Source organism: Canis lupus, chromosome 5 (genome assembly GCF_011100685.1).
Source record: "Canis lupus familiaris isolate Mischka breed German Shepherd chromosome 5, alternate assembly UU_Cfam_GSD_1.0, whole genome shotgun sequence".
NCBI classification, from domain to species: Eukaryota; Metazoa; Chordata; class Mammalia; order Carnivora; family Canidae; genus Canis; species Canis lupus.
In genome coordinates this window covers 21,745,984-21,890,162 of record NC_049226.1, presented here as the reverse complement: position 1 = coordinate 21,890,162, position 144,179 = coordinate 21,745,984, and the positions used below count along the sequence as shown (strand labels likewise).

The 144,179-nt window shown below is 42.3% G+C and overlaps 2 protein-coding genes and 1 long non-coding RNA gene across 16 annotated transcripts; 2 read left to right on the top strand and 1 right to left on the bottom strand.

The window, feature by feature from the left end:
* The first annotated feature begins 68,351 nt into the window (after positions 1-68,351).
* On the top strand, positions 68,352-104,870 carry C5H11orf53 (chromosome 5 C11orf53 homolog). Of its 2 annotated transcripts, XM_038535515.1 has the most exons (6): positions 68,352-68,474; positions 69,101-69,234; positions 79,318-79,427; positions 99,869-99,911; positions 102,588-102,889; positions 104,108-104,870. In XM_038535515.1, exons 2-6 carry the CDS (start codon positions 69,225-69,227, stop codon positions 104,507-104,509), a joined length of 867 nt encoding a protein of 288 aa, XP_038391443.1. In that variant the 5' UTR covers positions 68,352-68,474; positions 69,101-69,224; the 3' UTR covers positions 104,510-104,870. The 2 variants fall into 2 exon arrangements, with proteins under 2 accessions (XP_038391443.1, XP_038391442.1); XM_038535514.1 differs by lacking the exon at positions 68,352-68,474 and having other exon boundaries at positions 69,073-69,234.
* A 5,587-nt stretch (positions 104,871-110,457) lies between these two features.
* Positions 110,458-122,055, bottom strand: LOC111095843. 9 transcript variants are annotated; one of them, XR_005359301.1, is made up of 7 exons: positions 120,954-121,179; positions 119,934-120,137; positions 119,285-119,582; positions 118,226-118,509; positions 117,522-117,716; positions 113,461-113,678; positions 110,458-111,090 (listed from the first exon to the last, which is right to left on the bottom strand). It is a non-coding gene; the product is annotated as an uncharacterized LOC111095843 (long non-coding RNA). The 9 variants fall into 9 exon arrangements; XR_005359297.1 differs by having other exon boundaries at positions 110,458-113,678; positions 120,954-121,176; XR_005359302.1 differs by lacking the exons at positions 110,458-111,090; positions 113,461-113,678 and adding an exon at positions 114,726-115,501 and having other exon boundaries at positions 120,954-121,176.
* COLCA2 (colorectal cancer associated 2) lies at positions 113,472-123,118 on the top strand. 5 transcript variants are annotated; one of them, XM_038536228.1, is made up of 6 exons: positions 113,473-113,601; positions 115,226-115,320; positions 118,336-118,498; positions 119,384-119,438; positions 120,832-121,061; positions 122,448-123,118. In XM_038536228.1, exons 3-6 carry the CDS (start codon positions 118,493-118,495, stop codon positions 122,817-122,819), a joined length of 663 nt encoding a protein of 220 aa, XP_038392156.1. In that variant the 5' UTR covers positions 113,473-113,601; positions 115,226-115,320; positions 118,336-118,492; the 3' UTR covers positions 122,820-123,118. The 5 variants fall into 5 exon arrangements, with proteins under 5 accessions (XP_038392153.1, XP_038392156.1, XP_038392154.1 ...); XM_038536226.1 differs by lacking the exon at positions 113,473-113,601 and adding an exon at positions 114,720-114,949; XM_038536227.1 differs by lacking the exon at positions 113,473-113,601 and adding an exon at positions 114,720-114,952.
* Positions 123,119-144,179: the final 21,061 nt, after the last annotated feature.

Sequence of the window (144,179 nt, the reverse complement as noted above, 5' to 3'; positions counted from 1 at the left end):
AAGATTTTATTTATTTATTCATGAGAGACACAGAGAGAGAGGCAGAGACATAGACAGAGGGAGAAGCAGGGTCCCTACAGGAAGCCTGATGCAGGACTCAATCCCAGGACCCTGGAATCATGACCTGACCAAAGGCAGATACTCAACCACTGAGCCACCCAGGTGCCCCTGTACTTTTGTATTATAATTGAATATGTATGTAGAAGCATATAGTATCATATGTGATACAGTGTATTTTTACCTTGTATGTAATATATATCATATATATATATGTTGTGTGTATATATATATATATAAAATATGTAGTACCTTGTATAGTGTGTATATATGTCATATACTATTCTCTAATTCATAAATCTATATACTATATACTGTACAAGGGCACAAATTATTACATTATGGGAAAGAGAAAAACAACTGGATGTGGGGGCGATTTGGCTGCAACATCTGTCACTCCATTGATCTCCTGGGTTGATTCGGCAGATCTGACTGGCTAGGCAGCTGTCCCCTCCCTCCTTCTGAAGCAGAAGCTCCAAGAGGATGACCTTCCCCGATGGAGGAGGACTGTTCTTCTTCGGTCAAGGGTATAGGACTAGCTGCACTTCCTTGCTAGAACCTCCAAACAAGCTCAAGAACAGCTGAAACAGGAAATAAGGGAATACCAGTGACACGGTAACTAATTGGACTATATAAATGAAAAGAAAAATATAAAACGGTCAAAACTGGATCAAAAATAAATTTAAAACCCAAATAAATAAATAACAATTTTAAAAAGTGAAATGGCAGGTTCTCCACACAGCAAAAGCTTCAAGGCTCGAGATAACTTTATAGATAAGTTATATCATATATTCAAAGAACATATCTTTATTTTATAGGTCATTATAAAATGTAGAAAAATAAGGAACGCTGTACAAATCATTTTATGAGACTAATTTAATCTTGATTCCCAAAATAGGTAAGAACAGGTCACAGAAGGAGAATTAAAGGGCTATGCAGGAACATTGGTAAAAGATCCCAAATAAAAATATTTGGTAAGCAAACCCAGAAGTGTATTAAAAATACTACACTATTAAGTGGGGTTAATACCAGAAACCCAAGGTTGGTTCAATGTCAGAAATATATCAGTGTAATCCACCATATGAATAAACTAAAGGAGATAAATCATAGGATTATCTCAACTGATGCAGCAAAAATAATTTGATAAAATTGAATAACTAGATATAATTTTAAAATACTTCTTGAAAAACTGGGAATAAAAAAGGAAATTTCCTTAACTTAATAAAGATCAAGTACCAAAAACCTAAAGCAAACATCATTCTTAGCAGAGAAATTTTAAAACTTTCCATCAAGATTGGAAACAAACCAAGGATGCTTACCATTATGTTTTACAAAGTCCTGGTTAGTTATAAGATGACAAGAAAGCTAATATATAAAGACTGTAAAACAAAAACAAAAACAAAAAAACCTCTAAAAGTCTCATCATATGCAGATAACATAATCATCTAACCAGAAAAGCCAACAGAATCAACAGGTAAACAAAAGGAACTGATGGGAGAGGTTAAGCTTTATCGCCAGAGAGATCAACTTAGAAAATTCAGGAGACTTCCTCTATACCAGTAATAGTCACTTGGGAAAGGGTATACCACTTACAAGTGCAACAAAACCTATATGATATTTAGGATTTCACCTAATAAAGAATACACAGAACCTTGGCAAAAATAATAATAATAATATGTGATTATGTGAAGACAGATGAAACTGTATCCCTTCCTTATACAATATACAGAGCTAGACTCCAATTATACTAGGAAGGATCAAATTATACGCAAAAGGGACTCCTGGGCAGTTCAGTGGTTGAGCGTCTGCCTTCCGCTCAGGTCCTGATCCCAGGGTTCCAGGGAGCTTTCCTCTCCTTCTGCCTGTGTTTCTGCCTCTCTCTCTACATCTCTCTTGAATAAATTTTAAAAAATCTTCAAAAAAGAAGAAAATATAGGAGAACTCTTTTGTGATGTAATAGTGTACAAAGTCTTATTAAATAAAGCTTCAAAATCAGACATGAGGCAAAAAAAAAAAAAAAAGGTTGTTGGATTTGACCACAACACAACTAACGAAATGTTGAGTCCTGAGTAAGTCCATGGCACTTGGAAACATCATGTCTATGATGCATATTCATAATAACTCATGAGTCCTCAGAAAATGGCTAAGATGTGCCTACACAGGATTCGGGATCATGTGTGTCTTGCTCTTCATAGCTTGAGGAACTCTCACAGTGCCTGGCACATAGTAGGTGCTTAATAAATATTTATTGAATAAATAAGTTTTATTGTATTTCCTATACTACATAGTAAGACAAAGAAATATGGAATTTGTCTTAGAAATATTCCTTTAAAACCTTAAAAATTTTAAGCTTTAGTAATCTAAAAAATATTCAGTTATTTAGAAAATGTGCTTATGCAAAATACTTCATTTTCTAATTTGGTAACCAAATAAGGAACTACTTCATCATTATTTTTACTTATTGTTTGTGGCACTTGGGTCATTTTTTTTTTGTCTTTTTTTTTTTTTTTTTTATGGCTGAGACTCAGCCTAGTCACCTGTTCTAGGCCACATTTGGCATGGCAAACAGGTTAGGATATCTTTTTTTTTTTAATCATAAATTTATTTTTTATTGGTGTTCAATTTACCAACATACAGAATAACACCCAGTTTTCAGTGTCAGTTTGAAACATGTGATTTAAAGTCATACTTAAAGTGAGTTGAAGTTTGCAAATTAAGTTTCATAAGACATTATTGGGTAAATATTTTCTCTGAAGCCCAATTATGTTATATAATCTGAATTTCTAATTCCTGCTGCTGGCAGGCCAGACAGAGAGGCAGAAATGAGAAGAGTTAATTCATAACTGACTTATGTCTTAGCTTCATTTCCCATGATTTCACCCCTCCTTGAAACAGCCCTCTCTTACTCTTGACAAGAAGAAAAGCATAATATCCTTACAGTTAAATAGACACAAACAAATATTGGACCTAGCGTCTGTTTGCAGTACTTCTGATTTATTGGCTGTGATATTTCTCTGCTGCCATAGGAATGGAACCAACCCGTTGGCAGAGGAACTGGGCAGCTGAGTCCAGAGAGAGAAATGGGGTAACAAATCAAGCCTTCAAAGAGCAAAGCCTATTTCAACTACTAAAGGTAATTTCCATTCTCCAAAAGAGGAAGAAGTAGGATTTGATAAATACTCCCCAAATATCGCTACAGTTATGTAAAGCCTCAGCGTGAAGCTACTTCAGATTCATTTCCTCACCCCCAATCATGCCCCTTCTTTTTGGTTTTCATACTCTTGACTGTTCTGTTTGCCTAGAGAGGTTGGCATCATGCCTGTAGGGTGACGTTTCACAACTGGTGCTGATTTCAGGTTCTGCACATAGTGTCTTTGGTCATAAGCCAAAGGTAAGATTTTGTGTTTGCACCTTATGGGATAAAACACTTTTCCAGACAATGTTGCTTAAAAGAAGTTACCCTGACTTTGCTAATTCCTGGATGGCCCTGCCTACCATCTTTTTTCTTAAAAATCCAGAGCAGAGCTGTAGCTGGCACTGCCGAGCCTCTAGTTGAAATTCATTTTCTGAAAACCATGGCCTAGTATCTTCCTAGAGCCAAAATGGATGATTCATTGCTGAACATATTTATACAAACTCATTTGGTTGTAAATTATAGAAATCCAACTTCAACTAGTTTGAGCAAGATGTTGGAGTTATTGTGTCAGAATCCAGGAAAGACTGACAAAAGAAGACCTTTTGAAATAGCAGATCCCCAGCTGGTTTCAGGGACTAGTGAAACTAGCAACCCAAATGGCAACCCATCTACTCCTTCCCTGTACCCCTCACCTCTCAGCTAAGTTTTCTTCTCTTTCACTAAAGACAGCTCTCTTTCACATGATGGGAAACATGAGTATCAAAATCTCCTAGGTACTTTTTGTAACCCCTAGCACAAATTAAGGACTGACACTCAGTTCTAGTCAAAATCTGAAAAAAAAAAAAAAGATACTGGCTCAGTTTGGGTTAGATGCTCACTGACAGAGGTGAGGTCATGTGAGAACAAAGCAGCTTTTACAGCAGCCCTATAGATAGGGATACAGAGCAGAAAATATCACAGTAGTTCACAGAGCATCAAGAATAAATGTATTAGGATAAAATAAGGGTAATCTGGCTTTCTAAGAACTTTATTGAATATCACAAAAAAAAATGTAGTTCAACTCAAGAAAAATCCAGTAACTCTAGAAAAACTGTAGAGAAAGATAACAAATGACAAATTACTTTAAGGCAAAAAGCAGTGCTGCAGATGGAGGGTCATTTCACAATGGCAAATGATCTTCTTCAATAGAAAGAGATAAAGATTATATATATATCCACCAATTTGACATAGAGATATATAAAAAAAAAGTGACACATGGAAAAGTTGACAAGTCTACATATTTAAAAATATCTTCCTAAAATATGTCAGTTCTGTCCAAATTACCTATATCACCACTGCCAGAAGCAAAAATTTCACATGAGATTTCTTAGGAGCTTAGGCTTCTGTGGTTGGTAGATCATGCCAGGAAGTCCTGTCTCTGGCACAGAAGGACTAGGTATAGCATGCAACATGTCAAGAGCCCTGAATTTTCAATCAAGAGTAACTATCTCTAATCACTACTGGATACCATCTAGTGACTGGGTGGTTAAAACGCAATGTGGCAGAGATCTCTCTGCCTCACTTTTCTGAGATAAAAATAATCCAAGCAGTTTTATGGCATGTACAAAAGCATATCTTCTCATGGAAAAATTAGTCACAGAAACACAAAAGTTGCCTCACAGACCAAATACAGCTTTCAAAAGTTGAGAAAAAGCAAGCTATTTCAATTTCTTGAGGATTTAATAATATATTTCTTAAGCATGAATGCCAAAAGGAATTAGAAAATTTGTTCAATATTACTTTAAATATATTTGACAAATCAGCACTTTTAACACATGATTATGATGATTGTATGTGAGACAATGTCTAAAACTGTAAAGTGGTGGATCTTAGCAAATGTGAGGTTCAGGCTGAATGCCCCCCCCTCACTACCCCATTCCAGAACCAAGCCCCATAGGAAACCCCAAGACAAGTGCACAAACTACTTTGATTTAAATTCAACAGACTTAATGCATTAGTCGTGGGAATTAAGTGTACTGGGATCATATCTTGCTCAGATTAAGATCCATATCACTTTCTTGAAATGTTAAATCCTTTGTCTAAGATCAGATAATTCCCAAAAATCTAAGTGGAATGATTTCTCAGGGGAAACTTCCTAATCAAAATACTTTCTTAGGGTGCCTGGGTGGCTCAGTTGGTTAAGTGCCTGCCTTCAGTTCAGGTCATGATACAAGGGTCCTGGGATCAAGCCCTGCATCAGGTTCCCAGCTCAGTGGGGAGTCTGCTTCTCCCTCTACCTCTTCCCCCCACCCCTGCTTGTGCTCTCTCTTTCTCTTTTTCTCTGTCTCAAATAAATAAATAAAATCTTTTTAAAAAATACTTTCTTAAACATAAAATTTGAACCTATAGTGAAACTTCCTGGGACTATGCCAATTTTACATATTCATAATGCTAAAAGGGGATAGAATTAGCAGGCAATAAAGGAAGATAATTAGCAGAGGCCAAGGAACCAGCTTTGGTGATCAAAATGCATTTTTATTTAAAGTATTTCACAGATGGAGAAACCAGCTTTGAGAAGGTGTCATTTGTCTACATTCCCACAGCAAATAAAAAGTAGGATGCACATATACTCATGTCTGTCCTATTCCAAGACCCACACTAATAAGTAGTAGGAATTTTGCTGTATTCAAATACATTTACTAAATTCATTTTTTCATGTCATTCTTTTGTTCCTGTAATCTTACATTTATTAAATCTTCAGGAGCCCCTAACAGTAAAGGCATTATGCTAGGTCTAGAGAATTAGCAGGGAACACAAAGAAGTCATTGTCCTCATAAACATTCAGTCTAATGAAGAAGACCTAATACAATATAAAAAATTAATATATTTGAGCAAACAGGATTGAAGGATGTTCATTCATATGAGCACTATATACTGAAAGAAAATAAATGTTTTAAGCAATAGAAGCTAAACAAATGTGAGTGTTTGAAACAAGAGTAAGAAGGTCAAGATTGGCCTGATTCCTAACATAATGTTCTTATTCGCATAATCTTGTAAATGATTCCATCCCACTTCATTGAGTAGACCAATAGATGGGTAGGTAGAAAGATGATAGATACATCCATTCATAGGTATGCACATAGATGGTAGACAGATGGACAGTGATAGGTAAATACACGATAGATGATGGGAATGGGAGTGGAGAAAGAAGAAAACCCATAACTCAAATGAACCACATTCCTCCTGACATGTCCTAAATTTTGCTTTCCAAGTATTTTCAGAAACCATTCCTATGTTGTCTGAGAGTGTGATGATGTAAGCCCAGACACATTTTTGTTCACACTCAGCCACCCCTATGTTTGCCTTCGGGGAGCCCCACTTATGCTCCTGCCTTGGCATCATCTCCTACTAAGCGCAGTCCTAAGCTGTAGTCAGGCCTCTGCCAAAGCTAGGATGTGACAGCCATGTAAAGAGTCATGGACACCACAGATACCACTCGTTTTCTGTTTGGTTTTGGTTTTCTGTGTTGAAGCTTTGCCGTGAGTTCAGACTGACCTTCTGGCTGTTGGTCTTACCAAGTGAAATTGAGTATTTTATAAGCAGCCAAATGGCATCTATCATCCCTTAACAAATAACCTCATTCCTTACACATGTGAGGTGTGAGTCCTCTTAGCTGGCACAGCTGACGTGAGCATAGCACACTCACCTCTGAGCGGTGTTTCTACCTTGCCTTCAGTGCAGAAACCTCCACCCAAATGGATCAATGATCCTCTTCACCCTCTAACACTTAAGAAGAATATACAGCCAAGAAATAAATTTTTTATATCCCCTGGCTTCTTGATCTTGATTATTTTTTAAATTAAAAGAAACTTCATTGGGGTGGGGGTGCTGCACGTGGGTGACTTGGTCAGTTAAGCATCCAACTCTTGATTTCAGCTCAGGTCATGATCTGTGTGGTGAGATTGAGCCCCAAGTTGGGCTCTGCTTAAGAGTCTCTCTCCCCCTCTCCCTCTGCCCCACCCCCACTGCTCACGTGTGCGCTCTCTCTCTCTCTCTCTCTAAAACAAACAAAAAGAAGCTTCATTTTGATTTCTTCATTAATCCCCTCATAAATCCCTTCAGTCAACACTCCTCAAGCACCTACTGCATTCAAATTACTAGTGAAGAGCCGGGGAAACAAATCAGTGAGGCTCTGGCCCTCACCTGGAGAAGCGTGTTCATCAGCCAACTCCAGGGTGAGCTCAGGAGAAAGACACCTCTGTTCACCAGGTATTTGGTAATAGTCCTCCCCTTCTAAGCAGGATTGTTTATTTAACTTTCTTGTGTAGCTGCATACTCTCTGTCTCTAGCTATGTCCAGGCTTAGGTTTCCAGAATTCACATGAATTTTCATTGTTTTAAATTTCTACTTCTCCCCAAATGTAACTATCTTGTATGAAATGAAAACATAGAAGCACTCAGAAAAACAATAGGTCACATCTTTGAAATATATAAGAAAGTGGAACAGCGGTAGGGGAAAATGACTTTAATGTCCATTATGTTATCTTAGCTCCATCTTGAATCAATGGAAATGTGAACTAGGGAGTAAATTTGGCTTTCCAGAAACAGATGTTCCTCTCATTCGGGTACTCGAGTTTGACACTGCTTCCTAATGTACCAAACAATAACATCTAATTACCTTATGAAGCCAACACTTCTTAATGATTATGTGCCAGGTGCCAGAGACACATAGATAAATATGACATAGTTTCTGTTCTCAAAGAACTTTGCTTTTCAGAGTGAATCCTGTGGCTTCCTCAGAGTAAATCCGGCATAGGCAACTACTTAAAAATGTATTGCTCCAGCTGACATTATTGGGATGGTCACACATCTCTGCCCTAAGCCAAAGAACGAAGCTCAAGAGATCACAGAAATCTGGGGGTAGTTATAAGCAGGCAGGTAAGGGCATCATACAGAGGGCTCTAATTGAGTCCAGAGGAAACATGTAGCCAGCTTCTTAATTTGGAAAACAAACACAGATTGCAGACATTTACAGAAGAAACACTTATGAGTGGTTCTAAAGGGAGGTGATGAACAGAATGTGACTTTGAGGATCGTGATTAGCTGTGAGGTCTTACTGTCCTCGCAAAATGTTGGGACACCCAGACCTGCCCACTCTAACATACCTCCTGTGTGGAGCCCAGAGAATAGAGGGGAATCATTCAATTCCAACAGCATTATGTGCTTAATATTTAATAAGTTTTCTACTATCCTCAAATAACTCTTATCAGAGAAACCTGTGGTGTAAGGAGTAGTAGGAAAGAGCATTGGTAACACATCGTCAGTCCTGAATGCTTGGATCCGTTCCTTAAGCCTCTCAGTCCGCAGTTTCCTAACCTATAAAATGGGGATAATTTAGTTTGGATTGAATTACATAATAAGTGTTGAACACCTAATTGATGGATGCAGGGCACACTGCCTAGATCAATAAATGTTGGATTCCCAGAGAAAAGAATTTAGAAGATTCCCAGAGCACATGCCTGAGGGTACATTTGTAAAGATTATATTTATATTTATAATAATTATACTTACAGCAGCCAGAATATTCTGGCCAACGAGTAAAGAACAAATTTGTAAAGCCTCAATACTAAAGACTGGAATATAAGCTAAGTGTTTGAGTGAGTGGCAAAGGTCCAGCAAAAAGAATAGAGCATTGTAGGGAACTCGGTGCCTCTTAGGAGAGAGCTCTGTAAGTCCCCTCGAAGGAGGGAACCTATTAAAACAAGCAGGCATTTAGTTTATTCAGCAAACACAAATTGAGTGCCTACATTGTGCCTACACCGAGTGGCATTCTGTTAAGAAATGGGGAAAGAGAAGAAGGTTACAGTCCACAGAAGATTCAAGAGACCCCACAATAGAGGCCAGTTGAAGGTAGCCACAGGATACAGTCCTACAGTAGATCTCCTCTTCCACTGGAGCCCCTACCCAAATGATGGTCTTGCCCTCCCAGAAGAGAAGCGAGAGTTACAAGTTAGAAACAGCTAGCAAACAGCCACTTGAAGGGATGGAGGGATTGCTGAGTGCCTAACTACAAACAGGTCTGAGTGATGCGGGCTTGCACTTCTGAAAGCTTACGAGCTCTAACTCCAGGCCAGGAAGGGCACCACATGCTATAGGACTCCAGAGGAGGGAGGATATACTTTCAGCTGAACATGTATCACCTCACTGTATGAACAATTTACAGATATATGTTGTTGTCATGGGCTTGAAAAACAGTTTGGAATGTAATTTGAGTAAAAAAAAATATATATATATATATACACACACACACACATATATATATATACACACACATATATGATGGATAATATTGTATCAAGTGCTAGGTTCTGGATGTAATGCAATTCTAACCACTGAGCTACAAAAAAGAAATAAAGTCTTTACAAGCTAACAAAGAAATATTAAATGATCCACCAATCAGACCACCTGCCAATAAAATAAATTGCTTTTTTAGAAGCTGCTGAAATAGGGTGAAAAGAATAAGTGGGACTTTATGGTAAGCTCACAGCTCGATTTGTTTCTGGCAGTGTTCGTTCTGAACCATAACAATGTGTGCTCGTTAGTTACTAGCAGTAACTAGCCAGGTCTTTGTGCCAGAGAAGAGTATGGTAGTTATCACCGTTAATTAAAACCAGCCATATAAAAGGAATTAGAAAGCAAAGTACGCTTTTCATATAAGATAAGGGGAAACAAGTGGCAGAGAGTAGATTGCCACTTGCCTTAGGAAAACCAGTCTGAACAAGAAACGAGACAAAAACAAGTGTAATGATTCTGCCAAATGTAGGCTTTTTAAGAGAAACTTTGGGATCCCTTGAGGAAAGTGTTTGTTTCAATGCTGTCAACATTCTTGTAGATGTAGGGGAGGTTTAGACTCCTCTACTACTACTTTTAGTAAGACTTCTCAACGTATGAATTGACTTTCTTTACATAGGCTCATGATGCGCTTCCTTTGATTTTACCTGCACAACAGCCAGGTGTGTAAGAGAGCTTAGGCTTCCAGGGAGATGGTCCTGGACATGGGAGGACATATGCTTTACATATGAGAGTCCTCTATTGATTTTCTTAACAATGATCTTAACAGGCCTGACTGTTTGGTAATCAGAAGTGTATAATCTTGGATGAAGTCCTATTTTTCATTATTTTTTCCTTTATGGCTAGTTGTCTCTGGATCCATGTGAGAAATCTTTGCCTGACCAAGAGTTATAAAAAGTTACAAAAATATTCCCTTATGTTTTCTTCTAGAGCAATCTTCCCTGACCTTTGTTACATTATCATTCCCCATGTGAGTTTGCTAGGGTTGCCCTAACAAAGTAAAAATGGAGGGCTTACTTAATACAACAGAAATTTATTGTTGCACAGTTCTGGAGGCTGAAAGTCCATAATCAAGGTGTTGGCAGACCCTTGCTCTCTTTGACAGCTCTAGGGGAGGATCCTCTCTTGCCTCTGGCTAGCTTCTGATGGTGTGCCAGGAATCTTTGGCATTCCTTGGCTTGTAACACTTCACTGCAGTCTCTGCTCTGTCTTCATATGGCCTTCTCCCCTGTGTGTTTCTCTCCATGTCTCTTCTCCTCTTATTATTAGGACACTAGTCATTGTATTAGGGACCTACCCTACTCCAGTGTGACCTCATCATAGCTTCTTAATTACATCCCCAAAGACCCTATATCCACACGTGATAACTTTCACAGGTATCAGGGGTTATGACTTCAGCATAAGTTTTTTGGGAGACACAATTTATAACAATAATACTTCCACAGGAGTCTTTTCAGATGTTCTCTTTCCAATCAGCCCAGTCCCCTGACATGAAATGTGTTAATATACACAAGATATATTGTATGTCCATTCTTATACTATGACTCTTTAGAGGGCCACAAACTATTGTAATATCCAAGACTTTTGCACCCTCACAGGGCTGATTTTCACCGCCCTTCACATTCAGATATAATAGCCATCTCAAATGCATTTTTGTGTATAGTGTGAGATACAGGTTGAAGGTTATCTCTCTATATGGATATCCAATTGTTTCAGCATTGTTTATTAAAAGGGTTTCATTTTAGGGTCCCTGGATGGCTCAGTGGGTTAAGCATCAGCCTTCAGCTCAGGTCATGATCCCAGCATCTGGGATGGAACCACATGTCAGGCTCTTTTCTCAGCAGAGAGCCTCCTTCTCCCTCTGCCTGCCTCTCCCCCTGCTTGTGCTCTCTCTCTCCTCTCTCTCTCTCTGTCAAATAAATAAATTAAATCTTTTTTTAAAAAATAAATAAAAATAAAAGATTTTCATTTTGTCATTGAATTGTTTTGTGCCGTAGTCTCAAGGTGTAGTTCTATTTCTGAACTCTTGTGCTATCTTTACACCAATACAGACCTTCTTTTTAAAGATTGTTAGCTATTCTACATTCTTTGAATCTCTAAATAAATTTTAGAAATGACATGCCAATTCCTACACACACATACACACAGCATACTGAGTTTTAACCAGAATCATATTGAATGTGTAGATTAATTTGAGGAGAATCATCATCTCAGCAATATTGAGTCTTCCAATCCATGATCGTGGTATAACTCTTCATTCAGTTTAGATCCCCATTAATGTCTCTCAGCAATATTTTTGTGTTTTGTCAGTATACAGATTTTACACATCTTTTGCTAATTTTAATCACAAGTGTTTTGTGGTTTTACATGCTATTCTAAATGACATTGAAGTTCATTTTACAGAGATTTATTGCTATTATATAGAAAGACAATTACTTTTCATATATTGACTTTGAATCCTACAACCCTGCTAAACTCACTTATTCATTCTAGTGGTTTTATGTAGATTATCTAAGGCTGTCTGTGTATACTACATGTTATCTATGAACAAAGACTCTTTTTTCACCCTTTTTAAATCTATATGTCCTTTATTTCTCTTACTTAATTTATTACCCTGGGTAGTACCTCCCATACAATGTCAAGTAGAAATAGTGAGAGTTCTTTCTTTTTAAAATTTACTGAATCTCATTGTATGGCCCAGCATATGTGGTCTATATTGGGGAATGCTCCATATGCATTTAAGAATGAGTATTTTATAGTTTTTGAAGATAGTGTTCCACAAAGGTTAATTAGGTCACGTTGTTAACTTATATTTTTCTGTTCTCTTTTATATCCTTTCTGAGTTTCTACTTTTTTATCAGTTACAGAAAGAATGCTGAAATCTCTAAATATACTTCTAGATTTGTCTATTTTTCGATTAGGTTTTATCAGCATTACCATCATTTTGATTTGTAGCTCTGTTATTAGGTGCACACACATTGAAGATTGTTATCTTTATGGCATTACCACAATATCTTGGATACTGTAGCTTTATAATAAATCTTGAAGTCAGTACTGTAAGTCTTCAAACTTTCCCTCTTGTCCTTTCAAAGTTATTTAGCTATTCTAGGTTTGTTGTTTTTTGAAATGAATTTTAAAATCGATTTCTACAAAAAAAAATCTGCTGGGATTTTGATTGGGATAACTTTAAGTCTATAGATCAATTTGGGGAAAATTGACATCTTAACAACATTGACTCTTCCAGTTTATGAATGTGTATGTGTGTGTGCATAGATAGATGATAGATAGATAGATAGATAGATAGATCTTCATTTGTTTAAGTTTTTCATTTCTCTCAGAAATGTTGTTGTTTTCAATTACAAGCCTTGCATGTTACCTACTAGATTTATCTATAAATATTTCCTATTTTGATATGATTGTAAATGGTAGGGATTTTTTTTGTTTCTGATTGCTCATTGTCAGTATAAAGAAATGCAATTGATTTTTGTATATTGATCTTATATCATGTATTCACTTGTAAGTTCTCCTGCCTTTTTGTAAATTCCATAAGATTTTTCCATATAGATGATCAAGTACTTATGAACAAACATTAGTTTTATTTCTCCCTTCAGAGGCTGCATACCTTTTATATCTTTTCTTTGCTGTATTACAGGTCTAGAACCTTCAGTGCAATGTTGAATAGAAGTGGTGAGAGCAGATATCCTCATTTTGTTCCTTATTTTAGAGGAAAGGTATTTAACATTTCATCTTTAAATATGATGGTAACTTCAGATGCCCTTGATCAAATTGAGAAAGTTGTCATCTAGTCCTAAGTGGCTAAGAGTCTTTATGAGGAATGAATGTTAAGTTTTGTCAGATACTTTGTTTTGCATCTAAAAAGATAATCAAGTAGGGGTTATTCTCTTTTCTCGCCTGCCCCCCGCCCCCAGTCTGTCATGGTAAATTATATTGATTGATTTTCAGAGGTATTATTAACCTCACATTCTTGTGATAAGCCTCATTTGGTCATAATGTATTGTTTTTAATGTATATTGGATTCGATTTTTTTATAATAAATTTATTTTTTATTGGTGTTCAATTTACCAACATACAGAATAACACCCAGTGCTCATTCCATCAAGTGCCCCTCCCAGTGCCCATCACCCATTCACCCCCACCTCCCGCCCTCCTCCCCTTCCACCACCCCTAGTTCCTCTCCCACAGTTAGGACTCTATGTTCTGTCTCCCTTTCTGATATTTCCCACACATTTCTTCTCCTTTCCCTTATATTCCCTTTCACTATTATTTATATTCCCCAAATGAATGAGAACATACAATGTTTGTCCTTCTCCGAATGACTTATTTCACTCAGCGTAATACCCTCCAGTTCCATCCACGTTGAAGCAAATGGTGGGTATTTGTCGTTTCTAATGGCTGAGGAATATTCCATTGTATACATAAACCACATCTTCTTTATCCATTCATCTTTCGATGGACACCGAGGCTCCTTCCACAGTTTGGCTATTGTGGACATTGCTGCTAGAAACATCGGGGTGCAGGTGTCCCGGCGTTTCATTGCATCTGAATCTTTGGGGTAAATCCCCAACAGTGCAATTGCTGGGTCATAGGGCAGGTCTATTTTTAACTCTTTGAGGAACCTCCACACAGTTTTCCAGAGTGGCTGCACCAGTTCACATTCCCACCAACAGTGTAAGAGGATTCCCTTTTCTCCGCATCCTCTCCAACATTTGTGGTTTCCTGCCTTGTTAATTTTCCCCATTCTCATTGGTGTGAGGTGGTATCTCATTGTGGTTTTGATTTGTATTTCCCTGATGGCAAGTGATGCAGAGCATTTTCTCATGTGCTTGTTGGCCATCTCTATGTCTTCCTCTGGGAGATTTCTGTTCATGTCTTTTGCCCATTTCACGATTGGATTGTTTGTTTCTTTGCTGCTGAGTTTAATAAGTTCTTTATAGATTTTGGAAACTAGCCCTTTATCTGATACGTCATTTGCAAATATCTTCTCCCATTCTGTAGGTTGTCTTTGAGTTTTGTTGACTGTATCCTTTGCTGTGCAAAAGCTTCTTATCTTGATGAAGTCCCAATAGTTCATTTTTGCTTTTGTTTCTTTTGCCTTCGTGGTTGTATCTTGCAAGAAGTTACTATGGCCGAGTTCAAAAAGGGTGTTGCCTGTGTTCTCCTCTAGGATTTTGATGGAATCTTGTCTCACTTTTAGATCTTTCATCCATTTTGAGTTTATCTTTGTGTATGGTGCAAGAGAGTGGTCTAGTTTCATTCTTCTGCATGTGGATGTCCAATTTTCCCAGCACCATTTATTGAAGAGACTTTCTTCCAATGGATAGTCTTTCCTCCTTTATCGAATATTAGTTGACCATAAAGTTCAGGGTCCACTTCTGGGTTCTCTATTCTGTTCCATTGATCTATGTGTCTGTTTTTGTGCCAGTACCACACTGTCTTGATGACCACAGCTTTGTAGTACAACCTGAAATCTGGCATTGTGATGCCCCCAGCTATGGTTTTCTTTTTTAAAATTCCCCTGGCTATTCGGGGTCTTTTCTGATTCCACACAAATCTTAAAATAATTTGTTCTAACTCTCTGAAGAAAGTCCATGGTATTTTGATAGGGATTGCATTAAACGTGTAAATTGCCCTGGGTAACATTGACATTTTCACAATATTAATTCTGCCAATCCATGAGCATGGAATATTTTTCCATCTCTTTGTGTCTTCCTCAATTTCTTTCAGAAGTCTTCTATAGTTTTTAGGGTATAGATCCTTTACCTCTTTGGTTAGGTTTATTCCTAGGTATCTTATGCTTTTGGGTGCCATTGTAAATGAGATTGACTCCTTAATTTCTCTTTCTTCAGACTCAGTGTATAGAAATGCCACTGATTTCTGGGCATTGATTTTGTATCCTGCCACGCTACCAAATTGCTGTATGAGTTCTAGCAATCTTGGGGTGGAGGCTTTTGGGTTTTCTATGTAGAGTATCATGTCATTGGCGAAGAGGGAGAGTTTGACTTCTTCTTTGCCAATTTGAATGCCTTTAATGTCTTTTTGTTGCCTGATTGCTGAGGCTAGGACTTCCAGTACTATGTTGAATAGCAGTGGTGAGAGTGGACATCTCTGTCTTGTTCCTGATCTTAGGGGAAAGGCTCCCAGTGCTTCCCCATTGAGAATGATATTTGCTGTGGGCTTTTCGTAGATGGCTTTTAAGATGTTGAGGAATGTTCCCTCTATCCCTACACTCTGAAGAGTTTTGATCAGGAATGGATGCTGTATTTTGTCAAATGCTTTCTCTGCATCTAATGAGAGGATCATATGGTTCTTGGTTTTTCTCTTGCTGATATGATGAATCACATTGATTGTTTTATGAGTGTTGAACCAGCCTCGTGTCCCGGGGATAAATCCTACTTGGTCATGGTGAATAATTTTCTTAATGTACTTTTGGATCCTATTGGCTAGTATCTTGTTGAGAATTTTTGCATCCATGTTCATCAGGGATATTGGTCTGTAATTCTCCTTTTTGGTGGGGTCTTTGTTTGGTTTTGGAATTAAGGTGATGCTGGCCTCATAGATGTTGGATTCGATTTTATAAAATTTTGTTAAAAATTTTTTCAACCATGCACTTTTCTTTTATTGTCATGTTCATGCTGTGTTTTATAATGTTTCAGCTTACACCAGAGCAAGGCTAACCTCCTAGAATGAATTGGGAGATAATTCCTTCCTTTCAATTTCTTGAAGATTTTATAGAGAATTGCTGTTATTGATTCTGTAAATATCTGGTACAATTCACAGTGAAGCTATTTAAGACCTGGATTTTGAGAGTGTGTGCAGGACAACTTTTAACCTCAAATTTTTTCTAATAGATAGTCGATTTGGGTTACCTCTTTGTTCTTGAATAAACTCGAATAGTTTGTATCTTTCACGAAGTTGGTCCCTTTCAGTTAAGTTGTCAAATTTATTGGCATAACATGTTCATAAAATTCCTTCACTATCTTTTTGATATCTGTAGAATTCTTACTGACAATACTTCTCTCGTTCCCAATAATGTAATTTGTGCTTTCTCTTTTTTATTCCTGATCAATGTGGTTTGCGCTTCATTGGTTATACTTGATCTTTTCCAAAGAACTAACTTTTGCTTTCCTTGATTTTCTCTATTGTTTTTCTGTTTTCAATTTCACTGATTGCTGTTCTGCTCTTTAATATTTCCTTTCTTCTCCATACTTTGGATTTCATTTGTTCTTCTTCCCTCTGGTTTTGTAATGTGTAAGCTGAGGTCACAAATTTAGATAGCATCTTCTTTTCTCTTATAGGTGTTTAGTGCTATAATTTCCCTCAAAATAACAGTTTAGTAACATCCTATAAATAGTAATATGTTGCAGTTTCATTTTATTCAGTTCAAAATACTCTATTTCCCTTTTATTTCTGCTTTGACCCACTAGATATTAAGATATATAAATGGCAAATAAGCAAATGAAAAGTTACACATATTCATACACAGAATTGTATGCAAATGTCCAGAGCAGTTTTATTTGTACTAGCAGAGAATTGGGAATGACCTAAATGTGCATCAACAAGTGAATGGATTTTTTTGAAAACCATAACTGTTCCTACAATGGTACACTTTCTCAACAGTAAAAAGGGATAACTATTGATACGATGCAACAACATGCATGAACCTCAAAATGATGCTGTTTGAGAGATGGGAGATAAGAGCATGCACTGTACAGATCCACTAATATAAAATCCTGAAAAATGCAAACCACTTTATACTGGCACAAACCTAGGGAAAGAGAGCAAGGACAGGAAAAGGCAGGAGGGAAGGATTCCCAAGGGGCATGAAGAAATTTCTGAGAGAAACGGACATGTTTATTATCTTGACTATGATGATGATTTCACAGGTACATACACATGTCAAAACCTATCAAACTTTACACATCAAATGTATGTCATTTATTGCATGTGAACTATATCTCAACACCACCCTTAAAGAAAAATGGAATGCAAAATGGAAACAGTGGCTCATCGCTTCTCAGGTGACTGGATTATCTTGTCAGAGCCTCCCTCTTTCCCTAACTCAGGTGTTTTGCAGTCTTTGACTCACTTTCTGTGTCTTCTTGCTCCTCTCCAACCCTCTCTGTTTTACTATTCTGTGTGTGTCTCTGTGTGTGTGTGTCTGTATCTGTGTGTGTATGTGTGTGTGGTATTAAAACTGCCTAAGAGAAGATCACAACCGATACTCATGAAGAATCCTGGCTGACCCTCAGAGGTCATGAGGTCTCCTTTATCTGGTGTATATGGTTGCCCTTGTCAGATTAGTGTGTGCAGTGTCTTGTTCAATCTGTTGTAGTCAGGGCGCCGTGAAGGACATCAAAGGAGCCTAATGACAGGAAGTACCTTTGGCTGCTTCCCTGGAAAGAGGGCTGTGGCTAAGGAGTGTTCTCAGGCTCGTTTCCCCCTCCCTGGCACAAGTATGCCCAGCTCTCCAGTTCAAGCCTGTTTACACGGGCCCTGGAGAGTTCAGGTGACCCTCCTATGTACCTTCTATGAAATGGGCTGAGGGGCTCTCTGCAGTCCTTCTCCTGGGAGGCAGGAGCCCCCAAAACAGCCCTTGCTGCCTGCCGGAGAAGAACAGCATGCAGAAACAGACACATTGCTGAGCTCCCTCCAAAGCACAGATGGTTCTCAGGCACAATATATTACACAAACAGAAAATGTTACTGTGTTCTTCCTGTGGTCAACTCCTGGACTGCAGAAAAGGTTAAGAGTATAATATATCTGTAGATCTAATGTCTTACACAAATGTGTGACAACAAAGGGGGAAGGGGCATCATTTTCTGAAAGCGGAGATTATGGTCTATTGTCCCCAAAGGTTGCACGCTGAAGCTAAAGGTCACATTCAGAGAGGGGGCTCTCCTGGTAAAACCCAGACCTCTTCATCTCAGCTGTTCTCTCCAAGGTCCAGGAACAACATCACCCTGGTGTGTGAGTTTGTTTTACTTCTTTGAGTGGCTGCTTCTGCCAAGAAACTCCTATTCGTCGTTCCACTGGTCATTTCCACTAGAGAATTGAGAGCCCATCGCTGAGCAGAAGGGAGATGTGGAAGCGTGAATGTTTGTTATGATTGAACCCACTCATATCTTTCTGAAATGTGTTGCACATGTGTAAAAAAGACAGACATAGGTGATGGATGTCCTACCTAAGAAAATTTTGCAGAACAAAGGCAGTCGACTCATAGCTTTGGAATAAAGCTTATTGTCTCTCTTTTTTTTTTATCCCCCTTTCTCTTTTCAAAGAGTTTGCTTTTCAGAATAAGTAATGCGACAGAGAATGAACATTATGAAGTGAGGGGCAAAAATGAAGCTGAGAAGTGGGAACAAATGTAAATTAAAGGATAATTTCATGGCTACACCAATGAGCATCTTGGTTTGAACTGCTGTGGCCACAACAAAGCAACACAGATGGGCTGGCTTCTAAGTAGCAGAAGTTTCCTTCTCATGGTTCTGGAAGCTGGAAGTCCAGGCTTGGGGAGCAGCATGGTTGGGTGAGGGCTCCACTCTGGGCCCCAGACTTCTTGCATCCTCCCATGGCAGAAGGTCAAGGGAGCTCTCTCGAGCCTCTGTTATGAGGATGCTGATCTTATTCATGAGGATCCTGCCCTCCTGGCCTCATCACCTCCCAAATGCCTCACCTCCTGTATCATCAGCGTGGACATCAGATTTTCAGTATATGAATTCTGGGAGAACATAAACATTCAGACCATAGTCATAGACCATTTCATAGAAGGTACAGAGAAGGGTCACCTGAACTCTCCAGGGCCCATGTAAACAGGCTTGCACTGGAGATCTGGCCTTACTTGTGCCATTGCTGAAGACTGAGGTACTTCACTGTGCACACACACACACACACACACACACAAACCCACACCCACAGACACACACATGCACACAGAGGACAGAAGTCAAAAATTACAAAACCCACAGAATTTAGAATCGCTTGACGGGCTGTGGTTCAGCCTGGCTACTTACCAGTCCTGAGCACGTCTCTTCAAGTTCCCAGTTGCATCAGCAAATGAGGATAACAATGACACCTGACCTGTTCATTCCCCAAGGGGGGTGTTGTAAGCACGAATTATAGGGACACCTGGGGGGCTCAGTAGGTTAAGCATCTACCTTTGGCTCAGGTCATGATCCTGGGGTCTGGGGATTGAGCCTCCAGTTGAGCTCCCTGCTCAGCAGTGAGTCTGCCTCTCTCTCTGCCCCACCCCCTGCTCTCTCTCTCTCAAATAAAATCTTTTTTTAAAAAAAAGAATAACATTATGCAGTTACTGTATGCCATCATTTTTTAACCTATGTAATTCTTTATGAAGTAGCAATGATCTTTTAATGAAGGAGGAGTTTCCCTTATTCGCCCATCCAACAACCATTTATTGAGTGCCTACTGTGTGCCAGACATTCCTCCTTCTACTTTACAATTATCCTTTTCGTTTTCCAGATTCCAGCTGCAAATGAGGATTTTATTGCTCCTACCTCTTCTCTGTAGCTTCTCCATATATAAACTTCTAAAGGAGATGTGTATACATAAAACACACATGCAGAGAGAGAAATAGATCATATCAACGATACTGATAACGGCGGGTGCCAAGGAAGCCAAGATAAAAATGAAAATGTAAGAATAACAATGACTTATTCAAAAAAATACTACACTAAAGGATTTTAGGAAAAGAAACTGCAGATAGTTGCTCCTAGCCACCTCATCATCTGTGCTCTGAAAAGGAAAAATAGAGTTTTAACCTTTGTCTTCCTCATTTTATCAGAGCTTTCAAGCCATTGCAATCTGTCATCCCACACTAAATTTCTTCCTGATCTTCTACATCCTAGAATAGTTTCCATTTTAAGGATCTTGGTCCTCCAAATCTTTGGTCCTGCTACTCATGTCAGGTTTCTCCATCCCTAGGTTGTCCATTGTACTACATCAGTACCTAAACTCAAGAAGACAGAAACAGGAGGCCAGAACCACAACTCAAGCTCAGAGTCGCTAGTCAGCTTCCTCTTGCACTTTCCTTCATTTCAATAGTTGAAAAGACCGTCGGTCCCCTGTTCACAAAGCTGCACAAATAAACTGTAAAAACTCCTCTCCCAAACTGGAGGTTGATTTAAGCTCCACGTTTTTTTCCTCCCATGTTATGTAATTTACAGTTTGAATAAATAGAAAATTAATTTTAATTCAAAACAAAATAATCATGGCTTTAACTTCACATATTCATTACATAAATTCAAGTAAAATTTTTGAAAAAATAATACAGGGACACCTGGGTGGCTCAGCGGTTGAGCGTCTGCCTTTGGCCCAGGGTGTGATCCTGGAGTCCTGGGATCGAGTCCCACATCAGGCTCCATGCATGGAGCCTGCTTCTCCCTCTGCCTATGTCTCTGCCTCTCTCTCTCTCTCTCTCTCTCTCTCTCTCTCTCTATCATGAATAAATAAATAAAATCTTTAAAAAAAAAGAAAAAAGAATACATACTATAAAACTTTGGTTGCTCTTTTATGTTCCTCATTAAACTGTCTGGGATATGGCTTCTTTCCTTTTAACGTGCTTGATAGCACCTCTTGTTTATATTTTCATTGCATCTGTTCCTTTGCAAATTAGAAAAATGATAAAAAATAAAATAATTTGAATGGAATTTGCCAGAGCAGATCCATGAAGCGCACGGGGTCAGATTTGTCAGACCGGTGAGGAGTGGGGCCAGCGGTCCTAAGCCTGCTCTATGCCGACCCAGAGGGGCAGCTGCATCTTCCCTCCATCCTTTCCTTCTTGGTCAGGAGCGCAGGGATGCCCCGGTGTGTCTCCTGTAGGCACAGAGGGCCGCTCTGCCGGCAGCCCGACCCTGTGCATGCTGCCTTCCCATTCCCACGGCCCCTGAAGATCTCCCCGCACTGGGATGCCTCCAAACCACCCCGAGGAGCGGCTGCACAGCACCGAGCGTGACAGCTTGGAGAAGCAGGTAGTTCGCCACTTCAGCGGAGCCTTGGCTAGGATAGGATGGAAAATTTGCCAGTGCTGAAAGAATTCTTTGCTTCCCCAGCACCCAGGTTGTTCTTTGCATACCTGCAAGAGTCGAGGGAAAGACCCGGCTGATGAAGCATCTGACTGTCAAACCAGAGCAAGGGCTCCTGTGGCAGCCCTGTCTCGGGGCTGTTTGGGGAAGACAGGAGCTCACGGCTGACCACAGCATCCACTTCCTAACTCAGCCCCAGGCACACATTGGTCCAGCCAGCACTAATCCATCTGATCACCACAGGTCATTGGAAACTTACATCTGATCATTAGGGGTCATTGGAACTTACAATTCACAGTGTAGGGCTACTGTGTGCTACTTCTCTAAGAGGGGCGCAGAGTCCTGCCCCACTGAGCAGTATCAGTCTCTTCTCATTTTGGTAAAAGCCAGCATTCTCCTTGGCTGCTTAGAAAGCAGTCATGACGGCATTCCTCCTCTAAGAGGAAGGGAAGGGAAGGGCGGTTACAGATACATCACCAGGGCTGAGCAGAACCAGTTGTTTGTTACAAGGATGAGCTATGTGGGAGGAAGGAGGAGAAGAGGCAAGACTTGTACAGCATTTTGCAAGGTCTGAATTCTTTGTTATTAATTCAAATAAATAACCCTGGAAAAAATGGCTCAGTATTCTGACCCTTGAATATCTGGGAACGAAGAATGATTTGAAGCTGACTTCTGGTGGATTGCTAGTAAGCAGAATTTAAAAAAAGAAAAGGTAATCACATCACAAAAGTGTTAAGAAGCACTGGATTTTGGTCTTGAGCTTTAAACCTGTCACTTTAAAAATGGCAAAAGAAAGCTCATGCCAACATAACTTATCCGAGATGACATCAGCATAGACAGTTTCTTCTCTGCATCATGTGTCTTTATCTTGAGCAGATCCTTCTCTGAATTGGATCACCCTGACCCAACCTCCCATAATCTACCCAGGAACAAGAAGAAATAACAAAACTATTTTGTGTGATGGTGGCTATGATTTGGTTTTTATAATGAGCCTAGAAAAAGCCAACTCTGTTTTGCGTTCAAAGTTGTAAATCTTTTATAAAAGCTCAAAATGCCTTGAATCGTGAATCTGGTTCTCAAGAATTAATATGTGGAGCATTATTAAAATGCTTCATTTGGAACATGTCTTGCCTCTTGTGCTTCTTTTAAATGCATATCAGAAGTTATGCTAACAAAGTAAGCTTGTTTTATATCCTGGAGGACTGCATTGCTCACAGTGGCTGTAAGTGCAGATAACTTGTGCCCATGCTCTGGCCCATAAGACCACGTGAATTTCTGGACATTCCTCCTAAAGCAAAGAATTGAGCTATGATTGTTTCCTATAAAAGATATGTTTTACGAGAAATCTTCACAACATTTTTACCTTGGATTTATAGTCAACAGCATCTTTTTGTAAAACCACAGTAAAAATTAAAAAATCAAAAAATAATAACGGAAAAAATGGTAATTTTTTTTAAATCTTCAAAGCAGAGACTGTTGTTTTCCTGACATATATTCCCCTTCTTCCTTTGAATGAAAGCAAAACCCTACATCATTGGGTGTGGCAATTTGCCCAACGATTTGTTCCTCCTCGAGAAGCCTGGGTGGCTCAGTGGTTGAGCATCTGCCTTTGTTTCAGGATGTGATACCAGGGTCCTGGGATGGAGTCCCCATCAGGCTCCCCACAGGGAGCCTGCTTCTCCTTCTGCCTATGTCTCTGCCCCTGTGTCTTCTCTCATAAATAAATAAATAAATAAATAAATAAATAAATAAATAAACAAACAAATAAAATATTTCAAAAAACTACATTTCTAACCATCCCTTAGAGATAGAAGTGGATGATAATATATGGATGGAAGTCATTGCATGTGGTTTCTTGGAAAGGGGATTGATTCAAATGAGAGACAGGATGGAAAAGCGATAGCTATTCAACCATCTTGTGAGCAGCAGATTGCCCTGAAAATGAAAGCCATTTACTAACTAAGGTCAGCAAAACAGAAAGAAGGAGACTGAGTCCTCAGTGACCATGGAGTCACCATATTTAGTACCTTATTAACCTACTTCTAGACTTCTCTTGTTAGAGAAAAAATGTATATCCGATTTATTTTAATTACTTTTACCTTGGATTTTTCTTACTAGCAGCCAAACTTAATCTTGTCTCCCTATTCCCTTCCCAACTGTGTTTGGCAGATATAATGATTGGAATATTAAAGTAAATTGTTAAAATTTAACTTAGACTTTTTCAATTTAGGGGAAATAGAAACTATAGTTCCTAAGCACGACCACTTCAGTGCAGAAGAATCTCTGAAGTACAAGAGGGGCATAGAAAGGAATCATTTATAAGGAGTTATGAATCCTTCATTGTCTCAATTATCCAAATTAAAAACAAAAAGACCCATTATAAAAAGCAAATCATAGACATTGGCCCTCAGAAGAGGAGAGCCATATACACAGTGTGATCGGAACCCAGAAACAGGCAGGAGGGATGTTTGTGTGTATATACAATTAATTAAAAGAGGTAGGTGAAATAAGAAAAAAATGGTGTGAGCAGCTATAAAGTATAGAGATCTTTAGCAATAAGGAAAAAAATCTTCTAAGAAGATATCCAGATGGCCAACAGACACAATAAAAAGATGCTCATCATCACTTACCATCAGGAAAATACAAATCAAAACCACAATGAGATATCACTTCACCCCTGTCAGAATGGGTAAAATAAAAAACTCAAGAAACAACAAGTGTTGGTGGGGATGTGAAGAAAAAGGAACCCTCAAGAACTGTTGGTGAGAACGCAAGCTGGTACAGCCACTGTGGAGAAACAATGTGGAGGTTAGAACTACCCTACAATCCAATAATCAAACTACTAGGTATTTACCCAAATAATACAAAAACACTAACTCAAAAGGATAGATGCACCCCTATGCTTATAGCAGCATTATTAACAATAGCTAAATTATGGAAGCAGCCCAAGTGTCCATCGATAGATGAATGGACAGGGAAGAAATGTATATATATATATATATATATATATATATATATATATATACACACACACACACACACACACACACACACCACGGAATATTATTCAGTCATAAAAAATAATTAAATCTTGCCATTTGCAACAACATGGGTGGAGCTAAAGAATATAATGCTAAGCAGAATAAGAGAAAGACAAATACCATAGCTTTCACTCAAATGTGGAATTTAAGAAACAAAACAAATAAAGAAAAAAGAGAGAAAGAGAGAGACAAACCAAGAAACAGACTCTTAACTAGAGAGAGCACACTGATGGTCACCAGAGAGGAGGTGAATGGGGGGATGGGTGAAATAAATGATGGGAATTAAGAGTGCACTTCTCATGACGAGCACTGAATAATGCAAAGAATTGTTGAATCACTATATTTTACACCTGCAACTAATAGAACACTGTATGTTAACTACACTGGAATTAAAATTAAAAATAAAATTTTAAAAAAAAGTCTTCTGAAATGGGATTTGAGACTTGCAGAATTATAGGATGGATATCATGTTTAGCAGGGACATTTAATCATATTAGAATGAGTCAATTCTGGGTCTTGGAAAACCAAGCTCTTTGCTAAGCTTCCAGGGACATGGCTCAGACCACCCTGCAGAACCAGCCTGCTGAGGCAGTTGCTGACCTTCCACCGCCACTCCAGAGCAATCCATGCCACTTGATTGCAGTCCCCACCGATGCTCCTGTTTCTGCATGGAAGTTGACCTCAGCTGCACCACTGGGTCTGTAACAAAGCCTATTCCTCACAACATTCTGCTCTTATATTTGTCATTCATCTTCCTGCAAAAAAAGCCTGAAAATGTATTGACTTCTACATTAGGAAACAAGACTCATAACAAAGGAATTTGCCCCAAATACACAGAAAGACTTGTCAAAATATGATGGGGAGCTATGAATAGGATAAATGTGTGCCACACAACTGCTAAAGATGAAGAATTCAGGAAGTTCTGAATGTTAAAACGAGAAGAAACAACTGGTTATAGAATTCAGGCAATTGGTAAAAGTGCAGTTTCAGTCTGAAATGAGGGCCACCCCAAGACTGAGCTAAGAAAGTCATGGTGTCCATGGTGATCCGGAGATGCATGCATTCTCCCAGTGAGCAAGTGGTTATTGAGTGCAGATTCATGCCAGAGCCTGTTACAGCACTGGAGATTCAGCAGTGAATTAATAAATACTGATAAAAGTCCTTGCCCCCACGAAGCTTGCATTTCACGGATAAAACAAATAGGACCTGAAAAGCCATATACAGGAATCTGCCACTGCATACCTGCAATCTATCCAGGCTTATCAAGCTCTATTTCCTAATTCCTTTCCCAGTATCTCCCAAAGTATGTTTTGCCAACTCTGTGTTTTAAGAATGGAAAGGACTTGGTGAACAAAAACATTTGGGAAATGACAAGGATACAAAAGTAAACAGGTTTGTTGGAGGCAGGATCTCTCAGAGGCTTTAATATATTTAATATATTCCAATATGTGCATTGGAAATCTCCCAGAAGGGAATGGAATGAGTATGTACGCCATGTGTCCAAACTTATATGACGACAGAACCTTTTTTTTGTGAAGTATTTTTACAGAACTAGAATACCCAGGAATGCTTTAGAAAACGCTTCCTTACACTGTAACAAAGTTGATTTTATTCTCTTAAAATAACTGCTGGAGGGAGTGAAAGATGTGGCCCCCCAGAACAGCAGTGAAGCATTGGGTTTGGCTCAAAAAGAATTCTCCTTGCTCTCCAGGTGAAAACAGAGAAGGATGAAGCCGTGCATATGAAAACACTGAGGAGATCCTGAGCAATTTTCACATCAGAGTAGTAAGTTAAGGAGAAAAAAAAAATTTTTTAAATAATGGTTGAGTTGAGAAGGGAATCCAACAATAGAGAAATATATAAAACATGGGTAATGAACCATCTTATTTATGTTCTATTAAGGGGCCTTATTCACAGAAAAAAAATAATTAAGGATCATATACAAAAAGAAACTTTTTCTCTCTTACTGGGAGAACAAAATGTACGATCCATATGCTTTTGGAATTACCAACAGGGAACATGGTATTGAAAGCAGTAATTTTAATCCCTTTCTTCACTAAACCTTTCATTACAACCATGAAAAAAAATCAAATAGCTCTCATTTTCATATGATTTGTCCATACTCTTATGGGGTGCCGATGAATAGGTGAAAAATCAGAGCACAGCTCACACACAGAGAGGGATAGAAGAAATGTAAGGAAACCGGATGCCTCTGTAGGGTAGAGAAAAATCCTTTAGATAATTGGCAGGTCACAGGAAGCCTTGAAGATAATAATGAGAAGCCTGAGTGTAGAAGGCCCCAAACGTAGGGAAATATTTTTGAAAGATTATGTGAATCCTACTTCTCCCCCAAGAGGCCAAAGTCAGACAAAATGGATCAATATTCTGGACCCTGAGAGCCTCCCTCCATCTTTCAAGATCCTGACTTAGAATATCAAAGTTTGGGGAAAATTCTCATCCTGTTTCTTCTGTGTCCATGCACGATGAAAACCACATTGGTTCTGAAGGTCTGCTCAAAGTGGATGCAATATGGAAACCACCAGGGATGTGAAATTAGACAGTTTATTTTCTAAAACTCAAGAGGCATCTTTACAGGGTCAAATGCAAATAAGGCTTGACATATACAAACAAAATAATTTCTGCTTGGAAAGTCTCCCTAGACTACCCCTCTCTGCATCACTAGCTTTCATCGTATTCCACGTCTGAATAAGCATGTGAATACTGAGGCCATACTGACAAAACCAAATTTCAAAAATTATTGTGGAGCAGATTCTATTGCCCCAACATTAGTTGGTTTTTATGAGAGGTATGTTAAGGAAGTGACTGGCATAGTCTTGCCTCAAGAGTTGATAAGTCCCCTTGGGGAGATGAGATTATATATGGGAAACAAATAGATTTCTAACAAATGAGGCCCCGATGGGAGTAAGCCTTGATCCTAGCATAGAACAATGGGAGGGAAGGGCCAGCTTCACAAAAGGGAAGAGTCAGCTTGACATAAGGCTTTAGGATGTACTTCAGAGAGACAGCAGGGACAGAGAAATGGAACAGAAGTGAAGGGGCCTTTCCAAGAGGCAAAGCTGAAGAGAACCAGGAAGAGACAAAGAGATTACCAAGAGACTATTCAAAGCCACAGGGAAGGAGCATTTGTGGATAGCCTAAGATTTTTCTCCCAGTGGGATGAAGCATTCACTCACTCTGCCGTTCTAGAGATGTCTCTACTTATCACAAAGCATTACAATCACTTTCTGTGTCTTTTCCCAGCTAGACAATAAACTCCTCTAAGTCAGGGACCGGGTCTTATTCAACTTTGAAGCGTCCACTCCCATAGTAGAGTAGAGCGGGCACCTAACTGGTGATTTCTTTTTAACTGACCACAGGGACTGGGGAGCCACAGAGAAACTATCTAGCAGCCTGGAGATAAAGAAGGAGAAGAATCTAGCAGGTCTTAGAATCTGGTTGGAGGGCTGGGTACATAAGTCTAAAATCCATATGAGAGAAGGCCGAGAAGAAATATCCAAAAGGCAAACCCAGGTTCCATCTCATTTTCATTCCCATTTGTCCCCCAAAATTGATGTTACCTCCTTTAAAAGATAAAAGAAAAGGCTTAGAAATGCAGCCTTCGTTGGACATCAGCCAGATTCTTCTAGCAAGTATATTAAAGTCTTCTTCCAAAAAGACTAGCAGAAGTATTTGGAATTGTTGAATAGATCACTAATTATTTTCAATTCTTGCCAAAAGAGGAAAGGAAAAGAAAGTGATTCATTTATTATGTGACCATAAAGTCTTGATCCAAACCACAGTTATTAGTTAGGGCTGGTGTAGTAAAGCCAAGGCCTGCTGGAACGAGGCGCCCTGTGACAGCTCACCCAGGCATGCTGGGACCTTCCTTGTTCTGCCCTGCGCAGCTCCTGCATATGGATTTTGCATCCAAGTGTTGCTCTCTGTGATGCAGGGCATGGCCTGTTCTCTGGCATTGTAGACACAGCCTAATGGGCTCTGCTCGGTCAGTGCCATCTGCTCATTTTGTGAGCTAGCAGCTTTGCAGGGCATAACCTGTACGGTTCTCCTCTTCAAAACTTAAGAAGAGCTGTGTTTCTCTTGTCAGTGGTAGTAAAAAAGATGGAAACCTATATCTTGTTATTCATCAAAACCACACATTAACTGTTACAGGTCTTCAGGAAGCTATAGAAATAGACATGGGACATAGAAACAGAGACAGAAAAAAGAAAAAAAAAAAAAAAGAAACAGAGACAGAGAATCATTTCCAAGAGGCAAAGACTTATTCAGAGGTAGAGCATATGGTAAAAGAAATTTAAATGGCAGGTCCATTCCTTTAATGCTTAGACTGCGAATGAGGTGCAATCCCTTAATGAATCACATCAAGGCTCCTGGGCCTTTCTGAGTCCCTGTGACAACTATTGGTCTGCTTGTCTGTCTGTCCCACTGGACTACACACTACCTGAGGGCAGGAACGCAGTCTCTTTTGCTGCATACCAGACCCTCAACAACTGTTGCTGGAAGAATGAAGACTGGATCCTCTCCTCCCCACTGAGGGGGACAGTGGGGGGCTGATTACACTGATATCCAGTGTAATATCTATAATACGGAAGAAAGTAAACACATTTTATAAAGAAAATTAAAAAACAAAGGACAGTCAATTCTCACTATTCACAGCAGTTAAATTCTCTAAAGTCACTGTGGATACCAAGTTAGCAAGTGCTGAACCATCGATAGCTCCCAGGGAAAATAAGGCTTAGATTCCTCTATGCCGCAGGTCACATTTTTCAACTGAAATATATTTGCATTATACAGGTTTGTTTGTTAGCTGTCTTGTAAAATAAGTGGGGCTCATCAGCACTGAAACCCTGCTCTTCCATATTCCCATTTTCCTATATAATACTTAGCATGTATTTTCTTAATTGTTTTGTAGCCTCTAGATCTGCAGAACCTGCCTTGCCTGCAAGCTTAATGTTGTCTTTGACATATGGCCTTTTAGAACTTGTGGAGCTGAGACAACCCCAACGAGGAGGGTGTAAAGGCCTGACCCTTGGTAATGTGACCCTATGTCTCTTCGGCTTTCAGTGTCATCACAGTGCAGCCCACTATGCTTTTCATAAGGTCTTCATCTCACGAATCCACAAATGTACCAGCTTTTCCTTTTTTTCTAAAACTTCATCACACACTACAGATGTTACTACAGCACTTTCTGAGGCAGCCTTATGTACAGATCAGTGGACATTCCCAGTTTTTCCTGAATGGACTTTATTGTTGATTCTTTAACATTGAACTCACAGGTGACACACTATAACTCATGCCTGAACAAAGCTCATCTAACCCATATGTATTTTCTCTGTAGGGCACATCACAGCCTTCTTGCACTTAGAAACGCTGGCCAGCACTTGAGAACTATTTTTGCGGCCATTTTTAAACAACAAAATTACTAACAAAAACACAAAAATGCAAAAAATTGTATGGCATTAAATAGACTGAGAAAGGGACACTTGTTTATAATATGAAGGCTGAAACAAGAAGGCAGACATCACCCTGCTTGACCTCCGCTGGGAGGTGTGTGTCAAGTGATTTGAATTTTTCACCACTCTGAACACATTCAAGAATGACCTGGAAAGAGCCATGAGTATTGGTTATGGGATTAGAAATAAAAGTGAGTCGATGAATTCGGAAATATGGAATCCAAAAAATGAAGAGCTACTGCTGTCCTGTGGGGATGAGGTCCAGAGAAGGGATTTATTTCCTAGATCATTTCCTGAGAGTTAAATGAGACAATATATGTAAGCAGTTCAGCACAATGCCCTACATACAGTTAGCAGTCAATAAATTCTTATTCTCTGACTAATGAGATCCCACCTCAGAGGGGAGGTGACTTTTGAGCTGGCCCCTGGAAGATAGATAAGGTATGGACAAACATAGATAAGCAGAGAGAACAGGCCAAGAGTTAGGACATTAAAAAGTCAGGAACTTGGCAGGAAAGAATTTGAAAAGACAGGTCAGGACCAATTTATAGAGTTAAGTTCCAGACTGAGGAATCTGGACGTAATTCTACAGGCAACAAAGCAGCTGTGGTATTCTGTGAGTAGGAAAAATAGTGATGAGAGCTGAATTTCCAGGAGAATAAGCTGGTGATGGTGTATAAAATGAATGGTGCATGTGAGAGCGGCAACTCAGGCAACCATTCAGAAAGTGAAAGCATCACTGATGGCAATAATCATCTGGTAATTTTGTGACTTCAGAGAAATTTAATAGGAATTTTAAAAGGAAAAAGGGAAGTGTTTCAAAGTGAAGTCTTTGCCTGAGTTTTTGATGAAAAAAAAATTACTTGACATTCTCATTAATAACACAAATTCCTGGGACCCAATCCATCTCTATGGAATCAGAACCCCCAAGATGGTGGCCTGGGGAAGCCATCTGTCCTCCAAGCATCTCCCATTATTCTTCCATCAGTAAGTTTGGGAAATATTGTCTCCAAGCTGTAGGAAATCAGAACAGCAGCTCTGTCTGCTGTAGGTGTGGTCAAGAGCAACACCCTGCTCCCAACCCTAGATGTTGTGTCCACAAGGCCATACAGAGACAGAGACTGACTGTCGAGCTCTAGCCTTCACCACAGTTAGCTTGTTTTGTCAAGTAAGCCTCTCTACTTCTTAAGAAAAAGGAGAATACTAACCTCCCTGGGCTTAGGGGTAAGGTAGTGCAAATGTTTTCACAAATAAGTCAGCCTTGGAAAGGAATTTTATTAAAAAAAAAAAAAAAAAACAGGTACAACCAACTATATCCATTTGAAATAAATTTTGTACTTTCTAAACTCTAAGGACAAAATCCTTACTCCTTAATTTGTAATCTTTTTAAAATCCAATTTGTATAAACCTATGAATAGGATGAACTCCAACTGCTAATTCTAAGGCAGACACATAAAGTATTTTTTAAAGTAATATAAAGTATTTTCCATATTTACACTTAAGTAAACAGGTATGAAGAAAGTGAAAGTCTATTTGAAATTGATTCAGAGTCTACTAAAGAACTGTGAAGGTCTGTTCTATGATCCTTGACCTAACCAATTACATGGAAAACTAAAAGAACAAAAAGAAAGAATGAAAATTTTCTATTAGTAGATATCACATATGGTTAAGAAGTCACTGGTATCCAATATATTTTTAATTGATGCTTTAATAGTAGCTTTGAATCCATGATCTATCTTCTTCTACCTTCTATTTGTTGAATAGATTGCACTACCCTGAAGAAGATTCTAGAAGATAGACCATGGATTCAAAGCTACTTTGGAGACTAGATTAGAATTAATGTATCTTTTTAAGAATTTCCTCATATTGTGACAAAACATGAGAGACACCTAACTCTGGGAAATGAACAAGGGGTAGTGGAAGAGAAAGTGGGTGGGGGTTGGGGTGACTGGGTTATGGGCACTGAGAGGGGCACTTGGCGGGATGAGCACTGGGTGTTAGGCTATATGTTGGCAAATTGAACTCCAATAAAAAAAAAATAAATAAATAAATAAATAAATAAATAAATAAATAAATAAGAATTTCCTCAGATTATTTATGTACTCTTTATTTCCTCCCAAAAAGAAAAAAAAAGTCAGAAGTCATATTATATTAATACCTCAAAATCTAAAGATAATCTAGTGTAATCTCATTTTGTAGTGAAGGAAATGGGGCCCAGACAAATTAAATGACCCATGATTATACAATTAGTTAATCAGGAGTTAGAATTTTAGTCTACTGGCCCACCTTGCCTCTTAGCAAAAGGGAAGAAATACTGATTGCTGCTATACACAATCCCATTTGTATCTTTAAGATAAAATGAGTTAAAAATAGACAGCATCTTGTAGTCATTAATAATAGCCATCACTATAATGAATGAATGAGAGACAACAATGAACGCTTGTGTCCAAAAACTTGGAAATATCACGGACCTCTCACAAAACTTTGCTTTGTGAGCAATATTACAATCAAATATAATCTAAGTGGAGGCATGAGTATGTAGAAACCATCAATCACAGATTCCTAGTACTCACTTACAGACTCGTAGGGCGTTCACAAATCCAAATAGAGAACAGCAGACCTACAGAATACTGGTACACTCTGGACCACCAGTTAAGGCCTATGGTCTGCATAAAAGATTTGTGCACAATTTGTAAGGAAGCTAGAGGTCTTACACATCTCTGAGACAGCATCTGGCAAGTTATGGGTATCCAGGGTCTCCACTGGGAGAGAGGTACAAGTCCATCCTGTGGGGCTAGTGACGAACGTCTCACACACACACACACACACACATGCACGCACACACACACACACCCATTTATCTACTTGCAATCACTAGTTTACATGGGAACTAGGAGCCTCCCTGTAGCAAATGCTTAACAGTGTCTAGTACTGGAGTCCAGCTGTTCACATCTCAGCTAGTCACGATAGACCAGCATCTAAAATGCAGTGGAGAGCACAGTAGGGGAAGGAATCAAAAGGAATATTTGCCAAGCAGAGCAGAGCAGATCAGCAACAAGGCCTGGCAGGTCACAAGGAGAGCTAGTTTCAGATGGTGGCTTATTCCTGAACCCTTCTGGGCCCAGCTGTCCTAGCTAGGACAGCCCAGGGGAGAAGCAGAAGACCCGTTAGCCAAACTCTGCAATGTTGTTGGGCTGTGGGGCCCGCGAGCGTGTAACCTGCCCCGAGGAAGGACAACACAGAGGAGAGGCATTGTTCTGCCCCATGCCATGGGGGCCTAGTGCCCTTAGTGGCCAGGATGAACCACCAGGGTCCGGGCCTCCCTGGGGCAGAAGCCTAGGCAGATGAGCAAGATCAGCTGGTGCCACAGTGGCTCTAATAGGTGTGGCTGACTTATATGGGTGCTGGTCAGAAACCCCGTGTGGATCCCCAGAAATACTTGAGATAAGAGTTTTAAACCTCAACCAGGACTCAGACTGTGTTTGGGGAGAGGGTAGGAAAGTTGTAAGTGAGTGGACACAAATCCTCGCTGCTTCACTGGTTCTTTCTTTGGTCCAAACTCTCCCTCCTGGTTTCCTCCTTGCCAGCATGCTGGTTGGTCCAAGGTACTGAAGAGAATGGGCTCAGGGCCGGGGCACCGGATTTCTAGCCCGACTCTCCCATGCGGTCCTGTGACTTTTGGGGATTGTTTTAACTTCCTGAGCCTCAGGGTTTGGGCGTTCATGTCAGTCTGCTCCCATTCACACAGACCCACTCTTAAGACTTGGGGCATTCAAGTAATAAATGCAAAAAAAAGACTTCTTTCTGCTGTATGATAGACATCTAAACCATTTTCTAGTAATTTTTAAATCATTCTAAATTAATTCCTCCCGTCCCTTTCTCAGAGTCTGCACCAACATCCCACCCAGGGGCAGCCAGGCACTCAGCCCCACGCTCTCCCACAGCTAATTGAATCATGAGTGGACATCTAACCCAGCATCAGATTCTCTTCCATGATCCTGAGATTCTAAGTCAGGTCAGACTCCGACATGAACCTCAAGTCATATAAAAGCTAGAGTCAGGTCACCTATGTGCAGAGAAGAAAGAGCTGTTTTGCAAAAATAGTGAGCTGCGAGGTAGACCGAGACATGAGGGCCCACAGCCCATGGGAGGGAGTGGAGAGAGGAGAGGAGACGAGAGGAGAGGAGAGGAGAGGAGAGGAGAGGAGAGGAGAGGAGAGGAGAGGAGAGGAGAGGAGAGGAGAGGAGAGGAGAGGAGAGGAGGGAATGGAAGGGGGGGTGGGGAAGAGGAGGCCGCCTTGCACTTCTCACCCTTGGGTCAGTGAGTTACTCCTGAATCCTCTCTGTGACGTTCATGCGTGCTGAAGCTGACCCACGTGGCATTCTGATTCTTGGCAGCTGCCTTAGTCTGTTCGGCCTGCTAGAACTGGAATATTATAGAGTGGGTGGTTTAAACAATAAACCATTATTTCTCATGGTTCTGGAAGCTGGGAAGTCCAAGACCAAGATGCCAGCAGATTCAGTGTCTGGTGAGGGCCCACTGCTTGATTCAGGGAGGGCTGTCTGCCCACTGTGTCCTCACATGGAGTTGGCAGACCTCTCCAGGGTCTCCTTTATAAGATCACTAAACTCAGGATCCAATCACCTCCCAAAGGCCCCACCCCTTATACCATCACATTGGGGGTTGGGTTTCAACATATGAATTTTGGAAGGACACAGAAGTCATAGCAGCGAACAATTCCAACTAACACAACTGCACCCCACATGGGTGTAGGGAGGTTAGGACCTCTCCAAGTGTCATCCTTAAACAAGTGGCCACAGACCAGACCAGAAGCCAGATCCCAGATGTCCCAACTTCTCCACAGCTGTTGCTGTTGAAATAGTATGAGGTAGGGAGTTCCAGGTCACCTCAGGGGGCAGTGGTAAAAATTCTATTGTTCTCCAGTTCAGGCTGAAGAGCTTCTGGACTGTCCTTAATATGACTCTGTACATCATTAGACCAGATTATCTACCAAACTCTTCCATTAGTTTTGTATTTTAAAGCTAGATTTTAATGATCTGTTTTAAAGTGTACTGTAAATAGCTATGACCAAAATTACCACGGTTCAGAATTCTCATTTTTAATCTATATTTAGCTTTGAGCTGAAAAAAAATCTATAGATGAGAAAGAATATAAAAGCAACTGCGATGACACATTGTTCCTATTTCTACTTGCCAGGGTAACATCAGGATGCTGTTACTGGAAATGAGAGGGTTTCTTCAAAGGCAAAATCCCGGTGTGTCCTTTACCATCTGTGTGTGTGTGTGTGTATACATGAGCATACATGTGTGCACATAAGCATGTGTATGTATGTGTGTGTACATGAGCATGCATGTGCATGTCTGTGTGTACATGAGCGTGTATATATGCATATATGTGCATGTGCATGAGCATGCATGTGTGCATACTTTTGTGTACCTGAGCATGTATATATGCATATGTGTGTGTGTGAAAGCTATAAGTAAGCAGTCACAAATCCCTGCTTCATAGTTTCTTTCTCTGCTCCAAGTGCTTCCTCCTGGTATCATTCCTGCTTCCTAGTCCAAGATGCTTAAGGGAACAGGCTCAAGGGCAGAGTTCTGGGTTCTAATCCTGACTCAACCACATAAGGCTGTGACTTTAGGCAATTGTTTAAACTTTTCTATGACTCATTTTTCTCATCCATAAAAAGGGTCTACCAATAGTACCTATGTCATAGTTTTGTCAAGATGAAATGCATAGATATAAAACTCTTAGAACCATGCCTAAAACTGAATAAATACTCAAAACTTCTAAGTGTTATTATTAGTAGTCATACCTCTTAGTTGTCAGAAAATAGTTTCTTCTTGCTTGAATCCCAGATCCACCCCTCAATTCCAGGTTGATACTGTCTGCTTATTGATGAAATCCTGTCAGTAAACCCAGACTGTCTGGTTGTCAGCAAGGAGACACGGAATAATGTTAGGCAGGATGGAGTCATCATCAGATCTGAAGCTGAGAAATATAACTCTGATTGGAGAAGAGAAAAGGGATAAGAACAAAAGTGACCACATATATGGAAGACAGGTGAAAGGCAATTTTTGGAACCACCTTTGATAAATGACAAGAACTGACTTTAAGGATGGAGAGGTGAGACCAGTCATGAGAACTTGGATACACTCAACAGTATTTGAACTTTGAGATTTTGGAGGTGATTGTGGGGGGGGGGGGGGGGCGGGGGAACGGAGTAAGTCTAAGATGACTCTAAAGCTTTGGGCTTGAGCAACAAGAATAGAGATGACCTGCCTTTACTAAAGTAAGCAATGTAGGGGAAAGATGAAACAAAGTTCATGAAACAAGTTCATGAAAACAAGTTCAATTTTAGATGCTCACAGGCATCGAAGTGAACATGTCTACTAGGCGCTTTGAAGTTCATGTCTGGCACTCAAGAGAAAGATCTAGAGATGAAAATTAATATAATATGCCAATAAGATATTGGCATAAAGATGGAAGTTTGAAGCCCTAGGAGTAGTGAGATTAATGAAATACATTAATCAAATAGGGTGTATAGGAGAAGAAAAGAAGATAGTCAAATATCAAACTGAGTCCAGTGAGCTCAGGTTAATTAGAAGGATTGGTGCTAATGTCAGGTCCTCAGATTCAAAAATTCTATATATGAGGAATAATGACTATCTCTAATAATAATAATAATAATCGGGATCCCTGGGTGGCGCAGCGGTTTGGCGCCTGCCTTTGGCCCAGGGCACGATCCTGGAGACCCGGGATCGAATCCCACATCAGGTTCCCAGGGCATGGAGCCTGCTTCTCCCTCTGCCTGTGTCTCTATGCCTCTCTCTCTCTGTGACTATCATAAATAAATAAAAATAAAAATAAAAAATAAAATAAAAAAAATAATAATAATGTGGATGAACTCACTCTGAAAGGAGAAGAATTGGAGCACCATGGCAAGAAGATGGTCGCCATTAATATGAAACAAAGATGCATGTCTAAAAGTGAAAAGTGGAGTTCAATAAAGCAAGAGCGAGTCAAATACAAGAGCTCAACAGCCTAATAATGGGGACCGATAATGAATTTGTGTGTGTGGCTCCAGGAACAGTACTCCTAACGTCAATGGACAAGGGGACTTATTCTTTACATCTTGATGGCAAGAACTAGAAGAGACAACCTCTAGAACACCAAAACGAGTGAGAGTAAAAATCACACGAGACAGGCGGTGTGATATGACTGAAGGTCAGTCATAATGGAGTGGCAATGATACACCATGAGCTCAGAAAGACCTCAAATAAAACTATCAGTCTCCCCTCGTGGACTGCGAGGTGAGAAGCAAGTGATTTGTGTGGCGAGGACTGTGATTCAGATATACAATGACTATAACCATCTCCATTAATTCGGCATCAGGCTGCTGTTACCTGGGCAAGTGCGTGTCATCTGTATAAATATATACTCGCCCATTCAGCAAACCTGAGCCATATGAGGAGTGGGGTGCTGTAGGACAGACTCTATGTTCTGTGAAGCACAGAGGAAATCTGTGTTACCTGCCTTACCTGTGTTACCCTGTTCCAAGGGCAGTGCCTCATATACAGTTTCTGATGTCAAGGAGCTAAGATCAGATCAAAAGTAAAGTACATGTGGATCCAAAGAGAAGGAAGTGTAATTGGTGGCTCAGATTTTTCATTAGAGACATAAAGAATTGGAGAGTGCTGGGATGTCTCAGGGGCTCAGTCAGTCAAGCATCAGACTTTTGATTTTGGCTCAGATCATGATGTCAGGTCATGAGATCGAGCCTGCGTTGAGCTCTGCATGGAGCATGGAGCCTGCTTAAGATTATCTCTCCCTCTCCCTCTGCCTATTTCTCCCTCTAATAAAAAAAAAAAAAAGGAAGAAAGAGCTGGACAATGCATTAAAAAAGGAGAACATCTAAAAAAGAGAGAACATCATAAAGCACATGTACCTGGACATAATAAACACTCAATAAATGATTGCTATTTCTAATATTATATAATGTGCTCATTTTAGGCAACTCCTCTGAAAATAGGGTGTCTCAGAGAAATCCTAGAGCTTTCAGATATATTTGTAACCAGCCATGAATCTGACTTTTGGTATAGTTTCAACCTCCCTAACAGAGCATAATGTAGTCTCTTCAGACGAGCAGAGTGTTTTTAACACAGATGGTTTAGATCAGTTATCTTATTATTCAAAAGTCTGCCCCTCAACAGGAATCCATAGAAGTTTAAACTGAAGATGAGTGGTCATTCTCAGCTAGAGTCATCCCCCATCTTGAAAAATACCTCTTCCCTTATGTTTTGGTTACACTTTCCTTTGATGGACAAACAGCTCCAGCTGTTTCAACCCTCGAAGTGCCTCAAGCCTTCCTGGGCAGGCTTTCTATCCCACTCTTCCTATGGAGACAAGGGGATCTGCATTCAGCCCCTGAGGAGTAGAAAGGACCCACATTTTCCCTCTGATCTTAGCCTAATTATTTTTGTAAATATAAATACAGCCCCATAGACTGTAGCTCTGTGGACCTCATTCACTCAGAAAAAAGAAAATACCCAATATTTGGGTACTGAGTACAGTTCTTAGAAGAAAAAATCAGAAATGCTAAGGCACTAGTTGTTGAATATGCAACAATATGTTGTTGGGTGAACAGAAGAAAGTTCACTGCTAGCTGGGACTTTTTCTAAATTCATACTGACCAACATTCCATGGTATCATCAAAATATTAATGTCAATTTCACTTGGTTTGCTTTCACACACAGTGTTTTGAGGTTTTTTTAAGGTAGTTATACTTTTTTTTTAACTTTCTGGCTTTGGTTTATACAAGATCACGACCAGTTTGTAATCCAACAAGCGGGTGGCAATTGACTCCCTCCTACGTGAAGGACATTGTGTTTGGAACATCATAATAAAGACAGATCTGACATCACAAGCAGCAAGAAAAAGTTTCCCTCAAATGAAAGGCCAGTTGCTGCATTTCTCAATCTATCTAACAAAGTAGCTTCCATTTTGTAGTTGGATCTTTATATTTTATTTGCCCATTTGATATTTATGATGAAAATATTCAAGATTGAAAAAAATCTACTGTCCACCAGCCTTGAACCTGATAGGTGGAACCTATGCACTGCCTCCTAAGATGTGCAACAGTATGTACCAAGTGTGTTAGTGACATCCCTAGAGAAAAGTGCATTTTTCTTGCCAACAGCAATTCTGCTGGGAATAGCTTTTTGAGTTAGGTAAAAATAGCTGTTTTCATCAGTCATCACACTTCCTGTTCAGCTTTTTTATACATACAATTTCTACAATTGGAAAGAAAGTGGGGAAGTGGGACTTTCAATGCTATGAAATTCATAGGCTGCATCTGTATTGAAGTCTAGTTTATGGCAGAAATTATAAGGAAATAAAAAAGAGCAAGGACTTTTCAAATGTCAAAAAGACTGCCAATTGCAGATGCTTCCTCTAATGTAGTAGAAGAGACCGGCTCTCACAGGTACAATGAAATATGTACATCCCAGCTCATCACCACCTTGTGATCTCCATGGGAGGCATCACTTTTAGGAGAAGTATATGTTGAAATAAAGTACGTTGAGTTCTTTTTTTTAAAAAAATCATTTATTCATGAAGAGACACACAGAGAGAGGCAAAGACATAGGCAGAGGGAGAAGCAGGCTCCTCACAGAGAGCCCGATGCAGAACTCAATCCCAGGACCCCAGGACCACGACCTAAGCCGAAGGCAGATGCTCAATCACTGAGCCACCCAGGTGCCCAAAGAATGTTGAGTTCTAATAGCTACTTTGAGATCACTAAGGAGAGTAAAAACAAAAGTGAGAAGTTTAAGATGTGGTTACTCAGGGTTATCCTCTCTCCCCACTTTTATACTGAGGATATTTCTCCTTGATACATTCTGTAAAGGTACCAAGAGTCGTTTTCTAAGATAACCTTTTTATTGAGATATGATTTCACATATAGTGAAATGCATGAATCCTATGTGTACAGTTCAATGCGTTTTGTTGTTTTAATTGACACATAGCCGACATACAGTATTATATTAGTTTCAGGTATACAACATACTGAATCGATGTTAATATATATTTTGAAATGCGCACCACCATAAATGTGGTTACCATCTGTTGCCATACAAAGTTATTGCAATATTATTGACTGAATTCTCTGTTACACTTTACGTCTCTGTGGCTTATTTATTTTATACCTGGAAATTTGTAACTCTTAAGCCCCTTCCCCTATTTTGCCCATCCCTCCCACTCTAACCACCAATTTGCTCCCTATATCTATGAATCTGTTTCTGTTTTGTTTCGTTCCTTCATTTGTTTTCTTTCTTAGATTCCACATGTAAGTGAAATCATATGGTATTTGTCTTTCTCTTTCTGACTTATTTCACTTAGCATATCCTCTAGGTCCATCCTTGTTGCAAATGGCAAGATTTCCTTCTTTTTACGGCTGTTTTCGACAGTGGCTGCACCAATTTACATTCCCACCAACCCACACAAGGCTTCCCTTTTCTCCACATCCTCACCAACATGTGTTGTTTCTTGTCGTTTTTATACTAGCCAATCTGACAGGTGTGAGGTGATATCTGATTGTAGTTTTGATTTGCATTTTCCTGATGATGAGGGATGCTGGGCATCTTTTCATGGTCTCAAGATGTCATTTTTTAATGTCCTAGAAATTACCTAGATACAGAATAAAGATAATGAAGGTTGTTCACACATTTCTAAAACATAGGTTTCCTTTACTATCTACTTTATTTGTCAGCATCTGGCTTAAAACACACACACACACACACACACACACACACACACACCACAGAGTTCAGGACTAAATGATCAAACTAGTTGTGTATTTAACAAAAATATCATATTCCACCCCCAATTCATGAGGCTAGATGTTAAAATCATGGAACTTCAGAGCAGGAAAGGACCTCCTAAGGCTTGGGAAGACATATGGTGTGATTCCAACGTGCAGCCAAGTTTGAGAAAGTTTTCCAAATTGGTTCTCAAATTTTAATGGACAAGTAAATCACTTGAGGATCTTGTTGAGATCCTGACTCAGTGGGTCTGGAGTGAGGCCAAAATTCTGCATTTCTAACAAGTTCCCAGTAAAGCTGATGTTCCTCTCCATGGTCACACTCTGGGGCCATGAGGTCTTTGAGATCTCTCAGCCCAGAGAGATCAGGGGCCATCAAACTGTTCTCAGAACTCTTAGGGCTCTGTGGAGAGTGCTGGGCAGGTTCCACAATCTACATTCACATTTGCTAGAAATGAGGCTCATCTGAGCTTGCATCCCTCACCCATTCTCCACCATCACCTCTCCCAATTTAAATGTCATTTAGTGTCACTGTCATTGAATGACTTTATAATGTGTAAATATGATATATATGAACTGAAAAATATTATAGATCTATTTTACATATAACATTTTGTTTGACAAGGGTGTACACTGCTAAAAATACTTCTCTGGTTCCTTCCATTATACAGATAAGGAAACTAAGATCCAATTGACTTTATGAAAGGCACATCACAATTATAGGCCAACACAATTTCCTTTTATAGCACTCAGTTTCCTTGTATAATTCAAGAGAAACTAGCCCAACTAAAGCCAAAGCAATGGAAATGCAATCTGGGTTGCATGTCTGCCCATTTATGTACCAGTGTTTGAACTAAGAATGCAAGGATACTCAGGAATGCCAACCTAGCTCCTGGGCATACTGGGTACAGTCCACTGGTTTGGAGGTTGGTTCCAACTAGGGTTATGTTGAAAATGGAAGGAAAAATTAGGGGTGCATATATCCTTTCAAATTAGTGTTTCTGTGTCCATAAATATCCAATAGTGAGATTACTGGGCCATATGGTAGTTCTATGTTTAATTTTTTAAAAAGATTTTATTTATTTATTCATGAGAGACACAGAGAGGGAGAAAGAGAGGCAAAGACATAGGCAAAGGGAGAAGCAGGCTCCATGGAGGGAGCCCGACATGGGACTCGATCTCGGGTCTCCAGGATCACACCCTGGGCTGAAGGCAGACGCCAAACTGCTGAACTACCCAGAGATCCCCCTAATTTTTTTAAAGAGCCTTCATACTGTTTTCCACAGTGGCTACAACAGTTTGCATTCCTATCAACAGTGCATGAGGGTTCCTTTTTCTCCACATCCTCGCCAACACTTGTTTCTTGTGTTTTTGATTTCAGCCTTTCTGACAGATGTGAGGTAATATTTCATTGTGGTTCTGATGTGCATTTCCCTGATGATGAGTGATGTTGAGCATCTTTTCATGTGTCTGTTGGCCATCTGGATGTCTTCTTTGGAAAAATGTGTATTCAAGTACTCTGCCCATTTTTTAATTGGATTCTTTGGAGGATTTTTGGTGTTGAGTTATATAAATTCTTTGTACATTTTGGATACTAACCCTTTATCAGATTTGTCATTTGCAAATATCTTCTCCCATTCAGTAAGTTGCCTTTTAGTTTTGTTGATAGTTTCTTTTGCTGTGCAGAAGATTTTTATTTTGTTGTAGTCCCAAAAGTTTATTTTTGCTTTTGTTTCCCTTGTCTCAGGAGATATGTCTAGTAAAAATGTTTTTACAGCCAATGTCATAGAAATTAATGCCTCTGCTCTCTTCTAGGATCTTTATGGTTTCAGGTCTCACATTTAGGCCCTTAATCCATATTGAGTTTATTTTTGTGCGTGGTGCAAGAAAGCGGTCCAGTTTCATTATTTTACAGGTAGCTGTCCAGTTTTCTCAATGTAATTTGTTGAAGGAAACTGTCTTTTCATTGTATATTCTTGCCTCCTATGTCCAAGATTAATTGACCATATAAGCATGGGTTTATTTCTGAGCTTTCTTTCCTGTTCCATTATCTATGTGTCTATTTTTTTCCAGTAACACACTGTTTTGATTAGTACATCTTTGTGGTATAACTTGAAATCTGGAATTGTGATATCTCAAGTTTTGTTTTTCTTTTTCAAGATTGCTTTGGCTATTCAGGGTCTTTTGTGGATTCATACAAATTTTAGGATTATTCTTTTTCTGTGAAAAATGCTATTGGCATGTTGATAAGGATTGCTTTGGGTAGTATAGACAAAGAATATGAAAACACTAATTGGAAAAGATATACCTTATGTTTATTGCAGCATTATTCATGATTGCCAAATTATGGAAGCAACCCAAGTGTCCATTGGTAGATGAATGGATAAGTGGATTTTATCCATTCATATATAAAGGAATGATATCTTGTCATTTGCAACAACATGGATGGAGCTAGAGAATATTGTGCAAAGCAAAATAAATCAGTCAGAGAAAGACAAATGCCACATGACTTCACCCATATATGGAATTTAAGAAACAAAGAACAAACAGGAAAAAAAGAGAGACAAATCAAGAAACAGATTCTTAACTACAGAGAACAAACTGGTGGTGACCAAGGGGAAGTGGGTGAAGATGAGTGAATAGATGATAGGGATGAAGAGTACACTCATCTTGATGAGCTCTGAGTAATGTACAGAATTATTGAGTCACTATATTGTACACATGAGACTAATTTAACACTGTATGTTAGCTATATTGGAATTAAAATAAACTTTTAAAAAAGAAAATGGAAGGAAAACCATTTTTAGAAGCTGCAGGAAAAAAACGAGAAAAGAAATCATAATTTAAAGAGAAAATTTTGAGCTCCAGAGAAAAAGAGATCAGAAAGCCAAGAAATAAAAAATCAAAAGAAAGTGAGAGAAAGATGGAGAAGGGCAGATGGGGAGAATGAAGAAGTCTTTCAGAGCTTTCCACTTACTAAGATAAGAGCCACTCATCAAGAGCCCTATGACCAGAAAGGAATTCATGGAAGCAGAGGTCTGACCGCTCAGAGGGCTGTAGAGACCACAGCTTTGAATGGAACCATGGTGAACTTGCGGGCAAGGCCTTGATGATTTGGACCTTAAAATGGTGAAGACAATACTCCAGTTTTCATCTGGTGAACATACTAAAGGTGAATCAGATTTAAAACCATAGGCATTGTTAAAGCTCTGATTGCAGTGTTCCCTCATGCCAGTTTGCCATGCTTACACTTCATACATTTATATTCTTTTATCCTGGGATCTTCTTAGGGCTAGTTTTTTCATTCTAAGTGGCTGAGTGTGAGTGAGCTATAGCATGAACACCCCCGGGACAGCACACTGCCCATGAAGTGAAATGCAGAAGCACAGATCAAGGGAGTAGAATTCTAAGGGAGTCCTCTGTTACTTTGATTGATAGCAAGAGGAATCAGTTGGGGAACCTTCTATTTGGGAGCTCCTTAGAGGTTTTGGTTGTTCTTACAATGCTAAACATTAAACCTAATGAAAGACATCCTAAGGTCAAAGGTGAGATAGATGACAGAAGATAGATAGATAGAACATATATGTAATATATATACATATATTTGAGGGTGATTATTTATTTATCTGTTTTCCCAGCAGGAAACACTGGCATACTCAAGCAGGATAATTGAAGGAGACTTTTTTTTTTAAAGATTTTATTTATTTATTCATGAGAGAAAGAGAGAGAGACACACAGGCAGAGGGAGAAGCAGGCTCCCAGGACCCCAGGATCATGACCCAGGGCAAAGGACAGACACTCAACCACTGAGCTACCCAAGTGCCCCACCTGAGGAAAACTTTAATGAAGGGACTACTCAGAAGGATGGTCACAGGTTCAAGGGAAACCAGAATTGGTGGAACCTCTTAGAGCTAGCAATAGCAGAGAGCTTGCCACCACCCCTAGGCCTAACCAGGAAAGAACAGGCATTTACAGAAATCCAATAATGAGACCTACAGCTGAAGATCAGGGCTTCCCAGGGCAACAGCAGCCTTGGTCTCTGGTCGAGCCACTGCCAACCCATAGCCCAGCAATGAGGGCTCCTGGGGGAATAAATATCTTGACCTTCTTTTCCTTCCTCCTCAATTTTCTTTTTTTTTTTAAATAAATTTATTTTTTATTGGTGCTCAATTTACCAACATACAGAATAACACCCAGTGCTCATCCCGTCAAGTGCCCCCCTCAGTGCCCATCACCCATTCAGCCCCACCTCCCGCCCTCCTCCCCTTCCACCACCCCTAGTTCCTTTCCCAGAGTTAGGACTCTTTATGTTCTGTCTCCCTTTCTGATATTTCCCACACATTTCTTCTCCCTTCCCTTATATTCCCTTTCACTATTATTTATATTCCCCAAATGAATGAGAACATATAATGTTTGTCCTTCTTCGATTGACTTACTTCACTCAGCATAATACCCTCCAGTTCCATCCACGTTGAAGCAAATGGTGGGTAGTTGTCATTTCTAATGGCTGAGGAATATTCCATTGTATACATAAACCACATCTCCTTTATCCATTCATCTTTCGATGGACACCGAGGCTCCTTCCACAGTTTGGCTATTGTCCTCCTCAATTTTTTATTACCCATTACTGGTACTTTCATTGGCTAAACCTGACCAGATGCCAAAGGGTGAGGGAGTTTAGTTGATTCAGTCCAGGAAGTTCAGCCTTGTGGGACAGAGTGCGAGGAGGTGAGTGAATCTAGAACACGGAGAGACCTCGCTGTTTTCTCTGGACATCAGGTAGTCACAGGTGTGCTCCTCGCTCTTCCCGCACACGCCATCCTCCTTTGTCTCCATCCTCGAGGGCCCTGTTGCCACCTCTTCTGTACATCTAAATCCTCTCAACCTTAAAGGCTCTGGCTCCTTGGGTGGTTTACACAGTAAACCTTCCGTGTTAGGTACAACAGTGATGTCCACTCAAATGAAAAGTAAGGTTTTGGAAGCCTGGGGCCATACCTGTCTCTAGCAGAAAAGGCGGCCTATTTGCAGCAGCCTTCTCAGCTGATTCTCACTGCCCAGAGCTGAGACTGCAGACAATCCATTTACTATGGAATCAGGGAGAGAGGCAGCATGCCAATGAGAACCTGGAGCTGCCTGTTACATTTTTGCCCTGCCTGCCTGTCCCCTATGTCCTGTCTCCCCTAGTCACATGATCCTTGACCATCGTGGCATAAATCCAGCCTGCCTAGGGACTTGTAGTCTATACAACACATTAACATTTGTCAATTAGCTACCATCATTTAAAATTCAGGAGATGCCACATAATCTTGGTGTACTGGCTTTTTTTAGAAAATGGGACAATTTGGCAACACTGCTTCCCAGTCTCTTGTGATGACAGCCAGCTGGAGCAGCGCAGTGATGATCCTGCAAAATGAGCACATGCTGTCCAGTCCATTCACTCTACTCCCCATCTAGTCTGCCTTCTCCCTGACAGTAGTTGACCTGTCCCCAGTTATCCAAGTTTGTGGGTCCTGCTTCGTGGGCATGGCTGCTACAGCTCTCCCTCCCCACTTTCTGCCTTCTGACCAGTCATCTCTCCAAGATCCTGTGCCTAATCCTTTCTGCTTAATTCTATGAAGCCCTCACCCAACTATAAACAAGCTCAGCTCTTCCCTCAGCCCCATTTTTACAGTGTCTCTTCCACTCTCTTCCATTGTGGGCTGTGTTTCCTCAAAAGATATATTGTAGTCTGAACCTCCATATATGTGAATGTGACCTTATTTAGAAATAGGGTCTCTGCAAGTATAGTTAAATTACAATAAGGTCATACTGGATTAGGGTGGCCCTTATAAGGAGAGAGGGATTTGAAGACACAGAGGATACCCAGAGAAGGTCATATGAAGTTGGGGGCAGAGACTGGAGTTATGATGCCATGAGCCAGAGAATGCCAAGGATTGCCCACAACTACCAGAAGCTAAAAGAGGCTAGGAAGATTCTTCTGGAGCCTTCAGGGGGATCATGGCCTTGCTGACACCTTCATTTCAGACTTCTTGTCTCTGGAACTTAGATGGAATAAATTTTTGTTGTCGTAAGCCACTGTGTTCATAGCACAGTTGATCTACACGGATCCACTTATACATGAATGTTTTTCAGTAACTACAGTACAGAACTCTAAATGTATTTTCTCCTCTTTATGATTTTCTTAATAATATTTTCTTTACTCTAGCTTACTCTATTGTAAGAATACAGTATATAATACATATAACAAAATATGTGCTAATCTACTGTTTGTGTTTTCAGTAAGTCTTCTGGTCAGTAGTAGGCTAGCAGTAGTTCAGTTATTGGGAAGGTCAAGAGTTATCCACATGTTTCCAACTGATGGGGAGTCAGTGCCCCTACCCCCCATGTTGTTCAGGGTCACCTGTATTTTGTTGTGGCAGCCCTAAGAAGCCATGACTCCTCTCTTTAACTGAAACTGAGATTTTCTCTTGAGAGGCTCACCAGGGTGTTTCAAGGATTAACATCCTGTTGGTGCCAGGACTGTCTAGGTAAATAAAGTGAAAGTACTTCTTGCTCCTTGGTCACAGGCTTTGACCAGAGAAGACAGCTGGCAGCACCAAGTCACTGTGAGAAGACCAGGAAGCAGCTTCTCTACACAGATACATTTTGATGCAGAATTTAAGCTTGAAAGCAGGCATACATAAGAGTTATATTATCTGCTGTATCTCCAGCATTTCTACAGTGTTGGCATTTAGTAGGCTTTTACTGTATGTTTGTTGAATGAATGAGTGTTAGCCATTAGAGCCTTTGAAAAGCATGCTACTTTGTCTCCAGCTAAGCATCCATGCCTTGAGTACTGACCAACTTGACCCAAAAGTGTGAGCCAGATACACATTTACTTCAGTGGAAAATGTCATTTCTTTGAAACGTTGTAAATGAAAAACCATCATGGTAGAAATACAAGGGAAATTAAAGGGTAGAATTGAAGATTAATTGTAGTAAGACCTACTGTTATCAAATAACGGTTCTCTATTTTCTTACAATAGTTTTCATTAAACCAAAAGTTTGATTATTTAAATCAATATTTAAATATACATTCAAGTATTTAAATAGATGCAGTTACAAGAAATGTGTTATCTCAGTCTGGGCAAAGGCAGCAGACACTCAAGACAAAAGGCCACATGGTGACAGGCAAAATGTGGGAGCAGGATGTGACTTCCCATAATCTGATGTGAAGTGGGGCACTGGGCCAAATGAGTTCCAGCCTTATTAATTCCTTTGTCTAAAGCCATTGCTTACTCTTGGCAAATTAGAAGTCTCCACTAAATACCAAGAAATTATGAGTACTATATTGATTTAGAAGGCTTAGGATTTGGCTATTTTTTAAATGTCTACAATTGCTTTACTGTTACAAATTTGACACAATGCAACAGAAGAAATCTTATATTTTCACTAGCACCAAATTTTGGTAAAATGTACAAAATTTGATTTTTTTTATAAACATCAAGTACTCCAAGTAACAAATGTTCCCCAAATATAGCCCTTCAATTGTAGATAAATGTGCGTAAAGTAAACATACTCTACTTTATGCAGTATTTGAAGACAAACAATCCCTGAGTCACTCAGAACTGATGTTTGCATAGAATGTAATCCCAGTGGAAAGCCATGTTTAAATAATAAAAATATTTTCCTGTGAAGTTTTTGATAAAGGCTGAGCTGAAAACAAAATAACTCATATTTATACAGCTAAAACAGAAATATTTTTAAAATCCTTTTTTGGGGAGCTCCTTAGTGAATTTTATTTCTAAATTCTGAATTCCTTTTGTGAACCCTACTCTAGAAGCAGAGATTATCAAGTGCTTCTGGCTCTAGTCTCTGGATGCGGATAGCTGGGTCTCTCAGCAGACAGGAAGCATAGGAAGTGTTGGCTCAGGCAAAGGCACCATGTTAAGTTCTTGGGGCCCACATGTGAGTAACAGCAGCAAGCCTAGTGACTCTCCCCGGGAGCTGTCATACCATCAGGAGAGCACATCCCTCTACACAGGCTCTACCCTCCTCTAAAAGAATGTCAGGGCCAATCCTGCCATGCCTTGTACCCATTATCCCCCAAATTTCATCTCTATCCCATTCCTTCTATGACTAATTCTGACCAAATCCTTTAGCTGGGTCTTTGGAGCTTCCAGTCCTCAATCAGCTAACACCCCTGTGTCTTCTACTTCTTGAAATAAAAACCTGGATTTGTCTTATTGAAACTCTCTGGCTCCCTGACTTCTCAGCCCTCTGGAAGTAGCTCCACATTTTTCTGGTAAGAGTCTTTGGGTCCCCAGTGCCCCTCTCAAAGCACTGATTCCGTGTTCTTGATCCTGAGAGGTTCTCGACACCTTCTCCCTCTCCTCACTGCTGACGTCTCCTCAACTTATAATCACTTCCCTCATTTTTTGAAGAACTCAACTCCTATCCATGGAAACTTCGCCCTCCCCTCCAACTCATTATCATTCTCTGTTGTCTCATATGGGCTTTAATGAACACAAGAAGGAGGCAAAAATATATGGCAAGATGTTCAATGTGACTAACAGTCAAGCAAATGCAAATAAAACCCATGAGTTTCAATACTATCCAATTGAAAACGTTTTTGACATGATGAGCCTGATAATATTGGGTGTGTTAAAGATGTGGATACATGAGAGTCCTCACCACTGAGGAGACTGTACAACCGTGCAGCCACAATAGAGAGCAATTTTGTAATAAAAGCCAGGTTGGAGATAAACAAACCCAGAAATAGTGCTTCTAGATACATGTGCATGGAAACAAACATTGCAAAGTTGATTTCATTATTGTTTATACCAGTATGACAACCCAAATGCCATCAACAGATGGATGGAGGATTAACTGTGGCTTTTTCATACACTGGAATAGTACATAGCAATTAAAATACACATACAAAACAATAAACACACAAATTTGGATGAAGGTTAACTCTGGGGTAAGAAAAAGGATAGTGTGGCTGGGGAAGCATACAAATGGGTCTTCATCTATATCTATTATATATTATTTGTTATATTAAAAAAGGAGGAGCGAAAAGATGAAACAGTTTAACCTGAGTAATAAGCAAAATTTTTAAAACAAAAAAGAAAATGTTCACTCAATTCCTCTTGGCAACAAGATTGGAAACCTTAGATGACTTCAGAATTTCAAATAATCTCTCAGTAATATAAATGCTTTCTGCAGAGGAAGAAAGAAAGATACTTGGCTGTTATTCAATTAATCCTATCAGTGTTAGGCATCTAAGCTTAAAATTTGCATGAAATTAATTCATGTGAGGAATCAATTATTCTTAGGTATTTAATATTGATCACAATTACCAAATAACAGTCAGACCCGCACCACACTTTGTACTATATGGAAACAATCCTATGCAAGTACAAATCTCCAAAAGGGTTTAGCAAAAAAAAAAAAAAAAGTAATTTGTTTCTACACCTGGCCTTACTTAGGGAGAGCAAGGCTTTATTTATTCAACATCATTGTGAAATGAAGTGTTTCAAATAATTTTACGCCTTTAAGTGCCAAGACTTTTTTTATTAATAATTTTAACCACTTGGATTGAAATCATTTTTGGAAAGCTGTTACACATGTGGATGTTTTTTTCTCCCCTTTCCTAAGACGGTAAGCAGAATATGCTTAAGGTTTTCATGTTGACCTGGGGTCAAGATCAGTTAGGCTCTCGATCTCATTTTGCCATATAATTCCAGAGGCCCCTTGTCTACTTTTGTCTCCCAGAAGTATATGGGGTAGTGGTACTTTGGGATGCTCAACAATTGGTCCTGTTTTCTCCAGAAAATCACTCTTTTTCATCTGCATCGAAGCCATTACCTCAGTCAACTTCCCTGAGCTTGAGTCACATCTCTTCACAAACACACATATATCAATACCCCTTTATTCCCATGATACTTCTGACTGAGCTTGTCCATATTTCATAATTATCTTCGCCAAAATCAATAGCAGTAATCTGTGCGTAAGGACTGTTCATCCCAGTGGTAAATGACTACAAGACTGGGGATCTGAGTCGCTGTGTCTGTTTTAAGCTCATGTCCTCCTTAACTCTCACATAGTCAGCCTCCAGCCATGGCTTTCTTATTCTCCGTATTTAATTCCACCTTTTCTATGCTGGTTGTCATCCATGTGGGACTAAGAAATCAGGTGATTTATTCTAACATAAGAACACATATGCCATTCCTGACAGGGTAGAGTCTTTCCTCTGGAAAGTACGTAAGTCTGGGTGCATGCATGTGTGTCTGTTTCTCTCTCCTCTGCGATGCCCCCCAGATAATTGAGTCATCAGAGGCTCCCTCTCAAATGGCCAGGCATTGCCAAGAACTGGGCCACTGTCTATGAGTCAGGCCAATCCATGCCAGTGGTTCATTAGCACTATTACGGAATTGGCCTTTGTTTTGATTCCATCCCTGAATAGACAAGGGGGCATTTAAAACTAGTTCTTTCTTATTCTTAAACATTTCCAGATAAAATTCTGGTAACCTGAGAAGTTTTCTTAAAGGACTCCTAACAGACAACAAAAGCATCCGTTGTGATTATTACTCCATGCTAAATTTTATAAGTCACCTACTAGCATTTATTTGATTCCACTTCTTTACAAACAAAGAGAAAATTTGAAGTGGGTGGACCTGCTACTCTCCAAGCCAATGGTCAGCAAATGATAGCCTACAGGCCAAATGCTGGTAGTTTTATAAATAAAGTTTTATTAGAACTACTTCATTAGTTTATATATTCTATGACTGCTTTCAGGCTACAGTGGCAGAGTTAAGTAGTTGAGACAGAGACTGTCTGGTCCAGAAAACCTAAAATAGTTATAGAAAAAGTTAACCAACACCTGATCCAGGTTAACTAGTCATTCTTAACTAAACAAGTTTATTTCTACAAAGAGGTGAATTCTAGCAATACCTTTCTTTTTTGAAATGCAAACATGGAAAAAATGTAAAATAATCAGCTACTAAGCAAGTGTTTAATAGTTTTTGAACTATTTAAATGTTTTTGGTCAGTTCTTCACGGCTGACATTATTCACCCTACACGAGGGCAGTTCTAGGCAACCATGGAGATTACATGCAACTCCCAAGAATACCAGTGATGAGAGCCTCTAACCACAATGTCCCAGGGGTGCATGTTATCATTTTGTCTCAGATATTAAAATGAGATAAGATATAGAAAATATCTTAAAAAGTGCTTGTGCTCTTCAGAGTAAGACATAATAGATGTGGCATTATACCCACGATTTAGAAAAACTGCAAGCCCTGACAAATGGCTGGTAATTAATAGACTGTAATGTTATTAAGGAAACTTAAAGTGTATACTTTTAAAGAAAACAAAACAGAAACATTATTTAGAACCACTCACATTGTATTTGGGTTATATCTACAAAATATTAAGAAAAGGAAACAGCATAATTCCTTTCTAAATGTGGCATCAGAAAATAGAATTAACATTTATAAATTTTTTATACTTGATAATACATTTCAAGTATTTACTTGTTGTATATAGTTATGATGTTTGAGGGTACATGATTTGGGCCACATTAACCTAAGAGCATGAAATAACTATTTAAGTGCTTATATGAATTCTAATATATTTATGTGTTGGACACACACGTTGAATAGGCCCATTAAGTGGGATTTCACTGAAACTCAACTTTATTTTTGTCTTCACACTGCCCTTTGAAACTATTTAGTGAATGAAGCTTTGCCCCTGCACTAGATAAAAACTCAGCAGATTTCCTGAGTTTTCCATTCATTTTAAGGTAATAGACACTGCCATATTCACTTAAACAAAATACAGTCAAATTTCAAAAATTAAGAGTCCAGTTCAGGACATTAACCAATATTTCAATCTCCACTCAATCTTACACATGTACCTTATACTCATATAGTCCCTACTAAGGTCAGGTACTGTGTATTTTACCTAAAAAATGAAAAGCTGAAGTAATCAAAACAGCATGGTGCTAGTGAAAGAATAGGAACATAAAGATCAGAACAGAACAGCAAGTCCAGAAATAGACCCAAACAAATGCAGTCAACTGGTCTTTGAAATACAAGCAGCAGTTAAATGGTAAAAAAAAGTCTTTTTAACAAATGGCACTGGAACAATTAGATGCACACTCACACACACACACAAGCCAACTTAGATATAGACTTTATATATTTTACAAAAAATAACTCAAGAATAGACCTAAATATAAAATGCAAAACACAGAATTCCTGGAAGAAAACATAGTAGAAAATCTAGGTGACCTTGTGTTTGGCAATGAATTTTTAAATACTATACCTGAAGCAAAAATCCATGAAGGAAGAAATTGATAAGTTGGAATTTACTAAATCTAAAACCTTTTGCTCTTCAAAAGATGCTCTTAAGAGAATGAAAAGAAAAGCCACAGATTGTGGGAAAAAAAAAAAATCTTCACAAAATACTTTCCAATAAAGAACTTGTGTTTGAAGTAGAAAAAAAAATTCTTAAAACTCAACAATAAGAAAACAAACAGTCCAACTAAAAATTGGGCAAAATATCTGAGCAGACACCTCACCAAAGAAGACATATGGATACTAAATAAGCATATGAAAAGATGTTCAACGCTCTTTGTCTTTAGGAAATTGCAAATTAAAACGAGATAAACCATACATCTATTAAAATGGCTAAAATCCAAAATACTGACAACACTAATTGCTGGCAAGGATGCAGCACAATAACAATATTCATTCATTGTTGATGAGAATGCAAAACTGTACAGTTACATGGGAAGACGGTTTGGCAGTTTCTTAGAAAGCTAAATATAGTTTTTTCATACACTCTTAGGTGTTTACCCAACTGATTTGAGAAATTTATGTCTACACAAAGATCTGCAAACAATGTTTATATTTATAGCAGCTTTATTTATAATTGTCAAAAACTAGAAGCAACCAAGATGTCCTTCAGTAGGTAAATGGCTAAATAAACTTTGCAACATCCATATAATGGAATATTATTCAATGATAAAAAGAAGTGAACTATCAAGACACAAAAAGACATGCATGAATCTTAAATGCACATTGCTAAGTGACAGAAATCAGTCGGAAAGGCTACATACTGCATGACTCCAGTTATATATATATATATTTCTCACATCTCATTTTGGTAAACAGCATATTTTGTATCTTAATGCCATAATTGAAACTTCAATGTTAATGTCCTGCCATAAATTTATATTAGCACATTTTCAGGGGCCAAGAAATATTTACCCACAAGATAATTCTAAATATAAACGTACTAACTTTATACGTTACATTAGCCAGATTATGGTTGACTCTTGAACAACCCAGGTTTAAACTGTGCATATCCACTCATACTCAGATTCTTTATGGTACATAAAAAATTGTAAAGCTATTTTCTCTTCCTTATGATTTTCTTAACATTTTCTTTTCTGTAGCTTCACTTATTGTAAGAATGTAGTATATAACACATATAACAAAATATGTGTTAATTAACTGTTTATGTTATCGGCAAGGCTTCTGGTCAACAGTAGGTAATTAGTGGTTAAATTTGAGGGGGAAGTCAAAAATTATACCAAACTTTCTACAGTGCAGGGGTCAATGTCTCTACTACTGTATTATTTAAGAGTCAACTGTAAAAGCTCCTCAAGTGCTATAATCCCATCTTCTACTACTTTGTAACCTATATACATACATAAACACATTCTCCCATGAAGAAATGTCCCAAAATGGACTCAATTAACACTGGTAGCAGACTTGTTGATGATATATCTGTGTGTACTTAATTCTGCAAAACAATCAAGCATGAGTCTGTCATTGGAACACATAATTTGAAGCCAGAACTGGAATTTCTGAGTTTCCAACTAAATCACTAGGTCGATTACTGGAAAAGCTGGCATTGGTTAATACAACTATCATAACAGAAAGATCCATATCAGTCAATACTGAAAATCAAAATAGTGTACTCAAAGCATAGTGAATCTCCAAATAGCTATCATAAGACCCAGGTAAAATATTTTCTTGTACCTTGTAATTCATTTGAATCTATAAAATTGACAGCATTATTTATTTATTCATGAGAGACACAGAGAGAGAGGCAGAGGCACAGGCAAGGGAGAAGCAGGCTCCTTCTCTCATATCTCCTGATGTGGGACTCGATCCTGTGAACCTGGGATCATACCCTGAGCCCAAGGCAGAAGTTAACTGCTGAGCCATCCAGGCCTCACGAACTACATCATGTTTACCCCCAGGCTAGCAAACCAGCTCAGCTGGCCCTAAAGTATGTAACAATGGGCCCATGGCCATGGTTTCCTTGGGTCAGAGGGAGATCCAACGGGTTCTAAGCAGTTCCTCTTTTGTGAAGAATGAAGTTTCTTCACCTTCTGTTCACAGGATTGCAAAAACCCAGGGCTATTGGACAACAGGTTGTGCACAAGCCAGGGATGGATTCGTGGATGACAAGGCCAAGCCCAAGCTCCATTCCTAATGCTCACCCAGCCTGAGTCTCTTCCCCTCCCCACTTGGAACACTCTGTGCGGCCTACTCCCGCTACCTCCTCTTCCCTTTTCCCAAACCTCCAGGCTTACTTCGCCTTTGGGGGTGGAAACTCTAGCTAAATATAAGCATGCAGGGGAGTCTGCTCTTCCTGAATTAGGCCAGCGGCTCCTTTAAGTCTTTGTTTCTGCTTCTGTGTGGGCCAGGGTAGGGAAGCTGGCCCCCAGGGCACCAGTGAGAGAGCAGAGGGAGAAAGAAACACTGTACTTATGTCAGAAAACACAGATTTAATACTATGAGATGTAGCCCTGTCATAAATGCTTTCCAACCAGTATCCTTTCCACTTGCAAAATCTGCTATCTTTACTCACCTCCCAAAAAAAGGATTTTAAAACAAAAAGTGACACAGTCTGAAAATGTTTAACCAAGACAGACAGCGGAGCTTAATAGGCAGAGCAAAGGTCTTGGCCAAACAGGAGAATTTAATAAGTTTGGCTAAGTTGAGGTCATGGTCGGGGGCAATGAGAAGGAGAATCTTAGGCAGAACTTAAGTCACAATTGATGGCCAATGACCAGGCAGGGAAACCATCTTAAGCTGAAAGAAGGTATGCCTTAGTATCCAGGAAAAAGTGGTGACCAACACCAGGTAGGTGCTTTTGTCCTGACTTGGTGGTGAGGGGTTGGGGATGATTACTGAAGTTTTGTAGCAATCATCAGTCCTAAGAGAATGAATGGAAGCTCCTAGAGACGGAGTATTTGGACAGAATCAATCCAAATAGATGGAGATTCTAGAATAACTCCAGAGATATTCTGATAATGGAAGCCTGCTCTGAGGAAGGTTTAATTGACATGAGTTTTAGAATGCTTGATGGACTTTGAGCTTACTCTAAGAAGACTAGCAAGTGAGGTTTAGGTCAATAACCTTTTTTTTAAATTGCAGTAGAGTTGACACACAATCAATAAACCTTACTCTTAACCCTCAACTCTTACCTCAAAGTTCATGGAAATCTATTAAGACCTAACACCAATTGGCCTTTTATAATTTGCTTTTGATTAAGATATTGGTGTTAGGAAACATTTGTGTCTTAGAAACTCTTGTAATTTCCTGCTAATAAAGGCATCTCCCAATTTATGCTAAATATTTCTTTTAGGGATGCCTATATCTGTTTCAGGACAAATCATTTGTAAACAGCTTGTGATTAGTATATTGCTGTGTCTCAACTCAGTGGTATATGAACATGATGTAGTTTTATTTTTCTCTAATTACTGCCTTCAAGCAACTTCAATCTAATCTGCCCTTTGCATTCCTTGGTGACATGCTAGGCAGATTTCAAAAGTTTTCTGGTTATTTTCCTATTATTAGAACTCAGTCCAATTAAAACTCTAATCTCAAACTTGATTTGCATATAACCTCTCCTCCCATCAGCACGGGTTTAACCAGAGGCCCTAGGAGTTGAGAGAGCACCAGGGCATGGGAAGTTCTGAGCTGCCTTCCCCCACCCTACAGCGCCTGGTCTTCTCTCCAGTATGCTGCCGGGAAAGAGACAGAGAGGGGTCTCTTATCAACTGGCGCCTGTGATTCCTGTTCCCAAGGGCTGCTTCTCTTCTGAGGGTGAAGTTAACTGGCTTTGTAGACAGACACCCCCATGTGGTTGGCATTCAAACACCTGCTCTTCAAAGAGCTCATGTAAGAGCTCTCACTTCTCTGACTAGGGGAGATCTAACCCTGGCTCCACCCTCCACCTCATTCCTTTTCTCCTCCCACCCCCAACACCCATCGCTTATAACTGCAGAGAACCCAAGACCATGCCACAGCACCATGCACCCCTCTCAGGAGCAGCTCTTTTAAATGATGCAAGCCTACCTACCTTCCAGTGTGTTCTCCAGGCCTATAGGAGACACATGGGTCTTCACCATGGCCATATCTCTCAACCTCACCATCTCCCAAGTCCTCATCCCTGTTTGGATGAGATGAGATGGGACCTGTGAGCACACATCAGCAAGTCACCTACTTGGAGACCAGGATGCCCACCTCCCCTTGCTCAACCTCTACAGGTAATTTCCTTGGAGCCTCCCTGTCACTGGGCTTGAGGCTTATAACTCATTTCTCCCTCCCCCAGGAGACAGAGAGGAAATAGCTTCTCAACACAAATACTGCACCTCAATGGCTTGTTTTCTCTCTTCCTTCTTCACTCCTTAGTTTTCTTGTATAGATTGGGGGATGCAGGAGGTGGGCAGGAGCAAATGGCTGGTGGTAGAGGGACTATTCATTACTTCCTAACAAGCCTAGAGGAAGTGGCTTCCAGGGGTCCCCATGAGTTGATGGTTCTCTCCACAATAGCAGATAGCTCTCACCTGTTGCTTTCAGCTGTGGGATCCAGCTCCCATTTGAGGGTATCAGCAAAAGATCATGCAATAGGCCTCAGCAGCCTTCAGAACAAAAATGCATAAACTTAAAAAAAAAAAAACAACACATATACACACAATATTTTCACCACAGAATCCAAGGCACAAATCTGTTTGTCAGGGATGAGTGGGACAGTGCGTCTTTTTCGTGTAGGCACAGAAATCCTCTCCTATCCACAATATTCATTCTCTTGTGAGCCAGTTGGGAAGGAAAGACTGTTTGCCCAGCTGAAGAAGCCAAAGGGCTGCTTGGTGACAGGGAACAGGCTTCCAAACCCTCCTCTGATACCTGAGGGAGGTCATGCTCAAAATTCCCAAGCCCATGGAGAATTCAATCTCTTCTTATCCTCAGTCCCCACTTAACCCCAAATTCAGTTGATAAGCCACTAATTAGAGGACAAATCTGAAGAACATAAAAGTACAGACAAATCAGATAAGTCTGAGATAAGGAGAGGAGTTGTCGGTAGAGTATAGGATATTCCCTCTGTGATTTTCAGAGTACCCTCCTGAGGAAATGTGGATTTTATTTGACGGCCCGAAATAGAAAAGAAAGGGCTAGTGTAGTGCAGGGCTGTTCTCTCTCTCACAGCTCTGCATCCCCACAGTCAACATCTGAACTGATGATAACTTTCAGTCCCTACTGTTCCCTAGAAACAGAGGGCTGGTTCCTACTCCCAGGCTGCTGGAAGATCCACACTCCACCAACAGATACAAAGCATATTAACCAGTATCTGCCCAAAAGAGTCACTGGATAAATGTTTTTAAACCAAACCGACTTCAAAATTTTATATCTAGCAGAGGATCCAAACACGTAAAGAAAAAATACCAAGTTAGATACATGATAGTTATAGAGAGAAATGCCCAGGGCCGGCTGACAGGGATAGGGAACCAGCCTCGAGTTGGAGCTCTGGCATACGGTCAGGTCAGGATGCTCTGCCTCCAAAGCTATGGACTACTAGAAGCAGCTCACGACCGGAGGAGCAGGCTGTCTTCTACAAGCTCTGTGCTCAGAGGTAAGGCTCTCCCAGTCCTGGGGGCACGGAGGCATACTGAAGTTCCCTCTTGGAGAAAAGACTAGAAAAGATATCCTCTCACCAAGGCCAGCAAGATGGCAGGGCCATCGGTGTCCATCAAAAGATGAATGGATAAAAAAGATGTGGTCTATGTATATAACGGAATATTCCTCAGCCATTAGAAATGACAAATACCCACCATTTGCTTCGACGTGGATGGAACTGGAGGGTGTTATGCTGAGTGAAATAAGTCAATCATAGAAGGACAAACATTGTATGGTCTCATTCATTTGGGGAATATAAAAAATAGTGAAAGAGAATAAAGGGGAAAGGAGAAAAAAATGAGTCGGAAATCTCAGAGAGGGACACAGAACATGAGAGACTCCTAACTCTGGGAAACTGACAGGGGTGGTGGAAAGGGAGGTGGGCAGGGGGATGGGGTGACTGGGTGACAGGCACTGAGGGGGGCACTTGATGGCATGAGCACTGGGTGTTATGCTATATTTTGGCAAATTGAACTCCAATAAAAAAATAAATAAATAAAAATAAAGAACCTACCAAAAACTGAAGTTTGCTTGATCTAGTATCTAACCTGGACAGTGTTAACAAATAAAAGCTACCCTACCACAATGCAACAATCCTGAGGCAGGCCACTTTCTTTATCCTCCTCTTATAGATGAGCCAACTGAGGCAGGGAGAAGTTCTGTGACTTGCCCATGTTTACATAGTTTATAGGTGGAGTCAGGTTTAAATATGACCCAATAAATCTAGAGCCTGTGCTCTTAACCACTTGGCTTTGCTGTCTCCCATGAACAAGAGAAGACTTCCCACCCGAGGACCACCCAAAGAAAGAGGCTCCTCCTGTATGTGCTACTTCCTCCTCCTATTAGCTGCAAAGGGCGGGTAGATGGAGTCTGAGATAAAGACAGAGAACTTGGGGAAATGGCCTCCTTCTTCACAGGCAGTCATGGAAGGAAGATTTTCGTTGACTTCCAGGGTTTTCAGGAAGAAAAGAGTAACATTCCCTCCATCTCAAAGCAGCTCCCTTCCCCACCCCACCCCAAAAAAATCCTCTGCAGAGCCCGCTGTCAGCCAGCCCTTTGGTGACTGATAGGGCTGAGGCGCCACCTAGTGGATTAAAGGGACAACACCCAAAGGATGTCCCTGGAGTACCCCGGGCCAGGAGGGGACCGAGATCTGTCCAAGGCAGGAAAGGGGAATTGAGAAGCAGAATCTAACCCCGCTCAGAGGCTTTCTCTATTCCCTGTAGCCAATAGCCACACATCGTTAAAAGATGCATTTTTTTTATGCCAGCCTGTGCAACGGTTTCCCCAGCGCATCGGGAACAAAGAGAGCGCTAGAATCCAGGAGACCTGAACCCCAGACCCCGGCCACTTACCTCCAACAAACTGGAAATTTGTGTCTCCTAAGATCTCTCCCCAGGACTGTGGACCCCTCCTCTCCCCCCATATCTGTGGGCCTTCTTCAGTATTGCGGGAGACTCAGTAGAAAAGTTAAGTGACAATGAAGGAGCCGGGAAAGAAAGGGAACTTGGGGAAGAGAAGGTTCTTCCTTCCCAAAGAACAGATTCTGCTGAGTTTGTGCAGAAACCTCCAGGCACAGAGGGGAGGGGATCCGAGTGCTCTATTGCAGGGGGCCCCTTGTCCCTTGCCATTTCAGGAGTTGGTGGTGGGTGTCCATCCCTTGTGCCTTACCTGGCACATGTTAAGGAGCAGTCCAAGGAGACCAGACCAAGGGAGTGCAAGGCTGCCCACATAGGTCTGCAGGGGAGGGGTGGGCAGGGCACATCAAGGCCCCTAGCAGAACTTTAGTGAAGGTCAGACACGTGATGAGGGAGAGTTACAGGAAAGAGAGGACAACTAGGAGGTAGAGTCTGAGGGAATGGCATGGAAATACAGCTTCTAGAATGCTGGGCAATGCTCATGCTTTGGTGTCTGGAACAGATGAGACTGTTACTTGGTGAGATCAATTCAGAGTCCCAGGAAACCAGGCTGCTGACCAGGCTCCCTCCACCCTACTTCTAGAAACCTAGAGGGGTGGAGAACTCCAAGCAAGCCAAGGATCAGACCAGAGAGGTCTGTGTGGACAAAACTAGATTCAGGTCAGTCGATGCCAGGTTCAGCGGTGACCCATCTACACAGACTGGTCCTAAGTTCCATTAGGTTAGCATTGTGCTCGGCGTGATAAACTCTTGACTCTGCAGGAACCAAAGCTCTGGTATATTTATTTTCTTAGAACGAGCTTTTTGACCAAATGTTCTTTTTGACCCCACAGCTTTATTCCATCTACTCTAAAGGCAGCCCAGGCCCTGTAAGCCCCAGGACTCAGACCAAGGCAGAGGATACATAGTATTTCTGTATTTGAGCTTCAAGAATTCTTGCCTTTGGGCACGTCTGGACTGATGTCACAGTCTACCCCATTGCCTTCCTGTTAGTCTGTCTGCTGGAGTTCTGAAGTTCCAGGTTCCCCAGACTCCATTCTCTTGTCTATTTTGGCTCACCTTTATTTTCATTTTTCACCATTGGTTCTATCCTTGGGGGAAGTGTGGCTTCTCCGCCCATCATTCTAAGTTGAGCTCAGTCTTAGTGTCTCACCAGTGGTCATGTGGCCCTACTGGTCAGGATTGTCCCATGTCAGGAGCTTCTCCGATCTCCATCCCATCCCTCTCACAGCTGCCAGACCACTGTCTTTCCCTATTACATAGGCTAAGACCACTGAAGAGCTCCCTAAACTCATTCCAACCAGAGGAGTCACCTGGTTGCCATCATCTGTTTGCCATCCAGAGCTGATATGCATGCCTTGAGATTGGTGAGTGGATGAACCTTGCTCTGCAGATGTCAATGCCATTACCGACTTGTGTATCCTTCCCACTGGATGTGTGTGAAAGGCTAAGCTGCAGTAGAAAAGACCTTGAATTCTAGTGGCTTAAACATAGAGTTCACTTCTCTTTCATGCTACTGTTCAGAGAAGTACAAGCCATTCACCGCACACTGCACAATATATGAGAGTTCTCATATATTCAATAAATATTTGAGCACTTGCTATTTAAAAGGTGCTGGATGATGTTCTGCAGGAGACACCGTCTGAGCCTTCTCAGAACTCAGAGATGAAGAAACTTCCAGAATGAGAAGATGAAGCAAGTCAACAAATCAATAATGTTCAGAAAAGAAAAGGAAGCACAGTAGAGTCTGTAGTTCCTACAGAATGAAACTAGGGAGGAATCATTCCTACAGAATGAAACTAGGGAGGAATCACCTTCAAATCAGGGCAACAGGAGAGCCTTCACTGACAGGGTTCTATAGGAGATGGGATTTGAAGGATTCAGAAAATTTTATGGGAATAAAGAAGAGGAGAACAAAAGGCTACCAGGGGAGAGAACAGTATGGGACAAAGCTTGAAGGTAATGAAATATGAAAAAACCAGGAAGTGGTGAGCATAAGAGTGTAAGGTACAAACCCAAGGTTCCGATGGGGAGGTCATAGCCCCCACTGCAGAGGACCAGAGAGGAACCTGTCCTACATTTGGTGGGCTATAGGGTATCTATGGGGATTCGAGGTCGGGGAATGAATGATCACAACTCCAAGGCTGGTTGAGATAGACAGTGGAGAGGGAGGTCAGAGATGAAGAAATTTCCAGAAAACCAGCACAACAGCTAGGGAGGAGAAAATAGAGGCTGGGACAGGTTAAAAGCAAAGAGAAGGAGCCTAAGGGGAACCACAAAGGAGGCAGGGCTGACAAGATTTGACCACTAATTTAATGCACAGTGTCAGTGACACACAAAATCATAGTGTGACTTACAATCACAGGTGCTTAGCTTCAGGGAGATATGATACTTTGTCCAAATAAATGCAAAGACCTTCTCATCATTGCAGACCAGGCTATACCTGACAAAAAGCTATTTGTTGTGGTGGTTTATCAGGTCTCCTCAACTCGTCCAAGAAGTGGGCTCAGGCCACACTTCAGAAGGCAAGAACCCCCAAGTGGGCTCACGCATCTTCCCAGGGGTAGGAATGGGCAGGCATCTACCCTCAGCACCAACATACCAGTTTACTCAGCTTTTCCTCAATCCCTACATCCCCCTCTCTAATGGATTCTGGGGATGGGCATAGGAGAACTGACCAGTGTCTTTAAGTGATAGGCTCAGGTCCAAGAACTCTCTTCAGTCCCCATGCACTGCTCAGCAAGTAAACCCACCCACCTCTCCTGCCACAAAGAGATACTTGCAGAAGTCTCATGCTTCCTGGACGGTCCAGTGGATGTCATAGGATGGTACAGTCTGAGAAACAAAATAACTGTGTGCCCGAAGGTTTCTTGAGCAATCTCATTCACCTTCTCCTATGACTATGGCTCAGCCTCCCCCAGAAGCACGCCCTGCTGCCAGAGTAGCCCTCTCAGGGCAGGGGTGCGGAGCGGGGTCTCCAGATCCCTCATGCTCCAATGTGCCTCCATCAAAACACCAGAATTCATTGAATAACTTTTCTCTGACCCAGCAGATCCAGGACTGCATTTCTTCCATGCAAATTGAGGGATACAAGTTGCCTGTTCAGTGTCCCCTGCAGTGGAAACAGTCTATCCACATGTTATTCTTTTTTTTTTTTTTTAAGATTTTATTTATTTATTCATGAGGCAGAGAGAGAGAGAGAGAGAGAGAGAGAGAGAGAGGAAGAAGCAGGCTCCATGCAGGAAGCCCAATGTAGGACTCGATCCCAGGGACTCCAGGATCTTGCCCTGGGCTGAAGGCAGACCGTAACTGCTGAGCCACCCAGGCATTCCCCCTCCACGTTATTCTTGCACTGAACTTCTGTGTGCCCAAATGCCAGAGTATTTGCAAAACAGTTATTTTCAGATTTGAAGGAAAGGCTACGGCCATAAAATTGGCCACATGTAGAAGGACTGGATGATAAGTGGCCAGGTCCCCTCACTACACATCTTAGGTACTTCTTTCTAAATGACAAGTCACCTGGCTTCAAGTGGCCTTATCTGCTACCTTCCCTGCCCTTCTCTATATGTCAGGTCTGCTTCGAGCCATCTGCATTCATGCTTGGCAAACTATGATGGCCCCTCCTCTCTGCTCAGTCTTCATCAGGATCACTATGACCCCCTCAACTAAGCAGAACCCTGAAACCTGCATTCATGCCACAGGAGAAGACACAGCCACCCTGAGCCATAGCAGTCTCCACATCCATCCAGTTGTAGGGAGAAAAGAAACATCTGTCTGCATATGAGAGTTTACTGGGCCCACTGGGGCAGGAGTCTGCTTGTGCCTAAAAGAAAGAAAGGTTTCTTCTTTCTCTATTCACAACACTCGTGACACAAAATGTGTGGATTTTCACACAAGTAACTCTCCAATTTGCAGCAGATGCCAATGGGAGTCCTATAATTTAACTCAATGTTGGCACTAACTACCCAGGCTTAGTGCAGACCCCACAGGTCTCAGGCCCTTAAGACTGCCCCCCACTTCAGATGCCAATTACAAGTCACAGATTGACCCCTGTACTTCTGACCAACAGGTTATACATCAAGAATTCCCAATGACCCATTCCTTGGTTTCAATAATTTGCTAGAACCATTCACAAAACCCAGGGAAACAGTTTACTTATTATTCCTGATTTATCATAAGGATGCAACTTAGGAGCAATCAAATGGAATAGATGCATAAGCCAAGGAGTGGGAAGCTTTCGTGCCCTCTCTGAGGTGCCCCCTTCTGAGCACCTTGCTGAGTTCCCCAACCCTTCAGCGTTCTGGACCATGTAGTTTAGGGGTTTTCATGGAGACTTCATCAAGATAGGCAAGATCGATTATTAACTCAGTTTCTAGTCCCCTTTCCCTCCCCAGAGGGAGGAAGCTGAAAGTGGGAGCTGAAAGTTCCAAGCTTCTAATCATGGCTTGGTCTTCTGATGACCAACCCCCATCCTGAAGCTACCCAGGAGCCCACCTAGAGTCCCCTTTAGAGCAAAAGATGCTCCTGTCATCCAGGAAATTCCAAGGGATTTAAGAGCTCTAGGCCAGGAACCTGAGTCAAAGACCAATATTAGAAAAAACAAAATGCTCCTAGCACCCCTGTCATTCAGGAAATTACAAAGGTTTTTAGGAGCTCTGTCAAGAACCAAGAAATATATATTTCTTATTATGTCACGATGCCCATTCTTTTCTCCATTTACGAGGCATGTGTTTTTGCTAGCACATTTCTCCTCTGTCTCCCTCTGCTCCTGCACCCTTATAATAAAGGTGTCGTGGGGCTCTTTTGCGTTGTCAATGGAGCTCAACCACCAGATCATCTGCTCCTTTCAACCATCCCTCAAAGATAGGCCAGAGCAATAGGAAAGCACTAGAATAAAGGCAGGGTGGGGGGAAAGAGAAGGTGCCTTCGTCCCCACTTTGGCATGCCTCCTCTGGGTCCCTCACACCTGCCTTGTACACCCTCACCCACCATAACTACCTTTGTAGCACATTTATCAGTGAAGCCCCTGCCAAATTGTCAGGAGCTACCAAACCCACACAGCAGGTGCCCAGCTCTGGAGTGAATAAAAAAGCTGATACAGAAACATTGTGGCTGGAATATCTGAGGGGTGTTCCCACTACAAGATAAAGGAGACAAATACTAATTGTGCCTGTGCTATGTGGATTTGTGTTTATTCTACCAAAACATAATCTTATTTCACCCTCCTTCTTAACAAGCTGCCCCAGACCATCATTAGGCTTTGTTTTGACCCAACAACCTGCCTATGTCCACACCATGTTTCTAAACCCACCAGCAACTGAAGCAAACAGACCAAACTTATGGCCAACCCACACCCTTCCAGCAACAGCCATCCACTCAAATATGCAAGGACTTGTTTCCTTGGAATAAGAAAACAACCTTTCTGGGATCTTTTTTTTTAAGTATATTTAATTCTCTGTAAACAATTCTGGAATTCTATGCAAATACAGCCAAGCATACAAAGGGTATTTGATAGTGGAAGCAAGTACCTGTTGCAAATCAATGCATTCCAGCTTTTCCAATGACATCTAATATCCTAAATGCCTCTGCAGAATTCTGGACATTTCTACATTAACTTTCCTCTAGAAAATCATTATGTGTTTGAGTTTTGGATACAGGACCAGCCTACAGGGAAATGGTTACAAACTCTTCAATGGTATGTTCAGCTCATGGAAAGAGAAAGATTATACTCATGGTAACATTTCTTTATCATGCAAAATAATGGAATCCCCTCTTATATGCTTTATCTTTTCTGCTGCTTGTACCCAGAAACTGTTGTTTCTGATGGATTTAATTGCAGGCCAGGGCCAGCACCTACTAGGTGCACAGGACCATAAACACAGCTAAATGCTGTGGAAATATTGAGAAGAAGAGAAAGATGATCTGGTTGGAGATGAGGGATGAATATGCAAACCACTGACCCGGCATGGAAAGCAGCATGAAATCAGTGCCATTAGAGACAGTCAAGGGAGAAGCACCATGAAATGGGCCATTAAATTCATCTTGGTGAAGGTAGCATTGGTAATGCATCTTGAAAGATTTGTAGAATTTTAATCACATGAAGTGAGAGAAGGGTGCTCCAATTTAAGAGCATGCAAAAAACAAAGAGATATGAAAAGTCGATGACTTATTTGAAAACCACCACTTACAGCTAGAGCAGGGGCCCCCCAGCCTTCAGTACTTATTAAGAATCACATGAGGGCAGGGGCCTCACTTAAAATGCAGATTGGCTGCATTGGATCATCAGATATTCCAATTCAGCAAATCTAGGATAGATTATATTTCCTAAGTACTACAGGTGATGCCGAGGCAGGGGGTGCAGGACCACTGGGATAGAGACTTTGTGGAGGGAAGAAATCATGGACACAATGAAAGGTATGACAGGCCCTAAGATCGAACACTGTGCTAAGAAAGATTGGACTCTATCAGCAATGTGTGTTATATCTGTGTTCTAAAATGGTTCCATTCTACCTAAAAAGTTTAAAATCTTCCAGTGCAATGTTGAGAAGAATCAACATGTTTGGGGAATTAATTGCAGAGATAGTAAAGTTCACTTAATAATGTTTATTTTATTTTAACATAGAGCTATTTGGTTAGCAGAGTAAGAAAGAATTGGGATGACCCCCGCTTGGAAAAGAATACAAATCACGGGGGCTATATGATCAGTATGGCTGTGGCTCTTCCTCTTCTCATTCACTTAAAGGAGAAAAGGAAACAGATGCTAGAAACTAGGAAATTAAGCCAAATTTTGTCTTTTTTATTTTCTTTTAGAAATGTGAAGGACATAAGAGGTGAATTCTCTCCATAATAGAAGCGCAAACACAATGTTTTCAAATTTGTTAGAACATTCTAGAAACTCATTTATACTGTAGATGTTCTTGCATAGGATCAGGTGTCAAACCATGTGGTCTCAGAACCCTTTTACTCTCTTGTAAATTATGGAGGACACCAAAGAGCTTTTTAAAATATGACTTCTATCCACGTATAAATATTTTATATTGAAAATCAAAACTAAGGATTAAGAAAATATATTTACTATTCATTTAAAATAACAACAATGAACCATTACATGTTGATGTAAATAACATTTTAATTAAAAATAACTATGCTTCCCAAATAAAGTTATTGAGAAGAGTGGCACTGTTTTACAATTTTGCAAATCTCTCCTGAATGTCTGTCTTCATAGAAAACAACTAGATGCTCCCATATCTGCCATGATCTCCCATTCATATATCATGTGACACGGCCCTAGAAAACTCTTCTGTACTTTCACGAGAGAATGAGAGAGTTAAAGGGAAAAAAAGTTAATAGTTAATGAAATTGGTTTAGACTTTGCAGACCTTCTAAGTCCGTGTCGGGGACCTCTGGGGACCTCCAGGAAACCTCCAGATTCCACTGATCTGAAATGAGGTGAAGGCCTCTGAGACAGAGCCAGGTTGAAGGACTACCAGATGATACCTACCTACTTCAAGCCCTGAAATTCCAAGTCTCAGACCAATCCAGACTAAACTAACTCTGTGCAGGACTAGGAAATGGAACCAAAATTAGGTTAAGCAGCAATCATGGGTCCTTGAAGATTAATAAGGAAAATGTCAGAAATTACCAAAAATTTGGTTGTTTGGGGTTTGTTTGGGGGTTTTTTGGCTTGTTTTGTTTTTGGTTTTGGTTCTAGAGGAGTTCATGACACCGAATATTCCTCAAAAAGACCACTCTCAAAAAAATTATTGTTTTATTTTTTTTATTATTTTTTAAAGGGAGGAGGGGTGGAGGGAGAGGAAAAAGGAGAATTTTTTAAATTTAATTACGTACAGCATATTATTAGTTTCAGAGGTATAATTTGATGATTCATCAGTTACATATAACACCCAGTGCTCATTCCATCACATAGTTACCCCATCCCGCCACCCACCTCCCCTCCAGTGACCCTGTTTGTTTCCTAGAGTTAAGAGTCTCTTATGGTTTGCTTCCCTCTCTGATTTCATCTTAGGAGAGGGAGAATCTGAAGTAGGCTCCCCGCCCAGCATGAAACCGGACATTGGGCTTGATCTCACGAGGAGATCATGACCTGAGCTGAAACCAAGAGTCCAACACTCAACTGACTGAGACACCCAGGTGCCCCAGTAAGTTTGTTTTAAAATATAGCTCTCTGGGCCCTATTTGAGAAGCTTCTGAATTAGAATTGGATGTGGCTGGGCATGGGTATTTTTATTAGGTCCACCACTAATTCTGAGGTACTGTCAGATTTAGGAGCTTCTGGTTTGGATCATATATTTATGTTCTATATGTAATAAGGCTGTCCAATTGTATTAAAATGTATTCATTTTGTATTAATTTTGATTTTTTTCTGCCTAGAATTCTATCTATATCTGAAAGATGCGTAGCTTTTAAAAATTATATACTCACAATCTACATATTACAGACATAAAACCTATATTTCCTACTGAGACAGAGAAGCTTTTTCATATGCACTATTTTTTAAAACCTGACTCTAAATGAAAGAAATAGAAAATGGCACTACTATTCACAAAACAAATAATGGATTCCTTGTTTCCATAATAAACTTTTAAGAGAGTCTGTTCCTAATGGAAACTCATTGTTACTAAATAAAAATCTTCTTGGGGAGGAAAATAGTACCTTATATACAATCTACATTGGGGATGCAAATTGTAGAGAAACAGACACCAGAGGATTTGCATTTAATCAAATCTAAAGCAAGTCATTTCAGAAGCATCACTACCATGTACAGGAGCCTTTCCCATCAGGATCAGGCTGACCTTGCCAGAGTCTGGGATCCCGTATCAAGGAGAACACGACATTCACCAGATAGCCTACATTGCCGGTCAGAAGGGAATTCACCAGAACCATCCAGAATGGAAAGTGGTGAGTCAATGTCAATTATTGCAATGCTTTATTTAAAGAAAACCTTAATGTGCTCGCTTCGGCAGCACACATACTAAAAAAAAAAAAAAAAAAAAAAAAAAAACCTTAATAATCCTAATGTTTATTTCTGACATCCCAAAGTCATAATGCAAAGCAACGGACAAGAAGAAATACCCTGAAACTCTGGCTAAAACATGTAAAACTATTTTTAAAAAACCACACAGACAAGAGACCAACAATTTAGAATGCTTGGTGACAGTTTCATAATTTCTAGTCACATTTAATTACTAGTTGTCAGGTTTACTTTTGCTGCCTAGAGGTTAGGCAGGTATTTATTTTGGAAGATCAACTCTACTGAACATTATTTTTATAAAATGGAGACAGGTATTCCAGCTTTCCTTTCCAGTATAGCAAAATGTTGTGTTAAATGAAATAATTTCTGGTAAGCTCTCAGTGGTAAGGAAAGTGTAGGAGGAGAATCCACATCTCTATAGAATTTGAAATATCTTTTACTCATGCATCCTGTTTCAGATTTTTAGTCTAAGGATGAAGGACTTCCCACATGCATATGATAAGGAAGAGCCTAAACTGCCATTTCATGATTTCAAACTGTCTATAGATCTTCCCAATTTGTTCACTCTGAGGATACAGATGTTAGTGTCAGCATAGAGTAAAACCCATCTGTTTGGGAACAAATTTGAGATGAAAAAATAGAATTTTAAGTGTTAATAAATAATGCCAGAGTATTTCAAAAATGCCTTGTAAAGTGCCTTGAAAGAAAAATTAATATTTTTTAAATGTCCCCACTCTTCAAAGTCTGATCTCAAAAAATAAGATGATAGAGTCATCACATAAGAGCCTCTACACACTGCAGCATGAAATTGGTAATTGACCAAAGTGCTGAGTTTTGGATCAGCTGTGAGACTTCGGGTGGGAGGAGGGTAGGCAGGGGGAAGGGGCTGTGGGTGCCTGCAGGGTGGGCGAACCAAACTCCTAATTTGGCCTCACTTAAAAACTTTCCATCTTTCTTTCCAGATTAAGCTTTCAAAAATAATATATATTATTTCTGCTTAGTAATTAATATTTGCGCATGCTATTATTGATTGCGGAATATGCCTTTCCTTGTATTGTCCTGGAAGTTTCCCATAATAAAACTAACATGACATCAAGTCCTCAGATCAGAAGTGGAAGCACAAACACCAAGTCTCTAATGTGTGTAAAGCTACCACTTTTTATCCCTCCATGGTTATCTGCCTCCCTTTGGTGAGGGCTTTCTCATCCTCAGCAAGGCAGGCTGAGCTGGTTAGGTTCATGAGGCAGAGGGGGAGGCACTTGAGCCAGAGGGTGGGCAGGCACCCCGTATTGATACCAGACCATTCAGGACCTCATTCTGGGCACTTCCCTTGACGGGCAGAGAAATGGAACAAATGTGGACTCTATCCACCAGTAATCCATCATTCCGGAGTTTTATTCTAATCTGTCTTGAATGGGAATGTGCCCATCCATACTAGGAGGGACTACCTTTCAGAGAGGCGTCATCTATCATCCTAATTTTTCCATTGTCAAATGTACAACTCAAAATATTTTTGTTGTATTTTTGAATTGCTCTTTCCTAAAGTTATGGGATCGTTTTCTGTTTTATCCTTTCTTTGTTTCAAACTCTCTCTATTCCTTTACCTTAGAGAGCAAGCACCTGTTTAGAGAAAGCAAGGAAACAGACCCCAGAGAGTATCATCAAAAATAGTAAAATAAGAAAGGGCTTCAAATAAGCACCATAAATGTATTTGATATTTAATAACTAAAAATAGTTTATGAACCACTTACATTTCAAATATTCAATTTCAGAATACATGCACTTGTTTTGATGCAGAAAATGTTTAATTTTCAAAAACAATATAAAGCAACAGCACCCCTAAGAATACTATGGGCCATATCTTTTTTTATTTTTGTTTTTGTTTTTGTTTTGTTTTTTGTTTGTTTTTATTATATATATATTTTTTAATAATAAATTTATTTTTTATTGGTGTTCAATTTGCCAACATACAGAATAACACCCAGTGCTCATCCCGTCATGTTCCCCCCTCAGTGCCACATTCTTTATCAAAATAAATAGCAGTAAGGAGAGGACGTGACTGAGACAATTGGCGGCATGTGCATAATCACAATACGGAAGTATAACATTTTTTTTCCCAAATTCTAAAGGATAAGTTGATTCTCCTTAATAAATTTGCTTGTGCTTTCTCTCCGGAAACACAAATCTTTGTTTTCGCAACAACTGATCTGAATGCAAGTTTGTATCCAGAATATTTGAATAAAAACTCTTAAGCATCTCCTGGTTTCTGCAGGTGTGGATTCTTTAAATAGACACAATGCACCAGAGGAAAGAAATGTTTAGGAAAAGGAATACTGATAGAATTTTTAACTCCTCCCTAAATAAGGAGCGCAGGACAGGTTTAAGGAACTTTAAGAATTTTCAAAACATGGAGAATACTCTGGGCTATAGTTTAAAGCAATTGTACCAAGTTCCATTGCTAATTAAATTTTATTTGAATTCACTTTTTGTGCTGTGTCAGATGAAGTATTTGCTTTTATGTAGCACTGCTTCAGAGCAGCCTTCAGTCCCCATGAAGCCCTGGAGAAAGGATCTCATCCACTCCTCTTACAAAATGCTGTCTCCCACATTCTGAAAATCTTCACCTTTCCAAACCCTACGGTCTTTCTGTGCCTTCATTTTCCTGTAAGTCATTTTGCTTCCTCCCCAAATATTTATCGAGCATGTACTAGGTGCCAGATTCTTGACAACACCTATTATTCCTTTCTCTACTTCTGTTTTGCACTTCCTTGATTCTAAAGCTCTGCTATGTTACAAACCTCCATTTCTGACTCTCGTCCCCGCTCCCACCTGCCCTGCCCCTGCCTTCCACTGGGAATCAGAACTGGTGGCTTCCAAGGCTCCATACTTGATGTCTACTCTTCCACTGCTACAAAATTCCTCAAAGAATTTTATTTTTGTCATTTTAATTATTATTGTCGTGAAGGTGTTTCTTAGAAGTGCTACTCAGAGCCCCCATCTTATCTGTAGGATATTTTAGTTTGATGATGCCCCCACAACCTCAAAGTCAACATGTTCAAAACTGAACTCTTATTTCCCCATGAAAACTTCCCTGTCTCCTTGTTTTTTCCTCTTAATCCTGGTGGTCTTTTTTATTGTGCATTTGCGTGTGTGTGTGTGTGTGTGTGTGTTTTCTTTTGAGAATCTTTTTAAATCTGTGCTTTCCTTGTCATTTCCACTGTTTTTGGTTAGCCTCTGTTTTACCTTTCTCCATCCTTCCTGCTTCCTCATCTTCAATCCATCCTAGGCTTCATCCTCAGACTAATCTTCCATAACAGTATTCTGTATCTTCCCCCAAGATGTCAAAGTCACAATACTCTCCTGCTCAAAAGGTTTAGTCGTTTGCATCACCTACAACATAAATTATAATACTCTGGTTTTCAAGACTTTCAGCATGTCCATTAATCTTAACCATGCCCTTCCCCCCACCCCACCAAAAGGATGCTTTCAACAAATAATTACAAAAGTCTACTGTATTTCAAGTATCATTCTAGGCATTGGCACTTGAGATGTTTCACTGAGTAAAAACAGGCAAATATTCCCACCCTCATAGAGCTTCCATTCTAGCAAGTAAGCAATAAAAGTTAATAAGTAAAGAAATTATATAAGTCATTATAAAGTGAGAAATGCTATGTAGAAAGGAAAGTAACATGGAGTGAGAGGGATTAGGAATATTTTATGGGAAAGATTCAACTTTAAGTATGTTCTCATTAGAAAGATGACATTTGAGCCAAGACGTGAAGGGGACAAGGGCACATAGCCATGTGGATAACCGGGGGAAGAATAATCCAGATAGAGTGGACAGCCAACGCAAAGGTCCTGAGGCAGAAGTGATGGGCTTTGTGCATTTCAGAGACTGGCGGGAGTACAGAGAGCAAGGGGAGAGTTATGGAGGGGAGATCAGCAGTATCATGGAACAAGTTTCCATAGGGCAATTCTAGGAACTCTGGCTTTTACTCTGAGTGAAATGGGGAGCCATTGTATGGTTCTGGGGGGAGAAGTGACACAATTGTGCTTTCTTTTCTAAAGCATCACTCTGGCTTCTGAGCTGACAATAGACCAGGACTGGGGGTGAAGGGTCCTGAGGCTGCTGCAGTAATCTACGTGCCAGATGATGAGAGATTAAACCCAGATATTAGTAGCAGGGAGGTGGGAGGAAAGTCAGCAGCTCCTGGATCTCTTTTGTAGGTAGCCCCATCATGAATTCCTAAAGGACATTTATGAAGTAGGACAGAAAGAGAAGAACCCAGGATGATAGGATGATGCCTATAGCTTTGGGACCAAGCACCTAGAAGGCTGGAGATGCCGCCTACTGAGATAAGGGAGGGTTCCAGATAAAGCAGAGGTGGAGGGGAGAATGGAATGTAGGTTTGAACATGCGGAGTTTGCAATGTCTACTGGACATCCAAGTGAAGATGGATAATCAAGACTACAGCCCGGCCGGGATAGGTCTGGGCTAAATGGTATCTATTTGAAATTTATCTACATGGAGATGCCATTATAAACCCATTAATTCCCATTATCGTTCCTTACCCTTTCCACATGTGCCTTGCTCCTTCCTGTCTCTGTGTTTGTTCATGCCAGGCCTGATGCCCGCAAGACCTTGTCCCTACTCCTAACCCATCCACCCCATCCACATCCTTGTGAGTCCAACCTGAATCACATCCCTTCCCACAAAACTGTCACCGACCACCCAAAGTGTGCTCTTCCCCACCCTCCCCTTTCACATGTGAATATCTCATTTCTTTTGCTGAAATGGGATCTCTTTGAGGACATCTGCTATACGTTCTAGACTTATTTTGCATCCCCTGTGGCATTTGGCCGGTACTTTGCACTAAGTCAGTGCCAAGTTGTACATAAGACTGATTGTTTATGACAAAACTTCAGAGTTTTGATCTGGTTATTTGCCATCTCGTGAACTTTATCCCTCTAGTAATTACCATGTGGTTACTTGTTAAACTTATTTAAAAGAGGTGTATTTCTTCTAGGCTTTTTGGCATACACATAAAGCACAAATTGATGAGAATCAGACTGAAATCATCAATTAAAAAGCGCTTCAGGAAAAAGTGAAGCCAAGACTGTCTGCAGACAGACAAGGGATCCAGGCTGGACCTTGTCTGTTCCCACCCCTCCCTCTTTCTCAGACCTGCATCCATTCCGTCAATCACCAGATGTTCCCCTTTTCACTCAGCCAGGAATCCCCAGGTTAGAGTTGGCCCCCACCTGAACAGGAACCCTATAAAGTCCTCACTGTTATGTATACCTGTGGTTCTCAAACTTCAGAAAACATCAAAATCACCTGGAGGGCTTATTAAAATATGGCTTGCTGAGCCCCAGTCCTAAAGATTCTGATTCAGTACATCTGGCGTAGGGCGTGAGAATCGGCATGTCTAGCAAGTTCCTAGCAAAACTGGCACTGCTGGTCCAGGAATCAGACTTTGAGGATCCCTGGAGTGCTCTGGATCGCTCTGACCTGTGTATCTGGCTTTGCCCCCTGTCTTGTCTTGTCTCCTACTCCAGGCTGTTCCGGGTGCACTAGAGCTGTCCCAGCCACCGGCCAGGTCACCTGGCCTGGTCACCATTCTTCTCTGGCCCTTCCTCATCCTAGTCTCAGGGCTTGAGAGCCAACTTATGACCTGGCCTCCAATTTCTTGCTTCCTCTTCAACCTTCTTTCATCAATCTCTACCCTTTTCCTAAATCTTTAATCCCTTCCTCTGATCTGTTCAAATATCCTCAAATCTCAGTCACCTGTAAGTATATAGATAGAAAAATATAAGCAGACCTCTCCTTGACCCTGTAGCTCTCTCCAGTTATCATCCAACTCCTGCTTCCCTTTCTCATTCAGATATCAAGAAGAAACCTCCATCCCTGGGTTGGCCCTTGGCATTATGGTCTGGCTTCTAGCTATACTTCCAAAGCTTCTCTTGCTAAGGTTGACATCAACCACTGAATTGAAAGCCGCAGATGCTCTGCCATCCTTATCTTCCAGGACCATTCTCTCCTGCCTTTCTTACTTTTCCCTTTTTCTTAGGGAAAAAAATCTTTCCAAAAAAATTTTATTTATTTATTCACGAGAGGCATAAAGAGAGAGGCAGAAACATAGGCAGAGGGAGAAGTAGGCTCCCTCCTGGGAGTCCGATGTGGGATTCAATCCCAGGACCCCAGGATCACGCCCTGAGCTGAAGGCAGATGCTCAACCACTGAGCCACCTAGGTGCCCCCATACTTTTCCCTTCTTTCTTGAAGTCTCTTCCCCCGAATCCTGTGGATGCCTTACTCCCCTGGTTTTGCCCCATTCTTCTCCAACTATTCTTCATTATCTTCTTCATTTCTCTCTTCCTCCTCTGACAATGCTTCAAATGTGGACATTCCCCAGGCTTCTACTTGTAACTATTTTCTCCAGAAATTCCCAACCAGTGTGTCAAGAGTTGGCATCATAGGAGTTTCCAAGATACTGATCCTTTGGGGCCATGGGAGTAGCCTGACCTGCTTATCCTGGTGTGCCTGACACATGGTATTGTTTCTACGTGTGCTGTCACATGACCGTACCTTTTGAACACTCCCCCAGGCAATTCCATCCTCTTTCCTCGTTTCATTACCACCACCACATCTTGATGGCTCCAAAATTATGTACCCAGACGAATCCCATGAGGAAAACTTGGGAATCACCTTTGAATCTTCCCTCTTCTCTCTCTCCCATACCTAAATAATTTTCAAATGTCTGCTCCTTGCCCTCCTGTCTACCACTACTCACAACCCTTTATCTCTTGGAAAGGTCTAGTGGCTTAGTTGGCTAAGCTCTGACTCTTGATATCAGCTCAAGTCATGATCTCAGGGTTGTGAGACTGAGCTCCAAGTTGGGTTTTGCACTCAGCGTGGAGTCAGCTTAAGATTCTCTCTCTCCCTTTCTGTCTTCTCCCTCCTGTCCCTTTCTAAAAATAGAAACAAAAACAAACCAAAAACAACCACAAAAAAACCCAAACCTATTCTCTTTTACCTGAATTCTTCTAGAACTCTCCTGACTGATCTCCCTGTGGTTTTGTGATTCTTTTTTTTTTTTAAAAGATTTTATTTACTTATTCATGAGACACACACAGAGAGAGAAATGCAGAGACACAGGCAGAGGAAGAAGCAGGCTCCATGCAAGGAGCCCAGCGTGGGACTGGATCCCCGGGCTCCAGGATCACACCCTGGGCAGAAGGCGGCGCTAAACCACTGAGCCACCCGGGCTGCCCTGGCTTTGTGATTCTTAAATCCACCCCCTACATAGCTGCTAGAAAAGTCTATCTAAAATGCAAATCTAACCATATTGCTACCTTGCTTAAAAGCTTCCAATGACTCACTGTCCACAGAATGAAGTCCAAACTCCTTTGCCCACCAGAAACTTCATGACAGAGCTTATTCATTTCATCTTCCAGTCTCACTTCCTCCCTCACACACCTCACTCTGTTCCTGCCTCCTGGACTTTGCCCCTGAGGTCCTCGATGCCTGGAATGTTCTTGCCCACTTTATCATCACCAAATGGCCCACCCTCCAGCTTGGATTCCCCTGCCCTCCCCAGGCCCTCCTCACCCTCACAAGGAGTTGACACATCTATGCTTCTCAGAATATCCTAGTCAGAATTCTGTTGTCGCACTTAGCACCTTTGCATTAAAATTACCGTCTAAGTGTCTCTCTCCTATCTCTAGATAGCAAATTATTTGGTATCCCCAGTCCTGACATGGTGCCTGACACATAGAAAATGCTTCAATAAATCATTGATGAGTAAATGTGGCCCTACGCTTTTCCAAAAATGAAGGCATCGCATATATTCTAGAAGGAGCACCTAGATTCCTTTGGAACAAACATAACATCACCAAGCTTTAAGTTGGAAGTTGAGGGGATCCCTGGGTGGCTCAGTGGTTTAGCGCCTGCCTTTGGCCTGGGTCATGATCCTAGAGTCCCGGGATCAAGTCCCACATCAGGCTCCCCACATGGAGGCTGTTTCTGCCCCCCCACCCACCCACCATCTATCATGAATAAATAAAATATTTTTAAAAATTTGGAAGTTGATTTAAAATAAATACTTCTAGCTTCTTTAATTAAAAGATATATAGAGCAAAATTAGAACCTCCCAAACATAGACTCAAAGGACCGTTCAAATAATTTTATTTTGCTGAAATCAGGTTTGTGTGTCCCTTCATTTGAACTAAATAATACACCGCCTTGGAACCTAGATTTTTTTTTTCTCCTTCATTTTGTACTCACATTTTATGTAAAACTTGGTAGTTCAGCATATTTTTATATGCCTATCTTATAAAATGCCACAGAGAGATTTTACAGACAAAGAAACTGGAGCTAAGAAGCTGCGATCATCTCCAGTCAGGGACCAGAGTAACATGTGATCATGGAGGTCCTGCTTACTGGGCCAGTAGCCTCTTCCACGCCATGGGCCACTTGACCTTCACTTTGGGTTATGGTTCTTTCCTTCCTTCCTTCCTTTTATTCTCTTTGTAATGAGATTTGACTCATAAGTCAAGTAGGTCCTAGACTATCTACAAATTTAACCAGATTAGAGTGTTTTGGGTGATATGCTTACACATATACATGGGAGTTCCTTCTGCCATGCACATGGATCCCTGAAATTGCTAGTAAGCCAGCAATGACTCAATAAAAAGGAATTGAAACCATCCAACGTACTTCAGAACAATGATTTCAGATTTAGAAAATATCTTATAGTTCCTACAGTTCTACTACTATTTGGTGCTTGAACGCTTCTATACTTGTTCAAAAAGAATGTCCTCCTGTCATTGCGTGACCTTCCATGGTGACAAGGAACTCACTATCTCTAGAAGCAGTGTTGCCAATTTCAGAATTATTTCAGAGAAGTATTTTTCTCTATCTGTTATTTCTCTGTAATTTCCTCATGGTAAAAATAGCAAGCTTTTCCAGTTGTGAGAGCTACAGTCCTTAAGTCTGGATCCCAGCTCCATTGCTTACTTAGCAGCTTCGAGACGTTGGCAAATAACTTAGTCCCAGATCTCAGTCTCTTCATTTGTAAAATGGATCAAATGAAGTAATACAGTTTAATTAGGGAGCACAATAATATGTTTGGTAAGTGCTCAACAAATACCTGTTAAATGAATGAATGACTCTTTCCTTATCCTTGGCCTAGTTTCTTTTCGTTTTTCTTTTTTTTTTTTAAGATTTTAATTTATTTATTCATGAAAGACACAGAGATAGGCAGAGACACAGGCATAGGGAGAGGCAGGCTCCACGCAGGGAGCCCAACATGGGACTCGATCCTGGATCTCCAGGATCACGCCTGGGCCTAAGGCAGGCGCTAAACCGCTGAGCCACCCGGGCTGCCCCCTTGGCCTAGTTTCAAAGCAGCAACTCCCCATGTCGAAAGACTGTGTTTTTAATAAGAAAAACTGCTTAATTTGGTGCAGTAAACAGAAACAGATGGCTTTCTTCCTAAGAATATAATCTTAAAGCAGTCCAGTTGACCAGCTCACCCACATCAAGTAGGAGGAATATGATATGGCAAGAATGCTGTCACTCTGCAAACTGAATCATGCAAATCTAACTTTTGCATCAGATAGTAAGAAGCATTATTTCAAGGTGCATCCGATTCCTGATCTTGTGACTAAAGCATAAATTTTAAGCCTTCCTGGAAGAAATCTTGACAAATCAGAGTACAAAAAAGAGGACACTCTGAAGAGCTGTTATATAGAAGATGGAATAGTGGGGGGTGAGGGGGAGAGGTTTCCACATAAGCAGAGCTCGGATGAGTTTCTGTTAAAGGAAAGAGGAAAAAAAAAAAATAAAGGAAAGAGGACTAAGTGGACTCTATTGAAGCCACTTCAAATTTAAGAAGTCTATAATTTTAATGAGCAAACAGCATCACAATGACAAGCCCTTGAATACATCCCCAGGGAGGTTAACCTATCACTCCATCCACGTTTGATCATTACTTCTATTTGCTTAAGTCCCAGGAGACTACAGCAAACGAGTGTATCAAGGCGTGCGAGTGAAGCACACAGTCAAAGATCTACTGGCAGAAAAACGATCCAGGCAGACAAGTAACTCAAGATTTAACGTAAGTCTCAATTTAATTCATTCTGAAGTCTTTGGGGGCTAAGTCCTCTTTTAATGTTAGTTATTCCCCCTCTCCCTTGACACCAAGTCTCACTTCTTGATTCTGATATTCTCGATAGCAAAGCCCTCCTTGACCTGGCACACACTTATAATTACTACCATTAATATCATGGTACAGGTGTCAATCTGTGAGTAAGCCCTTCAAGAACTCTGTGAACTTATTGGCTATCTCAGCAAGTGGCAATAAAAGGATGATATGTCCTGACTTTTCCATTTCTCCCAGTCATAAATTAACAAAAGCTCAGCTGGTGAGGATAATGTTAACCATCATCGACATATTATTCTAAATTTGTTAGAGACAACTTAAAAAAATCCTCTCTATAGCATGCAAAGTTGGATTGAAATAGTCTAGTAAGAGATGTCTTCTGTCTGAAACCTCTGTCTACCATCCATATCTTCATAAATAGCTCTGCCCTGTGCTTAAAATGTTTAAATAGTTGCACCCAGAGCTCCAAAAGTGATTCTGGAGTAGGAGTAGTGGTTGGTTGGCTATCAAGATGGGTTTGTGATCACTTAGTCTATTGGTAAAATGTGACAACATGAATGTCAGGCGTCTGTTGTGCATTGCTGGATGTGGGACACAAAAGCAAATGTGGCAACTATGTACAGCACCTAGCATGGCGGCTGGCACATTGGTTCTTCCAGTGGGGCTGCTCAGAATATCAGGACTGTGTTCAACACCATTCCAGGATCAAACTTCTGAGATATGTTTCAAGTGAACCAACTCCAGATTCTAGGTCCTCCCATCCAAGAACTTTGCACGTCTCTGTCTTCCTTTATTTTAAAGTGCCTCCTTTCTTCTAGTTCAACAAATGGAGCTTAGTTGATCAAAATAAAATCGGAATAATTGGTTCCCTGTGTGTTCAGTGTTTCTCAGTGCCTGCTCAGTCATCGGGGGTGTGCATTACAAATTTCCATACCAGTTTAGTCTCTTGAGAGAGAGCATGGGAGGGAGGGAGGAATTCATTTTTTTAAAGATTTTATTTATTTATTTGAGAGAGAGAATGAGAGAGAGTGTGCACAGAGGGAGGGTAGAGGGAGAAGCAGACTCTCCTCGGAGGAGGGAGCCCAATGTAGGACTCTATCCCAGGACCCCAGGATCATAACCTGAGCCAAAGGCGGATGTTTACCTGACTGAGCCACACAGTTGCCTGAGAGAGGGAATTCAGAGTCCATTCCAAATGAACCTTCACGAAAGGTAACGTGGATTGTTTGGCCACAGCTACAGCCAGAATTGTGAGACCTAACACATTCTCGGCATACTGTCAATCGGAAGACAGGAATCACAGTGAGAATAAAGACACAGTAAAAGAACAGATATTGGATCTGCCCAGTGTGAATGAGGTTCTAACTCATTCCTTGGCATCATCATCAATATATACATACAATGATAAGGCACAATGCCAGATAGAATTAAGAAAAAGATAAGAAAGCATAGTATTTCCAAATAGTCAATATAACTATATTCTTCTTTCTAAAATTACCTAACATATTTTGGTTAAGATCTGTGACTATCACATAATATGTTTTTATTATTTTTTTATTATATATATTATATTTATTTATTATTTTTATTATTTTTTCACTCTTTTGAGAGGGTGAAAAGATACAACAACATAAACATAATAAACCATATTGTTTGATTTTATTTTAAAGTGCAGATTCCTGATCTCTGTTCCATGTCTATTAACATAGAGATTTTGGACTGGAGCCACAGAATGGTCATTTTTAACCTGCTCCTTGGGTGATTCCTTTGCACATCAGAGTTTGAGAACTTGATTCTAGAGCAAAGAGCAGGGGTTCAAGCCTCACACAGCCAACGTTCTCATATCTACCCAGATTATAATTTGTCGAGCTATTTCTGTTGGCCCAGTGACACTGACAGTGTTACAGTGAAAGTGGATACAAGAAACATATAATACATAGTCTATGCCATTAAACACCAAATAATGTAGTGGAAAAGAATAAGATTTATACATTTAAAAGATACAAGCCCACATAACCAAGCACTAGACTAAAGATGAAAGACCAGGTGGCATGTAATATGCCATGTGATATGAAGACTACAATACTATTTACATAAAGACAGTTTAAAGCACACTTCCTTGTGTGGTCTCATTGGATGGACATACAAATCCTGTGAAATTCATATTTACATGGTTTCCCATTTCACAGATGGAAACATGGAGAAGATGCAGGAAGCGATTGTTCTCAGGTTGCACAGTTAGCAGGTGGCAAATCTTCTGGCTCCCAACTTAATATTCCTTTAAAAGGGACAGATCTATGTGGACTGGGATAGAACAATCTCTGACTCACCATCTTGGTCCATTTGGTCTTCTGTAACAAAATACCACTGACCAGGTTGCTTATAAACATCAAACATTTATTTCTCATAGCTCTGGAGGCTGGAAGCCTAAGATCAGGGTGCCAGCATGGACAGGTTCTGGTGAGGACCTCTTCTGGGTTGCAGACAGCTGGCTTCTGACTGTGTCTTCGCATAGAGGAAGGGCCTAAGGAGCTCTCTGGGGGCTTTTTCATAAGGGTGTTGATACTATTTGTGAGGGCTACACCCCCATAACCTACTCACCTCCCAAAGTCCCACTTCTTAATAACATCACATTGGGCATTGGGATTTCAACATATGGATTTTGGAAGGACACGTTCAAGGGCCATAGCACATGAAAACAGGGAAAATCAGAAGACAGGAAAATATATCATGGGGCAAGAACTTCTAGGATAAGAAAGGTGCAAACCCGCCCTAACTATGGTAGTTATTCTCAGGCATCAAGTGCATAGGCAGCTTGAACTTAGCCTTGTCTATGCGGTCACGTGTATTAACTGATGTCTCAACACTAGTATCTTACTCTCATCCCTACTCCAATCACCTCTTAAATTTAAGTGATTAAATGCATGTTTTCCCAAAATCTGGTTATTTGGCTTAAAATACCTCCATAAATTGGTTTTCCCTTTCACCTGTTAACCACTATTCTAGAATATCTGTATATCTCAGGAAAGACACAATATTCTTTGGAAGATTTATTTCTGTCCCTGTTGCAAATGCAACCTGATGAGCAGGAATCATGGAGACTCACGTTGCTGGTGGGCACTTGGGATCCTAATTGCATGGATAATACCTAGCCTACCTTCTCCTCCTCATGCCAGTGCCGCAGGCAACAGTGTGTTGAACATCTTGAATAAGTTCAGATGGGGAAGCCATCCTTAGGCATGTTCAAACTTTGCTACTGACGGCATGGGTAATAAGCAATGAAAGGCCAGCTTGAGGAGATTGGAGGCCCTCCCATGAAGCTCTGCCATACAGAGTGGTGCCAGCCCAAGGAACGGACCCTCAAAGATCCCACATCAAAACCCTGGAACCTGTGAAGGTTCTAGGCAAAATATGTGATTCAGTTAAGGATCTTCGGAGGAGGTACCTACTCTAGATTATCCCAGGAGATATTGCCTTGCATTACTCTGAATGCAATCACATGCATCCTCATGAGAGAGTTTGAGAGAGAGAGACACACACACACACACACACACAGAAGACACACAAAAGAGCAAGAGGCAGAACAGTCAGGAGGCAGAGGTTGGAGACGCACAGCCAACAAGTCAAAGAATGTGGGCAGCCACCAAAAGCTAGAAGAAGCAAAGAATAGATTCTCCCTTAAAGTCCCACAGGGAGCACAGCCCTGCCAAAATGTTGTTTTGGGCTCCAGGCCCTCAGAACTGTACAGACAGACATTACAGTCTTTATAAGCCACCCAGGTTGTGGTAATTTTTTACAGCAGCCTAGGAAGCTAATACACATATATGATGAAATGTGTGTCCCTCTGGAGAAGTATCCTTTAGGAAGTGTCCATTTGATGCCCAAATTGGTGCCCCACTCTCTGTGATAACACTTTGATAAGTTTACACAGGCTCTGTTAATCCATCTTCACCACAATTTCCTTCAAGAACATCTGTTTCTGATACCATGAAATGTTTTTCACATCATTGCAGTAGGAAAGAAAAGGAGAGAAATCCCTTTCACCAAAGAGATTTGCACCAAAGACTGGACTTAAAACCACTTTTATACGTCCTAGCCATGAGCCTGTGGTTTCACACTATTACTGTGGACATCTGGTTTTAAATAATGGTTTTTCTCTTGCCTTCTCAGTTTTTTCTGTGTTATTCTTTACTACATTACTTGTCTTCTATCAGAATATTTAAAATATGAGCCATTCACCCACATCTAGTACCAAAAAATATATATAATTAGACTTTTGATGTAGGCTTTTATTGCTTGTTTTTTCAATTACACGATTTCAACTGAGTTTCATAAAAGCAAATCATTGAAAAATTTTAATAACCTCGCAAAATTCAGTGAACTCTCAGTTATCTATTGTAAAGAACAAAAAGGGATAACAAGAGGAAGCAGTAAGGCTAATAGCCACAATTTTTCATTTTGCTTTCAAATTCAGTGAATGATTTGCAGGCTCTTGAGCTTTCTAATCAAGTTTTTCCTAAGCTATCATAAAAATTCGTTTAAAATCATTGAGTACACAACAGCTGGCATGAGGGAAAAAAATTTTGACTTACTAAGTAGGAAACGACAATCAGGCTGGAGTAAAAATTATCAGCAGAACAGGCAGTGTGGAGGAGATTGCGATGAGCCTGGGATCAGGGTCTGCTCTTCAGTCTCTTTTATTGGTTTATGGGCATGCGAACAGCTATCTTGCTTATTCATCAAAATGCTATGGTGAATAACAATAAGGAAATATCCAGGAAAGTTATTTTAGATTAATATTCCACATAAACATGAAAGAAAATACATAAAGATTTCTAGGTTGCTTTGAAAGGTCTGAACTATATTTATATTACATCAGTCTTGAATTGTAGATATTATATACATTACAGACCAAAAGTTAGCTGTTTCCACTTGTCATGATTCTTTTACATCTATCTCAATTGTTTGCTTTCCAAGTCATAATGACTTACAATTATTTTATTTTTCTATATTTTCTAAATCCTTACATTTAAATTAGCTGCTAAGATCTCCATGCCAAGAACACATGAATAAAGCCATATTGTCAGCTGGGTGTCCTGGTTAATAATATTTCCTAATTATTTCTGGAAGGAAAACATTGTCAACATAGAATGAAGTATGACAGTAGTGTATATTGATGGAGAAATTCGGAGTAACAGAAGGTAAATGGATAACCATGTTGTGCATTTATGGCTTAGATAATTGAAAGTGTTTGATCTTTATTGAGAGATGGCCAAACTCTAACTGTGAGACAGATGTGTATTGCCTAGCTCCATCCATAATAACTGTCTGTCCTTCTATCAAGCCTGCTAGTTAGAGATTTGTTTAGTTACATATCCAGCTGCTGTTTTGCAGTACCAATCACATGCACACTTCAGTTACCACTGGGTGGAAACAGTGTGATGTCCATATCTGTGATTTACATTTGGGTTTCTTGTGAAGTGTTAAACACACACACACACACGCAATCGGAAATTGTATATTCTAGCATCGCAAGATTTCTTTAATTTCACTGAAGCTTTGAATGATAACATCCAAGACCTCTCTTCTGTACCAAAAGAAAAAGGCCCCTTCCTCAATCTGTTTCAACCCCTCCTTCTGGCTCTCGGTCATCTTGGGCAACTCCTTTCTTCTCACTGGCCCTTCAGCATCCTTGTGGCTGGAAGTAGAGAGTTAGGTTCTTCCCGTTTCAATATTCAATTTGGTTCCATAGCTTTTCCTGACCTCAGAACATGTCCCACCCATGGACAAGACTATCCCCCAACTTCCAAGGCCAAGCTGAACCTCTCTTTGTTCTGAGAAAGATAAATCCCCTTTCATCTAGTTCAAGTAGAACTTCGCAAATTGAGTTTGCCAGGGAAATGGGGAACAGAAAAATCCTGTAAAGCACAAGAGCAATTATGTGGAGTGCAAATGTTCTGACACTAACTTGAATGTCTAGTCAAAGATTGGTATGGGTGGCACAGTGGTGCTGACTTCGAAGCCTAGGTCTTCTCCTGTCACCTCAGTTCTCTCTGGGGTAGATAAGAATTCTTCATAATAATAGTTATCATTTGGCTAGGCTCTGAAATAGGGAGTTCTAAGTATTTTCACTTATATACCTTAAAATATATGCCATTTATCAATGAGAAGTACAACAGCCTTGAGAGGGTGGCACTCATATCTCCTTAATATACATTTCTGGTCCAAGGAAGAACTATCTTTGGAAACCCCACTTTGCCTCAAGGCCTCCACTGAGTCCTCTTGTCACCCTTCAGATTCCATGCATGATGTTGGCTCTCAGTCATGACCTCTGCTCCCTCTCAATCCACCTGTCCCTGCAGTGATTCCATAGATTGTTTAGATGATGCCACACCCAGCCTGAATTAGAACCAGCACCCTCTGTTTCTATGCTGGCCAGATACCCTCAAAGGAACTACACATGAAAACTTCTTGGTTTCCTTCTAGAACCTGTCTCTAGCTCTGTCCTAGAACTTGCTTCCAGACTATAGTTCCTTTCTGTCATTCCCCACCACTCCTGGACCTCTGATCTCTTGGGCTCACCTGGCACCTGGCCCTCTCCATAAAAAGAGAAAAACATTTCCTGAACCAGAATCATAGAGTACCACACTGACCTTGCAGAAGCTTCTCTGCAGCTCTCCTAGATATCTCTAGGGCCTACCTCACCTAACCCATACTTCACTGACCTTTTGCTCTTGCCGAGGGGTTACTTTCTTGCTGTGCCTTTTGATGAAGTGTGGTTTCTTTTTTGAATGTTACCTAGCTGCCTGAGAAGCTGCTGTCCCATGGCTCACTCTGGAGAATGGACGTAGAATGTCACTTCTCCCACTTGAGAAGGCAGAGATTGTATCAGCTCCCTTTTGAGGGCTAGAAGAGACAGACCCCTGAACCCAGGGAAATATAGAGTTTACCAGCTCAGCTGACCTGCCATCTCTGGTGATCCACCTCTTAGATGTTCCCCCAGTCTCCCTAGGGTCCATCATTCTTTCATAGTTTCACACACAAAAAAACTCACATGCATATTCCTGATAACTATAACAGCTACTAAGGAAAGGGAGAGTCATTTCCTTATGCTCTTAACTTCTTACAAAAGGTTGAGAAAAGATTAAGAAAGGTGGACCACCAATGGTCTCATTTCCTAGACACTAAGGCCAATTTTTAGTGTTTCATGCTAAAGACAGATGGAAGCTTTTACTATCAAAATCTAATTTTAATCAAGATGTACCCCTCAAAGCCTACTAAAACTTGGACAATTTATATATTGTGCTACTTCTCTTTGGTATTCTAATGGTGATGCTACAACAAAGAGGAGGCTAAAAGAAGAAAGAAGACTACAAACTGCTTATCCATGCTTTAAATTTAGGGAGTTAGCCATACCCTCCCTTTTCAAGGAAGAAATCCCAGCCATTGCAGCCATGATTGTCTTGTCAAAACTAAGAACAGAAGACTTGTATGTAAAATTGAATCCATGGACGAAGAAGGGTAAGATTTGGGCAGTAGCCCCAAGTTCGGAAGACATGAGTGCAAGAAAATCCCATACAACTGCTATTACAAGAAATACCCACGCTCTTCTCTGATTTCTTAAACTTTGCTATAAAAATTATTTTTTAGCTCAACTCTCATAAACTGAACCCATCCTACAATGTGGTTTGGCTTCAGTAAGATTTTCTGGGTTGCCTGGACACAGCACATGGCCATCAGATGACCCAGTGTGCCTTCCTGCTATGCCAGTGTTTGATTTTTCTTATTTTTTAGAAGTACCTGATCCTTTTGTGTTTGATTGCTAAATCTCTTAGGAAAACTATTATTTTTCTTTAATAAGTACATCTCACTTGTCCTTGCTATTTTTTTTCTGAATTGCCATCAGAAGGATCCACTTATTTGTAATGTTTTCAAGATAATCAGTGTCTACCCTGGGAGTGCCTCCCCCAAATGAGCACTTTGCATATTGCCTGTTCACATTGTCAACTCATCCCCTTTATGAGCCCAGAAAGAATTAAAAAAGGAAAAAAATTTTTTTCTTAGCAGGCCATGCCTCCTAAACTCAAAATGCCAATGTTTGAATACAGAGGTACATATTATGTCCTTGGCATTCATTTGAATGAATGCTTTATCTATGCCTTTCAAAATAGTCCATTGTCTGACTTTAATTAGCCCACTATCCTGCCTTGTTTATAGAACTGAACCACATTTCCAGGGCTTTCCATGTTCTCCACCCAACCACCTGCTCTTTCACAATTACAGAAATTTTTAAAAATAATAATAATAAAGGGGAACCTTTTGCAAGCAACTTATTTTTTCAGCTGTTCTATTGGTTCTGTGGCTGTTGTTGTTGTTGTTGTTGTTTTAAATATCACAAAATCTAAAATATTTCCTGGTGGTGAATTCTTTCATACAGCTTGCAAAAATAATCAGGTTTTGCAGTGAAACAGCTATAGCAAGTCCATCTGGCAGGGCTGAAGTTCTGCAGATCCTGTTCTGGCCACAGTTGTACAGGGCCATTTATCAACAAGCATCCCAGTGGCTTCTGTTGTTCTTACTTAGCTACATAAATACAAATAGCATTCCAAAGGCGGATCAGGGGTAAAATAAAAAAAAAAATGTGTTTCATTTTATAACTTAGGTAACAGAAATCACTTTCTCACAGAGACAGCCTGGACATCATTTTGTGCCAAGCAAGAGAGTTTTAACAGTAAAATTTTGAGAAACTGTTAGAAAGTTGGAACCCTATAGCTGTGTTAGCTTTCCAAAGGACATAAAATTGTTCATACACCAGAAATTTAAGACACTTGGGAATCATGGTTTTTTTTTTAACTTTGAGATTTACAATAAAGATATGACCCGAATTCTATTTATTAACTTCCATTAAGTATCTGTTTTAATTACAAAAGAATGCATGGTAAAATTTCAAATGGAAGAAAGGGTATAGAGTAAAAAATAAAAGTCTGATGACCTCTCCTGCTTACCCATCCCCTTGTTCTTCTCCTCCACAGTACCACACTGAGTTCCATGTGCAATATTCCAGAATTTTACTAGGACATTTTATTAAAAAGAAATTAAGTTATTGTACCAACAAATCAATGAACTTCAGAATCTATGTTCAATATTTACATATGTACTATTACAAACATGCATAAATTAATGTACTCATGGCAACTTCCCTTCCCCCAAGAGAGAATCTAAACAAGACTTTAAGTTTTCATTTCAACTCTCTACATTTGAAGGCTGTAAGCAAATTATTTAACCCTTTTATGTCTCCGTTTTATATCGATTGCATAGTACCTACTTTGCCAGAGGCTGGTGATAATGAAAACAAAGTGCACAGAACCAGATGAGCAATTTCTTTGTGAGATCAATCCTCTGTAATCTAGGACTTTGTAGACAAAAGGCAAATGTTTTTAAGGATATATGTCAATATTCATTCCTCACAAATCTGTGTGGTTTCAGGATTGGACCTGTACGATATACCATTAAATCATTTAAGGATATAGGGATTTTTTTTTCTCTGTAAATAGTGCAATCTGAGGGAAACGTGCCAGCCCCCTCTTTACACACAGGCATCAGTGGGAAAGTTGATGATAAAGAAGAAAAGACAGAAAGAGCCCTGGGAATTGGTACAACCGGGACAGGTGGCCAGCAGCCCTCGGCACTCACACGGCGAGTAGCAGCCCTTGGTGGGCTCTAAAACAAAGCCACATATAAAGTTTGATAAATGTCACCTGCTGATCTCCTGACGCTCCGCCCCTAGGAGAGCCCATCAGACCCTCATCGCTGGATCTCTGTTCAGTTGCAATAGCCACACACTCACCCATCATCCGTTCCTGACCTACTGTTGTCAGCACCAGATTAAATTTGTTGGAATGCCAATACCACTTGTCTACATGGCTAAGAAGCCTCGAAAAGACCACTGCCTGCTTCTGGACAAATTCCAAGCTCCTCAGCATGGCTCACATGGCTCCCTTTATAACTTGGCTCCTATACCCTCCTCCAGTGTCTCGTCAGCCTCCTGTCCACACACTTCCTGCACACGTGTCCATGTCTGTAACATGCTGGCCACACACTCGAACCTTTGCTTTCTCCTCAAATACAATGCCCCATATACTATCTCCTTTCTGGTGTCCTTTCACCCTTCCAAACCAGATTCAGATCTCTCCCACAATATCCTGTGTTCAGCCACCTTCCCCCAAAATAGCAACTCACCCCCACCCTCCAGCCTCTACCTGTACTAAAGTGGCTCTGTCACTTACTAGCTTTGCGACATTGGACAAGTCCTTCATACTGTCTAGTTAGTTCCCCAACCTATTAGTCTAGAGATAATAACTTACAACAATCTAATTCATTAGTTCGCAATGAGGATGTAATGTTAATAATGAGGATGTCATGATAATGCATACAAGTCATTTAGCACAGTGCAGAGTACATAAAGCACACAAATATGAGTCCTTAATAAAAATGAGACACATACTGATATTTATAATGTGCCTGACATAGAGTCTGGCATGAATAGCATTTCTAATCATGAAATGCTAGTCCTCTGACCCTAGTCAGACAGTTATGCAACTGTCTTCCCTATAAAACTGTGTGCTCCCTAAGAATAGATACCATGCTTTATTCCTCTTTTTCTTTCTGGAAACTACCATAATCCTGGTGCATAGTAGGCACGCAATACATTTTTATTTAATCAATTAAATGAAACTCTTGCTCCTGACAAACGAACTTGCTTTCATTTCTTGAAAAAGAATTTTGCTTTTCTACTTCTGTGCTTGGCTCACAAACTTCCTCGTACCTGGGAGCCTCCCTTCTCCTATCTACATCCCCTCATTCTTCAGTGTCCATTTCAAATGCTCTGTACCTCAGTTGCTCCCTTGTCTGACTCCCAGAGTATGTAGAGCATAGGCCATGCACTTGGAAACTAGGTGCATGGACTCCAATATCACCCACTATATAATGTGTTAAGTCACTTTCTCCCCAGGCAGCTACTCACCTCCATCCCACCTCCACATTATATAATCTAATGGCATTGGAATCCATGAGCTCTGCACCACAAGTGACTTTTTCCTGGGTATGTCTGCATCAGTTCCTTGTTGCTGAGTGAGAACCCACCCTTAGTAGGTGATAACAATTATATATTTCTCCCAATTCTGTGGGTTGGCTGGATGTTCCTCTGCTGGTTTCCCTGGGGCTCAGTTATTCAGTTGCCCTCAGCTGGAGGTTCAGCCATGCTGGAAGTCCAAGATGGCCTTCTTCAAATGTCTGGCAGTCGTTACTGGCCATCAGCAGGAGCATTGGAATACACTTCCACAGTCACTTCTCCTCTAGGAGTTGAGATTGACTTCCTTAAGAGACCACGAGGTGGTATTTCAAAACAGGTGAAGGTGAATGCTGCAAGTCTTCTCGAGGTCTACACTCTGAAGTGCACACAACATCACTTCTCCTACATTCCATTAGCCAGAGCAAGTTACAAAACCATCCTAGACTCCAGGGGTAGAGGAACAGACTCCACTTCTTAATGGGAGAAACTGCAAAGAAACTGTGGTCCTAGTTAATCTACCACAAACGGCTTATCTCCCTAAGTGAATCCCAATCTAAGCCCTGGAGCTGCATTTTGTCTAGCACCTGCAACACTCAGCACTGGATCTCGCACATCAGAGGTGCCCAGGAAATATCTGATTTGTTGGAGGGGCAGGTGCAGTGAACTTGCTTGTTCCATTATTGAGAGCTTGATGGAGCAGAAATTTGGAAGCCAGAAAATCTGGGTTTAAATCTAGTTCTGTAATTTACTAGAAGGGCAATCTTGGGCATATTGCTTAACTTTCTGATGCTTGCTTGGTTTCCTTATTTGTAAACCTGAGATGATAATATCTAGTTTACAATAAAATAAACTCATATAAAGCACCTGGCACATGGTAGATGTTTCAAACTGTAGTTCTTATTCATTAATGGACTATTTTTCTTATTTATGGTTAAATTGCTATGCAGCTCAGATGAGTGGCCCATAAATCAAAACCTGTCTCAAACTTTGCAAAACTAATGAAATTAGAATAGACTTGACATCCTTCATTCATTGTGTAAGACTTCACACCAATCAGAATGCCCCTGCTTCAACTACGTGCTTTAACATTAACAAAGGCATCTGATTCTCTACGCCCATTTTCTTCTGGAAGAAGAAGGTATTCCAGCCTAACATGGATAACCACTTAAAGACTGATTATGTTACACCCAGCATTATTATATTCATTTCAAAGTTGGAGGAAAATCATGACTTATGGTGGGTCTAAATTCAGCCACTAAAACACGGTTTTAGGGGTGCTTGGGTGGCTCATTTGCTTAAACATCTGACTCTTAGTTTGAGCTCAGGTCATGATCTAGATCAAGCCCCATGTCAGGCTCTGCACTCAGCAAGGAGTCTGCTTCAGATTCTTTCTCCCTCTCCCTCTCACTCATTCTCATTCTCTCTCTCTCTCTCTCTCTCAAATAAATAAATATTTAAAAAACAAACAAACATGGTTTTAGAAGGTTCAGTATAGTGTCACCCACTTGATCCATCTCTTAACCATAGTGTGATGACAGTGAGACAGTAAATACATAAAGTGCTACAAATTCTTTTAAAAGAGAGCCCAGCTATTCATAAAGGGCTATGATTATTATTATTTAGCATTAGTAGCAAAGATTAAAGAGACACCTTCTAAACTATGTCATTAGAATTTAAAAATAAATTATATAGCAGCATGAAAAATCTTATGCTAGTCGGAGGTCTTTTCCTTAGTACATTTCAATATATTTCTTTAACTAGGTTGGCACTTAAAATATTATAGGGTCATAAAAATGATGATAAATGTACTCAAGGTGAAACTCCTAATCTTATCACTTTATTACCTTGGTGACCCATTAGTTCAAATTAACTCATTTTCATGGAGGAGCTCTTGGGGCAGCTGTGAGGCTGCTGTGTAAGCTACAGGAAGTTGCAGGCTGGCAAATTTCATTCAAATATAAACCTCTGAATTTGGCTACCTGGCATTGCAAGATCCTGTTGTTTGCAGTATGCAAAATAAAAATTATATACCATCTTACCTTGGTCAAAAGTTATAGGCTCTTCAATATTAATTTCAATATTATTTCTGGAGGATTCATATGATAAGAGGCAACTGTATGAACATAATATTTTGAGTGAGGAAGAAAGGAATGTGAGTTTTCCCTTCATAAGTGCAATGACAACTAGTGATATGCTATAGACCCATATTTTAGGCTGTTCTTTCTCAACCTATAAAAAACTGAGAATGAGATGGGGGAGTAAGTACCAGTTCTGAAATCTGTCCAGTGAAGGCCTTCCCAGTCCCTACCCAGGGACTTTAGAACTCAATTCTATGTTGTGTGAGGCAAACTGACATGGCACATTATCATTGCCTTTTATATTTACCACCCCCCACCAAATATTTCCCAGGCCACCATACAGAGGGTAGCACTCATTATAGCTATAAAATAATTAATTTGATGGAAATGTTTTATGTCATGATTATAGAAGTGGGTCACAGGAGTCTGTCAAAATTTGTCAAAATTTATCAAATTGTGTGTTTAAAATTTAGGAATTTTGTTATATGTAAGTTGTACCTCAATAAAGCTGACCCCCTAAAAACAGTATATCCATTGAAGGACTAAGGAGATGTGTGTGTGTGTGAGAGAGAGAGAGAGAGAGAGAGAGAAAGAGAGAGAGAGAGACAGAGACAGAGAGACAGAGAGAGAGAGAGAGAGAGACAGGAAAGTATCAATCTCACTAAGTCTTTTTTGTGAGTTTTGGTATAATTATATGCTCTCTCTGGATGTCCCTAAGTCTCCTGTGTACTAAACAAAATTTAACTACTTAGGATATTTTCCCATTTTTATTTTTGAGATATTAGAATGCTTGGAAGGCAACATAGTGCTTTAGATAAGAAATCAGCTCTGAAATTCCAAAGGTTCTTATTTGAGCCCCCCAACCACCATTACTACCAGTTCCACCTACTAAATAATGTGGGTTATTTCTCTTCCTGGGTTCCCTCATAATTAAGATGGCAATAATATTACCTATCTTTGGGGATTACGGTGATCACTAAATGAGATGACACATGTGGTTAACAGTATACTTATGAAGTGACAAGTATGGGTTTATGAATTACTTCTATTATAATTTAAATCTCTGTGAGAGAATTTGAAAATTAATAGAAAAATAAAATCTTTTATGCTGTGCCTAAAAAGAAAGGTATCTAAAGAAAGGTATCTACATCTAGTTGCAATATTTAGCTGTTTAACTGTTTTGGTCAGACTAGATGGTCTGAGGGTGGGAAGATCTCACCCACAACAAAACTGGGTCCTGCATAAAACACATTTTAATAAGTTGTTGATCTGGCAGGAAGTAAGGGAACTCTCCAAGATGGAGGGGTTGTAAAAGGGAAGTGTTGGCATGGAAGGCTGGGGAAAGGTCTGATCAGAAATTAAGTCATTGAATGATGAGAAGGGAATCACACCAAAAAGGCAAGTTCCCCTGAGAGCAGGTGTCCAAATCAGCTTTATGAATGAACTGATCCCTGAGCAGTTGCCAAGGTTGGGGAGCCGAACTTGGGACTTCAGGATTAACCTGGGGAACCTGGAAGGGAGCTGGCTCCCTAGAAATATAAACATAAATCTTCTGGAGGAAAGCATTCTCAAATTAGAACCCCAGATTTTTACAGATTAAGGTTAACCAGATATAAGCTTCAACCAAAGATCACCAAGATGCATAAGGAAGCAAACCACTATGAGTGAGAGTCAGCATAAACAATAAACAATAAATTTAAATTCCTAAAACTTTTAGATATTAGAATTACCAAATACTAAATATATAGTAACTTAATAAATAGCAAACCCTCAATGAGAGACTATCAAAAATTACCAAGCAGATTTTTTAAAAATCCAGATGGAATTTATAGACATGAGAAAATATGTATTTATTGATAACTTTTCAAATTCAGCGTATGAGTAAAACAACAACTATAGCTGAAGAAAGAACTAGTATACTGGATATAGATCTGAAGAAGTCTATAGCAATTTATAGCAAAATACAGAAAGAGAATCATGGATATAGAGAATATAAAGGGAAGTTTGAGGTATAGAGGATAAAGGTAAAAGGTTTAACATACATCTAAACAGAATCCCAGAAAGAGAGAATGGGGATGATACAGACAAGGCAGTATGTAAAAAGAGGACAGTTGAAACTCTTCCAGGGGTAAAATGAGTTTACTTTGAAGAAACTTGAAGACAAAGAGAGTCTATTAAAAAGCAGAGATTTATAAAATGGGCAGAAGACCTGAATGGGCATTTCTTTCCAAAGAAGATACACAGATGGCCAATAGACATGTGAAAAGATGCTCAACATCATTCATCATCAGAGATATGTAAATCAAAACCACAGTTAGATATCATCTCACACCTATCAGATTAGCTACAGTCAAAAACACAAGAAACAACAAGTACTGGCGAGGATCTAGAGAAAAAGGAAACCCCATGCACCATTGGTGGGAATGCAAACTGGTGCAGTCATTGTGGAAGACAGTATGGAGGTTCCTCAAAAAATTAAAAGTAGACCGACACTATGATCCAGTAATTCCATGACTATTTACCCAAAGAATACAAAAAAACTAGTTCAAAAACATATATGCGCTACTACGTTTATGGCAGCATTATTTACAATAGCCAGTTTATGAAAGCAGCCCAAGTGTCCTCGATAGATGAATGGATAAAGAAGACGTAGTATATATATATACAGTGAAATAGTACTAAGCCATAAAAGAGAATAAAATCTTGCCATTTGAAACAACATGAATGGAACTGGAGGGTATAATGCTAAGTGAATAACAAACAGACTCTTGAATACAGAGAACAAACTGCTAGTTGCCATAGGCGGGGGTGGGGGGGGCAGGTGTGTGGAATGGGTGAAATAGGTGGAGATTAAGAGGTACAAACTTCGAGTTAAAAAATACATGTCATAGGGATGAAAAGTACAGTGCAGGAAACATAGTTGATAATATTGTAGTAACATTGTATAGTGACAGATGGTAACTACACTTACCACATGAGCATTGAGTAATGTATAGAATTGACAAATCACCACATTGAACATCTGAAACTAATACAACATTGTGTGTTGACTCTACTTCCATAATAATTTTTTAAAAGCACTCAGAAAAATTATCCAAAGTATAACTGCAAGGTCAACGGCAATTATGGAAGCCGAAAGATAGTGGGGCAATATCTTTGAAGTGCTGAGAGAGGAATAACTATAAAGTTACAGTTGTGAACCTAGCAATATTATCTTTCAAGTGCAAGAGAAAAAGAAATGATATTTTCGGGTAAATGAAAACTGAAACATTTTACCACCATTTCCAGCAGGAAAGGAGTTTTCTGAAGGATTACTTTAGAAGATAGAAAATGAATCTTAAAAAAAAAAAATCTGGAAGAAGAGTAAGCCAAGAAAATGGTAAACATATAAGTAAATCTACTACAGATGTAATTAATGAAATGATGACAATGAAGATGTCTAATTTGGGAAGATGTAATGAAACAAGCTAAAATGAAAGAAGATAGCATACGCATACAGAGTAGGAGAGGGGTAGTGAGAGTTCAAGATCTAAGGATTTTGTCATGGGGAGTTTTCAGATATTGTTGTAGTCTTTGTTAAATATGCAAGGTAAAATGTTATGGGTAACCAAAAAAAAAAAAAAAAAAATGAAAACAGAGTTGCAATGATGCAACTGGCTGTCCCGCAGTGATAAGGAAGCCCGGGCAGAAGAAGGAGGAATGTAAGAAGATTCCAGGGACTGCTGGTGTATGTAGAAGAGAACGAGAGGAAAGCCTTCACAGCAGAGAGGCTGGAAGCTGTAGAGACCATGCCAGTGTAGACTGAGTTTTATCCATGATTCAAGGAAGAGGCTGGAGGCAGAGCCATTCCAGCTGAGACGGGAGCGGCTGACAGATGCTGATGGAGGATAGGATGCTGATGCTTCTGTCCAGCAGGTGGGACGTGGGCCAGCATCTCACAGAAGCCTTCCTCCTAGTCCAGCCTCAGCCAGAGCAGTTAAGGGGAGCAGGCAGGGAGAGCGAGTGGGAGAAGAGACACACCCTGTGTGCACAGAGGAGGCCCAAGCAGAAGCCAGAGCATGGAGGCTTTGGTCCGGGCCTCCGGAGAGACACCCAGCCAGACATGGCTGGAACTTGGAGGGAAACTCTGAAGAGGATGAGCCCTGGCAATGTGGGGCAATGTGCCCAAACCCAAGTGCTTTATGTTTCATCACTGCCTCCTTTCCTTCGTATGGAAGATGTAGGGCACCCCAATCTGCACCCACCTCTGACCCTTCCTGCCCCAGGTTTCCTTCTGCCACTTAAAAGTGTTAACTTCTTATACAGCAAGACACAGAAATCAGAACAGGTTTAGAGGAACATGCCATAGATTTGAAGGGGCATGAAGATGCATCTGAGTGGTAACAGCTAACACTTACTTCCTACTTGCTCTATGCCAGGAACTAACCTAAGCACTTGGCATATAGGATATCATTTAATCTCAGGTGCCCAAGATCACACAGCTACTAAGAGGCAGAGCTGGGATTCAAACACATACACTCTGGTTCCAGAGTCTTCACTCAAAGAACCTGTGATCCTTCTAAGAGGCACGGAGCCCAAAGTGGGGCTTGAACTCACAACTCTGAAATTAAAACCTGAGATCAAGAGTCGGACGCTTAACCGACTGAACCCCCCAGGTGCCCCATGGTTGAAGGATTAGTCTGCCTGGAAAGATTGAATGCCACTTTAGTGCTATGAACTGGATACCTGTGACCCCTCAGAATTCATATGTTAAGGCCTTAAGCCTCAACGTGATGGTATTTGGAAATGGGGCCTTTGGGAGGTAATTAGGTTGTGAGGGTGGAGCCCTTGTGAATGGGATTAGTGCCTTCATAGGAGAGACACGTGAGAGAGATAAGCTCTCTTCCCACCACATGAAGACACAGTGAGAAGCCAGATGGGCGCAAACCAGGAGGAGGGCCCCCAACAAGAACCCAATCCCTTGGGCACACTTTCAGCCTCCAGGCCTGGGAGACATGTTTCTTGCTCAAGCCACCCAATCTATGGCATCTGGTAGAGCAGCCCAAACTGATGAAGACGGTTGGGGAAATGACGGGTTCTCTTCTAATATGTGAAGGGCCATACATGGAAGAAGGGTTAAACTTATTGTGTGTGGACCAAAAAGATGAGAAAAAAGAAATTGATTCCTTTCTGCCTGCTTTGTGACAGTCAGTAGTGCCCAGAGAAGAAATGGACTTTCTGAGAGGGTGCTGGTTTCCACAGCCCTAATGGCTAACTGCACCCAGCGTTAATAATGTGGACAGGAATTTGGCATCAAGTGGATGGTTGCAAAAGGCTCTCTATAAAATCTCTTCCAATTTTTGAGTCTACAGTGCTGTGAGGGACAGGAGCTCAGATCCAAAGCATTAGATGTTGAGGACTCTTAACTCTTCCAACAGCTATTTTTTCTTATATAACTTTGTTCCCGGGTATTGTGGAGCCAAAATTTGCAATTGTATATTTTAGGACTCTGCACACCAGGATACCCTTCCTTCAGAGGTCAGCTTTAGTGTCACCCTTCCGGCCGCCGCCCTCCCCCCAGATGTCCATCCCTAATACCAGCTTAGGTGGCCCCTCACTCCATCTCCCCACCACCACCGCCACGTCACTCCTCACACTACACAGCATTGTCGGTTTCATCATCAGTAACTATGTTAGTTTCCTAGGGCCACAATAGCAAAGCACCACAAATCTGGGGGAGAGGGGCAGGTGGAGGGAGGCTTAACGTGACAAAAATTAATTGGCTCACAGTCTGGAGTCTAGAAGTCCGAAATCAAGGTGTCAGCAGGGCCAGCCTCCCTCTGAAGGCTCTAAAGGAGCATAATCTCCCTGCCTCTTCTAGCTGCTGGTGGTTGTGGATTCCTAGCCTGACACTGTATCATTCAAATTTCTGCCTCTATCTTTACATGGCTTCACCCCTCTGGGTCTGGGTCCCTGTGTGTCTTTCTCCTCTTAGAAGGACACTGGTCATATTGAATTTAGGGCCCACCCCAAATTCACTATGACATCATCTTAATTTAACTGGTTATATCTTCAAAGATCCTATTTCCAAATAAGGTCATATTGACAGGTACTGGGGATTAGGACTTCCAGTTATCTTTTAAGGGAGCATAATTCAACAGACAACATGCCCCAACTTCCCATGATCACTGTGACTGTGGGTTCTTTGAGGACTGGGTCTTTATTCCACATATTTTTACGTCTACTATGAACCACATTCCATTCTGGGCACTGAGCACAAGCCATGGTCGAAGGCCCCTACCCTTGGTGGAGCTTTGATTCTGCATGAAGGCAGACAGTGACCATTGAATGTTGAAGCCAAATGCCAAGCATAGGTATGTATGTCTGCATGTATATAAATCACTCGACCTATATTTCATATTAATAGAAACAGTACAAAACAAAAGACAAATTATTCCATTTCATCTAGCCTGTGCTTTTTGGCATGTTTACCAGGATCTAACTTTGGTTTCTCTCTGTCGCTTGTAAAACTTTGTTCTCTCATATTTGAATTTTTTTAAGATTCATTCATTAATTAAGTTTAATTCAATTTTAAAATATAGCTTATTAGGGATCCCTGGGTGGCGCAGCGGTTTGGCGCCTGCCTTTGGCCCAGGGCGCGATCCTGGAGACCCGGGATCGAATCCCACGTCGGGCTCCCGGTGCATGGAGCCTGCTTCTCCCTCTGCCTGTGTCTCTGCCTCTCTCTCTCTCTCTCTCTCTCTTTGTGTGACTATCATTAAAAAAAAAAAAAAAAAAAAATATATAGCTTATTAGTTTCAGAGGTAGAGTTCAGTGATTCATCAGTCTTTTATAACACCCAGTGCTCATTACATCATGTGCCCTCCTTAATGTCCATCACCCAGCTATCCCATCTCCCATCCCCTCTATTTATTTATTAGAGAGAGAGAGAGGGAGAGACCATGTGAGCAGAGGTGGGGGGCAGAGGGAGAGGGAAAGAGAGAATCTCAAGCAGACTCCCCCCTCTACCCTCTGAGTGCCTGAGATCATGACCAAGTGGAAATCAAGAGCTGGATGCTCAACCAACTCAGCCACCCAGGTGCCCCCAATAATCGAATTCTTAATTGGGGTTGCTCTCCCAGTTTAACCCCCAAATAATGTTTCTTAGTATCAGAAAAAAAAGCTTGTAAAATGTATCCCTGATCTTTTTTTTTTTTTAATTCAAACTGCAACTAAAGAAAACACTTGCGCTCTCTTTTGCCTTCCAGAGCAGTGTCAGCAACTCCCAGTCTCCATTTGCTCAGATGCCAGGTGAGTACTTGAGCTCAATGAGCTGTTAATTAATTCCCTTTTGAGTTTCAGGGAGGCATCGGAGCTTCCATTCCTTTATGACAGCACTTCTGAAATTTTACTTTTTCAAACCAGCTATTTTTAAAATATAAAATCAGTGAAGACAGACCTAATTCAGTCATTCCTGAATCCAGAGCTCATTCTGTATTGAAGGCAGCCTTTCCATCTGTTGTCCAGCAGAAGCTTACTGAGCAGAAGCAGTAGCAATTAGGCCCTTGATACAACTTTAAAATGTCTAAAATTCTGGCACCAGGATCTGATAGATTATGCACCTGCCTTAAAACAGGAGAGAGACCAGTGGGCAGATGGAGGAACTACTTTCAGGTGCTTGCTATCTGTCAGGCACTTAGATAAGCATCTGGCATTCATTTCAATACATATGTCTCATTAAATATTCCTGCAGGGATGGGATAGGGGCATTCTTATTTTTAGTACTACCGCTGGGATTCTCATACACGTGCATGCACATGCACACACACATACACACACACACACACTCCTTTCAGATCCCACACTCAGAAGCACCATAGACTTTCTCAATAATGTTAGTATGCTTCAGAGCTGGATAGAAAAGTAATAAGAGCAATAGGAGATCTCACATGTCCAAATGTCTCCATGTTGGGTTTTCCAATCATGTTTACCATCCCTGAAATCTGGTTACATCTGCTCCCTTTTTAAAAAATATTTTAGTTACTTATCTATGAGGGACACAGAGAGAGGCAGAGACATAGGTAGAGGGAGAAGCAGGCTCCTTGTGGGGAGCCTGATACAGGACTCAATCCCAGCACCCCAGGATCATGACCTGAGCCAAAGGCAGATGCTCAACCACTTAGCCACCCAGGTGCCCCATCTGCTTCCTTCTATAGAAAGACATTTTTGCAACTTCTTTTACGATCTCAAATTATTCCTCCCCTTTTTAAGGAGAAAAATATATGCTTACAAGAGCACAGGATTTTTTTTTCCTTGCTGGTTGTTTTTATTTGGAAATGGGAAGCAAAGACATGAGGTCCTGGAAGCCTTGTTTACATATTCTTCATTCTCTTCTCGGTCTTAATCACTCCCTTGGATATAAATTCACAGCATGAAACAGAATTTTATTTATTGATATTAATTTTCATTTGCATAGATTTTTTTCTTCTATGGAAGCATGCTTATGATGAAACCCCTAACCACAGCTTTCAAATTCATAAGCAGATTAGAAGTTTGGGGCTATAGAATTTAAGATGAAAGTAGAGTGAATAGAATTTCCTGTAAGTTTCTACAGGGAATTTTGATTTCCTCTGAATGAATGAATAAATTTACATATAATTGTTGAACACGGTATTATACTACTGGATTCACAACAAATGTATGTCCCCATGGAGCTGGCAGGTGGATTGGAAAGAGGGTTGTAGCTCAGGTGAGGGAGTAGTGAACATAATAGAAAGTGCCACACCACGTGGCAAGGGCCAAAGTGCCAAGTAAGTGGAATATTGCATGATGGAGTCATGATAACAAAGGAGAATGGTCTCCTCTCCCTGTGGATGAGTATGCGGAGTGGGTGGGGACAGAGTCCGGAAGGGGACCACTCTGGCTGGGAGAAGGTAAGGACGACAAGCACCTGCATCCTCCTCTCCTCAGCCTTTTTGTGACCTCCAGGTGTAGATATTAGCTAATTAGATCATCCACCAGCAGCTGGAATGATTAAACCAGTCATTTTACAGGGCTCGAGTCCATGTCCCCGGATATGTTCTAAATGATGAAGTGTTTCCCACTGCAGCTGAGCTATAGAGTCTCAAAGTCTTTAGCAAACACCTCTCTTCCCTCATGGGACAATCTCCCTGGCGTTGCCATAATTGAGACTCTTCTCAGCTTCAGCTTCTTCCTCTGTGTTCACCAAGGGAAACTTTCTGTGCAAGGTATTCTGTTCCCACGCCCTCCGAGGGCCCAGGGGAGCCCAGTCAGGGACCCGGCCCGGACACAAGAGGGCAGCAAATAACACCAGACTCATCAAAGCCAGAACACACATTTTTTTTTCATAGTCCTCTGAGTTGATTGCCCAGAAGCTGTCATCCCAAAAGCAATCGAGCCATGTTTTGATGCCTGCTAGGTACAAGACATCCGCTAAAATGTCAGTATACAAAGAAGTAGAAGCAGCATACAGCCTGCCTCTGATTTGGGGTGGGATTGCAGCATCAAGGTGTCTAGAGATACTGAATCTCAGATGATCCTCCTGTTACTAACGGTTTTGTGTCAATGGGGACCGAGCTCAGAAGCTAAGGAAAAAGACACTTCATTCGATATAGTGTAAACGGCAAGGGATTTCTTTTCTCTTTTCACCCCAACTTGCCCTAGCGCAGTAACTGGAACACAGAAAGTGCATCATGCGTGCTGAGCAAGTGAAGGAGTAGAGCATCTCAAATGAACTCTCCAAGGGCAGAGTGAACTGGAAACGTATTAGCTATTTGGGCTGGACCAGTTGAAAGAGGCAATGCAGCAATCTTTAATGCTTTTCGAGACCTCTCTGTATCTAAATGTTTGCCTCGGTGTCCGGCCTGCATTAGGACAGGTTCCCGCGAGGAAAGCCCGAGCTGCAGCAGATACACCCGCACTTCCCACGGGGAAATTTCCGCACGTGTGTTTTTCCTTTGGCAACAGGCTCACCGGTGACGTCAGGTTACTACGGTGTCCGGAGATCTTTCCTCTCGGACTCGGACTTCCACAGCCCTAAACAGCTCGCAAACGACGTGTGCACCTCCAGCTCCGCGGCCAAGCCCTTCGCCTGCGAGTCCCCCGCGGCGCCCGGCCCCGCGGGGCTCCTGGACGCCTACTTCCCCGAGCCCTACGCGGACCCCCGGCCCCCAGGCCTGCCCCCCAGCGCCGGCTCTCTGCTCGGCGCCTCGGCCCTGCCTCCGCTCCTGCCGCCGCCCTTCCCGGGGGACCCCTCGCACTTGGTGCTGGTGAGTATGCAGGCGCCCCACCGCGGGGAGGCGGGGGGGGGGGGGGGGGGGGCTGGGCTCTCGCGCACCTGCGCACCTGCGCGGGGCAACCAGGTGGAAGCCGGAGCCGGCCCGCCCCGCACCCCACACTCACCTGCCTGCGGCTGCTCCCCCAGCAAGCGCTCCGAGGGGCCTCCCTGGAAGACCGACCGGCTTGGACGGGACCACCGTTTATACCCATTTTGTTAGTGCGCTGCTGATCTTGCCAGATGTTCCCCCATCGCTCCTTCCACACGCAAGGAAAGAGCCCCGAAGTTCATCTCCCACATGACGAGGCTGTAACATACCTGAACGCGGAAAATCAGGGGTCCTTCCCTCCGGGTCCCCAGGCCGCCCCTCCCCTCTGTATTTCTACCCTATAGAATCTTGTCCCCCCCCCCCCCCGCCCCAGTCCTAACAAAGAGGTGAGTTCATAAAGATCTGAAGAACACTAAAACCCATGTTGCAGCAAACTGTAAAGCCTTCCACTACAAAGGAATGAATCTCTAAGGATGGGAATTTAGACCAAAGAGGCAATGGAGGGAGGTGGGAATTAACATTACTGAGCACCTACTCCAGCCAGGAACTTCCTTTGTTCATTTAATACTTGCAACAACTTGGGATATACTTATTAAAGCCCCATTTTGCAGATGAGCAAAGTGAGGTACTCAGAGTCAGGAAGGTAATAACTGGTGCAGCCATGAAATGAACCCAGATCTTTCCCCCTCCAAGCCTAGGGAAGTTTCTACCTCTTGACTCAGGGAGGGCAAAGGCCCATCAGGTAGTTTAGAGACCTACTCCTTTCAGGAGTAGCTGGAGCAGATGTCCCCACTGCGGAAGGGGGATTCTGGGATCCCCTGTATTGTGCAACTCGAAAGGAATGCAAGACATAGTACATTGGAAATGGCAAAATGCTGTATAAATGTTCCTTCTATTGTTCCCTCATTTTACTCATTTAATGTTGTTTTCTGGGGAATAGAAGATAGATAGATATATCTAATGCTAGAGTAAGAAAGGAACTAAAAACTCTCATGGCTGGTGTTCAGACATCAGAGGGAACAGCAGCCTGCTAAGGAGGCTGGAACGGCAGACGGAGGATACCAAGTCCACCGTGGAAGCTGCCAGTGTTGGTGAGGAAATCTGTCCACATCGGAGTATCAACCCAACAACTAACCCCAGTGACCTTTCCATTTTCTTCAGAGGGACTCATGGGAGCAAACAGTGCCTGATGGTCTCAGCCAGACAGACCTCGTGCCCGCCGACACCCTGCAGACCCTGCCACCCAGCACAGGTTGCCTCTCCCAGATGGAGTCAGGGAGCACCACCCAGCACAGGAGCTCAAGCTGGGGGTCCCCCCTAGCTGGGGCTCAGTCCTACTCACTGCACATGCTGGAGGATCTGTACCATGTGCCAGGGTACCCGACACCACCCCCCTATCCCTTCACCCCTTTCATGACGATGTCCAACGAGCTACCACACAAGGCCGTGCCCCTGTCCCCAGAAGAGGGCACAGACACCTCCAGCCTTCAGGACCCTTCTTCATGGACCAAAGAAGATGGGAGCTTGGTGTGGGGGTCATACGAATGCCGCAGAGCTTACTGAGGGGTGCACCAAAGGACTTCTCCTGTGCTTTTCTTGGAGCTGAGTTTTGTATTTGACAGATTGTTTTCAGTGCGTTTCCAGCTCATTCAGAACTGGATTTTCAGAATAGGCCATCATGCCACCCTTTGTTAACGGACCATGGCATTTATTTGTAATCCTCCCTCCCATCGCTCCACTGAAACACAACATAATGTTAATTCAGGATATCAGGGACTATATTCTAGTGAGACACCTGATAGTCATGTGTTTTTGGAACTTTAGTAACCCATCACATTCTGAATTTCTGTTATCTTTGAAATGTCATTTTTAACGCTCATATTTTTTCTTAAATTACATTAAAAAATTTGTGCAGATCATGAAATATACTGATTTTTCCATTCAGTTTTTCTTAGTTATAAACTGAGTGTGTTCTATAAGAGGGAACACAGAGAATATAGTATAGATTAGGGCTCATAAAACTCATTTTATACCACACGATTTTAAAGAAGAAAGTATTGGGGTGCCGGGGTGGCTCAGTCAGTTGAGCATCCAACTCTTGATTTTGGCTCAGGTCATGCTCTTGGGGGTGTGGAATCAAGCCCCATATCAGGCTCCACACTCAGCACAGAGTCTGCCTGGGATTCTCTCTCTCCTTCTTCCTCTGCCCCTCCCCACCCTTCCTGAGACCTCTAGTCCCTCTTGACTCAGTGCCTTTCCCTTCCATCTCCTGGGGGCCCATTGCTCTCATTTTCCACCTGGTTGTCTACAGCCACTCAATGCTCTTTCCATCACATCATCTGTGCCCCATGCTCTACCTCAGCCATGTAGGAGTCTAGAAAAAACAAATAAAGACATTAATTCACACTTAGAAGTGACTAATGGATACTCCTCCTTCTCTGTGCCTTCATGGATATTTTCTGGTTAACCAAATACACTCCCAATTTATGGAGTGCCCACAGAAACGCTTGGATACAGACCCTCCTGGGAGCCCCGCAGGAGCAGATCAGGAAGGAACACTGTTGGTACCCAGACGTTGGGCTGCCCTCTCCCAGGTCCCCTGCCTTACTTCCTCCCTCGCACTACACCCTGTCATGGCCTGATCTTTACTTTGCTCAATATTAGCTCTTCGAGGGAAGGGGGAAATCTCCACTGTGGACAAGAAAGCTGCTCTTCCTTAAGTCCTGTGAGACTTGAAACCTCAGTCCTGGTCCCAGGATCTTTGGCAGAGCCATCTGTCATCTGGGCCCCTGCCTCAGAAAGAAGAGATCTGGCCTGTCTTTAGATTTAGGGGTCTTCACGAGGGTCTGAAAAGCCATTTTTCCAAATTGGTTGTATAAATTTCATGATAATCACAATCATCTGCTGCTTACTAAGTAGGATACAACACAATACTGGTGTGTAAACCATAAATATGTGTCCACATCACTTTAACTTCTGTTTGATTACAACACTAAATGTGAGACAAGCTCATTTCCCTTAGTTTGCTCTTCTCACTTACCATGTTCATCTTCTCACAACCTAAGGACGTGCTGGCTCTCAGGTAAGTAGAGCTCAGCAACCAGACCTCAGAATGGAGGTCAATGCGGTGATCGCAGTGCAATCTACATTCTTCTTAAAGCATCAAGCCCTTTCATGGTGCTTCACAAAACTAATTTACAAGAAAGGAGACATACACAGGCTTGTACTGCATCTAGTACCCATTTCAGCTACCCTATTTAAAGGGTATGGGTATGTGGGGAGTGGTATATGATTTTTAGGAATTCTAGTTAGCTTGACAATGTGTTTCTATATTATTACATACATCTCAATTTGGTTCTGGTTTATCCTGGGAATTGACAATCCTTTGTCAAAAAAAAAATGAAACCAAGTTACAAAATTATGACACAGAAATTAATCCTATTCTCTATCCCGTTTCCCACTCAAGTATTTCTATGTCCTACTGCACATGGGGGACTTACTGCACCTTGTTATAATAACACACATGCCAGCCAACATCAGAAAAACAAAAAAAAATACACATCCTCCTCTCCCTTTCTTCCTTAAACCTGCCACCCTCAGGCTCATAACTTTCCTGGGGAAAGCAGGGAAAATTAGAGTTCTCAGGTTCAAAACACAAGATTCTTTTTTTTTTTTTTTTTAAAAACACAAGATTCTTTTGGGTTTAAGGTAAGCAGAGATTATGATAGCAAGTATAAGTTAGTTACCCAGGAAAGCTGACTAGATAATAATATCAAGAAAAAACAGAAAGCAAATTTACCTGTGCAAAAAGGTAATACCTGCAATATACACAATTCTCCCCCCAAATCACTGGAAACAGACACTATAGCATGTAGTTGAGAGTGTTTGTGTTCCTCTTATAATGTTATGCAAAGCCCAAAGAATGAAAGAAAACCACATCTTCACCTCGTTTGTTTTATAAATGCTCTTAAATAAGCATTATGACTTGCTACACCTCGGTTAATAGTAGAAATATGAAGGTACATTTGTGGTAGGGGAGGAAATTCTCTAGTATCATGAAGTACAAGAGTTCTCTGCAAGAAATTCCACAAAGAGAAAAAAATTCCTCATCCCAATAGTAAAACATACATTTACATAGTACAGATAGATGTACCACACACACACACACACACACACACACACTACTAGTATCATTGTGCTCCTTTTTTATTATGTAAATCTAAATAATACACTCACAAGAAATAAAACATCAGTAACACTTAAAAAACTGAAATAACTACTGATGGATCCAAATTTAAGTTCCCTTGCATTATGAGGAATCTACCAACCACACACCAAAATCATATTTCTTTAGGTTCTGTCTCAAGTATCCTTTCTATTCAAAACATTACACTGTTTCTTTACAGACCATATTCATTAACTACCAACTCTAGCAATCCTAAATGCAAATTCATCCATGCTGGCTAAAGGGTAAGTCTCTGACCAGTCTCATCAAGCAGAGGACCCATGAATGGCTCAGTAATGTGTCTCTAGCATCCGGCTCAGTGTCCAGCATTTTCTAGATGCTCAGGAAAATCTTTGTTAAATTGAACTAAAATTATATCACAATAATGATTAACTCGGGGGATCCCTGGGTGGCTCAGCTGTTTGGCGCCTGCCTTTGGCCCAGGGCGCGATCCTGGAGTCCCAGGATCGAGTCCCGCATCGAGTTCCTGGCATGGAGCCTGCTTCTCCCTCTGCCTGTGTCTCTGCCTCTCTTTCTCTCTCTCTGTGTCTATCATAAATAAATAAATAAATAAATAAATAAATAAATAAATAAATAAATCTTTAAAAAATGATTAACTCTTTAGACTCTAACGCTATGGGTGACAACTCTCTGAGACTGATGTATAAGAAAATGTTATCATGTTTAAAATTTCACTTTAGCCATATTCTCCACAAATGTTGGTAGTAGTAGTGGATACTGGACATTAGTGGTAATAATATATTTAAGATGATTGGCTCAGTATTTTTAAGTGTCCCTAAGAAGGACTACTACTGAAGTTTGATGGGGTACAGAAAAATGTTTATATATTCACTTAGTATCTACATGTACTATAATATGTTGCTAAGAAATCTTATAAATAAAAGTCATTCAACATTGAGTGCTATCTCTGGTGTGATTAAAACAAATATGATTGGGGCACCTGGGTGGCTCAGTCTATTAAGTGTCTGCCTTCGGCTCAGGTCATGATCCCAGGGTCTTGGGATGGAGCCCCATGTTGGGCTCCTTGCTCAGCCAAGGGTCTGCTTCTCCTTCTCACTCTCACTCTCCCTCTGTTCTCTCTCTTTCTCTCAAATAAATAAATAAAATCTTTAAAAAAATAAAACAATGATGATAAATGGATAAGGAGCTAAATCCCTAAAGATCAGTCTAAATAAATAAGAAGAAAATCTTCTAATATGATCCGTAAATGATGATGCCATGTTTTCTTTGATCTTTGATACAGAAGTGTCCTCTACTCTTAACCTCTGATAAATAAGATGCGTGGATTTGCAATATGCTACATCATTGCTAGTCTATTACAAACCAAAAGAGAACAGTAAAAAACCTTCACAGTTCCAAAAGGAAGAAAATGTGGACAAAACAAAGAATATTCAAGAATTAGCTCTTTTGCATTAGAGAAACTGAAAAATATCTCTACTGACCTTCTTCCTGATGAAACATCTCAAGTAGAACGATCCAAACGTTTAATGCTTGGTAAATTAATTTAGTCATAAATGAAAGATCACTCAATTGTTTTCTTTCTTAACCTTGGTAATATATTCATAGGTTTTTATCACAGTCATCTTCATATGTTTTTGTATGTCTCAGATATTGCATAATAAAAATGTTTTAAGTAAAGGGTGAACATTTCAAGCAGTGTCTGACAGTATCTTCCTTACTTAAATGACAAATTACCAAATACTTCTTCGCTACAGAAGCCTCTTAAGGAAAAGTTAAAACTTTGGCTATGTTTTATGATTAAGAAACTGAGTTACCACAAATCATTAGACGACCTCCATCTGTAAGTCTTCCTGGTCATTGAACCCAACAGTCACTCTGGGACCAGGAAAGACTTGTTTCTACCATATTTTTGGAACCTGATATTCCCCACAAGGTTTGGTAACAGTGTCCCAAAGCCAAAATGACAAAGGAACTTTGCATTAATAAAGAGAATTTTAGAGCTGCAGTCAAATGTGGAGGGAATAAAACTCCCCCTTTTTCCTTATACCAAAAGTCTTTTCATATTCATGATATCTCCTACTTTGGGGGACAAAAATATAATACTCTGCAGTGTCATTTGCATATGAAAGCCTGCCAAAAAAATTTCAGCTAAATACTCCACTTAAAACTTTAAAAATAAATGCATTCTCTTCCCATTATTCTGGGTGCTCAGTGACTCTAAGAAGGTCAATGACAAACTAGAGGGTTTCTGAAGTCGGGGGCTCAGAGATCTGAAAACTATAATATGTGAAAAATTAGAGAAACTACAGATAATAAGCCTCAGAAAGAAATGGCTGGGGGCATGGGGCAGGGCTGGGCATGACTTCTTCAGGCTTAGCACTGGGCCTGGCCAGAGTATATGCCGTTAAGAGAATGAATCAGCGAATGAACCAGACAGACTCTTGGTGGAGAAGCAGTGGTATGGAAGTGGGAGAACAGGTATCTCATGTTATTTACAGAGCAGTTGTTGGAAGAAACCAGGACTTATTTTTCTTTGTGTTCCTGATATCATGGCTGGTACATAGTTGATGCACAATTAATACCTTATTGGATTTTAGCTCAATCAATGATCATTCTACGTAAATGGTGGAAAAGGCTCCCTTACAAAGACTGAGCCCCCACTTCCTCAACACAAGTCCACCATGGGCCAGGAGCTCAGCCAAGCAGTGGAGGGAGCCAGAGGCGGGATGACCACCAGCAGGGACACTGGAAAAAGACTCTAAGTCACTCTCAGCACCTCAGAGCTCCCTTTCAACATGCAAGCATCAGGACCCTGTGTTATGTTTTTAAGCAAGTGAGCTTGTTAAAGCCTGTTGAAAGCTTGCAACTTTTTTTTTTTTTTTCAGTCTTTTATTAAAAATCCCAGAATGATTATCAGGACTTCAGGGCAGACAACCGGAGGTGACAATGCCCCCCAGTCAGAGAAGCACAAACTGTTAATTAACTTAATGCACAGCTCACCCTGTCTTCCAGCCAGTCTCCCCTTCAGGGATCTGGTGCCCCCAGTCTTTACAGAATACTTTGAAGACAGTATGCTGCCCTGCCTTAGTCTCCTCACACACCCTGACAGCAAAACAAACAGAACATCAAAATACTTTCACATGCACAACAATGACAAGTGTGTTTGCCTGTCTCACAGACAGCATTTTTCCAATGCTGGTCACAACTCATTAGTGCGTCAACAAATTATCTTTGTGACTCCCAATTGACATACATTTTTCATTAATAGCACGAAATGGAAAAGATTGGAGAGGAAATGTCAGAATGCTTCATATACAGTGGTGTACACTGTTTCATGAGAAGTTTATTTTTTTAATATTTTTTATTTATTTATTCATGACTGACACAGAGAGAGAGAGAGAGAGAGAGAGAGATTGAGACAGGCAGAGGGAGAAGCAGGCTCTATGCAGGGAGCCTGACATGGGACTCGATCCCGGGTCTCCAGGATCACGCTCCTAGCTGAAGGCGTCACTAAACCACAGGGCCACTGGGGCTGCCCATGTTTCATGAGAAGTTTAATAAACATGTAAATATTACTGTATAGTATGTGAACATGTAAAATGAAATCATTGTGGATTGAAGTCAAGAAAGTTTGAAAGCCTCTGATGTAAAAGATCAAGAAGACAACAATGATAATGAAGAGAAAGAGCTTTAGCACCAGATTTACCAAAGCTTGAGACCCAATCCTGCCATTTATGTGCTTAATAACCTTGGGCATGTTGCTTACCCCTCTGAGCCTCAGCTGTAAAATGGGAGGCCATACAATACGGTGCCTGATATCCAATAAATACTCGATAAATGACAACTTTTAGAAAAAAAGTCTCCTGTGAGGACCATCCAACTCCATAGGGTCTTTGGGGTAGATCTGGTTGCTTCAGGCCTCATGACACATGCAGATCTGTAGGAAAGATTCACGGGACTCATTAGAAAGGACCCTCCTCTGCACTCACAAGCATGATGTCTGAATGTTAAATATCTGTGCTGGGGTTTTGCAATTACAGAAACAAATTATAGGAAACAAAGCTCCTTCATATTGGGGTAAAAACTGGGAGACGTTATTTCTCAAAACAGGGCTCAGGCATGAGGAAACTCAGTTTTCTGAAATTGCTTGCCAGCAACAGCAATGGAACATCCATCTCAAGAGCAGGCGCCAACACAGAAGCCCTCAGAACCGCGGCTATGGTTCAGGCAGAGGCTGCTCAAGAAAGGGACAGGGTTCTTCGCTGTCTCTACAGACCCTGTGATTCCCAAGGACCCCATCTCTCATGGGCCCCCAATCTCCAATCTCCGCCTGCTTTCAGCAAGTACCATGTAGCCAATCAGTGGCATGAGCTTCAGTGATGTTGTCAAGGGAACTCGGTAGCCTCCACAAACCACTGCCCATCTCCATGGAAGAGGAGAGGTTAGCAAGGAAAATAAGCCTGAAAAAATGAGAAAGTCCCCAGAACAGAGGGAAAGTGACACATTTAGAAAGAAGAAGAAGAAGACAATGAAGAAAAAAGAAACTTGGGGAAAAAAATAAATAGAAAGTCTAAAGACAAAGATTTTAAACAGCAAAAGAGAAGTGGAAAACGAAAAGGAGGAAGACAAAAGAGAAAAGAAGTCATGTCTCTCGAGGGCAAGAGAGCCTCCCTGAGCTGTTTTGTCCACTATCCCATCAGAAGGAGCGGTGTCCAGATGGGGCAGGGCAGGGAGAGAGGAGACAGGGGCTCTCTGAACCCCCTGCATCCTCCTCTCCTCACAAGTCTGGTCCTCAGGCCTGACGCCCACTGGGAAAACCCAGGACACAGGCTCAGAGGCCTCTGTGGGAAGACTCCAGGAGCTGACAGATTTAGTGGGGTAGAGGCAGACACAGCCCGTCCTGCCCTCCAGAGCCAGGTGCCATGTCAAGTGCTCCCAGCTCCTCCCCATCACAGATTCCAGAGCCTTGTCACCCCCAGGACCCCTGCTCCCCACCTGTGTATGTTCCGCCCTGCACTGGACACATTCAAGGGAATTCAGATTATTTTTCTGGTGGCCTGTGGGGCTCAGCTCCATTCTTTGCATTTCAGAGAACTCAGGGAGCAGAGGCCTGTAACCATCGCCTGGCCTGGCATCATGGGAATGTCCTGGCTCATTTGCAAAGGGAACTCCATCCTGCTTCTCCATCTTCCGGTGCCGCCCTCTTCCCCCAGGGGCTAGATGAGCATCTGGCCTGGCACTCACTCCCTCTCGGGACCACTCCTGTTTTCTCAACCTTCCAAATCACATGGAAGAGGTACAGCAAGCGCTTGGAGAACATCACCCGGCACAGTTCCATCCCTGGGGAGGGGCTCACGCTTGCACCTGCCTGGCAGCCTGACTTCAAGAATCTCCCACCTCTCACCCACAGTGTGAAGGCCTGCACACAAATGTCCTTTCAGCTAAAAGGAGCAGGATCCAAGCTTATCATTATTACTCAATACATACTCCTGCAGCAGAAAGGGCAGGGATGGCTCCAGCCAGAGAAAGAGGGGAGGCAAGAGAACTTCACAGTGGAAGAAACACCAGCCTCAGAAAGTCTCCAGGGTGAGGTCCCACAGACCTCCCCAGCTCCTGGTGGGGGAGCAGAGGGTCATAATGCGCAGGCCTTCTGTCTTGAAACTGCGGTGTCTGGGGCCCAGACTGAGAGCGGGCCAAAGGCAAGGAAGCCGGCCTGTGGCCAAGTGGTGCCAGAAGGACATGTGGCACAGAGCGGAGGCCTTGGCTGGGCCTGCGACCTGCAACCTGCAACCTGAGGCAGGAATGACTCCTTGCCACTCCATATCTACTGGCTGCCATGTTCACTCCCCGAAACCTGAGATTTTCCCCTAAAATGGAGACTAGGGATATAGGACTGAGTCTGGTGGGCCAGTCTGGCTCAGGAGGTCAGGAAGGACAGCCTGAGTCACTCCAGGCTCCTGGGGCTGCCTTTGAGGCAGAAATACAGAGCATCTTTGAGGACTCCGGCTCTGTCTGTGGAAAGGTGGGCAAAATGTTTAAAATACAATAAAAGCAAGGCCCAGGGCCCAAAGGGGTCTGGCTCCCTGTTTCTTTGGACTGTCTGTGGGGTGCCTGTGTGCAGGATTTCTGCAGAAGATAGTCCATTTTGTTAAGCCTTTGAATATTCAAATTGAAAGTATCGCGCAATCATTGATTGTCAAATCATGGGTTTCTAGAGGTTTTAAATACTTGGCATGAGGGGGAAAAAACTCAAACCTATACCCGAAGGTATAAAACATTAATTCTGTTTGTCTCCTGCTCCAGGAACCTGGGTGCAGCTGGATGCTTTGTGAAACTTTAAAATGTTGCATCTCTGCTTCTCTGTCTGTACAGGAGCCCTGGGAGGCACCGAGTCCCTGCAGCTGCAGCATCCAGCCAGCGCCCCAGCTTCTGCTGACCACGATGTCGGGTAACTGGGCTGCTTCTCCCGGGGTAGGGTCACGCGAGCCAGGGCCTTTGGGTCCGGGTGTATTTCCACAGCTTTCCCTGCATGGACAGAGAGGCACATAGTCAGGGCGTGCAAGGAGGAGCCGGCGATCCCGAGAGCGCACGGGCCACGCCGTGGCCGCTGCCCCTCGGCGCGCGCTCGCAGGGCAGAGGCCCAGAGGCCGGCCCGGCCGCCGTGGCCTTCGCGGGCCCTGATCCCGCAGCCGCGCTCCTGCTCCTGCTCCTGCTCCTGCTCCGCGGCGCCCGTGACCCCGGGGCTTCGCGGCGCGGCTCTGCGTGCCCAGGAGCGGCGGCGGGGGGAGCTAGAGGCTCGCGGGGAGCCCGGGACGCCCGCGGGGAGCGCCGGCCGCCGGCGGGGCTGGGGCTGGGGCTGGGGGTGGGGGTGGGGGTGGCGGCAGCGGCCCCGCCGACCCCCGGGCTGCACGCGCCGCCCACCGAGCCGCGAGCCGCGAGCCGCCGGCGCGGGGCGCCCGGGAGCGGGGCCGCCGACAGGGCGCGGAGAGCCGGGCCTCGCGGGCCACGGCGCGGGCCCCCCGGTGTGGGCGGCGAGCGGCGAGCGGCGAGCGGCGCAGCCTCCTCTCCCGCGGGGACCCGGCTCCGCGGCCCCGGCGCGGGTCTCCCTGCGGTCGCGCTGCGCTCTCGGCGGTGACCAGGCGCGGCGCTGGCGGCCCTGCACGAGGCCGGGCCGGGCTCCCCCTCCCCGCGCGGCCGCCCCGAGCCTGGGACGCGGCCCCCTCCCCGCGCGGCGCACAGCCGGGTCTCACCTCCTCCCCGGGCCGCCGCCGCCTCGCTCCCCGCGCGCCCGGACTCCCTCCCCGCCGGCCCGGGAGCCCCGTTCGGCCTGGCGGGAGGCTCCGTGCGCCGCCCAGACGCCTGCACCCGAAGGGAGGGGGAGCGCCGGGAAGAAGGGGGAGCAGGAGCGGGCCCGAGCGGGGAGGAGGAAAAGACGCGAGGGGGCAGGCGAGGAAGGGGCCGAGGAAAGACCGGGCCTGGGCGGCGGCCGCTGCAGCAAGGCCCCAGCAGCCCGCGGACCGGGCTCGCAAGACCCCCCGCCGCCCCCCGCCCCCCCCCGCCGCCCGTCCGGGGCTGGCTTCCAGACCAAGGACATGCAGAGGTCAGAGCCTCCGCAGGAGCCTCGCTTGGCCTGGTGGCGAAGGTCGGGACTCGGGGCTTCCACGCGCGGTGGGCCAAGTCACCTGCTACGGATCAGAGAAGGCCCGGTGCGCCGGCCGCGGCCTCTCTCAGGCCATCGCACCTCTCCCCCGCCAGCAGGCTGGGCCCAGGGCCGAGATTCCCCTAATTTAGCCAAGGTGGTGAGCTTCCCTAGGCTGTTCTCACATTCCTGAGCAGAATACCCCGTGTGCTGTTGGTCTAGGGGTAGGGCCCAGCCCCACAGATTTCCATAGGTTCTGCTCCCACTGGGGCCCTGAAGTCTGCCCAGCTTCTCCTCATTTCAAGTTTGAGAAATTTGGGGCTCCTTCCCACCTGTCTTTTAGCATTCTCTTTGCCTTCTTCAGACTTGGAAACCTGGCCTTCTGCATCCAAACCTCCCATTTGACCACTGACTCAGTTGCCTTTCCCCCCAGAAAAACCGAAGGTGTATCAAGGTGTCCGGGTGAAGATAACCGTGAAGGAGCTGCTGCAGCAGAGAAGGGCACACCAGGCAGCCTCAGGGGGAACCGTAAGCAGAAACCCTCTCTTCCTCCCCGTCTTGCCTTTGGCTTCGTTGATCCCTGTCTCTGGAAAGGTGTAGGTGGCCTGGCCGAGCTCCATCGTATACTCAGGCATATTCTCCGCAGTCCCCAGACCTGGCCTTCCTCAGCTGTCTTTGTAACTTCTGTGCTGCCAGGCTTCTTCCCCGTCTGCCACAGGAAGCCACAAAGAACAGCTGGAGCACGTTGTTGGGCTCAGCATTTGGGGGAGCTCATCCCTCACTGATCATGGTTCAATATAATGGGCTTGCAGGTCTGGTGCAGGGAGAGGAGCCAGCCAGCGGGTGAGTAGATTGTTCTGGTAGGAAAACACTGTGTGTGCCCAGACACGTGCCAGAAACTCATTTCATTTTAGTGAGCCCTTCAACGAGAGAATCTCTGTAAAATGCCCCACCCCTGCTTCTCATTCTTATGAAACCCAGCCTCCAAGGTTATTTATCTGTAAATCACCAGGCATAGAAAGTTCCTGAGCAGAAATGGGCCATATATCTGCAGAAGAGACAGCTCAGGGTACAGATACACCTCCTTAATATGAAGCCTTAAGCAGTTAGGTAATCATGAGGTCATACGGGCTGTCATAAGGGTGCCCCACCACTTTATATACTTTCTGAAGCAGGCAGTCCTGCCAAGAGTGCTCAGAGCAGCAGCAGAACTAAATAAACTAGGTAGGGTTCTCCTCCTACAGAGGGCAATTCATTGCTGAAAGCCCTGATCATACAATTGCTTGTGGGTTGCTCTGGGTGTGGATATGGGATATGACAGATGGGCACATATTGCCAATGTTAGGATTGGTTCTGTCTCCAGCTTATTGGCATCCTCCTCCCCACAATGGTTTTTGAGCTTGCTGCGGTTTATGTGCAATGCACGACTTCCTGACATGGGCCTTTGTGGAAGAGGTAAATGATACAGGAGCAGGTTCCAGAACCAGTGGACTGGGTTCAGATCTCAGCTCCTCCATGGTGTGTGCACATCCTAGAGAATTACTCAGGCTCTTCACCTGTTTCCACATCTTGAAGCTGAAGGTAGTAGGATTTTATGAGGGTTAAATGAGTTATTGCATAGAAAGGACTTACAGGAGTGCTTTCCATTTAGTAAGGGCTCAATGAATGTTAGCTGTCATTACTATTATTATCATTTGTGAAAAGGAACAAAAATAAAATTACAACCAAGATTGAAAACTAGCTATCCAGTAATGTCCGTTTGGTCTCTTTGCTCAGAGTTTCGAGTTCAGGCGTGAGCTTGTTGTGATACAGCCCGTACAGCACAAATTTTACATTTGTTGGAGAAGTTAATACCTCCATGTACAGAATTTTAGCTACATAATAAAGCATCTTTCCATTTGCAGAGGGTTTTTACAGTGATTAAAAATTTGCACACTCCTGATTTCATTTAGTTCTTATAGCAACCAAATGAGGTAAATAGATCGGGATCCGCATGCCTCTATTCCAGCTGAAGTTCAAAGTCTTACTAAAGGCAGAGCTAAAAACAGGGCCAAAGTCTTCTTACTCTTCATGTGAAAAAAAAAAGAAAAAAGAAAAAAGGAAACATTCCCACCTATCAGCTCCCTAAATTCATCCTTCTGTAGATCTAGCTGTGCTGAGCAGGAGTCTGGTAGCCTCAACCATCAATTCCTTCAGTTCAGAGATGGTTATAAAATTAATAAGACCAGGAACAATGGAATTGGGAAATGCCTCTGATGCAAAAAAAATAAAATCAGGATGTTCACAATAAAAAATAATCTCTCATTAAGGAGCTTTGTTTGGTACATCGTAGAATTCTGCTTCGATGCACCTGGAGAAGTCCCACTTGAGCATGGTGACTTTATTGCTGTTGGCCTCCTACAGGTTGGTTTGGCCACTGTTCCCCTGTTAGCTAACTGCAGGAATGAAAGCAAGGTAAAACGCTTCACTTGTGCATCTGACCAGTATCCGTTTCCTGGAGCTGTTTGATTTATCTAAGTTCTTCTGAGTTCTAGCTGCCTTCACCCCAATCCCCCACCCCCCAAGAAATAATAAAGCAGTACTTCTGAACCAATGCCTTGCAGGGACATGCACAGCAAAGCTTGCTCTTCTTTGCTTCCTGGAACATTATATTGGCCCATGCCTTCACAGGCACATAGAAGTAATACATAGATGATTTAATTATGAGAGCCAGATGTAAAATCCCTCACCAGAAACCATCAGAAGGATCTGCAATTCTAGGAAAGCTGCGAAGGCATATACTCAGCAGGCAAGGATGGCAGGTGTCAGGGGACAGCGTATGCCTGCTTCTTGGTATAGACCCTTTGGTTTAGCAGTTATGATCTCCAGTTTGTTCAATGGTCAAGGGACGCCTCTGGGAAGCTTCAAGCCAAGGAGAGAGAATTCTATCAGATAGACAAAGCAGGAAGATATTTAACTTAATTTGTTATACAGTCAGAGTAGTATCCGCAATTTGGAATTTTAAGAAGGCAATCATGAATGGAAGTTATAAGATTGAAGCAAATGTCAGGTGGCAAACAGTGCCTGGAGAAATGTCTGCTGCCAAATTTCTAAATTTGATTTTAAAAAGCTTATTTCAGCCAGATCAGTTTGCAAACAACCCTACACACACACACACACACACACACACACACACACACACACAATTCTTTTACCTTTAGGAGAAAGGGAAAGTTGATTTAGTATTTATGAAAAGATACAATTTACTCTTTTCAACCATTAATTTTCTAAACAGCCTTGATGTATCTTTATAAATTGTAGATTGTGGATTTTTTGTGTGTGTGTGCTGTTTTGAAATCTAAGAGAAAGGCACCTTTCTTTGTATTCTTGGAGTGAAATAGAAAGTGAACCCATGACTGGGAAGATAATATCAAGCAGGAGATTGTAAACATACCTGAGGCAGAGAATGTGGATAGGCAGACAAACAGACCATTCCCTGGGAGGAATGGGGTTAATGAGAGCTCTGCCGTGAAGCAGATTTTTTAAAAACCCATTCCTTCCAAGTCCTTCAGCTCGAGCTGCTGCCAACTATTTGCATAAAGACCTGGGGAAGGATTCCAGCTTCCTGGTTCGTGACATTACGGCATGGATCATTTTCAAAATTAACACCACCTCCTGTTTCAGCAGCAGCTGACAGTGTACTCCTCCGTTGGCGTGCTGAATGGGAGTAAGTATAGCCTGTAATCCAAGAGAGAGAGAGGTGTGGTGAGCTTGGTTTCCCAGCACAGGTCACAGAGCAGTGCTGGTCCCTTTAAACTTTAAAGGCACCATCTGAAACCTTAAAAAGAATCCTAAATTACTCAGTGCAATCATCAATTCAATTGGAAGATACAAGATGCTTTACTTTAAATATTTAAGAGATAATTCATAAATTTCAATGAATCTCAGGTATTCAGAGAGAGTGGTGAAATAAGCAAGTCATACAAAGAGGTGAAATACTTCCCGAGCATTACCTAGAATGTAGATAGGCTTCAACTCCCTGACTACAGTATTAAGAAAATGCATCATATTTTAACATTTCATAGCTAGTAAGCACATGTGCATATTTTTAGCTCTCCAGGATTAGCAAAGTCAGGAACTGTGTCGTTTTGGGAAAACAAATTCCTAAGGCTAAGCAGCCAGAGAGTATAAGAAATTTTTGAAGAAAATGATTGACTCAGTCATAGATGGTTGGGATTGAACAGGTTTCACTCTTATTAATTTTAAATTAAGTAGTTTAATAGAAAGGAGTTTACTGAGTATTCTCAAACGGTTCCATTTCTCTATAATACACAAATCATATATATTATATACAAATCATTTTTATCTAAATTCGACTTAAATTTAAATTTTAGGTGGGAAAAATCTGATGGGGGGGTGACCAAGCAAACATAAAAACCAAATCTAAATAATATAGGACTCTGGTTGTATATAACGATAGCCACCTTTTTTTAGAAGAAAGAATCTGGCTTACCTTATTGCAGAAGCAACAAAGTTCATGTGAAAATGGCTTAGCTTTGCCCTGAGAGCTCTGACTTCACTCTGCTCTGTGCTCACGTTCTTGCTTTGGCAGCTGTCCGCAGGCAACGGCGTCCGCCTCTCAGACCAAGTCCCACCATCCCCGGCAGGTGAGTACAGCCAGCGTCCCATTCCCTCCAAACCTCTTTCAAAAGCCCATCTCCAAAGTCTCTCAGTGCTTGATTCAGAGGTGAAGATAGGCACCACCATTTAATTGGAATCCAACCAATCAGAAGGTGAACGAGCCACAGTGACTCCAGATGCAAGGGAAAAAAGGGACATTTTTGTTCTCATTTCTGAAATGTCTATTTTCTGCTTCCTATTCTGTCCCAAGAGTTATTTCTTCCCATTTATCCCAGTTCCTCATCACCAAGTAACTAAACTCTCAGAAGTGTTTTCAGGAACTTGTTATTATTTTTTTTTTAATGTACTGTTAGATGGAATACAAGACACCCTCGGGTTCTAGAATAATGCCTTTGCTCCCGTTGATTTAGTTTCTAGCCCACGGGGTTTGTTTCCCTCCCTTTCTCTCCTCTCCCCAGTGAGCAGTTCAAACAACTGCAGGTTTTCTCAGCTCAATTCGAATAACCGAATAACCATATTACCTATGCCAGCCAGCAGTTGGGTGTTTTAGGACCTCATATGCAAGGAGATCTGTGCTTATGGGGGCTCACCACCCAATGTCCCACTTTAACGTTAAGCATAGGAACCTTGAGACTTCAAAATATCCAGTATTCTGTTGTCCTTTGATGGATACACTCTAAACCCCTCTCCTCTGAACATTTAAGGCTAGCAATCAGACATTGAGCCTATTAATAAGAAAATGGAAGAGAAGTCATGTTTTCAGAATTATTCTTGTTTGGTAGCCAACAATTCATTTTAATTCCCCTAGCATATGGACATGTTTCCTAAGGAAACATTTTTATATTTTGTAATTAATAATAGGTACTACTAATTCACTTTGCATTCTTGGTTTCTATTTTTATAATTTATATTGCCATTCGTATCACTTTTCAAAATATAAGTTACTAGGTATGAAAAGTTTAGGGAAGCAAGAAGCTTAAATCAAGGGCATTGCATCCCGTGGCATCAGAAGTTTTCCTAAAGCCTCACACAATTTTATACGTTACTTCTGAGAGGTGAAGTTACCTGAGCTGCAGATGGGGTGTGGGTGCCTTATGCTCCAAGAAAGGAGAGCCTTGAGCCATTATTTGACTGTGACAGTTGGACACAGGGTGGATTGTCATTCTTTTATTTTCGCCCTGGCCATATTTACAGCCACTTCCCACATTATTAACCAGAGTCGGTCCACTGATTTGAATTCGCTAAGGCAACGAAAAAATCCAAATTGCGTGCCTGTTTACTTTTCTAGAACTTAAGTCCCCCCTTCTCCCCTAGACATGGTTAACATTCAGAATATAGAATTCTATTCAAAGCCATGAGTGCAATTTTTAAACAACAACAACAACAACAAAATGTTATCCTTTTTCCTTTCTCTTCTAGGGCTGTATTTTGAGTCTGAACCAGTTCCTTCTACACCCAATTATTTTCAACCCCGAGAACTTTCCAGTTGTGTTTCCTGTGAAGAAAATACAAGCTGCCTCGACCAGCTCTTTGATTCCTACCTTCAGGCAGAGACACACCTGGACTCTTCGCTCAATGCCACGCAAAGCACTCCGCACTATTTCCCTGACAGCTTCCAAACTGCCCCTTTCTGCTTTAACCAGAGCCTGGTAATTTATCTCAGTTCTTTACAAAAACCTGATTGTTGCCTACTGTAAGGTAGTTGTGCTTTGTAAGAGAGTTTGCATCATCTCGTGAGAAATCATACAAACCCTATCAACAAGGAAGTCATCCAGGAAATGAGCAGAGAGCCATTTAAAACTCAGTGGGGGTCGGAGAAGCCACACGGTGCAGGAGGCAAACCTTTGGATACACACGATGATAATTTCCCAAAGCAGCTCTGCCCAACCACATGGTGTGTGGCAGTAAAAAGAGGTTTCCTGGCAATATTCATTTAATGTTGTTAAACTGTAGTTAAGACATCTGTTCATTGCAAATCATTGATTTAAACAATGATCCCTGGATTTTTTGAGTTCTGGAAGGTCGAATTAAGGCTGCATCTACACAGTACCAAACTGTTATTCTGATAAGGGGTTTTTGTTTTATTTTGACACTGAACTGGCCCCACTAACTGGTTGTTTTGGTCTGGTGTAGGCACAAGAACTCTTCTGAGCCTGAGATGGCTGGTAAAAAAGAAGCCCTCATACTTCAAAGAATTTGGATTGTCTATTCTTGATGAACCTTAAATGTTTGAAAATATGGTATCATTTAAAATGGTGTAAGATTTCCAGTGTAGACACCAGTTGTTTGGGATTTTTAGATACTCCCATGTTGTTTTTTTAACCATAAAAACTAAGTTTTTTTAAAATGTAAATACTTTTTACTTTTGTCAAAAGTCCATGTAGGTATCAGACTAAATTTTGGGGGTATAGGAAATTAACTCCACAGACTATGCACACCAGACCCCTGCACTCTAGTTCCCTTCTGGCTTCCCAAGAAGGCTTTCTCAATCATCATTGTAGGCCTGCTTAAGAGAAAGCAGAGAGTACCTTTCTTCTCTGGGGACAAGACTTCAGTGACTGTAAGAGTAGTTTCACGTTTTGGAGTCTCCCAGACACTGGCCTATTGAAGATCTCAGTTCTTTCTGCCTGGGTATGTTCACTTTGTTCTCCACAGTCAAGGGTGTGGAGGGACATCCAAGGTGCCACCTGCAGCTTATATCGTGGCACACAGCAAGATTTGGTGTGCAGGTGACTTGAAGCACAATGGGATTCTGTGGTTTAGGAACAAAGCATCCTCTAAAGTATGATTATAACAAAGAAAGCCAGTGAAGCAAGGCGATTTATTGTTGGGGAAGAAAAAGACAAATATAGAACAAGGTGTCCTGAAATCATGCAGTCAGCAAATAAAATTACTTCTGCAGACTTGGGTTGGGCTGGGTGTTTTGTTGTGTTGTATTTTTCCCTCTAATGTTCTTACTGTTAATAAATCCTCTCTATTCAGCTTTTTTAATCCTGTCTAAATTATCAAGCTCTTTGTTTCTTGGTTTTCTCTAGACCCCAGGATCGCCTTCGGATTCCTCCACTCTCTCAGGTTCCTTAGACTACAGTTACTCGCTGGCTCAGCTACCTTCGTATGCTCCGGAGAATTACAATTCTCCCCCTTCTCTGGACTCCAGAAACTGTGGCTATCCCTCAGAAGACTACTCCTACTCCCACTTGCCCCCATACACCCAGTACGACTGCTTCTCTTCCGCAAGCACCTCAGTCTGCTACTGTGCGTCCTGTGAAACAGAACACTTGGACACCATCAGAGCATCGGAGTATTTTTCCTATCCCAGCACAGACTATGTGAACTTTGCCCCCTCAGCAGCAGCCACCAGTGATTTCTATAAGAGAGGAGCAAACTGTGACATCTGCTATAGTTAATAGTAATTATGTGAATTTGGAACATGGCGTGAATATCTCTGTTTTTCGACCACACCAAATGACAACTCAAAATATGCAACCTGTTAACAAAATATCACAAGCCCGGTTCCCATGTCACCATTTTCAATGTCCTAATGCTCACTTAGGCATGGATATGAAGTCCTCAGATCCAGTCATTGTGCCACTCCTACTTTGTATGCTTACAGTTAAAACTTTTTGTAGGGAACGTTCAGTTGTTTTACTTTTCTATGTAATGAACAGATGCTAATTTTTTAACTAATAAATTTTGTATTATTAAACATCGGCTTATTTTTTAATTTTCTGATGACAGTTTCCAATTGGTTTGAATAATACCAATTAATTCTGGAAATCACCAATTACATTTCAATAGTTTCATCTCTCTTATTCATGAATTTTAAGTTATTTTAATTTGACGAGATGCCTTGGCTCTCATAGGGATGGAAGGTAGACACAGCTGTGATGGCTGAAAAGGAGAGGCAGTCTCACCTCCAAATGAGGGTGTACATCTTGGAGCAACATCAGAGAAAGACATTCTGACACCTAATGAAACATTAGCTTCTCATATCTAACATTAGTCAATGAAATGTTAATATGACCAAAAGGCACATCTTGCCTACAGCAATATTAACCCATAGATAATTCTTTTTCATGTCCAAAGTGTTGTTTTGTAAACTTTCTGGGAAAATACTTGATCTTTTTTTTCTCTTGAAAGCCACTATGCTGTTGGTGGACCACAAAGTTTGGAATTTGTTGTTACCTTAGATTTCTGAATTTCTGCAGTAAGTCCTTAACTAGGCCTTACACACTCATTTTTACAGATTGGTTGAGACGATTGACCATGTTGTTTATGACTGAATTTCAGAGTTTACTGCCTCTGATTAATCTATTTGAACAAGCCCAACCATCTTTCAAGATGAAGAGAAGTTACCTTGAGCTATGTATGTCAGACTATACTGTTCAGTCCTGTTTGTCAAGGGCAGTAAAGCCCAGGACTTAATCCTTGCAGTGAAGTCAGGGATCATTTTCCATATCCTGAGGTTCTGCACAATGGTGGCAATACTGGTACCATTGGTCCCAGCCATGGCTACCATTTCCCAAGCCCTCTCTGTGAGCCAGAGTTGCCTACAGATTTTCTTACTCCTGTCTCCTCTCCCAAGCTTCACAACATTGAGAGCAAAATTAGAAATCTGAGACTTAGAGAAGTCAAATCACCTGCCCAATGCTACCCAGTCAGTAAGTACCCAGGCTTGGGTCTGAAGAATGCCAGAGCTGTGCTTTGTACTCATCTTTGATAGTGAAAAGTTTGAGCTGTCCTTTGTGGAAGAGTGCTCTGGAACCTATGAAATCACCCCCATTAAACTCCGACTTCCTCATACAGCCACGGGTGTGTCCCACACACAGCTAGTCAGACTGTCCACAGATATGAAGGTGCCAAGCACAAGAGCTGCCAGAGGCCCCCACTCTGGGGACTGAGGAGGAGAAGTTGACAAACCGCCATCTCAGTGGGCCTTGTTCTATCAGGAAGCAGATAGGCTTTCAAAATGACATGCCTAATTGTCACCTCCCTAGGGACTCCACTAAGACTTGGGCAAACAGAACAAGTTGCAACCTGCCTCATGGCATAGTTGTGCCAGGGAAATAGAACAATTGCTGCCTTTCTGAGATGCCAATAAAACTAAATTTTTAATAGTTTCCAACTAAATGGAAACTGACCTTCATCAACAAACATCTATTTGGACAGACCATAATAAGCCTCTGCATGTCATCCACGCCACCCCACCTGAGCTATGCCCAAGGGACAAAGGCAGAGAACCCAAAGATGGCCAGTGGTTGGCACAAAAATATCCTTTTCCTGATGCCATTCTTTTTTTTTTTTTCATTCTCTGCTTCTATCTTGTCCCTTCTGAATCAGTTATCTTGCAGATCTAACCAAGAGCATTTGCTCCTTGCTTCTTATTCTTTCTTCATATGTCCCTTACTATTTGCCTAAGTCTAGTCTAGTCTGGAAAAAAGATTTTTTAAAAATGTGAAACATGGGCTAACAGAGCTACTGCACCTTATAGTGAATAATTCCACCTGAAATTGGTCTTTAAGATCTTTCCAGATATTTGGGCCAACAGGTCACTTGGCACAGAAGAAAGTGAATGAACACTGCCCACCCGGCCCCTTAAGCACTCAGGCTCACACAGAGCAGCTAGGGGGCCCTCCTGCAGCCGGTAGGACATCTGCCCGCAGCGCTGGGACAAGCTGGAGTGCCTCTCATCAGCATACACCTGGGAAGTTGCACAAAATCCAGAGGCCTGTTTCTCGGTGTCAGAAGGCATGACTCAGTAAGTCTGTGGCAGGAGCCAGGCATCTACATTTTTTAAATGGACCTAAGGTGATTCTGATTTAGACGGTTTTCTGTCTACACTTGAAAAGCACTCACGTATTCAATGTCTGTTCTGTTCTAGGGCCTAGCAGCACCATAAGAGCTTATACAGACTGAGTTCTTCCTGTGGCCCAGGGCTGCAGGTATTTATCTCATTTAATCCTCAAACAACAACACAAGATAGATACTATTATTGCCAATTTGTTTTTTTGTTTTTTTTTTTTTTGTCTTGTTTTTAACAACAATGAAAGTGTGGCTCGGAGAGGTAGAAGAACGTGCCCAAGGTTGCACAACCTGTAATCAGGCTGCCTTCTCCAGCTCTGGTGGTCTGAACTTCCAATGGCCTTAGTCAACTTTCCATGCATTACACCTGGAGAAGTTACCTATTTGGAGTTGAATTTTTTGCAGGCATATCTGGACCCATCTCCTCATACCACAGAGGCATTTAGTAAGAGTATAGATGGGAGCTTAAACAAATGAATAATTTTGTGATTCGGGACCACAGAATTAATAAAACAAAATCTTAATTAAGTACCTACTATGTGCATGACTGATTCTGTACCTTCAAAGGGTAAAAGGAGGTGAGATTTCAAAAATTCAAAGAGGTGAGCAGTTCAGTTAGGATGGACGTGGATTAATTTTCAAAGTCTTGGGAAATTTCAATTAGGAGTCAACCCTTAGAGCCTGAGAGGTAAGATGAGACAAATTGAAGGTAGTAGACATTTGGAAATTCTTAGCTCAAGCAGTGGCCCCGAGTAGTTACATCCTGGCTGCTGGCCTGAACTGCAACTGGGCATCAGGAGCAAGGTACAGATAAGGTTACCTGAGATAGAGCTGGGAGTAGGGGGATAGGGAGGTGAGGGCAGAGGGAAGGGGGTGCTAACATTTTGATAAAAAAAATTTTTTTAAATTATTATTCAGTCTAGACTCAAAGCCAATGAAAATTGAATAATATAGATGAAAATAAATGTGGACTTGCCATCATTTCCAAACCCTCAAACACTAAGTAACTCCCAGCACAACCCCTCACAGGGCTGCCCAAAAAAGTGGTTAACTCTTATCCCTCCTCCTTTCCTCTTAAGATGAAGTTATGGAGATGACCTATCTAAAGGGGATTTGGTCAGTGTGGTGTCCCTAAGTCTCAGGAGCTGCATTTTTCTGAGGCCAGAGAGTGGTCATTCAGAACCATGTGGACTTGTGCTTTAAAAGGTAGCATACAGGGGCACCTGGGTGGCTTAGTCAGTTAAGTACCTGCCTTGGGCTCTGGTGATGATCTCAGGGTCCTGGGATCGAGCCCCATGTCGGGCTGTCTGCTCAGCAGGGAGTGTGTATCTCCCTCTCTCCTTCTGCGCTCTCTCACTTGTTCTCACTCAAATAAATAAGTAAAATCTTTTTTAAAAATTAAAAAATAAAAAGTAGCATAAGCAGCCCCACTTCTTAAGTTCCAATAGGCCTCTGGGCAAGATGTAGGGGCTGAAGGATAAGAAAATCTGAGGACACAGCTCTATGTGATAATAAAGCATCAAACACATTGAGGGCAGGGATTGGCATCCACTTAGAAAATAGATTTTCTTGCTTAATATGAATAGAGAATGTGTTGTTGGTTCTTGGGAAATGTGGAAGTGTGTGTGTGTGTGTGTATGTGTGTGTGTGAGAGAGAGAGAGAGAGAGACAGAGACAGAGAGAGACAGGGACAGAGAGAAAGCACCATTTGTTGCCATCTGGACAATTGGGAGGAGAGAGAAGACATCCCCTTAACTCGTCAGGACTGGACCTGGAGTGTCCCAGCTCCAAAGCCACCACCTTCTTCCCCTACTGTGCAACTCTTGGTTGAATTAGCCAGATTTCAAGAAAAGCACTGCCCTGGTTACTCAAGTCATCTGATTACCCTGAGGAGGGGGATCGGTGAACCCAAAGGTTCCACCAGTTTGTGGGAAGGTGACCATCACCCTAGAGTGGAGCTAGAATTTCATTGTGGTTGTACAAAGAAGGAGGCATTCTCTGAAAGGAGGACCCATCAGGGGACTAAGAATTGAGGAGCATCCTCAAGGGAGCTCCCTGTGAGAGGTCTAATTTTCAGGACACTTTTCTTTCAGACCGTGAGACCACAATCCCATTCGGCATTGTTTGAATATTCCCCTGGCCACATTATAACCCTATGGGTAACCCCAGCTGTTTGGAAACATCTGGTTCCCCATAGAGCTTTGGATAGAGGCATAGAGAATAAAGCAAAGGCACTTGAGAGAGAAGCATTTGCCCTTCTCTGCCAAGAACTGAGCAGTGCTGGTGGCACCTGTCTGCCAGGACTTGTGGTCCAAAGCAAACTAGAAGTGGTCTACTGCCAGTGTGTGGTGGCCCCACCAGCAACAGGAACCCCAGGAAGGTCATCACTTGCGAAGTAGCTGCTCCATGATACAGCCAGAGGACAGCAATGCTTGAAAGTAAAAAAGGCAAGGGCCCTTACCTCAAGTAAGAGTGACTTTAGGACAAACAAAAGAAAGTTTTTACATAGGAAGTCATACACTTAAAAAAATTATCCCTACAAGTTGAACATTTAAATAGTTCTGATAGAGATTGTGATTAATTTGGCTGATAATATTTTAGGGTTGGAAAGGGACCCAGAGGTCACCTAGTTCTGTAATTCTCAACCCTGGCTGCATATTACAATCACCTGAGGAGGTTGTAAAAATGCTGACGTCCAAGCCCCACACCAATGAATAACAATCTCTGGAGTGATCTGGGCATTAGGATTTTTGTTTAACTCTTTATTTGGAAATTACAGGAAATTACAGAAAGAATACATACCCTTTATCCAGCTTCCCGCAGTGGTGACTTGACATCTTGAATAACATAGTACAAAACCAAAATCAGGAAGGTGACGTTAGTACAATGCTAACTAGACCATAGATCTCATTTCCTTATAGGCATGCATTGATGTGTTGTAGGTATGTGGAGGTTTCTATGAATAGACATTAGTATTTTTTTTAACTCCCTCAGAAGATCCTAATGCTCGACTAGAGTTGAGAACCAGCGGTTTCGTCCAATCAACCTGCATTCCACAGGCAAGGAAATTGAGTCCAGAGCAGCAAAGTGACTAGTCCAAGGACATGGCCATCTTTCAGGAGGGAAGGCAGTGGAGTTTCTCAGTCTAAAGATCCTTATTGAATATACGCTTGTTATGAGTCAACAATGTGCTACTGAGAAAAAGCTAATTGTCTGAGGGTTGGAGCAAAAGATAAAGGGGTGTGTGCCTAAATTCTGAGGTTACTTTAAGGGACAAACACAAAATACAACCTTTGGTAGCAATAATCTCATAAGGTTATTGAAAGACATGGTTTTAAAATGCATCGAGAGCCTGAGTCTTGGCCAATAGTAAACATTCCCCCATGTTCATTATTATTATTATCAGTGAATTCTGACCTGGAGGGATCACAGGTCTGGCATCACGTGGAGATCCTTTGACTTTCTCTCTGTGTGGTTCCTTCTGCTTTCTTCCTGCTGCAGAGGGACTTTGCATGTTTGGGAGCACACAGCCAGACTTACAATCACCTCCTGCCATGCTCTCCCTCTCTTCTCACCTCCCCTTGAGGCGCTGAGCCAGGCAGGTGAGAGGACTCGCTTACTTTCTGCCGGGCTTGGTGTCTTCATCTTATGTGTTTTGTGGCCTGAGTGAGGCACAGAAGTGTTTCTTCCTTCCCCAGCAGCCTGCTGCTCTGCAGTGAGCCTCAAACTGCTCTCTGTGTCAAGTGCAGCCCACCCAGCGGGGGGGCACGGAAGACAGGCCCCGTGGGGGGAGCCAGCCCTGGTCCCAGCCCTTCTCAGCCTGAGCACCTCCTCATCTCAGGAAATCTTTCTGCACATCCCCCTTGCCCTGAAAGACACAGCTGGGACTCCATCTACACTCTCACTGGAGCCCCAGGCCCAGGGCAGCCGCCAGGACGGAGGGTCTGGGGGAGCCAGGGCTGGCAGATGTGAACCCTGAAGCTCTGGTCCTGGGTTCTCCTCCTCTGAGTGCCCCTGGGACTGCTTCTCGGTCCCGCAGCCGCCACCAGAGCTGGGTTTGAGGAGCCAGGCTCTCCATGAGTAGCTTGGCCCTTGGCCCGTCCCTGTGAGCAGCAGCAGACACACAAGCCTGGAGACTGTCCCTGCGGCTTCTCTCCGTGCCAGGGTTTCAGGCACTCACTGGCCACCAGGCTTTGTGAAGAAGATGAGATGAGAAGGATGAGGCCTGCCCCCTGCGTTCCTCAGGGCCAAAGGAAGGAGCAGAGCTGCAATGGCTTGGCTGCCCTTTCTGGGGCTTGTCTCCTGTCCCATGGGAATGACTAGAGCAGGAGGGCTCCATGATGGCCTGGGGGAAGCCACCTGTGGAGGATGTACCTGAGCCTTCCCACCTGGTCAGCCATGCAGAGCCTGAACCTCGTCTTCCCTCCCACCCCCCTGCAGTGCGGGGGAAGGTGCATTCATTTCTGTGTTTCCCCTTCCTGTGGCCCAAAGGGGAGGAGTAGGAATTCAGCTTCCCAGATGCTGACCCCATTGTCTCCACACCAAGCAGTACAGCCCAGACTTCAGAGCCCTCAAGCCAGACAGACCTGAGTTTGATTCCTGGTACCACCACTTACCTGCTCTGTAATGTTGGCCAAGGACCTTCACCTATCTGGGCTACAATTTAGTAACCAAAGCACACAAATCATTGGAGTAAAACCTACTCATTCAGAAAACCTCTTCAAAACTGGTTTCTGTCCTGGGGACAACTGGTGGAATGCTATTTTTCTTGAACACAAGGAGGTCACACCCAGCATCATCCTAGGAAGTCAGGTCACATGGCATGGCCAGATCCTCCAAGACCTTTCCAAATCCTCCAAGACTCTGACACAAGGGCCATCCTGTCTTGGAGGGAATGGTGATTCTGAGAGCATCACCAAATTTCTAAGAAGGGTCATATTCAATCCTTTGGGAAAGACTTCCATGCCTATCTGGTTTTTCTGTTTTCTCTGCACTTTAGGAGAAAATCATGTTTCTGCTGACATTGGCGGGTCACCACTACAGATAGAGCTCCCTGGACCAACTACCCACCACTATCTCATCGGGCCCCCATCATCAACCAACGGGCTAGGTATTGTTTTCCCATTTTATATACAAGAGAACTGAAATCCAGAGTTTGAGTGAAATGCCCAAGCCAATAAATTAGAAGACCAGAATTCAAACATAATCTGTCTAATCCCATAGTTTATGTCCTCATCTCCTTAGGGAAGGGCCTAGATGCTTCTATAGCAGAATTTTCCTGAGTGGGGAGTTCACACCATCGACTCCCTGTTCATCCATGTTCAGCATCATCCATTAGCAGAATGAGGACATTACTGACTCTGACAACAAAACGCTGAACCAGAAAACTATGTAGTAAAAAGTGCAGAATGGGAACGTCAATGAGAGACTTGATCAGATACTAGCATGGCCTCTATGAGGAAACTGCTCCAGGATATAGCTCTGTTTCAGATTATGCCATGGAGCTGTTATTGTATATGTCCTAAAGTTAGAAGGTCCCTGTGGAAAGCATTCTTGGGAAAAGCCTGGAGTTGCTGGTCTGCATTCCAAAGATATTTATTGTGCAGCTACTTTGTATAAAACATTGCACCGGGCACTCCACAGGCAGAAGGGTGATTAAGACACAGTCCCTGTCAACAAAACCTCACAATCCTATCTGAAATTATCTTCCATAAAATAAATCAGAAGAGATGCAATAATTGAAGGACCAAACAAAACAATAATAGAAATATTATTGTGCCGTGGATTTCAAGTAGAAGTGTTTAACAAGAGCTCACAGTCTGTTCTTCCCCATAATGAGCACACAGGAGGCAGTGAAATGCTTTTGTTGCACTATCTTCAAGGACCTCTTCCAGTGAAGTGATTCAGGAAAGTGTCTACGGCTGAAACCAGGTCATGCTCAGTGGATGAGGTACATGAAGTGTGCCCAGGTATTTGGTTTCAGGGAAACTTCACTAGCAAATGGATGTCTTTAACTGGCCAGTTCTTAAGAGTGAGTCGTTATCAGTAACATCATGGATGATCAAATATTGTTCTTAAATAAATGTTATGTTCTTTTTTTTAATTTTTATTTATTTATGATAGTCAGAGAGAGAGAGAGAGAGAGAGAGGCAGAGACATAGGCAGAGGGAGAAGCAGGCTCTATGCAGGGAGCCTGACGTGGGATTCGATCCCGGGTCTCCAGGATTGCGCCCTGGGCCAAAGGCAAGCGCTAAACCGCTGCGCCACCCAGGGATCCCAAATGTTATGTTCTTATAGAAAAAAAGGGATGAGCTGAATTGTGAGCCAGTTATCTTTGCTTTCCGCTCTTGAGAAAAATCCAGCTGCTCAGGCCACACAAGCCAAGACTGAGCCCTTGTCACTCTGCCATGTAGGAGGCATCTGGGCTGTGGATAGAGTGAAGGCTCTGGCCGGGCAAGTGTGGGGTGGGGCGTGGGCACACACTCCCAGGTGATGCTGGAACTTCCAGTTTCTTGACCATACTCTGAATGGCAAGGGACCAAGGTATCCTCCTCTGGTGGCAGCTACACCAACTATCCTTATGGTGTGTAGAAGTAAATAGGACTAGGCTAATGGACCCAAACACATAAAATGAGGGTAGACTTCATCATCCTCTTGTGATAATGTATTTATCTGAGCCTCCATTCTAAGCTGGATTGTCTCACTGCAGAGCCTGATTTCCTGAGAACTTTCTAAACTTGGACACTATGGTTTTCCTTTCAGAGCTAAGTACAATAGAGGAGCTAAGGACGTGGGCACTGACCAGTCATCTCAGGCTCGAACCCCGAGGCACCTAAGCTTTGCCAAACTCCTTACCCTTTCCTAGGCTTCAGTCTTCTCCTGCATAAAGTGAGTATGACAATAATACCTGCTTGCCTCCTACAGTTGTTTGAGGACTCAGTGAGGATGTGCATGAAACATCTAGCCCAGTGCCTGGCTAGTGGGAAGGACACAATGGCATGAGCTCTTTAACCTTGAGGCTTCAATGAAACTCTTTAGTGGACACTTCTTAGGCCCTCGCTCTCATGCATCTCTGCATTGCGGTCACAGTCTATGCTGACAAAAAGCCACGATTTCCCCCTTAATGTGTGGATGATGTTAGAGGTTTGTGTGGAGTAACAGCCTATGAATAGAGCTCAACAAATTCCTTTTTTATTTTTCTGTTTGTATTATTTTTTCAGACAGGCTGAGTCAGAAACGTAAAGCTCAGACTTGTTTAATTTTTCCACCCAGTCACTAAGAATTCTTGCTGCCATCAGGGGAATAAAGAAACGCAGTAAAGGGGAGCTCCAGACTGGCTTGTTTGCTTCTGGAAAGGGGCGCAATGGAAACAAGCAGCTGTGGATGGACCTCTGGGCTTGTAGAAGACAAGACAAGTCATCCAGGGCAGAGACAGGCAACCATCAGCTACCGAAAGTGCCCCAGCAGCAGGTGGCTAGGGCCGCAGCCCTGGACTTGGCTGGAGGCATGGGGACGAAGGTGGTGGCCCTGCCTTGGTCTCTGCAGCACGGCCACAGGCCAGAAAGGACACAGCCTCACCGAGAACCAGGCTGACACATAGCTCTAGAAAGTCTCTGCACAGGCCAGGTGGGGTGCAAGCTCGGGACACTGTCCCTAGCCTCGGGGAGCCCATAGTTTTGTTGAGGCAAGACGGTCATGGGGTAGGGACCAAAATCAGTGTCTAGAAAGGGGGAGGGTTGGGGATAGAGACGCTAGAAAAAAGAAAAATCAAGGAAGCAGGAAGAAGGGAGAGAGAGAAAGAGAAAGAGGGCAGGGAGGGAAAGAAGAAAAAAGTGAGGACTCTATTTCAAGAATGAGTCCCAAGTACTGATTGAACAGGAAGAGTGAATGCTGGCGTAGCCACTGCAGGACACACCCAGGCTCCCCCAGGGAGGGAACCCCTCACCCTGGCGTGAGCAAGGAAGAGGAGCCCAGCCCCCTCCTCTGCGGGGGACCCTGAAACTGCGGGGGGCGGGGGGGGGGGCAGGGGAGGGCTGTGGCACACTCAAAGGAATTTGGTGGGTTTTGGCAGCTGGCACTAGGAAGGGCAGTTTGGTTTACCTTCACTTTTTTCTTTTTTCTTTTTTTTCCTCAAATTTTAATGAGCATATGAATCACCTGAGGGAGAATCTTGTTAAAAATGACTGCTGATTAAATAAGTTTGGGGTGGGGACTGAGCTTCTGCATTTCTTTTTTTATTGAGGTATAATCAACGTATGATATTATTCACTTCAGGTGTACAACGGAGTGATTCAGTATTTGTATACATTGCAAAATGATCACCCCGGGAAGTCTGGTTAATAGCTGCAGCACATGTAGTTACAACAGAAACTTTTTTTCTTGGGGTGAGAACTTTGAAGATCTACTCACTTAGCAGCTTTCAAATATGCATGACGGTATTGTCAACCAGGGTCACCATGCTGTACATTGCGTCCCCAGGACTGATTTATTTCATAACTAGAAGTTTGTACCTCCTGATGCACTACCTTTTCTTAAAGGAAGACTTTCAGAAATTCTTTCTGTCCTCTATTTCTTCTACTTCAGCCTGTGAAGCTCAGGGGGATGGCACTCCCCTCCCCTTGGGTGTGGAGGGTTGGAACTAAGACTCAGCCAACTCCTGAACCCCAGGTGAATGTCTCCAAAACTGCCAATCAAACCACAGTACCTCCAGCCCTGGCCTGACTCCTGCAACCAGCCCCTGCCTCTCTCTCCCCGACCTCCTCTCGCAGAGTAGTGTGGGCATTATACGTGGTTCTCCATCCAGGCTGGCAGCAGGACAAGGTGAGATTAAGCTGAGGTCTCAGACCTCCATGAGGCCCAGTTGCGGAAATCTGCTCCTCCTGGCCCAGTGCAGGTCCATTATGCAGCCCTCCTTGTTCTCTGACACTCACAGTAATCGGCTTCCATGTTCTTCTGTGGACAAGTAGAAGGCCAAGGAGAGAAAACAGTGCTAACATTGCATCTATGGAAGCCACAGCTTCTCCAGCCACACTGACTTTTTTCCTACATTTGCAGAAGCAAAATAAAGTCCTTGTTTGAACCACCACGTTTAAGGGGTCAGTCCACTTTCTGAAACTCAGAGGAGAACCTCGAATGAACCAGGACTGCCCTCAACTCTCCCATCCAACCCTGTGTTGTGTTCACCTGACTAGGGCTTTGGATGGACAGGCTGGTCAACCAGGTATTTGAGAATAAAGTTGATTTCAGGCTGAACTGATCAAAATCAAAACCCTAGGCCAATGAAGACTATTCTTTAGCGACTCTCCCTAAAGTCAGACCCACCCTCCCAAAAAATGCCTCCATAAAAACACCATGCAGTCCATTGAGAGCTTTTTTGGCAATACTGTCCTGAGAATTTTTACAACCTTCTGAAATAGTCAATCTGCCCTATCTGCTCCATGGCAGCAGACCAATGGTGCCTCATATAATTAACTAACATCTCATAAAATGTCAGAGTTTTGGCCTGAGATTGTTCTCAGAGATATACTATGCAAATATGCAGCTGGTGTCACCAGAGAAGAGAAATTTAGTTTGGAAAAACACAGTGATTAGAAAGCCAAAGGATGGGTTCAGGTTCTCCACTGACCTAGAGCTACTTCGAGAGGGTCCCAGGGGTCCTGGCTGAGGTTTTCAACACATAGGAGGCTCAATCCCAGTGTGACACCTTGTTCTCCCTCTGGGTTTCTTAGAAGTGATCTTGAGTGAGTCCCTTAAGTGGTCTGAGCTTGTTTGCTCACCATAATAATAATTGCAATAATGCCAAATAACAGGACTCTTATAAATGCCAAAGGGAAGGGAGAGATAAAGGGATGCAGGCCTCCTACCATAAGAAAGGGTCAAAGAGCAGGGAAGGAATTTGCCCAAGATCATACTGTGGCAGCTGAGCTTAAATCCAGAGTATCAGACATGTTCTGTGTTCTCTTTCCACTAAGCCCTGGTTGTGACGGGCAAGAATCCTATGCCTGCATCTGCACTTGATGGTTGCTACAGTTTGAGCTAAACACCCCTCGAGCCCATTTCAGCCCAGCAGTTTGCCTCTTAAAGGCAAAACTGTGTCACAATAACACAGCCTATTTGAGCAATCTAGTGAAGCATAGGATTTCCACCTGTTCAAACTCAGCACAATTCCCTCTGGCAGCTTAGGATTTGAAGCTGGGGTTCCTCCAAGTGTGAACAAGCAAGATAGCATCAAGCCCCCAAACCCACTCTTATACTCATCCCTGCACACTCCTCTCTGAGCACTATTCTAGAGTTCGGAACTGACGCTATTCCAGAAGTAGCTGATGGCGTTGAAAATATGATTATTAATTTTGTGGAGCACCTGACAAGCTAGGTCAGATTCTATAATGTTTGATATTCAAAATGAAACTAAAGGTTAATAGCTTTTATCCTTCCCATTTTATGGTAAGGAAGAAAAGGCCTAGAGAGTTGAGGTGATCTGCCCAAGGACATACAACTAAGAAAGATGGGCAGGATTCAAATCCAGGTGCTCTTAACACCAGAACCAGGCTGGTCCCAGGATGTCCTAAGCTTGGTCAGTGCTAAAGAGCAAGCAGCAGTCAGGGCATCATGCCGAGCACACCCTGCAGCCAGGCCAAATTCTCAAAAATGCAAAACTTGAAGGATGGGCAGCAATGCAAATGTGTACACAGCTCCAAGTGGATCTACCCTGACAGAGGCAACCCAGGTGGCCACTTGGCTGTGGAATGTGCCCAGCCTGATAAGAAGGCAAATGCCTGGCACCCTGTGTGCCCAGGGCACGTGTCAGATTTCACCGCTGGGCTGTGGCAAGGCAAAAGTCTTATGTGGTCTCCACCTGTCCGGACTGGTTGGCACTGATGCCCAGAGCCTGCCAGGCGTGACAAGCCCAGCAATGCATCCGAAGGGGGCCTCCTCGAGCCCTGGGCAGTGCTCCCAATGGTTTCCTAGGAAGGCACAATTCCACAGCCCGTAGGGCAGCAAACCGAGCCTTGGCCCCTCTGGACCCTACCCCTCCTTTGTGGCCAGCTCAAGCCTGCCCTCCACTGTACAGACTCCAATGCCAACTAGCCACTTCTGGCCATATGCTCTTGGACAGGTCATTTCATGCCTCTGAGCCAGGGTGCCCTTTTGTGAATAAAACAGGAGTAAAAATGTGCAAGTCCCAGGGCTCCTGGTAAGGAGGGAGGGGTCCAGTCCTGTGAAGCCTGGCACATGGTAAGTGTTCAGGAAACAGGAGGAACTTCCTCCCTCCTCCTAGGGGTCCCTCCCCCCTGCATTGCTGCTCCCCTCATCACCTGTCTCATTCACCTTAGCGGTCTGTCACACTCTGTCACACACTGTCATCCCTCTCTGCTCATGTGTGAGTCTTGTCTCTCCCAGATCTCCTTAGGACCAACAAAACAAAACAAACAAACAAAAAACCAAAGCCAACCATTCTCATGTCCCCACAGAGCATTCAGCACAGTCTGCGACCACAGTAGGACCCCCCCCCCCGCCCCGTTTCTGGTGGGTTGGGGCTGCTGTTTGTCTGTAACACACTGAACAAAGGATTAAGCATTCTGTGAGAGAGTCTATAAGAACGGTCTGCTGGACTGTGTGGTGGGAATTTCATCCTGGCAAAATGAAACACGTGCTCTTATTTCCATTTTACAGGTAACCCAGGTCCCTCCCTGTAGGTTAGGGTGGTTTAAATGAAGTGCCTATAGTCACAAGGACAGGAAGTGGGAAAAACCAGGATGGGAATCCACATCTGTCTAACTCTAAAGTTCATGCTTTTAACTATTATTGTTTTAAAAAGATTTTATTTATTTATTCATGAGAAACACAGGGAGAGAGGCAGAGACACAGGCAGAGGGAGAAGCAGGCTCCATGCAGGGAGCCTGATATGGGATTCAATCCCAGGACACTGGGATCACGACCTGAGCCGAAGGCAGATGCTCAATCACTGAGCCACCCAAGTGACTCTTTTAACCATTATCTTAATTACATTTACTTAGGGTCTGTTCTGTTGGACCAAAGTGTTCCACAATGAATTAAAGGAAAGATAGACAAGAGGAAGGACCAAAAGGAATTCTAGGGGGAGCCCCAGAGTCGCCTGGCATCTTCTCGGGTCCATGACTGATCCAACTGTCATCTAAACCACAGTCCCCAACCCACTCGTGCTAAACCTACACACAGAAAACAAAGTGTCATATCCAAAAGCAGGGGAAAAGTTCCTTCCTCTTAGAATTTTCTCCTTAGGGATCCCTGGGTGGCGCAGCGGTTTGGCGCCTGCCTTTGGCCCAGGGCGCGACCCTGGAAATCCGGGATTGAATCCCACGTCGGGCTCCCGGTGCATGGAGCCTGCTTCTCCCTCTGCCTGTGTCTCTGCCTCTCTCTCTCTCTCTCTGTGTGTGTGTGACTATCATAAATAAATAAAAATAAAAGAAAAAAAAAGAATTTTCTCCTTAAATGTTTTCCTCTTGAACACCTAAAATGACCCAACAGCCTTAAAGGACCACAGGATGGAAGAGACCCAAACGATTTCTACAAGGAAAAAAATCATCGTGCTTTTTAGTGATCAGCTTTATGGCAGGAACTACCAAGGAAGTGCTGGCTTTGGAGTGTTAATTCCACCTGTCTGTTACTCCTTAAATTAAAGCCATTTGCATATTGGCTAGAGGGCTTTGAAATTCAGAAATCCCTGTGCTCTCACTTGAAAGCCAAAATAAATCAATCAAAGCCAGCCAGGACACGTTCCCAGGAGAGATAACTAAAATGCACAAGAACTCATCCACCCCAGCGGGTCTGGGCTTCGTTCCCTGCAGGGGGACTTCACCGCTGTCTGGGGCTCAGCAGAGCCTGGCCTCCCCTCTCAAGAATGCGGGACGGGGCCCTGGCCTGGCTTTGTCGGTCACTCTGTGGCCAAGCTCCAAGCGTGGGGTCTCCTCGAAGCCTGTAGGCTCAAGGAAGATGGTAGATGGTCAGAAAAGGTAACCTCATCATCAGGACCAACATCATCAGACAAGGAACGATTCGGAGGAGAGACAAGAGGAAATCAGCTCTCATTCTAGACCAAGACCTTTGACATTATGTGAACCCCTTTCACTGAACCAGCAGCTCAGAGATCAGTAATATTACCCCCTTTTTATAAATGAAGAAACTGAGTCTTAGAGAAGTAAAGTGATTTGACCAGCATCACAAAGTTAGTAAAGGGAGTTGGGACTTGAACTCAGGCCTGCTGGCCCCAGAGCTCCCCTCCTTGCACTTGGTCACTTACCCCATGGGGCCAGCGTGAGCAGCCTGCAGACATCATCTGCACATACCACAGCCGGGCAACTCAATTGCTTCCTCCTGGGTCTCAAGTCAGAACAATAACTGGGGCAGAAGGTCAGGTGAGGTGGCCTCAGGGACCATTTTCTGACTAGTTCCTCATCCTTGCAATGGTGCTTGGCATCTGGCAGTAGAGACAGGGGCTGGGTGCATGCCAGAGCCACAGTCCAGGACAAAAGGCAGGCCCATAAAAGCCCCTGGAGCCACCCAGCCCCTATCCACCTGTCGGCTGCAGGGCCCTGGGCTTTACAGGTCAGTCTCAAGCCCTGTTATCTCTTTCCAGGCTCCTGGCCTGTCCAGGGCTGGGCCCCAGTCTGGATTGGAGACACACGGAGGAATGCAGGTGGCCAGCCCAGCATCCCCACAGCTGCCAGCCACCCAGCTTCGCAAACACACATACAGCACATGCTTCTCTGGCTCAGAATCCATTCCTAGATGCAGAGAGGTCTGAGTAATGGTATAATAGTAACCAGGCTGTCTGTGGCCACATGCCTCATTTTTAAGAACAGATGAGAGCAAAGAGAACAGAATTAGCAAGTATTGAGTGTCACCTCTTTGCCAGTCACTGTGCACATTACATACCTGTTTTAACCTCTCCAAAATTCAGCAAGGGAACGGATACATTAACAACCTTGTTGGACCAAAGCCACAGACTACAGCAGGTAGGGGCGTCTGCTCCAAGAAAAGTTTGCTTAGGTCCAAATTTTGGTTCTTCTTTTCACTGCTGTTTGCCCTCAGGCAAGTCACTTTATCCCTCTGTGCCTCAGTTTCCACTCTCATCAGCCCTTCCCTGGTCTCTGGACCTGAACTGCGACACCAGCCTTTCCCTGATCTTCAGCCCACTGGCCCATGCTGCAGATTTTGGATTTGCCAGCTTCCTTAATCATGTGAGCCAATTCCTTAAAATAGATCCTGCCCGTACCCCACCTCCCTCCGGAATGTATGAACCAACCCCTTTGCTTCCTCTCAAGCCAAGGACTGCCAACACTGGTGCCATCTACCAAGCCTGAGAGGCCACTCTTCAGGACAGCTGGCCCAACTCTGGCACTGGGGTGGGTATTGCTCTCATGGTTATATTTACCTGGGTTGTCACAAGGGCCTTTATCTCCCTGGCTTCCCGGCAATATCCAGGGTGGTCCCTGGTGGGGGCATCATGGTTGGGGAAAGGCTCTCACACTGGGATCCCATGGGCTGTTTCTGGAGTCTTGTATATCAGTCCATTACCCTTCCTAACAAAACTTCCTAAGTCACAGAGACATTAGGTCACTTTCCCAAGTCTACACTGCTAGTGGATTTCAATCCAGATTTGCCTCCAGAGACCACTACTTACTTCTACTTATTGTGAGCACTAAATTAGGTAATAACCTGATAACACACATAAAGTGATTAATAAACAAAATGTCTGGTACATTTTAAGTGTTCCATAAGCACTAGCTTTTTTGTCATCCAATTTTTACAAAGGACTGAAACTTAAAGCAGTTCCACGGTTTTCTCAAAGTTACTCATATCAGGTGAAGGTCAGAGCCAAGACTGTGCCATGTTGATAAGAAAATAAAATCCAAAAGGAAAGTATGACTACTTTATTGGCATTGCCTTGATGGCCTAGGATCCTGCACATTGGCCACACAAAATGTGAAAGAGGTTAGGTTTTAAAAGTTAAGATATTTCAAAGCCAAAAAGTTGGCAACACAAATTTACAAGAAATGATCTTTCTTGTACAAATCTTGTAAATTTGTAATTTTCATAAAAAGATGATGAATGTCCATGTCGATAGTCTTCCACCTCCCCTAGGCTGGTCTGTCAAAGCTGAGGTCACAGCTTGTGACTTAGCTCTGCTCTGAAATTGGCTGGTCATTAATACCCTGTCATCCAGGAGATGGCGCCTGGGTCCAGTCCAGCTGTGAGCTTGCTCTCCTTAAAGATTTTCCAAGAAAGACAGCTCTGAGCGCCACTGGTCATCATTTCCTCCCCCTGGAGCTGATGATCATTGTCATCAGTTCTTCATATGTACATGGCCAGATGCTATGAGCTTTTCATATATCATCTCAGTTAATCCTCACAATAGCCCTCTGAGTTATTGAGATTGTTGGCTCCATTTTGCAGATGTGAACACTGAGACTCAGAGTGGCTGTCATCTGCCCAAGAATCAAGCTGCAAAGCTACTGCACATATCACTCACTGCCTGCTGCCCATGTGTGCTCTATTGCCACTAAAGCCCATTTTTTCTTGCACTATCCTCCTGGAGAGATGGTCCTTCACTCCAACTTGTGCGTAACAATTGTGAAAAAAGTTATTTATTGGTGAAACCTCTTTGGAGAACCATCTGTCAGTATCTACTAAAATTTTAAATTTGCATACTCTAGGGGTGCCCGGGTGGCTCAGTGGTTGGGCACCTGCCTTTGGCTTGGGTTGTGCATCAAGTTCCCTGCAGGGAGCCTGCTTCTCCCTCTGCCTGTGTCTCTGCCTCTCTGTGTATGTCTCTCATGAATGAATAAATAAAATCTTTAAAAAAAAATGTTTTGCATACTCTGGCACACAGAGCAGTTCTACTTCCTCTGCTGTAGAAAAATACTGACAAAAGCACACAAGGAGCCATGTCCAAGGATTTTGGCTAAAACATCACGATGATGGAAATTTGATAACAACTTAAATGTTTACCAACTGCAGAATGACCAAGAAAGAACACAGAAACCAGACAACTAAGGTGTGTACCCATTGTAGGAAATTCTAGGCAGTGGCAGACAGGAATGAATGAACCCACTATGCTTACCTGGAAAGAGGGTCAAGACATTGTGAAGTGAAGGAGTCTCCAAAATGATGCTTATGAGCACAGTTTCATGGATGGATGGATACTGAGCAATGCTAATGTTTTCTGTGCACACACTTATGTGAATGTGATATAGGAAAAGCTCTGAAAATATATGAGCCAAACTGAAAATAATTACCACTTGAGTGAGGAAAGGTGACAAAATATAGGGGCTATCAATCGGATGGGATGTAGGAGTAGGAGTCTGGGGAAGCGGTTGCTGTACAGCACAGCATATGCATCTGAGCTCCAGTGACTCACTTTGGGAAAAAACAACTCCGTAATCTCAGCCTTAAAGCAAGGGAGGGACTCTCCCGGGCACTTGGCCAGAGTCTACAAACACAACTCCTTCATGGTGCTTTGCAGAGCCGAATCCTGTGTATCTGGATTAAATATTGGTAATAGCTCTACCTCCCTTATCCTGATTCAGAGGAGACCCGGTCCCCAAGGAGCTGTGCAGGGTGGAATTTACCTCCCACGCTACGGCAAGAGGTCTTTCATGAGCCATCTCTACAAAGATTCTTCTCTAACATATATAAAATCCAAATGCATCCTCCTCAGCAAAATCAGATTTCTGTTAAACCCTTAATAAAAGTCTCCTCGCCATCTGGGTTTAGGAGGTGAATAGCAGGAATGTCACCTGTGGGACTTAATAAATCACTCATTAACTTTCTCCTGGCAGGTTACTCTGAGGGGGTGGGAGTGGGGGTGGGGGGGCGCCTGGCATGCAAGATCTCTGTCCCTGTGCCTGAGGCTGCTGCCCAGCCAGGCCCTCCCCACCCAGGGCCTGGGGCCCGCTGGGTCTGAGGGAGTCTAAGAGTGCCAGATCTCTTCAGGACTGGCCTGAAGTGAAGTTTTGAGGGGGCAAAGTCATCCTTGGTCTGAGCTTCCAAGTTCACTCAGGGCCTCCAGACTATTCTGTGCCATCCAGGACCCCGATGTCTTTGCCATGTCTCCCCTAGGAGCATCCCAGGCACCTGCTTAGGATTCCTGTCTCTCCCCGCACGCAGCCCACCAAAGGGGCAAGATTGGAATACGATTATCTCCCGGGAGATGAGGAGGGGAGTGATCTCACAGCCTAGGTCTCCTCGTTGACGGAGTCTCCCTCATGAGGAGGGCTTCGGATGGCAGAGTGCACTACACATAAGGAGGGTGGTGTCTTGTAACTCCCCCAAGCAGGGGCCCTGCTCTGCTGGAGTGAGCCAGAGGTTTCTCTCTCCCCATCCACCACCCCCGGCCCCCCAGCAGAGAAGTGAATCTGATCAGAAGCACAAATGCACGGGACCGAGTTTCCAGTCTGCATCCTGAAACTCTTCTGGTAGGAACTCTGAGTCACTGCCACCCCACACTCTCCTAGACACCCCCCACCCCCCAACAAGGAGCAGAGCACCTAAGGATGGAGTTCAAGAGCTCAGTGAGACAGGCGGGCCCCATGTCTCTAGAACACTGAAGGTGATCTTTTGTTCAGGGGAGAATGTTTTGGAGAGCCCATAGGCTACAGAGAGGGATCTCTCAGGTTTTCTTTCTCATTCTTCCTCAGTGCCACCAATCACTCAAGACACCAGGCCTGAGGCTAAGTGCTTTGCATATATTATATTATCTCATCTAATCTTCATGGCAATCCTTTGAGAACCTTTTTTATAGATGGAGAAGCTAAGACAGAGAGGCACCAAGCAACTTGCCCTTGGTCACATGGCTAAGTGATAGAATCAGGATTTGAAACTAGATCCATCCGACCTCGTAGGCCATGCTCTCGGCCAGCCACAGACTCCAGAGCAGGACTGCTGCGGGTACTGGAGTGTGAAATGAGTTCACACCCATGAAATACTAGAGCAGAGCCTAGAACTCACAGAGCACTGTGAGTGTTTATAAATTAATAACAAGCCTTGTAGGACCACAGGAGAAGATGGCCTTGAGCATGTGTGTGGCCAGGATGAAGCTCACAAATGGAAGAGTCATGGGGCTAGACCAAAGAGCCTCCCACTCCCCCTGCCCCATTCAAACTCCCTAACCCCTTATGGTGAGGAGGAGGTGAGAGTCACCACCAGCATAATTCTCACCCCTGACATAGGAAGTTCCATCTATCTGTACCTTACTGTGCCTGGGCCTTGAAAGGGCAAGAGTGATCTCCTACAAGGGCTCCCAGGCATGGTCCAATCAGCCCCCTAAACCCTGGACGTTAATACAGCTGGAGTTCGTTTGCATTGGGATTGCAGCACACTGCCTCATCCAGGAGAGAAGTCTGCAGTATGCAAATTACTTGTGCCAGGATTCTCCGGGAATTACCAGGCCACCGGAGGGGGGGATATGCCTAATGGCTTAACCCTTTCCATCCAGCTCCCGACTGGAAACAGACACAGATGATCAATGCAGTTTCCCACGATGTGACAACCTGATTAGCAGAGGGTGACCAGCCAAGACAGGTCTGACGGGCACGTAGTTCATCCGGTGGATTTATGGGTTTGCCCTGACAAGTGGTTTGAAGCCCAAACTCTGTCTTCCATACCTCTTGAAGGGGAATGTATTTCCTCCAGGGGATCTCTGGAGCTCACCAACGGTGGGAGGCCTCCTACAATGGGCCCTAGGAGCTCTGAGTCGTTCATTCTGACTGACAAGGTGGTGGGGGTTTCTCAGAGAAGGTGGTATTTGAACTGGGCATTGGAGGCGAGTCAACAGGAGAGAAATGGCATGTCAGGGGCACAGAAGCAGAAAGGTCTACAGTTTATTTTAAGAACAGTAAGTGATTGAAGTGAAGTGGGCTAGGAGGCAAACAAAAGCGAAGTGTATTTTTTGTTGCGGAAATCACAGTAACTAAGTTAGGAATATT

Bases quoted from the DNA above. Each gene is read 5' to 3' on its own strand.
- COLCA2 (XM_038536225.1), top strand. From the start codon at position 113,475: ATGCTTTGTGAAACTTTAAAATGTTGCATCTCTGCTTCTCTGTCTGTA. The intron at 115,321-119,383 runs GTAAGCAGAAAC...TTGCTTTGGCAG, and splicing joins AGGCAGCCTCAGGGGGAACC to CTGTCCGCAGGCAACGGCGT. The intron at 121,062-122,447 runs GTAATTTATCTC...GGTTTTCTCTAG, and splicing joins TCTGCTTTAACCAGAGCCTG to ACCCCAGGATCGCCTTCGGA.
- C5H11orf53 (XM_038535514.1), top strand. From the start codon at position 69,093: ATGTACAGGAGCCTTTCCCATCAGGATCAGGCTGACCTTGCCAGAGTC. The intron at 69,235-79,317 runs GTGAGTCAATGT...TATTTGCTTAAG, and splicing joins ACCATCCAGAATGGAAAGTG to TCCCAGGAGACTACAGCAAA. The intron at 99,912-102,587 runs GTGAGTACTTGA...CTTTGGCAACAG, and splicing joins TCCATTTGCTCAGATGCCAG to GCTCACCGGTGACGTCAGGT.